We start from the raw sequence: 143,833 nt of genomic DNA, 5'->3' as shown, positions 1-143,833 counted from the left end.
AAATTATAGAAGAAAATTACCTTTTCCATTTCAAATATGTTTATTTCTATATTGAAGTAACATGTTTTTACTGATGAGATAAATTAATAATTGTGTTGGGTATTGGTAATTATCTTATATTACAATGGTGAGTTTTTTTCTTCATTTCATCCATACATAACACAGGAGGCATCTCGTCTAGGATCACAGAGGGCGGTTTTCATCATATCTCGTTCCACTTCGGTATCTTTTATCTGATACACACCATCCAACGGCTGTTTACTATCCTTCTGTCATCATCACTTGGTAAACACTGGTGGAATGAACTAACAATATCCAACAACCAAACAAAACGGCCCTTTTCAGAGCCACCAAATCATTATCAAATAGTTTAACGATGTAATTCTTCAAACATATCCAAAATCAACAGATAGCTTAACGGAATCCTACGTCAACTATGCGGTCGTGTCTCGGACACAACCCTCCTGTGACTTTTTTTTGTGAACGAATTCTCATGATTTGCATACTAATCGAATCGGAAATTCTCTAAGATTTGTTTGCTACAATTCGCTAATCTCTAAACGGTTTAAATTCATGAAATCTGGAAGAACTTCCTTTTTTCCCATATATCTGTTCTGCCGATTTGTGTGCTAACCTTACCCGTATTTCGAATGCTTATAACTCGAAACCAACAGATCGGAAAGATGTTTGCATCAAATGATAGGAAATATTTCTACGCGTCCATCACAACTAATAAAATGTTATTTTTCATGAGATGAACAACTGAATAACTGCACAATATCAAGCGTTATCTAAACGCCCTAACTGCCAAGTTTTTACTGGCCGGAATTACGGTTTCCCCAACACAGGCTTCAAAATCGATGTACCTGTGGAAATCCGCTCCGCAAATATGCATGCAAGTCGGGGGTATTTTTTCCCACTGAGCTGTGTTTCCCTAACACGGACTTCAAAATTAAAGGCCTGGGGGAATGCGCTTTGCAAATACATGCAAGTTGGGGGTATATTTTAGGGTTGAGTGCTTTTGTACTCGCTCGTCGTTGTGCAGACCGGAATATGTTTCCCTAAAACGTACTTTTAAACTGAAAAGCCTGGGAAAATCGTCATTTCAGATACTAGAGGTGAATGAACTTTCGCGGTTCCAGAACTACGTAAACATGGGATGTGCAATAATTTCAGAGGGAAAAATGTAAAATACAATGATCGTTTGACAATTCTTCCGTTCACATATTTTGGTAGTCCTAGGCATCATATCAAACGTAAAAGGACGTTCATCAAATTTATTTGTAACGAAGAACATAATCTATTACAAAAATTTCGATGCATTCTAAAATAATATTCGAAGTGGTAAACAAGTGGATTGCATAATATAATTGCGTAGTTCTACGTCGAAAATATGCGGTCGTGTCCTAGATACAACCCCTTACAGTTTTTTAAAGTTAGATTTGTTCAAAAATTGCTTGTGGGGCAAAGGTGCGCAGTGGCTGTGGGGCAAAAGTTCGCACCAGCGTTTCGCTCTAAAAAAAAAAATTAAATGTTTTCAACCAAATTTTCAACGGGATCACAAGAAGAAAACTGATTTGAAGAAATGCACTCCAGAAATGCTGTCGAGCCGACAGAGGCTTCGGGAGGGAGTCTCGAAACGTCGGATTGCGGCAGACCTCGGTATTCCTGAATCAGCTCTGAGGAAGAGGCTCATATCAGCAAGTAATTTATGATTTGAATCTTCTTTTATTGACATTTCTATGCGATGTACCAGCGAGCACCTAGAAAGGTTCAGACCAGTACAGTCTGAGGATCTAGCGAACCATTGCAGAGCACTGGACAAAGATTTCTATGGTATGACCCTCAAAGATTTTAGGCAACTGTCGTTTGATTTTGCCACAACCTCCAGCTCGAATTCAACCAAGTTGCAAAACTGGCAGGAAAGGATTCGGCTTCTAGCTTCATGAGGAACCATCGTCTATCTCTTCGAACCCCAAAACAGCACAACGAATCAACATCGCTCCAAGTTAGAGCGTCAGAATCCTCAAACCGAAATCCAGGATGCGAAAGAAAAATAAACAATTGCTTCAAAATAATTCAAAATGAATTTCAAATGATTTTTTGACGTGGGACTACGTCTAACCGGAGTATATGGGGGGGGTAAAATGAAAACCTAAACACAGAACAAGCAGGAAAAATGAAAGATTCCGAATGCTTATAACTTGAACATTTCTTATTGGATCGAACAGATTTTTTTTTTTTTTTATCCAAAATATATATTTTATTAAGGCTCATATGGCGTCAGCCTGACGGGGCCGGGAGTTCAATATTTTGACAATGTTTGCTTAGACTATGTTAGTAATATGTAACCGATTACTCGCGGTTGACTCGAGGTTAGTATTACAAGTGTTCTCATAATTGGTATGTCGCAGTCTTCGATGCTCTGTACGTGTGCCCGACACGGGATACTTCCTATTGGGATGCAGCTGACCATTAATCAGCAACGCCCCCCTATTCTGTACCCCATATCTAGCGTGGTGCGTCTTTCTCGCCTCGAGCATCTGTGTGTATGTATTGCCGCGACTAAGTAAAAGTTTATCGATCGGATCGTTAACACGGATCGAACAGATGTTTGCATCAATTGATAGGGAATGTTTCTACGCTTCTATCGCAATTAATAAAATGTTATTTTTCATTAGATGAACAATTGAATAACTGTAAAATGTGAAGCGTTATCTAAACGCCCTAACTGACTCATTTTGATTGGCCCGATCTACGGTTTCCCTAACACAGCCATCAAAACCAAGCAGCTTTGGTGAAATCGGCATTGCAAATACATGAAAGTATGGGGATTTTTGTTCTCACCGAAATGTGTTCCCTAACACAGACTTCAAAACCAAGCAGCGTTGGAGTGATCGGCATTGCAAATACATGAAAGTCGGGGGTATTTTTGTTCCGACTGAAATGTGTTTCCCTAACACAGACTTCAAATAAAGGGTGTGTCACATCAAATTGCATCACGGAAAAAATTCGCCCAGTAGACCGATCCTTTTGATAATTTTAGACAGTAAAATAAAAACTATTAAACAACTTTTGGCATTTTCTTTTTATTCATACTTCGAGCCCAAGCCCGTATGCTCGCACCTTCCTCTTTACCCCGTCCATAAGGTTCTGTACAACGTCAGGTTGTAGTTTTTTTTGAACAGAAATCCATTTTCTCTTGAAGTCCGCCTCCGATTTGACAACTTTTGGGTTCTTCCGGAGGGCCTGCTTCATAATCGCCCAATATTTCTCTTTTGGGCGAAGCTCCGGCGCGTTGGCCGGGTTCATTTCCTTTGGCACGAAGGTGACCCCGTTGGCTTCGTACCACTCCAACACGCCCTTTGAATAGTGGCACGAAGCGAGATCCGGCCAGAAGATGATCGGGCCCTCGTGCTGCTTCAATAGTGGTAGTAAGCGCTTCTGTAGGCACTCCATAAGGTAAACCTGCCCGTTTACCGTGCCGGTCATCACGAAGGGGGCGCTCCGCTTTCCGCAAGAGCAGATCGCTTGCCACACCATGTACTTTTTGGCAAACTTGGATAGTTTCTGCTTGCGAATCTCCTCCGGAACGCTGAATTTGTCCTTTGCAGAGAAGAACAACAGGCCCGGCTGCTGACGAAAGTCCGCTTTGACGTAGGTTTCGTCGTCCATTACCAGGCAATGCGGCTTCGTCAGCATTTCGGTGTACGGCTTCCGGGCTCGCGTCTTCCCCACCATGTTTTGCCTTTCGTCGCGGTTAGGAGCCTTCTGAACCTTGTATGTACGCAGGCCCTCCCGCTGCTTGGTCCGCTGGACGAATGAACTTGACAAATTCAGCTTATTGGCGACATCCCGGACCGAACTTCTCGGATCACGTCTAAACTGCTTAACTACGCGCTTGTGATCTTTTTCACTGACGGAGCATCCATTTTTGCCGTTCTTCACCTTCCGGTCGATGGTTAGGTTCTCGAAGTATCGTTTTAGTACTCTGCTGACCGTGGATTGGACGATTCCCAGCATCTTACCGATGTCCCGATGTGACAACTCCGGATTCTTGAAATGAGTGCACAGGATTAATTCACGACGCCCTTTTTCGTTCGATGACATTTTTCCAAATTTACGAAAAATTTACAGTGAAGCATGGCCAACGTGATCTATACACTCTTATCTGATTATAAGCGAAAGCAGAAGATATAATTCCTAAAAACTAAATTTCTACAGCGTTTTTTCCGTGATGCAATTTGATGTGACACACCCTTTACGTGGAGCGTGGGGAAATTGGCGTTCCAAATACATGTAAGTCGGGGGCTTTTTTGTTCCGACTGAAATGTGTTTCCCCAACACAGACTTTAGAACTAAGGTGTCTGAGGAAATTGACATTGCAAATTCATGCAAGTCGGGGGCATTTTTGTTCCGACTGAAATGTGTTTGCCTAATAAGACGCCTGGGGAAATCGGCTCTGCAAATAAATGCAAACTGCAAGTACTTTTGTACTCGCTTGCCTTTGTGTAAACTAGAACATTTTTCCTTAACACGGTCTTCCGGGGGGGTCTCCGTAGTCACATTGGTTGCGCGTTCGCTTAGTAAGCGATCGATCGTGAGTTCAAAACTCAGGACCCTCATTGACCATCGTTGTGTTGTTACAGAATAGCTACGTCCACGCAACAATCATCAGCGATGGAGATTGATCCACGGTCGAAATAAGATCGATTCATCTATACAATTGCTCTGCTCTGCAAGACACATCGGACTGCTGTTCTATAAATAACTCAACAATGATCAATCAACTGTCTCCGATGTCCGGTGGTCCAACTGGATAATGGAAGAACAGAAAGAATACGTTCGACATATAATGTCAAAATCGAAACTGAGTGCCTGAAGTTCATCAAATCAAGCAAATTCGCGGTTCGAGAAATACGTACACTTGAGAGATGCAAACTTCAGAAGGAAACGTAAAATGAAATAATCGTTTGATAATTCTTCCGTTCACATATTTTGTCCTAGGCATCATACCAAACGTAGAAGGACTGTCATTAAATTTACTTGTAACGAAGAACATAATCTATCACAATGGATGAATTGCCCTGATCTTACATGGAATTATACAATATTTTTACTCATAAAGTGAATATATTGAATTCGAGAATTGTTCCATTCAATCAATACAAACAAATGATTGGTACGATAAGGTAGTCCCACGTGAACCTTGCGATTATATCATAGATATAACCCACCCATTTTTTTATATTTTCACCATGAATTCAATTCAATAACGGTTAAGTTTCGTTTATGTTTATGTTTTCACAATGAAATTCAAATAAATATTGTTTTTTCAACAAATAAATCAAGGTAACTATGGTATTATATAACTATGTATATAGGTAACTATGTATTTATAAACTTGATCTATAAAAATAAAATGATTTGGTGTCCGTTCCTCGCGATTGAACTCAAGAACGGAGCAACGGATTTAAACAGTCAGTATCAGGATTGATGCATCTTAGTCTACATCAGGTTTATATGTAAAAAAATAAATTATACACCGCGAGTATAGATTACGTATATAAAAATAATTTCTGTGCGAACTTGAATATTCGAAATGATTTATATCAATATATCAATTGTGTGGTGAAATCAAATCCCTTCTTACTAACAATAGAATAAGGTGAAATGTAAATATATATGAGATATAAGATAGGCTTAAGATATGAGTGTGATGAATGTGAGTGTGAACATTGTCAACATATCCTTATATCTCTTCCTTTTCCTGAAGAAAATATGTCACCGATCTAAACTCGAGTCGACCGCGAGTAACCGGTTTTCTACATTATTGATATTAGAATTAGAGAAAAGAAAATTATATATACAAGTAACAATACAGTAAGGAGTTCGGCTCCTTTAAACTTATGTAACTGAGCCTGTAAAAGTAAACGATTTAAATAAAAAAAATCTTTAGTATAATAGATTCGTAGAAAAAATTCCAATCTATCAAGAAATGGCCGAGGTATAATCGTTCAATTATTTTTTTATTATTTCGTTAAATGTTTAATTTTGGAATTCTAATTCCGCTCCTTATATCATTGAGTAAAACGTAGCCCTGGATCAAAAATTACGTACTAACTCTCAGAATCGTTTCAATTGCTTGCAGTAGAAAAGCATTCCAACTAAATAAAATGTGCACATTCACGTTGCCTTCAAACTCAACTGATACTCGATGTTTCCGTAGCAGTTTCGCTAGCCTCCTTCTTTTCTTCGAACTTATTCTTTTCTGCAAACAAAATAATGTTTTATGAAATTGGAAGTGAAGAAAAAACTGCGCGCGTATTGCACTTACCATATTTCGAAACGTCAGCTCCCAATAGTCGAAGCATGTGGACGGTATCGTGTTGATCAACGTACGCTCGTAAACTTCTCGTCCCGCGCCACCCAACAAGATTCAACTCCAAATCGTCCCCTCTGTATTCCAGTATGCAACTACCAGGTGCTGCAGTACATAAGCGTAATGTGAGCGAAAACAAATCCTTTTGTTACTATTGAATATTTCTAAACATACCAAAATCTTCGACGTTTTTCTGAGTAACTTCACTCAAACTGGAAATTTCGGGGGGTTTCGTTGGATCATTGTTGGAAAGCAATTGTATCAAATCATCTTTCTCGATGTGAATACGTCGTTCTTGGCCAATAAAACCATTCACACTCTCCAGGCCTTCCTGTGCCAACCGGAAATCACAATCCATATTGCGATTGTCACATCGAGCGAATGATTTCACGCCGAGATTAATGAACTTGATTTGTTCCTCGTTTGTGGTGAGTACATTGCGAACAATGTCCGAACAGAAGTAGATGTTCTTCTTCTTACCCTCCTTGCATCGTGTCAACAAATTGATTGCCTTAAAATCTTCACTAAGACAATAGAACTTTTTTATCGATTCAAATATTTCCTCTGTTCCGTCGAAGAACACAAAAGGATCTTCCTTAAAGCCCCGGTGATACTTCATTTTCTTTTTCGGTGGTTCCGAGACACTATCATTCGAGCTTTCTTTCTGTGCGGGAACATCGCTTTCATTCGATTCCCAAGGAAGTTTCTTTTTCTTTTCGATCAGTGCAATGAAAAATCCACCCGTGTTCTGATGGTGAGGCATAACACGAATACATCTAGTCAAATTGAATTTGTCTGCATCTTCCGGCGCTGGTGGAAACATCTGAGGGCGAATTACCGTGTGATAGACACCAGGCACTTCGTCAAACGATTTGTAGAATTTCATATCTTTCGAAGCCAGTTCCCAATACGTTAGGCCGGGATTATACTTCAGAGTCGGAAGCAAGTGGCTAGCATCCACAATCTCTAACGCATCCCCAGCCTGTGCCAGAAGATAATGTAAAACTGCTTCGTTTTCAATCGGATTCAAGGAACACGTTGAGTACACCAGTTTCCCTCCGACTTCCAACAATTCTGCGCCTCGTTTAACAATACGATACTGCAGACCATGTAAATTGGTTGCATGTCCTAAATTCCATTTATTCCAAATGTCTGGATTTTTACGCAAGGTTCCGTCGCCTGAGCACGGCACATCGCACAAAACGCGATCGAATTTGAGAGTCGTCAATTCACCGGTATCGTTTTTCAGCTTCATGCTGGGGAAAGCTGTACTGTCTGCATTTGTCACCAGACAGCAAGCAGAACTCAACCGTTTAGCTTGATGGACCAACATATAGCAGCGATTGTTATCGATGTCGTTGGCAAGCACGAATCCCGAAGGCAAACTCTCACCACCAGCATGCAAAGCCTCAATCAGTTGAGCGGTCTTTGAACCCGGTGCTGCACACATATCCAAAACCTTATGATGAGGTTCAACCCCTAAAACCAGCGGAGGAATCATAGATACTGCTTCCTGACGACTAATGTTACCAGAACTAGTCTCAGCGATCAGGAAATTATGTAATCTGTAAAGTGGTTCCGACCGACGAATATCTTTTCGCGACAAATCCAGCTGCCATGCGAACTCATTCGGATACCACGATAGGCACTTTGGCTCAGGAATTTTTTCACCCTTCTCCTTAAATTCTGTCACTGCTCGGTAGTATTCTGTGAAGAACTTGTCCTTGATTATCTTGAGCAACGTCCGAGCTTGTCCTTTAGAGCCGGTAATGCGAAAAGTTGTTGGTAAATTGGATCGAAGTTTTCCCATGAACTCATCCCATTCATCCGGCTTGCAAATATTCTGATGTTTGTAGTAGACTTCGAAATTTTCATTTTCACGAACAATGTCCTCGTATGGTTTATCCCTCCGATCTGGTTCTGCTCCCTGTAAGAACAATATTTGTAGCAAAACACATAACCCCCAATATTCAAAACCATACCTTTTCTTTTAGCTCTCGCTTTTTTCTAGCGAAAGGATTTTGTTTGTTGCTGCGCTTGTTCTTACCCATGCTTTCAAATATAATTCCCAATGGAATAAGAGCGAACTTTCAGAATTTCGTATTTATTATTACCACGCGTATTGTGAACAAGCCAAAGTGTGTTTTTTCAAAGAACAGTTTGACACCGGTCGTAAAATTGGTTTATACACATGTGCACATTAAATGAGATTCAATGAAATTTCTCTTTTTTCTGTATTGATTTAAGGCCATCTTCACACTAGGCAACCTAAGCTGGAAAGCAACTTAACGAGCATACACACTAGGCAACTGGCAACTTAGGTCGGATCAACTTTTTCGATTCATCTCACCATGTCAGGCCGCGCGCGATATGTGTCGGCAACCTTTTCGTTAAATTCCTATTGAAAATGGAGTCTGAAACTAATCTAATCGAACAAATCGAGCAAACGAGTACCTTTAGATCGACATCGTCTGTATAAAACCAGCCACGTAAATGTGGAAATTTGGTTTGATATAGACTATGCACTGGATCAAGATGCAGTTAAACATTTTTCAAACAATTGGCCATCTTATTTTATTTGTTTTTATGCTTTTATTTTGTAGTGGAAATGATGAAAGGATGGTGGAATCTCCGCAACGTGGAGTTCATGGTGAAAACAATGTATGCAGCAAAACTTACGAGACATGATGTATTCGCCTTTACCTTTACGAATTGATGGAGAAGATGCTGATGCTGATGTTGTTAGACCGCTGGAGGCCGAGTTCTTGGACAGATCATAGTCCAAACATGATCACAATTGTTACTATGAATATGCGAAAATGAAAGGAAAACGCCATGATTTTTTGTTTGTTTTATTCATAGTTAACTAACTTAGTTACTTGAACATTATTTAACATTAACAGTATTAATCTCTCAATCTCATAGAACCTTCACAACCCTCTGCACTCAAAAAGTTGCGAAGCACCGTCGCCACTTCACACTTTTTTCAGCATTTTGAGGATATTATCCTATTGTCTTTCCCAAAATTCTCCAATTGAAGTTTTCATGAACAGTCGAAAGAAGTGCTTGAGCCTGAGCTTGTGCTTTAGAGGAAACACTGTGTCACCAATTATGAAACGTGGAAACATAATGTTGGAGTTATACTGTAGAAGAACCAACTGACTTCGTTTTTAAGAAAGTGTTTTTCAAATTCAGCATCGCAGATAGCCATTAACACAACATTACACATAAATCGAACTCAGAAAATAATAACAGTTCCTTTATCTCATCAGCATATCAAAAATCCCTCCTGCTCGCTGTTCTGGTCCGTAGGTAGAACCTATCATCGATGGTAGCCGGGTAGCATAAATAGCTGCTTCTGCGAGGGCTGCTCTCCGAAGTTGGTTCAAGTCTTTTTCAGTTCCAATTTTTAAACTATTGATAATCTGCAAACATAGAATCATCAGAAGTATGAAGAAGTTATAGTTGACGGAACGGTGACGGGACGTTGTATGTGTAGCGCACTTAAAAGTTAACTAAATGTGCCTACTACTCCACCCCTGTATCTTACTGGGTTCAAGGCGCCTAGAAGCATATTCTAAAGGGATTGTCCACATACCACGTGGACAGAAAAAGCACGACTTTAGACTCCCCCTCCCCCTCCACATTGTACATTGACTATACCCCTCTCCCTGTTGTCCACGTGGACATTCTTCCATGTATTTCAATTGAAAAAAGGAAATAATTGCAGTGTGCCTATATTCAATTTTAAATTAGTCTTATTTTATATTTGGTGTTTTCTAATGATAAAAAATAATTCGAGAAAAAAACATGTTCTTTTTTTTGTTAATGGAGACTAAAAATCTTTCGATTCATTCGTCTCCACAAATCACATATTCAAAAAATCAAGTAGGCCAAAGGTCCAAAGCTTCTCAACTGTACAAACCTTTTTCGTTATCGCTAGGAAAATTTTCAGAGGACGCGTTCCATTCCATATATCGGCTAAGAGCGCTTTATTAACAAATTCCCAGCGACCATTTTACATTGAATATCAAGATGATTTCTAGAGTGCTCATGAGTTAAAATGACACTAGACAATTCTCTTTCTTTCGATGCAACCCAAACTGCTTTACTTTCGGGGCATGCAACATTGAAATCGTGTAACTCTGATAATAAAAAAAAATAATGCCAATGGACTTTATTAGCAGTAACGGTTGTCTTTTATTTTTTGATTCTTTCATTTATGTAGTATTTATTACACCACTTACTACCAATATTTCTGAGAGTTTTAAAATGTGTGAAATCGTTGGCTTCAGGAAACGCTCGGTTATGGTAATTGTATGAAATGGTGGGTTAATGTTACTAAAACAAAAATTTGTTCTTTTTCATCCCATTTGTTCTAATGCGTATGGAAATCTGTTCTATCATTTATGTAATAATCCCAGTATGATAACTGCCCAAAAATACTAATCCTTCAAAATCGGTTTTCGAGAACATTCGAAAGAATCAACGACAAATACATATTTGCTTTATAAATTATTTTAACGTGGAGATTGTTTCCAATGCAAACACAAAACCGCCATTGATTCCATCCGACTTAATAGATTGCACTCTAAAAAATCCTACTAAAATTAGAAACATTTCTTCGGTGACTTCAAAGGACTGTACAACAGTAAAACTGCGCAATCAAGCAAAAAATGTTACAGCCAAGCATGAAATAACATATGAAAAAAATTATTTGGCAATCAAATCATTCGCCTGTAGAAAATCTCCGAGAAACGAATGTCGAAAAGAGTTTTTCTGAAGACTTCTGTAATTATTTAGCGCAATTGAATGTAGTTTTATTTGAAGCTAATCGATTTAATATTAAAAAAATGAGTCGAAAGCATTCAAATGAAGAAAGAACTGGATTTAGGCATACTTCTTCACTGAACTTTGACTGCGAGATACCAGTTCAGATATAGAAGCGTAAATTAGAACAAAGAAAACAATAGTCGATAGTGCCTAAAATGCTCCAATTTGAAGAAAAATATTTTCAATGCGTTTAATTCCATAGAACGTAGATTTGTCAATTAGATTTAATTACAAACATAAAGCAGGAAGACTCATCGCTTGTGACTTTGACCATAACATTGATCGTATTAATAGGATTTTCCTCTTGGCTGTGGTGCAGATGTTGTAATCTAATCCCGGATTAAAAGCCTCCTTGAAAAAAAAAACACAAAGGTCGTAATAACATTTGCTAACTAACAGAAATCTCACATGTAACATCCTAATCTTTCGTGGGACAAAGTGATCCTTAAAAAACTGCTCTCCGGTGCTGAGCACACCTAACGCAGCTGTATCAAAGATAACGTTACAAAATGGATACTAAATTCGGGAAACATTTGGGAACGAGGGTACTGCCCATCAGAAGAGGTGGACTGAATCTGCTTCTTTCAGTACAGAGTTCTGCGCTCTGTTTTTGAGTAGGTATTATGAAATTTTGTATAGCACTTGTTTCGCTAAGTCCTTTTCAAATTATTTGAAAAATACTCTAAATATTTCGGTCATTTCATCGTGTAATCAACATCCCACATGTACTCTGCAGATAGAAATGTATCAGTTCACCATGTCAAATTTACTCTCACGTAGAACTGGATCTTTAACACAGAAATCAGTTTATGCTCAAATATGACGCGGCTTAGAAGTTGAAAACAATGATCATCTACTACCAATAGAAGCTTTATCGCTCACCATTTATGTGAGTTTCATGCAGAACACATATTTCAGAAGTTCGATGATTTGGAAAAAATATTCGACATAACCACCGTTTTATGGATAAATATGGAGTACTCAAAATGGACGGAAAGTTTAAAGATTCTTGAAAATTTATTTTTAAAAACAGATATGAATGTATTTAAAAAAAAAAGTTTTATGTGTCCACGAGGACATTATCTGTACCCCCACCCCCCTCACCGTGGACAAGTGTGGACATTTTCGTACCCCCTACCCCCCCTAAAGTTGTCAACGTGGTATGTGGACAGTCCCCAAGGTGAGGCCGTTTCATCACTAAGGGCCGTTTTCTTCACCTGCCCCGCTTAACGCGTTAAACCTGGCTTACGGTAAGCCTCGCTTAACGTTAAGCCGCACATTTAAGCGAGGCTTAAAAAATTACATTTCTTCACCCCGGTTTAGCAATCTGAGAGGCTCGCTTACCGTAAGCCGCGCTTAGGTATATTTCCCGTTTGGTCGCCCTATTTTTCCATTTGACCTGTCACTTTAAGCCGACGATGATTGTTTTGATGTGATACGCAATCGAGAAATTCGACATTGATCATTAATGAGGGCCAATTTCGTAAATGTAATAAATGATTTTCATGGATTTTCCATGTTGTTATGTTTTTTTTTACTTTACTCATCAATTCTATGCAACAGCATGTGTTTTTCTTTTCACAGTAATGATGAATGTTTCCTTGAGAATTACATATTTCTCAACACATAACACCAGGAAACAGTCATTTTTATAAATAAGACTTTGGCTCTTATGAGATAGTGTCAGTAGTAGAAGAATTGAATCTATTTTTCTGTTTTTAACAACTCGTTGGGACTTTGAACAAGTTTGAAGCGTTCGGAACCACTGTTGCAGCTAACATTTCTTCAAATCCTTCTATCTCTGGTGGTGGAACCTCCTCTTTGGCATCGATTGCTATATTATGTAACACTGCACATGCAACAATTATTAGCTGTACTGTAGAAATTATCACACGCATTCCCAAAGAAAGTACTGGAAATCGTCGCTTCCAAACACCATATGATCGCTCCACAACATTACGAGTACGGATTTGACTTTCGTTATACAAATTTTCGGCTGCGGTTTCACATCTAAGAAACGGTGTTGCCAGATATTTTGTATTACGATACCCGGAATCGCCTACGATTATAAAGTGTCCATAATCTCCTCGCTCAAGCTGCATCTTCAGTGAAGAGTTATTAAAGATGTGTTGGTCGTGGGATGCTCCAGGCCACCTTGCGACAATATTCAAAATTTTCAAATTTGCAGAGCTGACTGTTTGCACGTTTATCGAAAACCATGATTTTCGATTTCTGTAGTTTTCGGCATGATCACCACCAGGTGATTGTATTTTGACGTGCGTACAATCAATTGAAGCAATTGTTCGAGGAAATTTTGCGATTGAGTAAAACTCACGACTTGCTGCATGTAGTTCATGCTGCGTTTTCGGCATCTTGATAAACCGCGACCGTAATTGAGCTAACGCAAAAGATACACGACGAATGATACGACACACAGAAGAAATGCAAATACCAGCAAAATCAGCGACGGCTATCTGCACCGACCCTAGTGCGTAGAATCGAAGAGCAATTATTAAACCCTGGCTTAGCCGTTAAGCGGAGGTGAAGAAATGGGAAAAAAGTTAAGCGAGGCTTAACTTGCCGTTAAGCCTCGCTTAAATCTTAAGCGGAGGTGAAGAAACCGAAGGTAAGTTGGTTAGAGGAGCGGTATATGAAAACAGTACGGAAGAAAGCAGAAGGGGAATTATTTGCTTGAAGCATGTGTTTTGTTTACAAACAAAGCACAGTAGACTTCCAAGATGGCTGAAGAGTGGTTTTAGCAAGTTGACCCACCTTTGGATAGGCGCCTTGACTGGGTTAACGGGTTTAACTCCACCATCGAGGCTTACGTTGACAACTGATTCGATTGTATTTGGAAATTGCATAACATAATTTGTTATTATCAGCACGCCCACATTCATTTATAATTCTTACTTAAACAAATCGAGTAAAATTAATTTCTAAATGGTTTTCACTACAGTTATTAATTTGGTACGTGCTCGGGGTCCCGATGAATTCTGGAGAAAAAGAAAAATATTCAAGTTAGCAGCAGTGAGTATCGGATATGTTGTATGCGTTTTAACACAGCGTTATTTTGGGAAATTTGTGTTTATTCCTTCTAGCATTATATCGGTCGTCCTCGAAATTGCTACTCAATTACCATCAGGAGCGTACATCGTGCACTAGCGTATGCAACCAAGGGCCGGAAGTTGAAAAAACTGGATATGCGAGAATTGTGGACACAGCGTGTAAATGCCGGTTGTGAGCAACATGGTCTTCAGTTTGACACCTTCCGAGAGGGATTATATAGGAATGACATTCTATTGAATAGGTGAACCGACTAAATATGCCCCAGTTTAAGAGGCTAGATGTTTTAATGTTTCAAATTGCAGAAAAGTACTCGCTGATTTAGCTATTTGGGAACCACGAACATTTGAAGCATTAGCACTAATCAGCCAACAAGTTCCGGATGATGATGAAGGTTAGTTCCTGGGTTCCATTTGTTGGGATTCACGTAATTAATCTCTAGAAATAGTAGGCATAGTAGGATCAAGACTCTCGTAATAGTGAATACTTTTATAACCGATCTTATTTGTGTTGAAAAACCTCATTAACCAGTCAACTTTTTTTCTCTCTATTTCTCAGGGTCATCTTCGAAGTAATCGGATGGAAGAATTTGAATGTGAAATATGCTACTAGTATTAATAAATATTTGAAAATAATGTCAGTGTTTAAATATTCTCATTCAAAAAATTGCACGCCTCGTATGCTACTTCTAGGACCTATGCCAAATGTTTTAAAATTGCAATACACGTCAATATTTACAGTCATCCCGAAAAAAAAATTCTCATAATTTTAAGACATATGGCAACGAAAAAATCGAGGGGTTGTATCCGAGATACGACCGCTTGGGACGTAGGACTACGCAATAATTTTTTTTTAAATTTGTTGGTTTATCATTTCGGATATTATTTGCGAATACGTCGAAATTTCATAAATAACTCTCTAATGAAAAGTTCCGGGGTCCCTGAAAAGTTTTAATGGCTTGCGTGGTTTCGTAGAATCATTTCGAGAAGCAACGATTCTTTCTTGTCTTCGCGAAAACAATACACTAATTGGTCATGTGTCGCAATTTGTTTCTTTATATCAATGCATGCAATGCACTGAGTATTTAACGAGAGGCATCTTCCGTGCATCGCCATAAAACAACCATCAAACACGCGTCTGACAGATGCTTACAGTTACAGCGATAAGAATGAAATATCGAACCACACTTCATGTGAAATATTCGTTAGCGTTCACAGCTCGAGGGGAAACTTAACACACAAAACGAGCAGAATAAGCGACCTTTGTTGTTTCGGGTACAGAAAGATTTTAAGAATTTTCCTCAGAGGATATGTAATATATATACGCTAGCGACAGCTAACTTACTCTTATTCTTTTCGCTATCCTCCTTCGTTGTTTCTATTCAAGTGGCTGCGTAAGTTGCCCGCTATTGACAGCTCTGTTCGGGAAAGCACACAAATGTACAGAACAAATGTATGAGGAAATGGGGATGCTTCCAATTTTCATCAATTTAAACCATATACAGACTATGGGATTGTAATGTATAGCATATCAAACAAATCTTAGAAAATTTCCGATTCCATTGGTACACAAATCGTAAAAATCCGTTCGCAGCAAACATAGGTATTAACGTTAACTTTATTTCATAAAAACGTGACCTGTTTTCTGATTTTGCACCCTTAATGTAAGACGTAGTCCTACGTCAAAAAATGATTAAAACCCAGATTTCCGGCGATTTTTCGGTTTTCAGAAAACTCGAATTTTTACGTCTGCGACAATAATAAATGAAGTCCGAATGAGTTAATATTTTGCATATGGTCTATTCCGGGTGGCCACCCATTCGGGTAATGCCGGAAAAAGTCGGGAATCAAAATCCATCGGGAAAAGTCGGGAATTGCTTCATGAAGTCGGGATTCTTTTGTTCAATGCTTTTTTTGGCACTCCAAAATGTTACTGTATGTGTTTCAGTGCGTTAAAACGACGCACGAGATGCAACAACTTTCTCTCTTTGGTATACCAAGATAAATTACATCTTGTTTTTATCGAAATTTGTTTCGAAATTGGTCGGTGTTCAGTCAGACATGTGACATTTTTATGATTTAGAGAAAAACGAACAAGTTCGGTGTTCTGCAATTTTCGAACCTTTTATTGTTTTGTTCAGTCTACTTTCTGAAAATACTGTGACGTATGATAATTGCAAAAACATCAAGTATAATAACCAAAAAGGGGGTTTCCGTAGCCACATTGGTCGCGCGTTCGCTTAGTAAAGGATCAATCGTGAGCTCAAAACTCGGTGCCCTCATTGACTGTCTTTGTGTTGTTACAGAATAACTACGTCCACGCAACAATCATCAGCGATGGAGAAGGATCCACGGTCATCCATACAACTTCTCTGCTCTGCAAGATATATCGTGCTGCTGTTCTATTAACCCGTTCATTACGGCAGTGCTACCCGTGTACGGAGCTCTGCGCCGAAAAGTATGCACATCGCGCTGGTGTGATCGAAGAGCAGTATGAATTTCATGTCGTCTAAAGACGACGCTCGTACACATAATAATCTCTGCCATCTACTACAGGCAAGAACATGATTACACGGCTTACATAATAAAGCAAACACTTATCATTTTCAATTGTTTAAGGACAGTATTCCTCAATAGAATCGTCAAATTCGAATTCATTGTTCGTTTTTGTTCAGTTTCAACCCCATTGCCAAACTAACTGCTGTCAAAACGTTTTTTATTCACTCATATAGCGAATTCGTTTTTGATCAGTTTCAACCCCAGTGCCGCACTAACTGCTGTCAAAACGTTTTTTTATTCACTCAGTTTCACACTCAGTGTCGCACTAGTTCGCCCCGAAAGCTGTTATAGCGAATTCGTTTTTGTTCAGTTTCAACCTCAGTGCCGCACTAACTGCTGTCAAAACGTTTTTTTATTCAGTCAGTTTCGCACTCAGTATCGCACTGGTTCGTCCCGAAAGCTGTTAGTTTCGCACTGAGATGTTTCACGGGTTGGCACTCGGGTTCACCAATACAACTATACCGAACTGTCAAGTTTCGAGTATATTTTGGAAAATCTAAAAATAAAAACTATGAAGATGAAAAACCTGCTGCTTTTGCTTTTGTATTATTGGAATCGTAATCCAATTCGGATTCTGATTTTGAAAGTATATTCGAGCAGACGGCATTAGGCTACGTGTGCTTTCATTGGGAGGCGAAAATAATTATGGATATTCAGGTGGAATAAAACTGCTTTCAAAATCAAAATTATGAATGAAAATTTACTTTAACGTATCGAATATTTATTTCATGTGATGAAATAAGAGGTTTTTTTTCGATATCACAGAAACATATTGAACGAAAACTGTGGCTAATGATGAATTTATATTATAATAGTAATTATTTGTGGAAAAACCAGGAAATGCATCGACAAATGGTTAAGTAAGTGTCAGAACTACATGTTTTAAGTAATAAAACAATATGAAGTGAAAACATTCATTCAAACTTTTATATTTTTACACTGCACTTGGCCCTGCTGATCTGATAGAGAATAATTTACCTCCCAAGCATTAATATCGCCATTAGACGTCGACACTGTACATTTATCGTCGCGAATATAAACAAATCAGACTATATAACGCACACCAACAAAACACCGCATTCGTGAAACTGAAAACGTTTTTTTATTACAGAGTCAGTTTGGCACTGACTCAGTTTTAAAAACGAATTCGCTATTAGTTTCGCACTGAGATGTTTTACGGGTTGGCACTCAGGTTCACTAATACAACAATACTGAACTGTCAAGTTTCGAGTATTGTTTTAGGAAATCTAAAAATATAGACTATGAAAATGGAAAACCTGCTGCTTTTGCTTTTGTTATATTGGAATCGTAATCCAATTCGGATTCTGATTTTGAAGAGTATATTCGAGTAGACGGTATTAAGCTACGTGTGCTTTCATTGGGAGGCGAAAATAATGATGGATATTCAGGTGGGATAAACCTGCTTTCAAAATCAAAATTATGAATAAAAATTTATTTTAACGTATCAAATATTTATTTTATGTGATGAAATAAGAGATTTTTCCTATACCGCAGAAACATATTGAACGAAAACTGTGTCTAACGACGATTTTATATTTTAATAGTAATTATTTGTGGAACAAACAGGAAATGCATCGACAAAAGGTTAAGTGAGTGTCAGAACTACATGTGTTAGGTAATCAAACAGTATGAAGTAAAGATTTTCATTCAAGCTTTTATATTTTTACACCGCACTTGGCCCTTCTGATTTGATGGAGAATAATTTACCTCCCAAGCACTAATATCGCCACCAAACGTTGACACTGTATATTTGCCGTCGCAAATATAAACAAATCAGACTATATAACGCACACGAACAAACCACCGCATTCGTGAAACTGAAAAGGTTTTTTTTATTACAGAGTCAGTTTGACTCTGACTCAGTTTTAAAAACTAATTCGCTAATAGCGAATTCGTTTTGTCTTGTATTACTGAAATCGTAATCCAATTTGGATTCTGATTTTGAAGGTATATTCGCGTACACTGTATTAAGCTTCGTGTGCTTTCATTGGGAGGCGAAAATAATAATTGATTTACAGGTGGAATAAACATGCTTTTCAAATAAAAATTATGAACCTAAAAACGTTTTTATATTACGGAGTCAGTTTGGAACTAATCAATTCAAAAACGAATTCGCTATAAGAATTATTTCGTACTGATCACTATTCACATACCTCTCGCATTGACGTTTCTTTTCACCTGAACGGCATTGAGATCCGTACTCCGCTTTCGGGTAGCGATTACGGCAATGAAATTTTAGGTGGATTTAACACACTGAAAATAAAAATTGTGTATGAAAATTTCCTTTACCGTATCAAATATGTATTTTATGTTTTCGAGGAACATGTTATTTTGCATGTGGTGAAAAAATCATAAACAAATTTTTTTTCTGATAATGTTTTTATTTCATGACAAGATTTTTTTGTAAAAATATTAGGGAATTTGAACAGAAATAATAAAGCAGAGGCAAAACCTTCGTGCTAGATGTAGTCAATAAACATAATATAATGTTTTTCATTTAACTTCTAACGACTTGAAATTATTTTCAAGCAAGCATATCTGATAGAAAATATATGCCTCACAATCACAAATATCAACACCAGGTGTTGCCACTATACATTCATCATCGCGGATTTGAATTTGTCAATCGTCAAAATGATAACACGCAATATGACATCGAAATTGGAAGTGTGTGCTATCGTGTGTGCACGGTTTCTCGGTTCAAACTACCGCATTTCCTCCTTTTTACATAACATTGTGTGTCCATAGAATTAGGAAGCAGAAAATGTTCCAAAAAACGCGTTTGATTCTTCAAAATTTGTCTAATTACCAACGACTTCGTCCTAAATGCCGAATGCTTCACATATCCGAGGCGAATGTTCTGCCCACCGAAATTAATCGACAATCTGCCGAGTACAAGGTAAGCTTATTCAAAACAACCACCTGCTTGCTTGTTTGTTATCATCCCCGATTGCTTCCAATAGGAAAATCACTCACAGATGAGTGAACTGGTCAATGAACTGAAATCGGTCACAGAGAAGGTGCTGAGCGGGGGTGGGCCGGAAGCAGTCAAACGGCACACAAGCAAAGGTAAACTTTTGGTAAGGGACCGTATCAACAGGTTGATCGATCCAGGTTCGCCGTTTCTGGAACTGAGCACCTTAGCTGGCAACGGCATGTATGGGAAAGATGTGGTAAACGCGGGCGGAATTATTACGGGAGTTGGTCGAGTGCATGGTGTGGATTGTGTCATTGTAGGTAACGATGCTACCGTGAAAGCAGGTAGTTACTACCCAATAACGGTGAAGAAACACTTGCGCGCTCAGGAAATCGCACAAGAGAACAATCTGCCGTGCATTTACTTGGTTGACTCTGGCGGTGCTAATTTGCCCCGCCAAGCTGAAGTTTTTCCAGATAAAGATCATTTCGGTAGAATTTTCTACAATCAAGCGAACATGTCAGCCCTTGGAATTCCGCAGATTGCGGTCGTCATGGGTTCGTGCACTGCCGGGGGAGCGTACGTTCCAGCGATGGCTGATGAGAGCGTAATTGTGAAAAAACAAGGTACAATTTTTCTGGCTGGACCTCCGCTTGTTAAAGCGGCTACCGGGGAAATTGTGTCCGCTGAAGATTTAGGTGGAGCTGATTTACACTGTCGCACGTCTGGTGTTACAGATCATTACGCTGTTGACGATGAGCATGCCCTGTACTTGGCCAGACAAGTAGTGCAAAATCTGAATCGCCCAAGCGAGTACGATGAAAAGGCGGGTTATAGCACCAAAACGATGGTAAGTTTTGTTTCGTTAATGTATTCCTTTGATCAGCTAATTACTGATTTTAGATGAACCATGATGAATTGAGTTTTACACCGGAGCCTGAGTCGCCCCGATATGACATCGAGGAACTGTACGGAATCGTTGGGTCCAATGTGACGAAATCATTTGACGTACGCGAGGTGATAGCACGGATTTTCGACGGCAGTAGGTTTACTGAGTTCAAGAAATTCTACGGGGAAACGATTGTCTGTGGATACGCCCGATTATATGGCCATCTCGTAGGTGTGGTCGGCAACAATGGTGTTCTGTTTTCCGAAAGCGCTCTCAAAGGAGCTCACTTCATTCAGTTATGCGCGCAAAAGAAAATACCCCTTATTTTCCTACAAAATATAACCGGGTTCATGGTTGGTCGTGATGCCGAAGCTGGTGGAATTGCGAAAAATGGGGCCAAAATGGTAACGGCGGTAGCGTGTGCAAACGTGCCTAAACTGACCTTGCTCATTGGTGGTTCATATGGAGCAGGCAACTACGGAATGTGTGGTCGAGCGTATTCACCTCGGTTCCTGTACATGTGGCCAAACAGTCGTATTTCAGTGATGGGGGGGTCGCAGGCTGCTGGTGTTCTTGCCCAGATTACCGAAGAGCAATACAGACGTTCGGGAAAACAGTGGACAGAAGAGATTGGAAACACAATCAAAGCTCCCATCATTCAGCAATTCGAAGCGGAGGGATCACCGTATTACAGCACCGCTCGGCTTTGGGATGATGGAATTATTGATCCCGTCGATACGCGAAAGGTTCTAGGCTTGAGCTTGCAGGCCGCGCTGAATAAGCCGATTGGGGATAGCAAATTTGGCATTTTTAGAATGTAATCTGCAATTCATTTGAGATAGCGTGTCTTCCACACTGAACGGATACTAAAGTGCATTTATTAATTGCTAAGATATTTTTGAACCTTTTTATTCCTTAGTCTCAGAGAGATTGTGCCTTTTGAAGGAAGTTGTGACTATTTACATACCAGACGACGCATTTAATGCTTATTTGTAAGGTTTTATGATTAATGGAAATAAAGTTTCAAATGGATGTGGGTTACTATTATTCCATGTCGCCAGAGGAGGGAATTTTCAGTACGAGGCTTCACTTGAATGTATAATCAGTACACGCGTGCATTACCGAAATGCATTACGGCTTTATTTTTGAGAAAATGCAGTTTTATTCAAGCTATGTTACCAACGCCAGTTTATTGTGGAAACAGCGAATCTTAATTGCTGTTTCCACAACTGATTGCCGTTCATCCATGAAAGCATGCGAGAATCTGTTTCCAACTGAGAGGCTTAGAATGAAAGGGGTGTAGGTGACTTGATCGATTTCTCTACAATGACTTTCTCTTTTGATCATTACTGCAAACACATTCTCAGTTTATTTGACAATGTGGACGATAGGTATCTCTATAGCAAAATCAAATTGAAACGGTTTTGTGCGCTGAGTTTTCCACGAAAGAAAATGTGTTAGAAAGACACGTCTGATTGCAACGGTTAATTACACTAGAATGATTTATTTGCTATATATAAATTCAAGGGGTACTTCGATCAACATCCTCCCTAACCCTGAATTTAATGAATTCCAAGTAATTGCGTTACATCTTGAAGTTTCGGAGATGGAACTGGTTTTGTCAGGATATCTGCTAATTGTTGACCGGAAGCAACGTGTTGAAGTACAAGAGTGTTCTTTTCTAGCTGCTCCTTAACGAAATGATGACGCAAATCGATGTGTTTTGCTCGCGCCGAATATCCCATATCTTTCTCGGCTAAAGAGATAGCACTTCTGTTGTCGCATCGTAATGGGATTGTTGGTTTAGTACCACTCAGTTCAGCCCGAAATGAGCGCCACCACAAAGCTTCCTGACCTGCTGCAATAGCCATATATTCCGCTTCTGTTAATTATTTTCGTTGTTGTAAGTAAGTCAGACATTTATCGTTTCTTTAAGGTACCGTAGTACACGCTTGGCTGCTGTCCAATGAGCTTCGCCTGGATTGCTACAGAAACTGCTGACCGCGTTCACTGCAAACGAAATATCGGGTCTAGTACACTGTGCAATGAACTGTAAGCCACCTACAAGTTCACGAAAGTACTTTCTCCATTCTCTTGGTTTCATCAGATGATTTCGGGCACATTTCCTTTGTTAATCGCTGACTTGGATCAAACGGTGTTGAAACTGGATTACAGTCAACCATTCCAAATCGTTTTAACAACTGCTCAATATACTGCTTCTGATCCTTCATAACAGCTCCTTCAGTTCGTGTTATATGTATATGTATATGTTCTGCCAAGATCCTTCATATGAAATCTTCCCATTAACTGTTGTTTCAACCCAGTGACCATATCGTCGTCATTGGAGAATATAAGGAGATCGTCCACATATACAGCCATAATAAGTACCTTGTCATTCTCGATCAGAAAACAGACACGTATCCAGTTTTGACCTGTGCAGACCGATGTTTCTCAACTCTGTGTCGAGCTTCATGTTCCATACACGACTTGCTTGTTTCGGCCCGTACAATGCTTTCTTGAGACGGCACACTTCACCAGCATCACAAACGAAACCTTCTGGTTGCTCCATGTAGATTTCTTCATCTGCTAGGTCACCTTGCAGAAAAGCCGTAATCGCATCGAGTTGATAAATTTGCAATTTCAATCTTGCTGCTACTGCTATAAGATAGCGAACTGTAGCGTATCTGACCACCGGTGAATATGGGCCTGATTCTCGAATACACTACGAATACACTTCACGGTGGAAACGGAATGAAACGTATTCGCGATGACAACGGTACGGTGTCGACATCTGGATACGAGATTAGTTTCCCACTAAATTTATCATTATAACATCAAATTATCTTCAGATGAAATTTTTGTATGAGATTATTATATCACATGAAGAAAACAAAGTTTTCCACTCACATTGAATACCAGTTTGATACGAAGAAGTTAATTTTCATTTATGATTTTTTATTTGAAAAGTGCTCGTTCTGCCTGAAACTCATCATTATCTTCGACACTTCACTAACCCGTAAAACGTAGTTCAATGGCGTGCCGTTTATTTCGTTTCCACCGTGAAGTGTATTCGAGAATCAGGCCCTATGTCTCACCGTAATCGATTCCTTTGATCTGCGAGTACCCTTTGATTACCAGTCGTGCTTTATACCGTTCGACTGTGCCATCTGCCTTTGTTTTGAGTTTGTACACCCACTTCGATTTCAAAGCTTTCCGTTCTGCTGGTAGCTCGGTGAGTTCCCACGTGCGGTTATCATCAAAAGATTTGATTTCTGCTCCCATCGCTTTCTGCCACTGATTGCTGTCATCACAATGCAGCGCATCCATATACGACTGCGGAACATTGTTTTGATGTACCTGAGACGGGGAAATGTTTTGAGGGAAGGCACTGAAACTTAATTCGTAATCGTTGTACTTGCCTGGGGTATGGCGCTCCCTTCCACTTCGCCTTACCACACACTGTTGGTTTTCTGTTTGCGGAGGGAGCGCTGTTTCTGCTGCATCTTGCTGCTCTTCGCTACAGATAACACTCGTTGGTGCTGCTTTATCTGCACCACCGGGTTCCAATTCCGGGTTCAAGTTTGCTGTTGCCATTCTAAACTGTAATATTTCAGGTTCTAAAGTCGCTGGTTGTTTCTCGTTACTGCCTTCGTTCAGGAAAGTAGTATCACGACTCACAAAAACTCTTCTGGTTCTTGGGTTGTAAATTCGATAACCTTTCGATCCGATTGCATACCCGACAAAGATACCTTCTTCTGATTTCGGATCCCACTTCTTCCGCCGCTCCTTGGGAATGTGGGTCACTCTCGTTCCGAACACGAGCAAGTTTGATGAATCCGGCTTTCTCCCACAAAATCGTTCGTCTGGAGTAACATTGAGACCTTTCGTCGGAGAACGATTTATGAGATAATTAGCTGTTCTAACCGCTTCCGCCCAAAATGACTTGTCTAACACAGCATCAGAGAGAAGACAACGAGCACGTTCCACAATGGTCCGGTTTATTCGTTCAGCTAAACCATTTTGCTCAGGGTTGTACGGCACAGTTGTTTCATGCTGAATTCCATAATGCCGCAAATATCGCTTCATGTCCTCGTTCACATATTCTGTTCCGTTATCACTTCTTAGTCGTTTTACTCGCTTCCCAGTTTGTGTTTCGGTGTTGTGGCACCGCTGGAAACACTGTCAGATGATACAAGCGCTCTCGAGCGGTGAGCGCGACAACCGGCGCACAAAAAAACGTCATCGACAACCAAATAAAAACAAAAGCAAAGTATAAGGTTTTTTTTTTTTTATCTTCGCTTATTTTTCGTCGGCCTATTTCCGCCACTTTAGTGCCAATCACCGACATCAGGGAGGCGACTCCACCTGTTCCTACCTATCAGACTCAACAACTCATGAGCCGGGCCAACTTCTTTTACTTCCGCTCCGAAGGAAGACGTAACCAGAGATTTTTCGCCTCAGAAAATCCCAACGACGCCAGCTGGGATTGAACCCAGGCCGATCGGATTGTGAGGCTGTTACGCTAACCATACAACCACTGGCGCCGTCTAGGTATAAGGTTGATGAGTATACAAAAATAGAAAATTGTGAAATTAATTAAAGTTCAAATAATTGTTTATCTGGGGTAAATATGAGTGAAATACTAAACATTGAAATTGTATTGATGAAATGATAATTAAATATAGAAAACAGGAGGATATTAGGCGGAAATTAGCTGGTTGAAGAAAAAGGGAGTTGTAGCATAGAACTACTCATGTGAGTAACAGTTTGTTACAAAAAAAATGTCATTATTAAATAAAGTTCATTGCAGTTTTGAGCTGCTGATAAAAAAAAGTTGCTTCAAAAATCTAGTTCCAGACAACGTCCGAACAATCTCAAAAATGAGTAAAACTCGACGTACGGGACAATCTAACCTCGAAACTGAGATGGCAGAAGAGGATCCAAACAAGACGGGGTACAACTGTGCGCGTTGCTCTCGTCCGGATCATGCCGAAAGTAAGATGGTGTTTTGCGATCAATGTGAGAGCTGGTACCACTACGGTTGTGTCGGTGTGTCATCACCGGTAAAAGATGATGATGATTGGATGTGCCCTGACTGTCGTAAATCTGGCGACGAAATAAGATCAGAGGGTGCCAGTGTTGGACAGAATGCTAGTGTCGGTACTGAAGTGACGGATCCCGATCAGGAAGATCAAGAGATGGCAGTAGCCATGAAAGCGATAGAGCTGGAGAGGGAACGTATGAAGAAACGACAGACGCAGAAATTGAAATATGCCCAAATGCAGCTAGAGCTGGAAAAAGAGAAACTTGAGATGCAATGGTACACTGAGAAGAAGATCCTGGAAATGAAAATTAAGGCGCAAGCGGAATTCAACCACAAGAGAGATGCCGAGCGCAAGAAGTTGCAGCAGGAATATGATCAGCTAATCAGAGAAGGGTCCCGAGAAGAAAAAAAGGTGCAGCGGGAGAAGAATGTGAAGAAAAACGTAGCTGTCGAAAAGAAAGAGGAATTAATAAGTACTGAAGAGTTTTACGATGGCAACGTTAGCAATTCAACTCCGGTCATGCAAGCTGGACCTTCAGGAGTAAAAGGCGTTCAGGCATCTATTGTAAAGCAGTCAGACGCCAACGCGCACAGCGAAGACAGCAGCGGTTCTGAGTACGAATCAGAGGGAGAAAAAGAAATTAGAAATAAATCCGAAAATGTCATTAGAAGTGGACCATCGAAAGCGCAGTTGTCAGCTCGACAGTTTTTGTCCCGAAAACTTCCACCGTTCTCTGGCCGACCAGAAGAGTGGCCTCTGTTTTTCAGTAGCTATCAGACGTCGACGGATGCATGCGGATTTTCAAATCTAGAAAATTTGGCCCGTCTTCAGGAGAGTTTGAAGGGAGCAGCGAGAGATGTGGTTAGTAGTCGTCTTCTACTACCAGACGCGGTGCCTCAAGTCATGGAAATGCTTCGTATGTTGTACGGACGGCCGGAGCAGCTTCTAGACTCTCTTTTGCTGAAAGTGCGTAAGGCTGATCCGCCAAAGTCTGAAAAATTAGCATCGTTTATCACGTTTGGAGTGATTGTTCAGCAGCTCTGCGATCACCTCGAATCGACGAACTTGGAAGACCATTTGGTGAACCCTATGCTCATCCGGGAATTGGTGGAAAAATTGCCAGCGGGTACGAAAATCGACTGGATACGGTACAAGCGGCAAGCGACGAAAGTGACGTTGCGAACATTAGCAGATTTCCTATCAGATTTAGTATCTGCTGCGAGCGAAGTGGTAAATTACGTTGATACGTCTCAAGTAAGTGGTAGTCGAGTTGATAAAATAAAGAACAAGAGTAAGGAACAGGAGAGTTACGTCCATGCACATAGTGGATTCGATGGTGCCGTTGTGAACAAGACGCAGGGTCGAACACCTTGCGTGATGTGTGGGCAGACAAATCATCGTCTGCGAAACTGTGAGAACTTTCGCCTACTTAGCGTACCACAGCGGTGGGAGGCGGTGAAGAAATGGGAATTGTGTCAAATCTGTCTCAACGCCCACGGTAAAGCGAAGTGCAAACTTAATATTCGTTGCACAATAGGAAATTGTTCGAAGCTCCACAACAGTCTGCTTCATTCTGCTGAGATCCAATCGAGCTGTAATACTCACAGTGACTTCTCCAAGGATTCGATTTTGTTCAGAATGGTGCCGGTTAGAATTTTTAACGGTGACGTAAGCGTTACAACAATAGCGTTTCTAGATGAGGGGTCATCGTATTCACTGGTAGACAGTTCGTTGACCAGAAAACTAAAGTGCAGCGGACCAACTCAGCCGCTCCGCGTCACGTGGACAGCTGGAGTCTCCAGATTGGAAAAATATTCTCAGAGACTACAGTTGACAATCGCGGCTCGCGACTCGAACGAAAAGTTCGTGCTTCGGGATGTACACAGCGTGAACAACCTGAAGCTGCCAACGCAGTCCATGAATTTCACTGACGTAGCCGGAAAGTATCGGCACTTGAAGGGGTTGCCTGTAACCGATTATGCTTTGTCAACACCGATGCTCCTGATCGGGCTTAAACATATTGAGTTTTTCGCACCAATAGAATCGCGTATCGGTCAACCAGGCGAACCGATCGCGGTTCGTTCGAAACTAGGCTGGACAGTTTACGGACCACAAGGGACAAATCGCGAAGCAGGTTTTGTGGGACAACATTCGTGTATAGGGTTATCAAATGAAGAGTTGCACGATCTTCTTAAATCGCAGTACGCCCTCGACGAAAAAGGGGGTTCAGTTAAAATAATGCCAGAATCTGAAGAAGACAGAAAGGCTCGAGAAATTTTGGAGAAACGAACAGTTCGGGTCGGCGATCGCTTCGTGACCGGACTGCTCTGGAATGAAGAGAACCCTACATTTCCAGATAGTTTGCCAATGGCACTGCGGCGCATGAAAAGTTTGGAGAAGAAATTATCGATGAATCCAGAACTGGAAGAGGCAGTAAGGCAGCAGATAGTTCAGTATCAGGTGAAAGGCTACTGTCACAAAGCAACGAAGGAGGAATTAATCTCAACAAAACCAGAAAATGTGTGGTACCTACCGTTGAACGTCGTCCTCAACCCAAAGAAACCGGGAAAAGTTCGGCTGGTATGGGATGCGGCAGCAGAAGTGAAAGGAGTCTCACTCAATTCCATGCTCCTGAAAGGACCGGACTACTTAACCTCCTTACCTTCAGTAATAAACAAATTCCGGGAACATCGCGTCGGATTTGGAGGTGACATCCGCGAGATGTTTCACCAGCTTCAAATACGATCGGAGGATAAACAAGCTCAGCGGTTCGTGTTCGAAAATGAAGTTTACGTAATGGACTGCGCCATTTTCGGAGCCAGTTGTTCTCCAAGTGCTGCAATGTACGTAAAGGATAGAAATGCTCGAGACTTTTGTGAACAGTTCCCAGAGGCTTCTGACGCAATTATTAACAGACATTACGTGGATGACTATTTCGATAGTAGCGACACCGTCGAAGAAGCGGTTCAGCGAGCGAGTGAGGTGAAATTGATCCATTCCAAGGGCGGTTTCGAGATCAGGAACTGGGTATCAAACTCCCCAGCTTTCCTGGAGCAGATGGGTGAAAAGGAGAAGAATCAGGCAATCCTCCTGGATTCAGCCAATCCCGAACGGGTGTTGGGGATAGTATGGAACACGACAGATGATGCTTTCACGTTCACCACCAAGATGCAGGATAAATTGATGCCGTACTTGTACGACGGAAAGGTACCAACGAAACGTGTTGTGCTTAGCTGCATCATGAGCCTCTTTGATCCACTAGGACTACTGACACCGTTCACATGTTTCGCAAAGGTGCTGATTCAACTTCTTTGGAGAATGGGTTGTGAATGGGATCAGGACATCGAAGGAGAAGCGCTGGAAGAATGGAGGCAATGGACGAGACACTTGGGTGTTGTGGAGTCGGTGAAGATCCCGCGACATTACTTCGGCGACGCTTTGTCTCTTGATTACTCGTCGTTGCAACTGCATATTTTCGCAGATGCCAGCGAAAAGGCTTACGGCTGCGTCGGATATTTTAGAATCATGGCTGGGGGAATTCCTCGGTGTACGATGGTGCAAGCGAAAGCAAAGGTGGCACCACTGAAGCAGGTATCGATCCCACGATTGGAGTTAATGGCGGCCGTGCTTGGTTGTCGATTAGCTGACACTATAAGAGAGAATCACAGCTTGACAGTGAAGCAAGTGTTCTACTGGACGGATTCGCGCACCGTCCATTCTTGGATAGTTTCCGATCAACGGAAATATAAGGCATTTGTAGCGTTCCGGATCGGAGAAATCATCAGTCGGTCGCAGCCATCGGAATGGCGATGGGTGCCAACCAAGGTAAATGTTGCGGAACAGCTAACCAAATGGAATAAAGGGCCACAGCTCGGTTCGGATAGTTCTTGGTTCCAAGGTCCTCAATTTTTGCGCAGACCGGAACCGGAATGGCCACTACCACAACCAAAACCCCCAAATGTGGAAGAAGAGATGAGAGCGGCTTTCCTGTTACATGATATAGAAGTCCAAAGCACGTTAGTGGACGTTTTAAGGTTTTCCAAGTGGAACGTTCTCGTCAGAACGCTGGCTTGTGTGAAGAGGTTCATCGACAATCTACGAGCAAAGCGAGAAGGAAAGGCAATCGAAGTTGTGCCGGCATCACAGAAGGTTAGAGCATCGATCTTGAAGAAGCTGTCGATAATCGAAAAACCGTTGGACCGCGATGAATATCAATTCGCGGAAAGTTGTCTGTTTAAATTGGCTCAGGTAGAAGCGTATCCCGACGAAGTCAGAACTTTGATAAAAAGTCGTCAAGCAGAGGGGCCAGTCAGATGCAATATGGAAAAGAACAGTCCACTCTACAAAGTGTCACCGATCCTAGATGAACTCGACGTCATTCGCATGGAAGGAAGGTTGGCAGCAGCGGAGTTTCTTCCGTTTGAGCTGCGTTACCCGATAGTGCTTCCGAAAGGTCACCAGATCACACGCAAATTGTTGGACCATTATCACCAAAAGTACGGACACGCAGGCCGAGAAACGCTAACAAACGAAATTCGACAGAGGTTCTACGTGTCCCATCTTCGAGCTGAGGTGAGGAAGGTTGTGGATAATTGTGTATGGTGCAAAACAAGAAATTGCAAACCAAAAGCACAAAGGATGGCACCGTTACCAGTACAACGCGTGACCCCTAATCTGCGTCCGTTTAGCTTCACTGGAGTCGATTTTTTTGGGCCTTTGCTTGTTACTGTTGGTCGGCGTGTGGAGAAACGGTGGGTGGCATTGTTCACCTGTCTTGTGACAAGAGCAATTCACCTAGAAGTCGCCCATAGTTTGTCGAGTCAGGCGTGCTTGATGGCGATAAGACGATTTGCTTGTCGGCGAGGTATGCCAACGGAGTTCTTCTCGGACAATGGGACAAATTTTGTAGCAGCGAGCAAGGAGGTGATTCAAACTATCGTTATAAGATGCAAAGAAGCATTTACAGATGCAAGAACAAGATGGAACTTTAATCCACCGGCAGCTCCCCATATGGGCGGGGCATGGGAGCGACTCGTTCGATCAGCGAAAGAAGCGTTGTCAGCGTTGGACGATGGACGAAAGCTAACCGATGAGGTGTTGTTGACGGTTTTGACTGAGGCGGAAGATGCGATAAATTCGAGGCCATTAACGTACATGCCCCAGGAATCGGATACGGACGAAGCACTGTCGCCAAATCATTTCCTTCGAGGTTATCCGCCAGGTGGCGCGGAGTCGTACGTCGTTCCAGTAAACGAAGCAGAAGCATTGCGGGATAGCTACAAGCGATCTCAGTTGTTAGCGGAGAAACTTTGGCAGAGGTGGCTGTTGGAGTACTTACCGTTCATCAATAAACGTACAAAGTGGTATGTCGATCGAGAACCAATAAAGCCTGGAGTCGTAGTATATATTGCGGATAGCGAGAACAGGAAAACATGGGTTCGTGGAGTTGTGGAGGAAGTTGTAAAGGGCATAGATGGTCGTGTCAGGCAAGCGGTAGTGCGGACGACCAAGGGTGTCTACAAACGACCGGTTACGAGGTTGGCGGTGCCCGAATTCGAAGTCTGTAAGTCTGGCTACAATCCGTGATTTAAACCAGAATTACGGAGAGGGGCTGTTGTGGCACCGCTGGAAACACTGTCAGATGATACAAGCGCTCTCGAGCGGTGAGCGCGACAACCGGCGCACAAAAAAACGTCATCGACAACCAAATAAAAACAAAAGCAAAGTATAAGGTTGATGAGTATACAAAAATAGAAAATTGTGAAATTAATTAAAGTTCAAATAATTGTTTATCTGGGGTAAATATGAGTGAAATACTAAACATTGAAATTGTATTGATGAAATGATAATTAAATATAGAAAACAGGAGGATATTAGGCGGAAATTAGCTGGTTGAAGAAAAAGGGAGTTGTAGCATAGAACTACTCATGTGAGTAACAGTTTGTTACAAAAAAAATGTCATTATTAAATAAAGTTCATTGCAGTTTTGAGCTGCTGATAAAAAAAAGTTGCTTCAAAAATCTAGTTCCAGACAACGTCCGAACATTCGGCATAAGCTTGAAAATCTTTGAAGCACTCCAATACTTCTATCTTCGAACTAATGAAGTAGATGAAACACTTCCTACTGCAATAATCGATAAAGGTGAAGAAATATTTGCTTCCCCCGATAGATTTCGTTTCCATGGGTCCACACAAATCGCTGTGAACAAGTTCTAACACATCTGCTCTGATGACCTTTGAATTTAAACGTCTGACGATGATGCTTCCCCTCTAAGCAACGAACGCACGCTGGTAGACTCATATCACCAAATTGAACACCAGTAACCATGTCTCGAAGCAGCTTCAAACTGTGTATGTTCAAATGCCCCATACGACGATGCCACAATCCGATGTCCTCCTTCAATGTCGTCATACAAGAAACGTTCTCATGATTCTGGCGGAGTCGGTACAATCCGCCTTGCTGCATACCTACAGCCACAACGTTGTCTCTCTCATTCAAAACTTTACACATCTCTTTCGTGAATACAACACGATGACCACGACTACAAATTTTATGTATCGATAGCAAATTCATGGCCAGCTCTGGAATGCAAAGTACATCCGACACATCAATCACTTCGGTTACGCCATCTACGTCTGCTTTGATTGTTATGTTGCCTTTAGCAACCACCTGCGTTTCCATGCTGTTTGCAACTACGACACTTTCATTAGCTTCTTTTATATCTTTCAGGATCCGCTTTTCTCTGCACATGTGAGACGACGTTCGGGAATCGAAAATCCACTCATCCACACAGCTTCGCTGATGCTGCGTCATGAAAGCAGTGTGCCTGTCAAACTTCTTTGACGACTGTTGATTTGCTTTCCTAGGTCCCTTTGGCTCTGGGTTCACTTCCCGCTGACATTTTCTTGGCCACGTAATCGCTTTGCCAAAGGTAAATTTACGCTTCCTCCTGCCGGAAGAATCCGGTTCGGCCCATGAACGCCTCCATCGCCTCCATCTGCACGCTGGGAATTTACTGCTCCGAACGTTGCTCCGGCACCTGAAACTTCTTCTGCATTGCCACCATCTTTACATCACTAACGTGAAAAAAAACAGGAAGTGGGTTATATCTATGGTATAACCGCAAGGGTGACGTAGGACTTTCGTTGATTTAGAGATCATTTGTTTGAAGTGGAATCTGAATTCATTCTGAATGAATGAATATTTGGAGAACTTCGAAAACGAGAGGCACAAGGTTTTATGCATACAATATTGGATACGGAAATATCCTACTGATGGGGAAGAATAATCTTCAGTAGCTATCCTGTTAATTGCGATTGATTGAAAAATCACAAAACCAAATGTATTTGGTCACAGTGTTACATGGATAGAAACATTAAAATAAACTCTTTCACATGAATGTATTTTTAAATTCCCAGAGGAACTGGCAGATTATTTTCAGTATTTTCCTCGATACTGGAAGCCCACTAGTGGTTTATGCTAACTCGATCTTTCTCGGATCTTTCGGATCTTTCTCGATGCTTATTGGCATCCAAACGGAAAGAATTCCGCGCGTGTATGTGTGTGTGTGTGTAGCGGCTGCTTCGAGATCTTCCCGGGGAACCGTTTGTGGCATCACTCTCCTCCTGATGGATTCCCTTCTGGCCTAAGGTGCACAAACAGACTCTTGGTGACACCGCTTTCATGATAAATGAAGAGCTTCACCACAACAGCGACAACATGCTCCAATCGCTGTTCAATTAGAACTGAGTGGATTTCCGAGTGGCGCTCGCTTATATACCGATTGGTGATTTCAATAGCCTGTTTTGAAAGCAAATTTAAGACTATTGAAACAAGTTTTTGGATCAGAAAGTAACAAGTATAGAACGCGTAGACATTTTATCTTTCGAATGAAGTGTTTATCATACCATTTCGTTCAGTTGTTTAGGAGCTATTAACACTCAAAATCTCGGTCTCCGGCGTAACGCTTTTGTTTTCGAAACTTTGATTTTACACCCCGGTATAAAAATGAAAGACGTAGTCCTACGTCGAAATTTCTTCCGTTGTTTATTTGTTGCTATAGCGCCAAACTGGGATCATAACCTATCAGAAAAACACGTCTGATTGCAACGGTTGATTACACTAGAATGATTTGAGGGCCTTGATTACACTAGAATGATGTAAGTGACTTGATCGATTTCTCCTCATCAACTTTTTCTTTAGTTAATAACTCAACTGCAAAAAAGGTCAAATTTATTTTCTCTATAGAATCCGATAGATGAGGTTCTGACCTGTCTTCCACATTGTCAAATACAACTGGGAATGTATTTGCAGCTAAGTTATGACCAGAAGAGAGAGTCGCTGTAGAAAATCGATCAAATCACTTACACCCCTTTCATTCTAAGTCCCTCATTTATTTGCTATATATAAATTCAAGGGGTACTTCGATCAATAAAATGTTGAAGATAAATCGATCAAGTCACTTACACCCCAATTCATTCTAAGCACCCCAATTATTTTCTACAAAATGCCACCGTTAAGGGGGTATTCTAGTCTAGAAATCTGAAAAAATCGAAATTTTTTTTTTACCATATTTCTGTAGTTTAGGCATTCAAGAATATACTCTAGAAAGGACTTATCGAAAATCCTATTATTTACCTAGTTAGAGCCATCTTAGTGATGTGGTATCTAACCTGTTACGGCCATCACAATGAACTTCAAACGCGTTTCTCTCGGAACTAGTTTTTTTCTAACTGGCGTACACGATATCTCAAGTTCTACTGAACCGATTTATGTCAAATTTATATGAAAATAATCTGCATACATCTCTCTATCGCATGAACCAATAAAAAATTATAACTTTTTAATTTTACTATTTTTAAAAAATCGGTAAACGCAAAAAAAAACGTTTTAAACAGCATTTTTGTTTTCAAACGGCCGCCATTTTGTTAAAACCCATGTTTTTGACTTGTCCGAGGTTCATGCCATAGCGACATCTTTACTGATTCAGAATCTGTTCGATTTTTTTGTTTCAGATAACCAGAAGGACTGGAATCGTGTACGCCATGGCACAACTTTTTTTTGAACACCCTCACTTCACCAGCATGTAACTATTCTAATTATGAATATTTTTTTTCCGTCCTATTTTTGTTTTATTGTTGAAAGATAGATAAACGAATAATGATATAATGTATAGTAAAAATATTCTTTGTTTTATTTTTACGGAGTTCGAAAAAACGTCCGAAATTCGTGTCTCTACACTAGAATACCCCCTTAAAGGCAATCCGTCGCGTCTATGCACAATTGAAATAGGGCGAGTTTAAGTTTTATGAAGTTTTATTGAGGAAAGCGAAATTCTCCCTGTCACAATTCAATGCTATGTATTCTTCGTGTTTGTCCGGATTGATATCTACAATTGGATCCATTTTAAATTTCCAATCGATAGTTGGCCGGTTTCGGGAGCGTTTCAGACGTTAGATAAGCGTTCAAATACATAATCGACATGACGGCAATTCCAGCCTCGGCCAGCGTCTTGTGATCACGGGGATTAATTTTGGTTTTCTTCACATCCACGAAACAGTGTGTAGCCGTCATTGCCTGTTCTGAGTTGACAAAAGGTGGTTCAACATCGATTACAAATCCACCCCCTGACTTCAAGAGCCGAATAAACTGTTCCTTCTTCGGTGCTAATAGCAAAACTCGAAATCCCGTGAAAACGCCATCGTGTTTGCCTGCTTCACGGGCAATTTTGTTGCGCCAACTGTAAGCTGCATTGGATACTTGCTTCTCCGAAGCCTCTAGTGCCGGCAAATCACTCGCCTTCGGGTTGCCCCACTCATATAGCTCTTCCTGAAACGAATAAGCATAATGAAAACAGTGATATACTTGTGTATGGAGTTTTGTGATAGCACATTCTTACGTTCAAGAAAAATCCAGCCTTGCAACTATCATCAATATATTTTGTGCACAGCAACCACTTGCCAGCAGCGATCCCAGACAAAATCTTCTCCCCGCGGTTCGGTTTTCCGCACAGAATGTGCGTACAGGCAGGATCATACTCGTTGGGTTTTGTTGAGAGCTCGGCTTTTAGCTCCAGAACTTTCTTCATCAATTCGGTTCTCATTGCATCGTTAACACCCGACAGAGCGAAAATGCGTCTAGTGTAGCTTTTTGCGTTGTTCTCGCCAACACGCTGCACGCTTCCCTGCTCTGTTGGATCACGCCAACCGACACCAGCGGCAGCTTCCAAACCCATCTCTGAATCAAACCTTTGTAGCTCCGAGTACTGGGTTTCCTTGCTTTCTTCTTTGTACTTTTTCGATTTTTTGGCAGAGTTTTTGTTCGTGCTAATCAAATCACTGAGACGTTTAAAGTTGTCCATATCAGCCAGATTTGGACGCTTAGCCATTGGTTCGATAACCTGCTGATGCTCACTACTCTCTCCATCCGATTCATCATCATCTTCCTCACGAGGTCTTTTCTCGCTTACATTACTCACACTCGAGCTTCCACTCTCATTCTGTCGCTGCTCATCGACTTCGCTTGCATCCCTCGAATTATTCTTACCTCCATTACTGCTGCGAAGGCTGGTCCTCGAAGTGCTTGGTTGACAATCATCGGCCTCTTTCGGAATCTTCGAACGTTTCTCCTCCTCGTCGTTTTGTTGATATGGTTGAAACTGAGTGTCGGCGTATTTCGACTCGATATATTCGACATATTCATCACCCAAATTCTCTCTCCAGAATCTTCGTTTAATCTCGCTCAACGGAGTGCTCTTCCTACGGTCACTCGGTTGTTTGGGACGATAGAATTGATCCCACACTTGCAACTTGCGTTTATGATAGAGATGATTCTCCGGACTAGCATCGGGACGGAATCCGTAAGGCGTTACCGGTTTCGTCATACACTCCGGCAGGGTTGGTGTCTTTACATGACCAGCTTGATCGGTGCTAGGCGTCGCCAGCAATTCATTCATTCTCCGCGTTCTTGGTGTAACTTTCTTATCTGCTTCCTCTGCTTCTTTCAATACTTTATACAATGTGTCACGGATCGGTGTCTCGAATTCCATCACCCTTTGTGTCACACTAAGTTGCTCGTAGTTGGAAGTTCCACTTCCCGTGGATGATGGCGTTATCGGGGAGTTTATTCCGGACAGTGTAGACAAGCGGCGATGTTTCAACACAAATGGAGAATCAACCGAGGTCCCTGGATCGAAGTCTTTTCTCTGGTCCCGCTGGGACTGCACCAAATCTTCATATTGCTCTAACTCTTGTGAGTAAACCTGACGCTCTTCTCCACTAATCTTGCGAAGTTCGGGCGTTGAAAGCCCCTTGAATTGATACTCAACTACGTTTTCGTCCTTCGACTTATGTACCGCTAAATACCTGTAATTAGCCGGTTTATTCTCTTTCGGAGTATCCACCGAGGCACACCCATCATCAGCAGCCGCTGCGATTGTTTCCTGTGGTCTGGGTTCGGGTGGTGCTGGAGCAATAACCGAATCGATATCAACATCGTCCGTCGATGTTGTTGGTAAGCAGGCATTTTTTGAAAAATTGTGCAAGTCAGACATTCGGCCGCTGCTTTCCGGAACATGTATGATATTTTTCGAAGAGCATGTTGAGTTTCCCACTAAGAAAGGTTCCTCATTCATACGGCGTTTGTGTTTCAGACAGTCACGTAGCCATTCGGCGTTAACCACTGTAAGATCTGGAATCACGAATATACAAATTTATTAGAACACTAGCTGACCCGGCAAACATTGTTCTGCCATATGAATTATTTCTATTATTAATTTAAACCAATATTTATTTCGTAATAAATTTTTGTCGTAATGCAGGAGGATGAAATATAGAAAATCAATATTCGTTTCGTTCAATTGCTACCTCGATTGTCGAACGTATGCGCTTGCTATTTTCAAGATGGACAGTTATATTTATAACTGCTGGATCTCGTTGAATTGGGAATTGGGAAGCCGACGATACATCAGACAACTTCAATGGAGCTGATAAACCCGGGGCTCTGGCAACCCTATCCCAACCACTGCAAATTAAACGTAGGCAGCATAAAACAGGGTATTTAAACATTTAAAAAAACATAACATAATTATTTTCGTTCAGATAAAATGCGAAGTACCAAATTCTGGAAAACTCAGCGTCATCTCAGACAAATCATAGTCATAGTCAACTGAGGATAATCAGCTGACTATTTGACTCACTGGGGTCTATTCCGAGAGTCGCTTCACGACGTGACAGTCAATTTGCACACGTGTTTATATTCTGAGAATCGGCGTAATTAAAAAAATGCCAGTTGCAATGAACTCTTCTCATTTCTCATTGTACTTCCGAGTCACCCGACTCTTAGAATTGAATGAGAATTGTCATATAACTTCGAAGGGAAAGATGTCACTTATACCGACTTGACTCTCAGAATAACCCCCACTATATCCGTACGTCAATGCGCTCTTTACCACGAAGACAATATTAGATATATAAAAACCTCTAAAACTATTGGATCTTCTAAAACTCTAGAATGTCGTTTAGATTGAATGCAACTTCGCGCGAAAATGCGGCTGCACAAATCTCACGCAACTGCGAGAAGTAAACAACGACATAGAACTGCACCGGCGTGGCTACACCGTCCGCTCCGCCTTGCCGTGACCGAAATCGTCTGCCTCGAACAAACAAAACAGCCTGCCTCCATCCGTCAGCTATCGCACAATCAAAATATGCTCTCCGATCCAATCCTCTCACAAAAACTCGACTGTACGTCAACCGACGAAAAGAATCAAACTACCTTGGTCTTCCGAAGCAAACGAGTCCGTTCTGGGAAGCAAGGCAACCACACCAATACAATCACATGTTTGCTGGTCATCCTCCACGATCGCGCACTCGTAATGCCACACTCTCACACGCAGCCGCACCCGCCATCACCGCAGTCTTCTACTGACTGACACTTTCTCTCTCTCGCACACAACACCGAGAGACTTGAAGCGGATTGCATTTCGGATCGGTTATAAAAATAACAAATTGTTAATAGTACTTAGCTGGGATGTTGATGTTTCTCGATACAGTTGGATCATTTTGCTGGCAGAATTAGTGGTTAGTGGATTCCATCCTTAATATCACTGCTGTAAAAAACATGCTCTAAAAAGCAAGCTACCACGCATACACACATAACCACGGTACACGAGAGAGTTGAAAAAAAAACAACGCCATAATCCAGTAAAATAACCACAAAGCTGATTAACTGAATTTGAACTTTTTTTTTCATTACAACACCATTAACACAACGAAACCAGAAACCATTTTCACGATAACTTCCACCAACAAACTCAATCAGGAAGGTTGGCATCTCTGCTCCAAATAGTAAACAATATGTGAGCCCCCTGAGCCTGAGCCTTGATTTATGCTACCTACGCTCAATTTGTGTTGGTTGGGATAGGGTTGCCAGAGCCCCGGCACCGGTCTATTTAGGACCGTGAGTGTGATTCATTGCATAGCCATAGAGCGTGTGGTTAGACAGCGCTCTATTCTAAACAAGTAGAAAAAATTATAACAAACTCTTCCGGCTGGCGAAAAGAAGAGGATAAGAACAAGCAAGGAGCAGGCAGCATAGATCGACTCTAAGGTCTTGATGTTTTAAGACTGCTAGACGGAAAGGTAAAAAAACTAAGGCAAGGATAAGGATATCTAGGCAGAGTCGATCGCATATCGTACGGCGCATATAACTAGTCATAAAAAATTATGTTACGCGAAATATAGGAATAAAGATGTATAAAAGAACCAACTTTACTGAATAAAGATACTCTCAATCGGGCCACGAACGCAGAAGCGTACCGTACGGACTCCCAATCCGACCACGAGCGCAGGAGCGTCATGGGATCCAAAAACCAAGCCGGAATTATCCTTTAAATATCACATGCACTGACGGATGGAGCAACGCCTTGTGGGCAACCAATTTGGAGGAGAAGGAAGAATCACAGGATCGAACCCAACGCAACGGGCGCTGGTGAGTATAATAATTCGAATAAAGTTCACCTAATTCATCCGAATAAGGAACACACCTACCTACCATAAGCGTCTGAAGAAGAATCATCGTACCACTTGACATTTAAAAGCCACAATGGTACTACTCCACGATTTTCAATGTCAATGTCTGTGTTGTTGATATTTGTGAATGGTTGTCCGCCTTTTTCAGATTTTTTCCATTGATATATTCGATATCCGCTCACGCTTGTGATCATGTCGTTGGTGAAATGTCAGGGCGTGACTAAGCAAACTAAAAATTTCTGTATGAGGCTCGTTTATTACATTCAACAGAATACATCCAGCAATATGAGGTTGTATACGACCGGACTTCATTTTTTGTTTTAACCCACGCTCAATGCATTGTCATGACATTACACATGACAATGTATTGCGTTTTGGTCTGGCAATAACAAAAGCTGTGTCGACTTTGCTAATGATATCATCTCGCAAGTGAATATATTGTTCCTCGCGTCTCAGCTCACGACATTATAGACGTTTTCCTGACCTTGTCGAATCATCATATGATATACATAGAAATCAATCGAGCGCTCTCTCTTGTTTGTTTCGTCGCCTCTAACCGCATGTCCATATATACCTACTTTCGTGACATCAGTCCGTTTACCGAACCAGCGCCGAATGAATCATTGATGCCAGTATCGTCGGTCTTTGGCAGCCGTTCTCCTATCGCCTCGAACACTATCGGGCCGTGCATCTTCCACGTTCTCTACTAGCTACCATGTACTTTGTTTTAGTAGAGTAATAGATTCTTCAACTGCCTTACGGGCGATTCCGATTATATCAATACGATACACATAATTTAGATCCCTCCAGCGTCATTCGGATCAGCTTTATTAATTTCGTCGGAAAACCGAGTTCTAACATTATTTGCCAAAGATCGTTTCGTTGCCTTGAAATCCACGAACAGATGATGAATCTGCTGGTTGTATTCTCAAAACTCATCTAGGATCTGTCACAGGGTAAACATCCGCCAAGATTCTTAATATCATCCGGTGGATCGCATCGTGCAGCGGCTCGCTTTCCCGTTTCCTCAACTTGTCCGTCGTTCACAATCCTTCTCCTACTCCTGATTCGCTCTTCTTTTGACGTAGGATTACGTCTTTCGGGAACATATTAGGGTACAAATTGAAAATCGAAAATCAAGCACATCGTGAAAGTTGTCCAATTTCAAACGCTCATTGCTCAGTCATTTCATGATGGATTGATGAGATTTTTGCATCATTTGATTTCGGCACTCCAGAACAATTTTTATATCGAATAAATAAATATATGTCATGAAACTAACCATCAAACAATTTAAAAATCTCAACCCCTATCCTAACAGAAATACCCAGTTCTGATTGGTCGAAATTGACGACACATGCGGCGGTTCCCTAACGGAGACATCAAAACCAAGCTGCCTGGGGGAAATTGGCATTTCAAATACATGAAAGTAGGGGGAGCTTTTGTTCCTACCGAAATGTTTTCCCTAACAGAGAATTCAAAACCAAGGTGCCCAGGGGGAAATCGGGATTACAAATATGTGCAAGTCGGGGGCATTTTTATATTGCAAGTAAGGTGATTGATACGATAAATTCCAGCAAATAAAATTTAAATTTGGAACTTTAATGTTGGTTGCTTCGTGAAATTCCAAGGAAAGTTCTTACGGCGAGAAAAGTTGGAAAAGTGAAGAAATATTCGAAAAAGTTATTTCCCATATGCTCTACATATGGTATTAGGTGTTGTTAGTCCAATTAAAATTCGCATTGGGTTGAATAAACACTCAGAAAATAAAAAAAAATAAAAGAAAATTACCTTTTCCACTTCAAATATGTTTTCTCTATATTAAATTAACATGTTTTTACTGATGAGAAAAATTGATAATTGTGTTCGGTATTGGTAATTATCTTTTATTACATTGGCGAGTTTTTTTCTTTATCTCATCCATACATAACACAGGTGGCATCTCGTCTCGGGTCACAGAGGGCGGTTTCCATCATATCTTATTCCACTTCGGTATCTTCTATCTGATACGCACCATCTATCGACTGAATACCATCATTCTGTCATCATCACTCGGTTGTAAACACTGGTGGATTGAACAAACAATACCCAACAACCAAACAAAACGGCCCTTTTTCAGGGCCACCAAATCATTATCAAAGAGCTTAATTCCTCAAACATATCCAAAATGAACAGATAGCTTAACGGAATCCTACGTCAACTATGCGGTCGTGCTTCAGACACAACCCTCCTGTGATTTTTCCTCTCTATTCAACAATACCAGAAGGTGGCCTTTCCACCTGTCTACAACCGTGTTGCCAGTCAGGATGGTAACCTTATCCTTGTAGTTACACATGGCTGGCATAGGGAAATTCCTGCTCTTGATTGGGTAGATCGTTTTATAGAAACTCCGCGCGTCGTTTTTCGCATAACTATTATCTGCTACTGTTCATGTTCATGATGAATGAAGTACCTGTGGTGGGGTCTCGTTGTTTAATGTCTATGCAGTATCCGTTTTGACCCTTCGGAACGACTGGGAAACTTTTCATCAATGGAATCCTTATAACTTGCACTACAGTCACACATATTCTACAGCTTCTCACTCAGAATACATTCAAGGCGTATTGTTTGGCATTCGCCTACTCTGATTCCAGCAACGCTTGCGTATTTTATCCGAGCAAGTGTGATTTGAAGAATTTCAATAATTCATAATTACTTGTGCATATGCGGATGAAGCGGGCGTAGTGCCATCTGTTATTTAACGTTGTTTCGAAAAACGAACCACGGTTAAATTATTTTAATTTTGTTCATACAAACATACTAAAATCACGATTAAATTATTTGGGATAAAATTTAGAGTTATATGTATGGTATGAAACTAAATTTAAGAAAAAAAACATTCAAAAAAATACTTTTTCTTTGTGTCGCCATACTCGGTATTAAATATATGGTAATCGATATCCTAGTTGTATCATATATGGTTTACGACCTATTTAAGCCGTTCGGAGGAATTCGACCACAAACACCGTGTCACGAGTTTTTTATATACAGTAAAACCTTGATTATCTGTGGTATGCTCTCGATCTTTTGTTCTGGTAATGGCTTTTACATTGTCTGTCCTCTGGTATGCACGACCATGCAGATGGATAGTTTAATAATTTATGTAATGATAAAACATGCTGAAAAATATTTTTTTTTCGCGTTAGGACTTTATTTTTAGCCCAGACTATTCCACGGGTAATCGGGGTTTTACTGTATGTAGAAAAATAGAAGATAAATTCACATTTCCGTTCACTTACCCCACTTTATGGCAGCTTCGTATTTGGCTCCGCTCGGCTCCTTACAAATCACGATTGGGGCTGCTTTCCTCACCAAACGATCCTCGACTTTCGCACCCAGAACACCGCCAAGGGCAATCAAATAGTTCCTCTCAGCACCAGAATACGTACTTATCACTAATATTTCTTCCTCCAATGGCTTTGGATCATTCTCGCCGTACAAAATTGGTTGGAAATAATACTCCAGCGGATAGCATAAACCATCCTGGATGGAAGATTCCAACCAAATACAATTGACAGTTTCTCTCCCCTTAACGGTAAATTCAATTTCTCCAATGCTACATGTGGGAAGTACGATGTAATCGGCAACGTCGGTATAATTTTCATCCACAATCGTTCCTCCGCAGTTTTCGCAGTCGGTGACAATTTGCGTTGCGTCCTCCTCCGAAAAACCATAGATAAACAAAGTTTTGCCGAGCATGAATTCTGACTCCTGGGAATCGAACTCCGAATCCTGAGTGGCAGATCCACTTACTGAAGCCGATGCTGACGGTACATCTGGTGTTTTCTTTGCCTCCAAAGGCGGTAACTGTACCGAAATATTCTTTTGCATATACTGCTGTAGAATATCGTCCTCGATCCCACTCACTCGACTCGGACCTGGTTTCGGATCATCTAAACGGAATTTAGGAGGCGCCTCAGGTCGTTTAAAAGTGCTATTCATCGATTCCAAATTCTTTTTGCTAGCAGGTGATGGTGGTTCCGGTATTTTTTCCACAACAACATCCCTCAAACTTGATCGAAAAATGAATTCAGCATCTTCTGGAGCAGGTGTTTTAAGTTCGATCGATTTTAGCAACCATTCGAGGGTCATTACATGCGGCGTTATGTTTTGCTCGCGCATTTCTCTAAAATCAGCTACCACCTGTTCGCCTACAATAATGTGGCTGATGCGGTCACTTATCTCGTCATATCGAGTGGCTCCGCCACTGTTAAGAATTTTATTCAATTTCTCCTTATCATCGCCCGTGAACCCACTCAAATAGATGTTACAACCATCCAGGAAAAGACCAGCTTTTTTTGCTTGTAACAAATTTATTTTAGCCAGCACATCCCTATATTTCTGCTTCTGGCCAGGAACTGATATTGGATCGCTGATAATGTTTGTGGAAGGCCGATTTCCTTGCACCATACTCATCATACTCTCGTTAATATTTAAACTTCTACTGTGCACGTGAGATATCATCGAGAGTTGAGTGCTGTCTGGGTTGAAATCTCTGCCCGACATCATTGCGGGATCATCCTTCGTCGGCGTTGAAGATTTAAGGCTACGTATTTCATAATTTGCCACCGGCAGAGCATATCCTTTCTCTACACTATCAATAACCCATGCCGGTGAGAGGCATTCTTTCTTGCAGCGAACGGCTCCTTGAAACTTTGCCGAACCGACGTTATCCTTCTCCAGAATCAGAATATCTGTGATTTCTGATTTGAACGCCCCGATATATTTACCTCCATTTTCTTCGATTAATTGTTTCACCTGATTGCGCTTCTGAGTGGACAACCCCGTTGAGGTTATTGTCAGCGAGTAGAATACTGGAAGCGCATGTTTCGTAAAAATAGCATCCTTAGCGTTGACCATTTTTTTCTGACTCTGTTCCCAAACATCCTTCACCCAATCTGGGTGCATAATTCTCAGTTTTATTTCCGCTGCTTTTTCATATTTTACCGATTTGACTGTTGACGCAACCAAATGCGTACAACTTCCCGTTAAAATGTCCAAGTAGCATCCTCCCATGTAGAACACCATCTGACTGATCTTACTTTTCTCCTCCGGCTTCAATCCGGAGCTGCAGACAGTCAGGTTCCGCATTGCCGTGTTTGACACCGGATGCATTCCTAGTGGAATTGCTTCGTTGGCTTGGAAACAGCTAATCAAACAGCGGGGTCCTATCAGAACGGCATTCGCAGCGCGAATGTATTCAAATGCCTCTCCGGAGAACTGTTCGAATACAAACACATGTTTTTTTGTCAACTGTTCGGGCGGAATCCGTAGGCACTCTTCTTCGTCTATCCAGGAGATAAGGCCCTCAATGCTGAGATCCTGTGCAGACTTGATGGGAAGAAAAGAAAACGCTTTATGGACGAGTCCCCTTAACGAACAAGATCAATTGCACTTACGGAGTAAGCCATATGAATGTCTTCGGACGCATTTTGTATTTCTTTGCCGTTAGCTATCACGAAATACAATTTCACTAGTTGCTGTTTAGAAATTGAATTATTCATCTCAATTGAAGAAATTATATTACATCTGCTTGTTCAAACTGATTTTTAATAAATTAGATTTGGCGTAACAGAACGAATCCAGATTCCCGAAATTTTATTTTTTTCAAATTATGACAACTATGTCATTCGTTTAGCGGGAAATTATATAAAAAAAATTCCCCCTTCTGTCGGAGTTGTTTTTACAGAGATGCCAGATGAGCTTGATATGCTTCATTTGTAAACATGGAGATAATTTTATATTTATTGTTTTATATTTCTTATAACATACTTTTCTCAAATCTTAGGCTAGACGCAAATTGAAAAGCATATAGCGCTCGTAAGCGAACATGAGACTACGACTCATACGTGCCACAAACGTAGCGTGGTGGAGCGCATATTGAGTCGCAGTTTGGTGCAAACAACGTGCCACTCGCATACAATATTTGATTCACACAGAGTTGCGCGATATATTTATTTACTAATGCAACCACCCGACCGGCACAACCATACAGTACCATACTCACGGCGCTATATGATGGTTCAGCCACAGCGTCACGCGAGTCGTGTCTCACGAGCGCTGCGTCATCTCGCGTCTCCTCGTCAATTTGCGCCGTTCTATCTGTTTTCATTAGCCACAAAAACAGGGACTATATCGCGCCAAGTTACTCGCGCTATACGCGTCTCAATTTGCACCTGGCCTTACTTTTTTTGCCCTCTACAAAAATGCCATGGCCAAACACCATAGCAACCGGTCAACCGGTAAAAAAAGCACCTGATTAAGATAAACATTTTTAGGTGGGAGTGTCAGTCGAGGCCGGCCACCACGAATCAAAAGATGATCAAAAGAACAAAAGATCATATAAGATAGCCTTTGTATGGGTCCCCTCTTGAAAAATTTCTCTATTGAAAGAAAAATTTTAACGCTTTCGCGTGAGTTCTGTTACAATACTAAAAAATTTATTCAAAAGTTTCACAATATATACATGGTTCCTTAAACTAAGATTGACGAGGAACATCTCCTCTCTCTCTCTTGAAAACCGATAACATATCGGTTTCGTTTAGATCATCTACCTTCCTTGTCCCTTCTTCTAGCGTATGGTAACGTGCAGTCTGAGACGGCTGCACTACCCTAAGAAAATACCTTAAGTTTATAGCACCTCGTCGGTGCGCCTATCTTATTCTTGGATTTCCCCTTTCCATCCTTCGCTCTAAATAACATCCTTTTATTTTATTACACCCTGCTGGTGTATCTGGCTGAGCGCAGCTAGGGATGGAAAAGGGTAATAAAAATGCATCCTAAATGATGCATGCATTAAATTGTTTACCGGACGCTATTTAAATATTCGTCCATTCTGAATTTATGACCGGCAATAATTTCGAACTACAAGCGTTTTCTAGCCTAACAAAACACTTGAGCTCTTACATCTTTTAATTGCCTTACATTGGTCCTTTCTAAACGTTTCTATACCTCGCTTGGAGGTCTTTTCTAAATATAATCTCAAATAGTGCTTATCTTATGGATCTCTAACTCGATTCGCGATAAGCCTCAGCTGTCCGTAACATTCCGGACTCCGTAAATCTACTACATAGATTTACCAAATTCTTCAGTATTATCATTCTTTTCTACATTTTAATTTAAATTTTTGATAGTCGTTCTACATGTTCTAAATCATATACATTTGCTTGAACATATTTCCATCTGTAGCTGTATCGCTTTATTCTGTGTTTTATTGTGTGATTTGATTTCACTCACATTATTATCTTTTCCTTACACTTACACTTACAAGTTTATACTAGAAAACATAACTTATTATTTGTTTTATTAATAATAGTATTTTTTGTTTCATTTTTATTCTGCATACAGTTATGCAAACTAATCGTAAACATTCGTAAATTTCGAATAATTGCTCTCACTAGTAATTTGATATAACCGTTAATTATATAAACTAACTTCAAGTTTCTTTTTGGAAAATTATTCATTGAGGTTCAGTGTTATATAATATTTTCCATTAAAGGAAATGCAAATTACATTTTCTTTTCTCTTATAAGATTTTCTTTCATCAAACACAACGTTCTATTTTAATGCTAAGTTATCTCGTTGCCAAGAAAGGAATCTTGAATCCAACATCCCTTTGCTAGTTGTCTTGTTACATTGCTGATATTGTTTTTCTCAAAACATCCTTTTGAAATAATTAGTCAATGTGCTAATCTTTTGGTAGTACAATTACCGTTCCTTCAGCAAGTATTAACATTAAAGTTTGTCTCTGAATACTAAATCCAATTTTAAAGCCTCAGTTCTCATGTAACTGTTCCGACTAATCATATAATACGACTGATCGTAGCTCACATAAACTTTTTCAAGTCGTTTTCTTTATGCATGCAACTCATGCTCTCATAGTGTGATATACTTTGAAATACATTTAAAAATTTCATTCAATTTTTTTTTCCTGTTACTTGTATTCAAATAACTCATAATGTCATCTACATTGTATAGTTAACCATCTCCAATCTTTCCCTCAGTTAAGACTGGAAGCTATGCTTTTAATATTCATTTGAATAATGCATTGATCATATTCTCAGCAACTCACATGCTGAGCTTCGCAAACCACTTGTTTAAAAAATCTTTCTTCAGCATCTCACATGCTGTATTTCATCAACCGACTTACTGGTGATGTTGTTACTCTCAGCAATCCACTTGCTGAGTTTTAAGCAATTCACTTGCTTAAAAAAGAAACTTTTGGTTTTGACCCCTTCAGCAAATCACTTGCTGAAGGTTAAGCAATCCACTTGCTAACAAATCAGTCTTCCAAATTCTTCATAGCTGTATTTTTAATTTTTTCTACCATCAACTAATTTACAGTTGATATCGCTCCTTTCAGCAATTCACTTACTGAGCTTTGAGCCAATCATTCGTATAGAAACTGGCTTCAGCATATCACTTGCTGCGCCATAATTTTTTCTTTAGTGGTCAATGTATATTTTTCAGCAGAATACTTGCTATACTTTTAACCCATCAGAGTAATGTTTTGAGCATTCCAAATGCTTGACGCTTGACCAGACAGTCTCTTCTTTTTTGCTCTAATTGATATTTTGGACCTTACAAGTTATCATTTTATTGGGTCCATTTTATAACGAAACAATTGTATCTTAAATTGTATTAAAGTCTTTCAGCAGCTCACTTGCTGAACTTCAAGCAAATCATTTGCCTAAAAATATTTTCTAATTAATTCAGTTAACAGTTTTGTTAAATTTCCATTTTAAGATTTTCGTCTTTATATTTTATCAAGCTTAAGATTTTCTATACTTTATATAGATATAAAGAATATCAACATATTACAAACGTTGAAAAACAAACTTTCCAACCTCTATATTAGAGAGTTTATAGTTTTGATCTACGGTAATAATTTCCCTATCTGGGCCATAATTTTGCAAATTGCGGAAACATATAATGAAAGAATCCGAACTCATATCTTGCGCTAACTCAAGATGTATTGCTCTCGTTGTCATACAGGTAAATAGACGCCCCTAATACTTAGGAAACAGTCTTCTAAAGATTTGAAAGTTATTCAGAGCCATAATTTTTTTGGTTATAAGTAGTCCTATTTTATACGAATCTATGGCTTTTAACTATAACGATCGCATTATTTTATATGTGTTGCCCTATGACTAAATATTGTCAACATGTCACAAATTTTGCAAAATAGAATATTCATCATATTTCGTTAATGATGGTACAATAGTGTAACTCGCGGTTACAGAGTGGAAGTCGTTTTTGATACGACGTCGAGGATACTGGTAATCTGGGGTACAGTATTTATCGAGATTTCCAATACTATAATTATCGACTGAATATGATTTTCTATTGTGGGAATTATTTCTCCTTGGAAGAAATGAAGATTCATTTATAAACAATTCCTTTGGTGTTATTTCTGGCGCTACCTTCCTCGGAGGCTCAATAACACAAATCTCTATATTTGTTGAGTTTTCAAATTGTATGTTAGCATCTTGTGATGAATCATCCATCTTGATGATAACACTTTTGGTTTTACATTGGCTCCCAATTTTTGGGATGAACTTTGCACTTCTAAGGAATTTTTTAAAACCTTCACGCCAGGCTTTCGTCTTCAAATAAAATTTTGCTAATATTTTTGTTCTATTTCTGAGGACTACTTCCTCTACTGCTACAGGTGGTTCTATTTCTTCAAACCGTTTTTCAGTTGGGTATTTTATTTTCTGTTCAACAATCAGTGTTGCAACAGAATTCTTAATTAATCCAGTAGCTGGCCTTTCCCATTCTGGATCTTGAAGGTTGATAGATAGTTTTTCTATCTTAAAATTTTTAGCGTTTCCATTATTGGAATCCGCTATTTCTTTATTTGCAGATATCTCATCCGCCCTGACTTCATGCATCACGCATGGTTTTTTCTTTTCCGCCATAATTCCTCTTTCTGTGGAGGTTTTCGTATTTTCTTCTATCACAGCCCATACATCTGTGATGATACCCGTTTTGCCTATTGCGGGCAAACTATTCTCATAATCAGATTCGCGTTTTGCGACTGATATGGTTTTAAATGGCTCTTTCCTCACTGGGAATGAGCAGCCATCTTCACCGCTCTGAGGACTAACATCTCCTAGTTTTTCATTCATTTCAACTTGTATCACTTCAAGTTTGTCTTCATCATCTGAATCTTCTGACTCAGATGAATTGTCATTTTTCCTCCTCATATACCTAGCCAACTTAGGGTTCCACGGAGGAGGTGCAATTAATCTGGTTACTTTAGATGATTCAAATACTTTGTCATCTGAATCATTACCTTTCCTCCTGCAATCAACTAGATCAGGATTCCAAGGAGGAGGCATTTTTAATTGATGGCATTCCTCTGAGTTTCTAAACTCAGATTCAGAATTGCCATTTACTCGCCTATGCAATTCACTAATTACCCTAAATGGAGGCGGCTTGGTTGGCATATCCTCCTTATAATAATTTCCCCACCCACTAGGATATATGCTAGTAGCGAGTATTCCTATTAAGTCACTTATTCGCACTTTCTTCGAATAATTATATTCTAGATCTGTGCATTTGACACAGATCCACCGATCACCCGTTAGAGGGGCTTGCTTTAGATTAGTGCAACTCAAGTGGAACCATCGCTCACACTCGCAACAATAAATCATCTGTTCCTCATCAGACTCGTGACATAGGTGACAGTGACCCTTCACATTACGTGTGAAGTATTTAGTGGTAATCATCTTGTATGTGTTTTCCATATTCCTACTAATTTTATTGTTTATATTTTAATGTTGGCTCACTTGACCGTACGAATTTATTCCTTTATCATTTCTTTGCTCTCTTGGCCCCTATTTTAAAAACTCCCATGGTTGCTATCGCAACCCCTATAATTCTTAATATAGATTAATTCTATACCTGTTTTTCGATTAACTCATCTGGTGCTGGGATACTACTGCTGCTGCTGGTGCCGACTGGTTCTTGAGTGGTCCAAACCTTCTGGCTCGGATTGTTCTTGTCACTTCTGATAGTGCCAATGCTGGTGCTGCTGCATCTAATGCCACCGCTTGCTTCTGGTTCCGCTGGTTGACAGTTCCTGGTATCTCTAGCGATGGTCTCTCCGATTGTGCCGAGGATACTGCTGCTACCTCTTGCTTCTAACTCCACGACCACGTGCTGCTGCGGCAGTTGGTCATATTTATAATAACTGCCTTCTGGTACTTGAATTAACATATATTTATGTGTGTATATAGCATCCACTGCTTTAGTAAAGTTCGCGAAACGAATACACTCTTTAGGCATCCACTGCCTTAGGAAAGTTCGCGAAAAGAATACACTCTTTAGGCATCCACTGCCTTAGGAAAGTTCGCGAAAATAATACACTCTTTAGGCATCCACTGCCTTAGGAAAGTTCGCGAAAATAATACACTCTTTAGGCATCCACTGCCTTAGGAAAGTTCGCGAAAATAATACACTCTTTAGGCATCCACTGCCTTAGGAAAGTTCGCGAAAATAATACACTCTTTAGGCATCCACTGCCTTAGGAAAGTTCGCGAAAATAATACACTCTTTAGGCATCCACTGCCTTAGGAAAATTCGCGAAAATAATAAACTCTTTAGGCATCCACTGCCTTAGGAAAATTCGCGAAACGAATACACTTTTTAGGCATCCACTGCCTTTTGATAAAATTCACGAAAGAAATGCACTTTTTAGGCATCCACTGCCTTTGAGAATTCACAAATTCACACTTCTCGCATTCACTGCTGAGAAGATTTCACGAACATCACCTCTGGCATCCACTGCCGAGAAGAGTTCGCAAATTAACACATTTTGTACTTAAATAAAAGGAAAAACTTGCTCCTCTCTGGAGCCACCATGAAAAATTTCTCTATTGAAAGAAAAATTTTAACGCTTTCGCGTGAGTTCTGTTACAATACTAAAAAATTTATTCAAAAGTTTCACAATATATACATGGTTCCTTAAACTAAGATTGACGAGGAACATCTCCTCTCTCTCTCTTGAAAACCGATAACATATCGGTTTCGTTTAGATCATCTACCTTCCTTGTCCCTTCTTCTAGCGTATGGTAACGTGCAGTCTGAGACGGCTGCACTACCCTAAGAAAATACCTTAAGTTTATAGCACCTCGTCGGTGCGCCTATCTTATTCTTGGATTTCCCCTTTCCATCCTTCGCTCTAAATAACATCCTTTTATTTTATTACACCCTGCTGGTGTATCTGGCTGAGCGCAGCTAGGGATGGAAAAGGGTAATAAAAATGCATCCTAAATGATGCATGCATTAAATTGTTTACCGGACGCTATTTAAATATTCGTCCATTCTGAATTTATGACCGGCAATAATTTCGAACTACAAGCGTTTTCTAGCCTAACAAAACACTTGAGCTCTTACATCTTTTAATTGCCTTACATTGGTCCTTTCTAAACGTTTCTATACCTCGCTTGGAGGTCTTTTCTAAATATAATCTCAAATAGTGCTTATCTTATGGATCTCTAACTCGATTCGCGATAAGCCTCAGCTGTCCGTAACACCTCTCATTGCTTAATTCTTGGCAATGAAAAGGCGGACACTCTCGCAAAGGTGGGTGTCCAGGAAGGCAAATTGTTAGATAGACAGATTTGATACGATGAATTTTTCCAATTATTGCGTCAGAGTTTCTTCTCGAGTTGGCAAACCGGTTGGGACACTGGAAGTCTTGAGTGGTGGTTACATTAAATCATACCAAATGTTCCTTCGAGAGCGTGGTTCAAAGACTTGACTTCATCCGTGTAATGAATAGACTTATGTCCAACCACTACTCGCTAGATGTGCATCTCTAGAATAAATCTGCTTCAAAGCAATTTCTGTCGTTATGGAATTCACATTCGCGGATAATCTAGGTTCTACTGCACTTGTTTGATTTTTGCTCATTTTTTTTTCTAGAGCCGCAAGACGGTTTTTGTATCAGTTTGATCGGGTGGTGGAAATTCGTACATTCTCTCGATCCTATGTATATCGAACTTAGTTTTCTCTTAAGCCGAGGACATAGAGGACGCGATTTTTAATTACTCGAATCTAGCTTGACACGTAGTCCCAGACTTAACCTATTCTCCCTAAACTTTTCGTTATTCCTACTGATACTATATCGTTATAATATAAAATCATCTTGAGACACAATTTTTGTAAAAGATTCTATAATTTTAAAATTTTACCAATTGCCTAAAAAGGAATTTTCATTTACATAGAACCAGAGCTGCAATTTGTCGTGAGAATCAGGTGATGGTACTCACACAAAGATAATCAACAAATGTTGTACTACGATTATCATTGGTGACCATCCCAAAGTCAGTCCAATAGTGTGAGAAGAGTATTATCACAACACTAACGCATGGTGAACTTCTACTTGACAGTAGAAATCCGAGCTCCTTGGTGAGTGTCCTGTCGCTGAAATGTCAGAATAGTGCGACACTCAAACGTCTAGCTGATGGTTTGGTGTTTGGCGATATTCACAACATTCGCCTCTTTGTGTTCGTTCTTCGTGACTAGGGATGCCAGATGTCGCCGACTCTACGTAGTAATATACGTGTCATTTGTATTAGTACTTAGTTTGTGGAATAACACGCCTTGCGTATACCCTCTATTCCGGCTCCCGATCGGGTTTGAAATTAGCAAAATGATGCATTTTGTAACCCGTTCGACCTCGATTTTTTTACCAAATTTGTTTCTCATCATTGCAAGGATACTAAATCTGCAGACATGTTCGCAATTTTACTGATATTTAATATCCTGTCTATCCTGTTGCAAACTTATATTTTCAGTTGCAGACTGTAGGGATATGGTATTTCTTCTCTTTATGACTTGATTCCCTGCGCTTAAAACCCCTTTTTTCAAACATTACTTTGCTATTCTCGCGGTTACAAAAGTATCTGCATCTCAGATTTCATCAACATTTCAGATTTTTGTCGAATATTTTCAAAAAAATCATCTGGCATCTCTGGATATTCTTAAAATTTTGAATGTAATATTGTCATTTGTTTGTTTCTTGAATGTAACAACACTATTTGCATTTCAGCACATTCCTTCGGAGAAATGAATTACGCTATCCTCATGCTGGAAGCTTGCAAAGTACAACAGTAACCGTTCACGGTCAACTAAGAAGTACTGGAAATTGACTGGCAAATATTCCATCAAGAAACCGCCAATCAGATTGTCCTCGAACAAAGTCCACATAAGCTGGAGGGGGTGAGCGAACGGCTATACGAGCTGCTATTTCAAGGCGTTCTATCGAATGTTATAATCTGTGGATTGGTACCAAATCTGGTTAAAAATTGCGATATGAGTCTAAAGACGCAAACATTGAATCTTGCCGGGCATTGTGAACACTGGATGCAGCAAGGAAGCAAACATATATTCCATCTGGACGTGTTCGTGGCGCAGTTTGTAACACTGTATAAGAAGTTTCTCAATAAAGCCTCAATGAAAGTGGATGATTTTTGAGCGATTCTTTGAGATCGCAATTTTCTTTCGTTTTATAAAAAAATGAAATTTTTGTGTTCATCTCACGTTTATTAATTAAACTTCAATAGTTCTGGTAAGGCTCAACTCTATATAAAAAAATGCCTTGTCGGTTTTCAATCGGATCATTTTCATGACCCGCAAATAATTATGAAATGGTAAATTTATAAATATACTTAAATTTCATTCAAATAATGGTTTTGGCTGCACCATGTTTATTTGAAAATTATATTTAATATAACTTTTAAAATTATGACACCTTAATCTTTTTTATTATAAATGTTTGTTCATTTTAACTGCAAGAAATAAATACATTGAATACTGAAAGACAATTGTTCGAATGAATCGAATATTTAAAAATGGCCCCACGATTAATCGATAATCGAATAAACGAAAAATTTAGACATCTCTAACAACAACATCAACTTCTACTTCAACAAACAAATCTAAACCAAGGAAAGTGAAGTGGAAGGTAAAACGTAATGTCAGAATTGCCGTTCGGACGTACCCCTTAAGTTTCAATTTATTTACATAGATGGTATCCAAACAACACTAAACATTTACTACAGTTTCGTCGGCACAGTTGGATGCCGTTATGAACCAGCACAAAAAACAAAGCTGCAAATTATGCACCATGTCGGTACCACGATCAAAGCATTCCCTGAATAAATCATATCACATTAGCCGAGCCAACTGGCGGAAGCATATGCATAAAGGTTACTAGGTTACTATTTTGAACGACAATTGTTTATTTATTATACTGCTTCAAATACCTTCGACGAAATCAAATGTAACCATACCAACGTAAGTAATAACATAAACAAATCCAAACCTTTCGTCTTGCCATTCCTCATACATCTTTTCTAAATAGTGTAAATTACGAGCCACCTGTTAACTCCACCTTCTTGATCTAAACAACCGTCGCGATTTTCAAAAATGATTGGAACTGTCTGATCACTCACATTTCTACTACCATCATACGCCACAACCACCGCTCTCGTAACGTAAAGTTGTAAACATCGCGATCGGCAGTGAGAGGCATTGGAACCAACCGTCATTTGGTTAGGTGTCAGAAACAAAAGAGTGAGTATCACTACTGAATATTTGGATCTCACGTGCCGTGAGAGGAATTGAGTGACTATGGTCAGCTTTTTTGTGACATTGACGGTGATGGATTGCAGCTCTGCATAGAACTCTAGTTAGTTTCGGAAAAGTTAATTTCCATTCATAATTTTTATTTTAAAAGTATGTTCATTCCACCTGAGAAACCATTATTGTCATTGTCGCTTACACACGAAGCTCAATGGCGTCAAGACGAATCGAGAGAATTTCAGACGCATGTGATCAATCTTTCTTTCCCGCTTCAAATAATAAAAAATAATCTTTCACTTTTTTCATATGCCGGCTTCTTCGCCTAATTAATGGTCAAACAGCTACACCAGTAGTGTACCATGGTACGCCCAAGACGGGTCTATGGTACTAGGTGAGGCCGTTTCGTCACTAAGTTGGTTAGGGGAGCGGTATATGAAAACAGTACGGAAGAAAGCAGAAGGGGAATTATTTCCTTGAAGCGTGAAAGAGACAGACTGATCAGGAGCGAGCTTCGGCACTAGCGTATTGTGTTTTGTTTACAAACAAAACACAGTAGACTTCCAAGATGGCTGAAGAGTGGTTTTAGCAAGTTGGCCCACCTTAGGATATACTTCTACGCGCCTTGGGTACGCCATGGTACGAATCAAGGCACCTAGAAGTATATCCTAAGGTGGGCCAATATGCTACAACCGCATCTTGGAAGTCTACTGTGTTTTGTTTGTAAACAAAACACAATACGCTTGTGCCCAAGCGCACTCATGATCAGTCTGTCTCTTTCACGCTTCAAGCAAATCATTTCCCTTCTGCTTTCTTCCGTACAATTTTGATATACCGCTCCCCTACCAACTTAGTGACAAAACGGCCTCACCTAGTACCATAGATCCGTCTTGGTACGAATCTTCCAGACGACGACTCCGACACTACCAACGTTAAAATATAAATTTATCTCACTCACTTTCTGTCAAAGCAATCGGAGCAGTCCTGTTTCTTTCGTTCTCGTGTTTCTTTGCGTGAAAAATCAAACGTGATCTGTACTTCAGCTTTGTACTGCGAATAATTGAATTACAAAATGTACGGAACCCAACAACCTATTCTCGTTCTGAGTAAGTATTTTTCTATATTTAAGCTTTGATAAATTTCGATTTAAACTTTTTTTCCGATATTAGGTCAGAACACGAAGCGTGACAGCGGCCGAAAAGTGCAGCTGGAAAACATTAACGCCGGCAAGGTGAGTCAGAGAAGTGAGGTTTACGCCTCCGCAGAGAGGTTAATTATTTCGCTTTTTCGTCCGTAGACTATCGCCGATTTGATCCGCACATGTTTGGGACCACAAGCAATGCTCAAAATGCTGATGGATCCTATGGGTGGCATCGTTATGACCAACGATGGGAATGCGATTCTGCGAGAAATCACAGTTCAGCATCCAGCTGCGAAAAGTATGATCGAAATCGCCCGAACACAGGATGAAGAGGTGGGCGATGGAACCACCTCGGTTATTGTTCTGGCTGGTGAGATGCTAGCGGTTGCGGAACAATTTCTGCAGCAGCAAATCCATCCAACCGTGATCATTCGTGCGTATCGCGAAGCGTTGGAGGATATGATAAAGGTGCTGGAAAACGATGTCAGTATCCCGTTGGATAAAGCCGACAAGGCGAAACTTGCCGATGTTGTTAAGTCATGCGTTGGAACTAAGTTCATCGGGCATTGGTCCGATATGGCGGTGAAGATCGCTCTGGATGCTGTCGAAACGGTTATGTTGACGGAGAACGGGCGAACGGAAATTGACATCAAGAAGTATGCCAAAGTTGAGAAGATTCCAGGTGGTTCGATCGCCGATTCTTGCGTTTTGAGGGGAGTTATGCTGAACAAGGATGTGACGCACCCAAAGATGAGAAGGTAGTTTTTATGGTTCAATAATTTTTTGTTTCCATATATGAGAATGTTTTTGTTTTCAGATACATTGAAAAACCTCGCATCGTACTGCTGGATTGCCCACTTGAGTATAAGAAGGGAGAGAGCCAAACAAACGTGGAAATTGTTGGTGATCAAGATTTCACCAAACTGCTGCAGATTGAAGAAGAGCATGTTGCTAAGGTTTGCGCCGACATAATCGCCATTAAGCCGGATGTTGTGTTCACTGAAAAGGGTGTTTCGGATTTGGCACAGCATTTCCTGCTGAAGGCTGGAATTACTGCTATCCGACGCGTACGGAAAACTGACAACAACCGTATTGCACGAGCTTGTGGTGCAACGATAGTCAACCGAACGGAGGAACTGACAGAGAAGGATGTTGGAACCGGGGCTGGGCTTTTCGAAATTAAGAAGCTGGGTGATGAATATTTCTGCTTCGTGACAGAGTGCGCTGATCCCAAGGCTTGCACGATTCTGCTGCGAGGAGCATCGAAAGATGTTCTGAACGAGACCGAGCGCAATCTTCAGGATGCTCTACACGTTGCTCGCAACTTGATGTTAGAGCCCCGTTTGCTGCCAGGAGGCGGTGCAGTTGAAATGGCAATTTCTCAGGCCCTAACAAATAAGCAGATTCAAGGTCCGTACCGTGCTGTCGCGCAAGCTTTGGAAATTATTCCACGTACTCTGGCTCAGAATTGTGGAGCGAACACAATCCGTACCCTGACCGCCCTCCGAGCGAAGCACGCTTCCCACCCTGCCGGAACTGGCCCATGTACCTGGGGTATCGATGGAGAATCTGGCCAGATTGTAGATATGAAGGAAAAGGGCATCTGGGAACCACTGACAGTTAAGTTGCAGGTGTACAAAACCGCCGTCGAGACAGCGATTTTACTGTTACGTATCGATGACATCGTGTCTGGTTCTAAGAAGAAGAATGATGACGGAACGGGTGCATCGCCTGCCCAAGCGGCTCAGGGAATGGAATAAATTTGTCGTTGAACCTCTTAAGCTTTAACACATACTATTACACAACAAAATAACTTTTATAATGCAAATGGAAGGAATTGCTTCCGCACATCTAAGTGACTTCACATATTATTCTCATTGAGAATGTTCACATCATTTTTGCGTCGTATTGTAATGAAAACGCCTCATTTTCTTTTACTTTAATATACTAATAACTAAGATCATAATACAGAGAGATCTCCACATGCGAGTTATGGATGGAAGCCGAACTGCTTGATCAAGCAATGATAGAATAATTTGTAGCTATGGTCGCAGGCGCACCAATAAAAGAAAACATTCAAGTTGCTTGAAAATTGTATTCATGTATCATGCATAGATATCACGGAAACTAATTTACCTCCATCGTTCATGATTTGCATACCGGTGACACCGAGTTAAGGGGGTAGTACACTATGGAAACTAGAAAAAATTCAAAAAATATATTTCTTCTATTTTAAATATTTCTAAAATGTTATCTGGGAGTAGTTTTATCCCAGGTTAGTCCGATGCTCCGTTCCGAAGTTACAAGCCAATTAGAGGAACTAGGTCTTCGCGTAAGGAGCGCGGATCCAAAATATAAAACGCGTTTTTCTCGAAACTAAGTTTTGCAAACTGGTGGGAGTTCTACCGCCGGAACGGTCCATCCGGTTTTGATGAAATAGTTTTTCCCAGATCCTCCACTAAATTTCCTGTCATCGTACGTAGAATTCTTTCGATATTTTGATAAAGTTTTGGTGAATGTTTTTGTCACGATTTTTGAGGCAAAAACGCATTTTTTTTTCCAAAAAATGTCGCCATTTCGTCAAAAATTTTTGACAACATTTTGAAAAAATCCTTCGTACGGTGACAGAAAATATATCCAAGATTACGCAGAAAAATCGCCGGTTGAAATCGGTCCACTAGAAAAACTTGTAGAACTCCCACCAGTTTACAAGGTTTTGGCTGCAAGAGTTCAACAAACTGGTTGCGGCTATTCAGGGAACAGTCCAATTGACACAAATTTTTTGTTTGTTTGATAGGTAATATATATATATATATATATATATATATATATATATATATATATATATATATATATATATATATATATATATATATATATATATATATATATATATATATATATATATATATATATATATATATATATATATATATATATATATATATATATATAGGTAATTTATTTTCTCGTTGAAAAAAATCGCGAAAATCACATACTTTTTATGATGTTCATAGTGGACTACCCCCTTAAGCTGAGTGTTTCAGGTGTTTTTGAACGACAAATTCTGTGAACTCAAATTTCGAGCTGGTGCACTGAATATTATTATTGTTGTACATCATCAACATTTTTGTAGATCAACAAAAAAAAAACGATTTCGCTGCCTATAAGAACATGACCATACGTAGCACCATCTTCCAGCATAACCTCTATTACCGTTACAATGGAACGAATGTTTTGACTAGTCTCAAGCGCTTCTGAGCGAGAAGGATGCAGCACGCACAACCATGTTACTCGACAAAACGTGGAACGATACCGACTGAACCGAAGACAGCAAACACATTTTCTTCTGAAAAAACAGGAAGTGGGTTATATCTATGGTATAACCGCAAGGGTGACGTAGGACTATCGTTGATTTAGAGATCATTTGTATGAAGTTGAATCTGAATTCATTCTGAATGAATGAATATTTGGAGAACTTCGAAAACGAGAGCGTTACGTTGGAGGCACAAGATTTTATGCATCCAATATTGGATACGGAAATATCCTACTGATGGGGAAGAATAACCTTCAGAAGCTATCCTGTTGATTGCGATTGATTGAAAAATCACAAAACCTAATGTATTTGGTCACAGTGTTACATGGATAGAAAACATTAAAATAAACTCTTTCATATGAATGTAATTTGAAATTCCCAGAGGAACTGGCAGATTATTTTCAGTAACGATTAGATATTTCCACATTTTCCTCGATACTGGAAGCCCACCAGTGGTTAATGCTAACTCGATAACCATCTGTTAATAGCACATGATTGAAACATATTTGGTCACAGTGTTACATGGATAGAAAACATTCAAATAAACTCTTTCACATGAATGTATTTTTAAATTCCTAGAGGAACTGGCAGATTATTTTCCGGATCTTTCTCGATCCAAACGGAAATAATTCCGTGCGTGTATGTGTGTGTGTGTAGCGGCTGCTTCGAGATCTTCCCGGGGAACCGTTTGTAGCATCACTCTCCTTCTGATGGATTCCCTTCTGGCCTAAGGTGCACAAACAGGCTCTTGGTGACACCGTTCATCCGCGCTTTCATGATAAATAAAGAGCTTCACCACAACAGCGACACCATGCTCCAATCGCTGTTCAATTAGAACTGAGTGGATTTCCGAGCGGCGCTCGCTTATATACCGATTGGTGATTTCAATAGCCTATTTTGAAAGCAAATTTAAGACTATTGAAACAAGTTTTTGGATCAGAAAGTAACAAGTATAGAACGCGTAGACATTTTATCTTTCGAATGAAGTGTTTATCATACCATTTCGTTCAGTTGTTTAGGAGCTATTAACACTCAAAATCTCGGTCTCCGGCGTAACGCTTTCGTTTTCGAAACTTTGATTTTACACCCCGGTATAGAAATGAAAGACGTAGTCCTACGTCAAAAGGGCCGCCTGGAATAGAAAGAGCTATCGGAACACGGAACAGCTATCGGATGGGTGGAAAGAAGAGATGATGCCCCATCTACAACAAAAAAAGTGACAAGCTGAAATTTGTAGAACTACCCTGCAACCACGATCCTGAATGGTGCGACAGATCCTCCAAAATGCCGAGAGTATCAAGTCCCTACGCACCACATATTCGTCGACCCCAAAGCCTCATATGATACAATCAACCAATGATGGATAACATACTTTCAACAAAACCATCAAGGATGGCGGGCGAAAAAAAGTGAGTCAACTGGCCCTGACGGTATCGGTTATAAGATGCTGAAACAGCTGTCCCTGCACGGACAGCCCGTTCTTTGCAGCATCTTAATCGAACTGTGAAGTACACATGAACTCCCCTAGGGAGACACAGCCTAGTAATACCCGTACCTAAGGTCGGCCAAAGCAGCAACAAGGTCACGTTTTTATGAAATAAAGTTAACGTTAATAAATATTTTTGCTGCGAACGGATTTTAACGATTAGCATACCAATCAAATCGGAAATTTTCTAAGATGTTTGATATGCTATACATTACAATCTCATAGTCTGTATATGGTTGAAATGGATGAAAATTGGAAGCGTTCCCATTTCCCCATACATTTGTTCTGTCCATTTGTGTGCTTTCCCAAATAAAGCTGTCAAAAACAGGCAACTTATGCCGCTAGAATAGAAACAACGAAGGGGGATAGCGAAAAGAGAATATTTGCGAAGTAAACTCCACCCTTGCATAGTAAGTAAGCTGTCGCTAGCGTATAAGTATTGCATCTCCTCAGAGGAAAATTCTCAGAATCTTTCTGTGCCCGAAACAACAAAGGTCGCTTATTCTGCACGTTTTGTGTTTTATGTTTCCCCTCGAGCTGTGAACGCTAGCGAATATTTCACATGGAGTGCATCTGGCATTGCAATTAACACAACCATCCGAGCCATGGCAAAGCAGGCGAAAAAAGAGAAGAGTGCAAATGATTATAGGTCGCTTTTAGCCATCAGTGTTTGGCTTTGTGTGTGTTGTTTGTGTTCGTTGCGCGAAACTTAGAACTTGTTCGTTTCCTGTACATGTGAATAACACAGCTTCGATACCTTTAGTTGCCATTCGCATTTGCTCTCGTATGCATCGGCATTGTTCTGATGCAACAAGCTACTAGCTCTGTTGACGGTTTTGACAGAGAGTCGAGAAACGATTTTTCATAAACGGTAATTCTCGCGATGTTTCATTTTTATCGCTGCAACTGTGATTGTTCGCCGAAACAGCCCCTCAAAAACGATACTTACGCACCATCACCCACTAACGGCTAAACCCTAAACTACAACTGTCAGAGGTGATGATAAGCGAGGAAGAGGAATGAGAAAGAAGAGTAAAACGAAGAATTGTAAACAATATATATATATTTCTAAATCTGAACGATTAGGGGACGAGACTAGAAAACTTTGCTAAAATAAGTACTTTTTTGGATTCTTTAATTTGTTACTACAATCGGAGACTAAATTGTAAGTTGTTTCGATGCATTATTGTGAATCTTTATTTCATGAAGTAAATTGTAGCTTGAAGCTGATTAACACTCGGAAAAGAGCTGTTTTAATTCGCTGGGAGAACTCCGATAAATCTGTCTCAACAAATTCTTCAAGAATTTATCCGAATAGTCATGGAATTCCAGTCGAATGTCCGGCAAACGCGTTCGCGAACGAGAGCTATGGAGCAGGCGAATGCTCCCCTCCAGAATTATGAAGATGATCCGATATCGATCCGCTCGAGAGATTCATTCGAGGCTTCGATTGAAGACCACATTGGCGGAGAAAATCATGATTGCAATGGTTGCGATCGTTCGAATGATGCGGAACGGTTCATGGTTGAATGCCAGAACTGCAATCGGTGGTACCATTTCTCGTGTGCCAACGTCAACATTGCTACGGTACGTTCAACAAGTTTCTCATGTACGGCATGCGTTCCTCGAATTCCTGATCCAGCACCGAGCATCGTTAGTGGGATATCAAGTACATCTAGCATTCGCAGAGCCAGAATCAACCGTGATTTGGACCGTCTGGAGGAAGAACGCCGACTTGTGGATGAACTAAGTATGGAACGAATTGCGAAGGAAAAGGCGTTAAATGAAAAGGAGCTTCAGGAAAAGCTTGAACGATGCAAGCAATTCATCGAGCGAAAGCATGAGTTGCTGCGCCGACGAGACGATGAAGAGGCAAGAAGCATACGTAGTTTACGGAGTAGCCAGGGAAGTGCGAGGAGGACGGAAGAATGGGTGAAGCAGACAAAGATAACCGAGAGTTCCGGTAAGGTCGTCGATGGACAGACACCTACATCAACGTCTGTGGATACTAGCGTACCTCAAAATGCATTTGGCATTCCCAAAGCTGTACACTGCTCTTCGACCCCAAAAGATGATAAGCGGTTAGAGGTAGAATCAACCCTTGGTACGTTGGAAAGCCGCACGGTAGGTGAAGAATTAGCGCATTTACCCGAGAACGCTAGCGGATTGGCCATCGCTCAGATTAGCCAGCATAAGAATCAATTTGACATGCCATTTGTCGATCTGAAGCCCTTTGAAGATCTTCTCGAGGTAGAGGACGTTGTCTCTCGAACCGGGACAGTTCCTAAAGCGAGTCGGATCGTTACGCAAGAAAAATTGTGTTCCGAAATCGCTGGGATTCGTAAGCAACATGCCACTGAGTTGCAGCGAATCGCGGAATGTGTCCAGGAGTTAAAGCTGAAGCATGAGTTGGACATTGCTACAAGACGGGAGCGAGAATTGGAATTGATCGAGAAAATAAAAATATTGGAAGCTCAGCAAGTCGATGAACTGAAGCGGAGAAAAGAATCAGAAACAACTCTTCGCAATCAGCTGAACAGTCGTGGACTTCCGTTAACGGCAGTGCAAGATACCATAAAGTACACTGAAATCAGACACGCAGAGGAGATGAAGAAACTTCAAGATGCGGAATGTTTTCTGCGACAACAACTCGAGCAACTCAAGAAGGATTATGCTACATTGCAGAAACAGAACAGTGACCTAGCGAGAGAGATTCAACGGCTGCGGGCGAATGAACAACATTTGCAGTCCAAATTAGCGGCTGCTAGTCAACAGAATCAGGATGAGATGCGACTGCGAACTAAGGCGGAGAAGGACTACTGGGCTTTACGAGACGAGTTCCACCAGATGCAGAACGTATGTCATGAGTTTAACGATAAACAGTCTTCGGTAATTGGTTACACTAGCCCACCGTTAGTTACACAAAATGTTGATAAAAAGACTAGGGTTTGTGATATGATAGGGAACAGTCAGTATCGAAGTCCTCCTCTTCCACCACCCCCTCTGTCCTATGTGAATGACCTTTTTTCGAATAAGCCACAGAAGATTATAGGGGATACGGGGGTTCCGCAAATTCATCCTGAGTTGTTCCCAAACCAAGGTGGTGTTCCGAATCCAACAGTTGGGTATACAGGGCCATCTTCTCAGCAATTAGCAGCCAGACAAGTGGTCACCAAGGAACTGCCAGTCTTTTCTGGAGATCCGGTAGATTGGCCGCTTTTTATTAGTAGCTACCAGCACTCGACGGATATATGTGGCTACTCCCAAGCTGAAAACCTTCTACGGTTGCAACGCAGTCTTAAAGGGGCTGCTAAAGATGCAGTCAGCAGCTTCCTGTTGCACCCGTCAACGGTACCTGAGATTATTTCCACGCTCCAACAGTTGTATGGCCGTCCGGAACAGATCGTGAATAATATGATCGCTAAGGTACGATCAACACCCGCTCCTAGAGGAGATCGATTGGTTGTGAGTTGGTGAGTTTCGGACTGGTTGTGCAAAATCTTTGTGGTCATTTGAAAGCAGTCGGGTTGGAAAGGCACTTGTCCAATCCCATTCTGCTTCAGGAACTTGTCGACAAGTTACCAGCAACGGCAAAATTCAGTTGGGCGCTTTATCAGGAACAAGTTCCAGTAGTGAACCTAAATGTGTTCAGCGGTTACATGGCAAAAATATCGTCAGCCGCAAGTGGCGTGACCCAGCTTGTCAGCATTTCATCAAAAGCTGTAAAAGAAGACGGAAGTAAATCTAAGCAAAAATCATACGTTAACACACACATGATATCTGAAACGAAACAGTCAAAGTACCGTGAAGAGCCAACTAGAACGAGAAACCCGGAGAAATCATCGGAAGAACCACAGCAATCGAAGCAAACAAATTCGAGCAGCAAATTCTGTCCAATGTGCAATGTAGCCGGTCACCAAATTGGAAGTTTTTTTTTTTTTTTTTTTTTTCTTTATTGAAGAGATTTTCAGCCAAAGGCTGGTTCATCTCTAACTAAATTGGAAGTTGTGCAGCCTTCAAAGTATTAGATTTGGACGCTCGCTGGAAATCGGTCAAAGCACATACGCTTTGTGCACGATGTCTCACTTCGCACGCACGTTGGCCGTGTAAGGGCGAGGTATGTGGTATTAATGAATGCCCGAAACGGCATCAACGTCTTCTGCACTTTGAGCCACAGGTCGAGTCGAAATCGAACAAAGAATCTACGAGTGCGGTAGTTACGATACATCATCAACTTATATCATCGACGCTGTTCCGAATACTCCCGGTCACTTTGTTTGGTCACAAAGGACAAGTTGACACGTTTGCATTCCTGGATGATGGATCCTCGGTGACACTCGTCGAAAGAATACTCGCAGAGAAGATAGGGGTTCAAGGTAGGATAGAATCGTTGTGTCTACAATGGACTGGAGGTGTTACCAAGAATATAGCAGGGTCGGAGGTAGTAAACTTGGAAATTTCGGGAGCTGGGGGAAAAAAACGGTTCAAGGTATCACAGGCGTACACGGTGAACAGCTTGGGACTCCCTCAACAAACGTTGGATTTCGAAGAACTCGCAACAAGATTCGTCCACCTTAGTAAACTTCCGATGAAAAACTACAAATCCGCTGTACCAGGAATATTGATAGGACTTGAAGCTTCGAGAAGGAAGGTCGAATGAGCCGATCGCAACTAAGACTAGGATCGGTTGGACAGTATGTGGAAATCTACGGAAATCCGAAGTAGGCATTCCTCGTCGACAGCTACATATGTCTGAAGCGCAATCGGATGTAGACCTTCACGAGTACGTCCGCCACTTTTTCGATGTTGAAAGCCTAGGTGTAGCAGTGGTTCCAGCGGTTAAAGGAGTTGATGAGCAACGAGCGTACAAGATTCTCGAAGAAACCACTCGTCGAACCAGCTGTAGTAAGTTTGAGACAGGATTACTTTGGAAGCACGACTACATTGAGTTTCCGGACAGCAGACCAATGGCGGAACATCGTTTCAAGTGCCTGGAAAAGCGTTTAGCTCGAAGCCCGGAGTTATATGACAGCGTTCGTCATCAGATAGCGGATTTTATAGCGAAAGGCTACATTCACGAGGCAACTGCGAAAGAATTGGATAGTTTCGATCTACGACGCACCTGGTTCCTTCCTATCGGAGTCGTAATGAATGAGAAGAAACCAGGAAAGGTTAGAGTTATTTGGGATGCGGCGTCAAAAGTTGAAGGCGTATCCTTAAACTCAGTGCTTCTGAAAGGACCGGATCTCATGACACCGCTACTCTCAGTATTGTTTCCGTACCGAGAGCGGGAAGTGGCTGTATCAGCAGACGTGAAGGAGATGTTTTTGCAGATATTGATTCGCGAGGAAGACCGTAGTGCGTTGCTGTTTCCGTATCGAGATTCACCGGATTTGCCGACGAACATCATGGTATCTGACGTGGCAATATTCGGAGCGGCCTGCTCTCCAGCGCACTCTCAGTACATCAAAAACCTGAATGCCTCGGAGCAAGAGTTGGAACTACCGAGAGGAGCCGCGGCTGTCATGAAACGACATTATGTGGATGACTACGTGGACAGTTTTGATACAGCGGAAGAGGCGGTGGCAGTGGCGATGGAAGTAATCGAAGTGCATAAGCGAGCAGGGTTTCATATTAGAAATTGGATGTCGAGCAACCGAAGCGTACTCGAAAGACTAGGAGAGACGAACTTAAAACCATCGAAATCTCTGTTACCGGAAAAGGAGACGGGACTCAATCGAGTTTTGGGAATAGCGTGGTTGCAAAAAGAAGATGTCTTCACATTCTCCATGCAGTTTTGCGACGTTATTAAAGGTCTAGTGGAAGCTAACCGGATTTCGGGCAGAGGTATTAACGCCGGGAGGAATTTTGAAAAGACCTGCGATAAAACTGACTGTGATCGACGTAGGGAACTCTAGTGACGCCACATCGGAAGTTAAGGCGACACGCGGGGGAGGATGTTCGCCGAAACAGCCCCTCAAAAACGATACTTACGCACCATCACCCACTAACGGCTAAACCCTAAACTACAACTGTCAGAGGTGATGATAAGCGAGGAAGAGGAATGAGAAAGAAGAGTAAAACGAAGAATTGTAAACAATATATATATATTTCTAAATCTGAACGATTAGGGGACGAGAATAGAAAACTTTGCTAAAATAAGTACTTTTTTGGATTCTTTAATTTGTTACTACAATCGGAGACTAAATTGTAAGTTGTTTCGATGCATTATTGTGAATCTTTATTTCATGAAGTAAATTGTAGCTTGAAGCTGATTAACACTCGGAAAAGAGCTGTTTTAATTCGCTGGGAGAACTCCGATAAATCTGTCTCAACAGTGATGCTTGTTTATTGGCGATGCACGGAAGATGCCTCTCGTTAAACACTCAGTGCAATGCGTACATTGATATAAAGAAACAAATTGCGACATATGACCAATTAGTGTATTGTTCTCGCAAAGGTAAGAATGAATCGTTGCTTCTCGAAATGATTCTACAAAACCACGCAAGTCATTAAATCTTTTCAGCCCCCCCGGAACTTTTTGCATTTAAAAATTTTGCGTAGTCATACGTCCTAAGCAATCGTGTCTCGGATACAACTCCTCGATTTTTTTTTCATTAGGGTAACCATTTCCATTTTTGGGTGGTTCAACAAATTCTTTTGAACTACCGGTCCGATTCAGATGATCGACAAATCAAATTGAAGCCAATGAGCTAGGCTCCATTCCAATCCATTTTTTGCAAATGAAATATTTTTGCAATGATGATTCATTTATTGGCTCCAATTTGATATGTCGATCATCCTAATCGGTTTAGTATTTCAAAAGTTTTGAATTTTTCATTTCTGGAAAAAGGGGAAAAAATTGATTTTTTTGGACCATCGGTTAATTTTGAAAAAAACATAACTTCAATACGAAAAAAATACCTCTCTAATTTTTAGATATGTTATGTTAAAAGTCCTCAGTTTCTAGAAAAAATATAAATAAATATAGCGCCCGTGGTCTCGTAACCATGTAAACTATAAAAAATACAATCAATAATTATGGGCCCTATTCCAGAAGACGAACGCTTGTCTCGTTTGTTTTCATATTCCAGAAGCCGAGCTTTACTCAAAACAGACGAGTAGTTCGTCTGACCCAACCATTCGGTCGCGCTCGCTGAAGAATCAGTCGAGTCTACGTCTAGTTTGTTTTGATGTGTTTGTTCACTTTGTTGATCTGAAAAGTGTCTTCATATCATAATGAACGAAAATGAGTTATTCAAAACTACAACTTTATTGGAAATGCATGCATATCGATTTAAAACTTTTCTTGATAAATCGTTGAACAAACATTGATCCATAATAACAAAACGTCTGAGTGATGAAACCATATGCTGGTAGAAAATATATCAATGAAACAAAAAGATATATTAAGATATATTTTGGCACTGAGAAATGAGTCTCGATTGATCAATTTAAAAATTTATGTTGTTTTTCCCAAAATAAGAACATGTCTTCATATCTGACATTATTGATCATACCGAAAAAAAGTGATAGAAGTTTCTCCAGTCTACCAAATGAAACATTTTAATGAAACTCGTGTACTAGAATAGGATATTTTGCTAGTCTCGACAGTGACTGAAACCGAGACGAGAGGAGACGAATTGTTCGTCTCGTTTCCTGTAATAGGGCCCTATGAAAATAAAATCCAATTTATTCACAAGTGTATTATTTAAAATAAAAGACTAGTTCATTGCCTTCAATTTAATATGTCGATCATTTGAATCGGTGCAGTAGTTCGATAGTTAGGAATTTTTGAAAAAAGGATTTTTTGGAAAAAAAAAAAAAGGTGGAAGAAAAGATATTTTGGACCACCCTAGAGTGGAAATGGTCACCCAAAGAAAAAATAAAAAAATACGGGTCTAATGTTTTGCGATAAAGAACAAAATTACCACTTTTTCTGAAAATCTGAGAACCACTATATCGGTTTGGCATGGAATGGCTGTACACTGCGTTTCACAACTATAGAACCACTCATTTTTCTGAGTTTCCAGAGATACATATCGATCGGTTGAATTGAAGTATAAAGTGTAGAGTACAATAACTATCTTCATTTATAAGTCTCGGTGGTATTTTCTGTTATTTTCTCGGTGGATCCTGGTAATTTTATTTATCATGGAAACAAGAAGAATGTAGGATTTAAATTCTCGAATTCTACTTGCAGTCAACGAAAAATGGTTCGCGCTCATAATGTCCAAGGCAGGCAGCAGCCAACGCGAAACCGCAGAGTACTTGGGATGATCCAAAACCTTCGTGTTTAATGCCCTCTACGACCGCAGAACATCCGAAACGACAGGACTCACAAGTAAACGACCGCGAAGGATGACTCTGTCATAAAGCGAGCCTCCAAGAAAGATCCCTTCAAGGCCTCGAAGAAGATCCGGGGCGAATTGAACTTGTCCGTAAGTTCAGCGGCGGCTAGGCGGCTAGCCGGAAGGTCCCGATGCTGACGACGAAGCATCTGAAGACGTGACTGAAGTTCACGAGAGACCACTTCGGTTGGATCAGTCCGGAGAAGGAAAAGCTGTGACGAAATATTGATTGAGATGAAGGTAAACCTCATCGGCTCGGACGGAAAAACTCGAATCCATCGCTCAAAAGGCTGCGCTTACATGCCACAGTATGACACGAAGACATACACGCATGGATGAGGGAACATTATGGTGTGGGGGTGCTTCTCCTGGTACTGGGTTAGCTCCCTGTTCTGGATGGATAAGATCATGGATCAGTACCTCTACACCCAAATCCTAAGGGATGTTTTGCTGCCACACACCGAGTGAGAGATGCCCCTGAAATGGCAGTTCATGAAGGATAACAATCCGAAGCACACCACCAAGACCATCAAAAAGTGGTTCCAAGACAAGAAAGTCGACGTCACGGAGTGGCCTGCACATTCACCGGATCTGAACCCTATAGAGAACCTATGGGAGATCGTGAAAAGGTCGGTGTACACGAAGAAGTCGAAGAATAACTGTGCGACTGTGGGATAGGAACCAAGCTTGTTGATACGCCATCCCGGTCACCATGTGCCAGAAGCTGGTGGAATTCCACGCCGAACCGGGTGCGTGAAGTGATGCGTAACAAAGGTTACACGACCAAGTCTAATCCTAGAAGCTTTTCACGGTATGAATTTTCTTGTTTTTATTTTTTTATCATCTATATATATAAAAATGGAGTGATGTCTGTCTGTCTGTCTGATTCTTATAGACTTGGAAACTACTGAACCGATCGACATGAAAATTGGTATGTAGGGGTTTTTGGGGCCGGGGAAGGTTTTCGTGATATTTTGAGACCCCTCCCCCCTCTCTAAGGGGGGGCTGCCATACAAATGAAACACAAATTTCTGCATTACTCTGAAATTAACCAAGCAAACGAAACCAAAGTTGGCATGTGAAAGTTTTAGGGTGCAATAAATGTTTCTATGATGGTTAAACAGTCCTTCCCCCACTCAAAGGGGGGGGCAGCCATACAAATGAAACACAAATTTCTGCATTACTCGAGAATTAATCAAGCAAATGAAACCAAATTTGGCATGTGGAGGTTTTAGGATGCAATAAATGTTTCTATGGTGTTAAGATACTCCTTCCCCCTCTCTTAGAGGGGGCTGCCGTACAAATGAAACACAAATTTTTGCATTACCCGAGAATTAATCAAGCAAATTAAACCAAATTAGGCATATGGAAACTTTAGGGTGCAATGAATGTTTCTATGGTGGTTAGATACCCCTCCCCCCTCTCTTAGGGGTGGCTGCCATACAAATAAAACACAAATTTCTGCATTACTCGAGAATTAATCAAGTAAATGGGCGGGACGAAGTTTGCCGGGTTAGCTAGTGATTTATAAAACCGGTCTTAATTTTTGTCGCGTCATTTGCAAATAAATTATTATAAATTGGTAGAAGCACTGGATTGGATTATTTTTTCCTCAAAGTTTTGTTACTTTCATTTTTTTTTCACTGCTTTCACTGCTCAAGTCTTAATTTTTTTGTCCAATACTGTATATTAAGACAAGGTCAGCTCGCGATGCAGACGGACGGTTTGATCGTGCCCCTCTTTGTGGTTTCAGCTGTCTTCCAAACTTTTCGCTGTTATCTAACTGGCGTAATGTTTGTTTCCAGCGCTGCTTCTCACGCCAAGAATGTTTTTTTTGGACGGGAATGATATACGATGGGTCGCAAAATGAATCAAAATGTATAAACTCTCCAGATATCGGACGAACTTCTATCCCATACACAAAACAAATACTGCCCAATGGAATTGTCATACAACCGATCAATCGGAACACCGTTCCCGTATTAGTAGGTTCATAGCTTAGAGCTTGTGTCAGTTTATTTTACATTCGCTTGTTTTATCGTAATAACCAACATGACTATTTCTTTTAGAACTAGCTTCGCACTCTCGAAATAAGGATTACTTCGTCTGTTCGTCTTTTCAATCGGAGACTAAATTGTAAGTTGTTTCGATGCATTATTGTGAATCTTTATTTCATGAAGTAAATTGTAGCTTGAAGCTGATTAACACTCGGAAAAGAGCTGTTTTAATTCGCTGGGAGAACTCCGATAAATCTGTCTCAACAGTGATGCTTGTTTATTGGCGATGCACGGAAGATGCCTCTCGTTAAACACTCAGTGCAATGCGTACATTGATATAAAGAAACAAATTGCGACATATGACCAATTAGTGTATTGTTCTCGCAAAGGTAAGAATGAATCGTTGCTTCTCGAAATGATTCTACAAAACCACGCAAGTCATTAAATCTTTTCAGCCCCCCCGGAACTTTTTGCATTTAAAAATTTTGCGTAGTCATACGTCCTAAGCAATCGTGTCTCGGATACAACTCCTCGATTTTTTTTTCATTAGGGTAACCATTTCCATTTTTGGGTGGTTCAACAAATTCTTTTGAACTACCGGTCCGATTCAGATGATCGACAAATCAAATTGAAGCCAATGAGCTAGGCTCCATTCCAATCCATTTTTTGCAAATGAAATATTTTTGCAATGATGATTCATTTATTGGCTCCAATTTGATATGTCGATCATCCTAATCGGTTTAGTATTTCAAAAGTTTTGAATTTTTCATTTCTGGAAAAAGGGGAAAAAATTGATTTTTTTGGACCATCGGTTAATTTTGAAAAAAACATAACTTCAATACGAAAAAAATACCTCTCTAATTTTTAGATATGTTATGTTAAAAGTCCTCAGTTTCTAGAAAAAATATAAATAAATATAGCGCCCGTGGTCTCGTAACCATGTAAACTATAAAAAATACAATCAATAATTATGGGCCCTATTCCAGAAGACGAACGCTTGTCTCGTTTGTTTTCATATTCCAGAAGCCGAGCTTTACTCAAAACAGACGAGTAGTTCGTCTGACCCAACCATTCGGTCGCGCTCGCTGAAGAATCAGTCGAGTCTACGTCTAGTTTGTTTTGATGTGTTTGTTCACTTTGTTGATCTGAAAAGTGTCTTCATATCATAATGAACGAAAATGAGTTATTCAAAACTACAACTTTATTGGAAATGCATGCATATCGATTTAAAACTTTTCTTGATAAATCGTTGAACAAACATTGATCCATAATAACAAAACGTCTGAGTGATGAAACCATATGCTGGTAGAAAATATATCAATGAAACAAAAAGATATATTAAGATATATTTTGGCACTGAGAAATGAGTCTCGATTGATCAATTTAAAAATTTATGTTGTTTTTCCCAAAATAAGAACATGTCTTCATATCTGACATTATTGATCATACCGAAAAAAAGTGATAGAAGTTTCTCCAGTCTACCAAATGAAACATTTTAATGAAACTCGTGTACTAGAATAGGATATTTTGCTAGTCTCGACAGTGACTGAAACCGAGACGAGAGGAGACGAATTGTTCGTCTCGTTTCCTGTAATAGGGCCCTATGAAAATAAAATCCAATTTATTCACAAGTGTATTATTTAAAATAAAAGACTAGTTCATTGCCTTCAATTTAATATGTCGATCATTTGAATCGGTGCAGTAGTTCGATAGTTAGGAATTTTTGAAAAAAGGATTTTTTGGAAAAAAAAAAAAAGGTGGAAGAAAAGATATTTTGGACCACCCTAGAGTGGAAATGGTCACCCAAAGAAAAAATAAAAAAATACGGGTCTAATGTTTTGCGATAAAGAACAAAATTACCACTTTTTCTGAAAATCTGAGAACCACTATATCGGTTTGGCATGGAATGGCTGTACACTGCGTTTCACAACTATAGAACCACTCATTTTTCTGAGTTTCCAGAGATACATATCGATCGGTTGAATTGAAGTATAAAGTGTAGAGTACAATAACTATCTTCATTTATAAGTCTCGGTGGTATTTTCTGTTATTTTCTCGGTGGATCCTGGTAATTTTATTTATCATGGAAACAAGAAGAATGTAGGATTTAAATTCTCGAATTCTACTTGCAGTCAACGAAAAATGGTTCGCGCTCATAATGTCCAAGGCAGGCAGCAGCCAACGCGAAACCGCAGAGTACTTGGGATGATCCAAAACCTTCGTGTTTAATGCCCTCTACGACCGCAGAACATCCGAAACGACAGGACTCACAAGTAAACGACCGCGAAGGATGACTCTGTCATAAAGCGAGCCTCCAAGAAAGATCCCTTCAAGGCCTCGAAGAAGATCCGGGGCGAATTGAACTTGTCCGTAAGTTCAGCGGCGGCTAGGCGGCTAGCCGGAAGGTCCCGATGCTGACGACGAAGCATCTGAAGACGTGACTGAAGTTCACGAGAGACCACTTCGGTTGGATCAGTCCGGAGAAGGAAAAGCTGTGACGAAATATTGATTGAGATGAAGGTAAACCTCATCGGCTCGGACGGAAAAACTCGAATCCATCGCTCAAAAGGCTGCGCTTACATGCCACAGTATGACACGAAGACATACACGCATGGATGAGGGAACATTATGGTGTGGGGGTGCTTCTCCTGGTACTGGGTTAGCTCCCTGTTCTGGATGGATAAGATCATGGATCAGTACCTCTACACCCAAATCCTAAGGGATGTTTTGCTGCCACACACCGAGTGAGAGATGCCCCTGAAATGGCAGTTCATGAAGGATAACAATCCGAAGCACACCACCAAGACCATCAAAAAGTGGTTCCAAGACAAGAAAGTCGACGTCACGGAGTGGCCTGCACATTCACCGGATCTGAACCCTATAGAGAACCTATGGGAGATCGTGAAAAGGTCGGTGTACACGAAGAAGTCGAAGAATAACTGTGCGACTGTGGGATAGGAACCAAGCTTGTTGATACGCCATCCCGGTCACCATGTGCCAGAAGCTGGTGGAATTCCACGCCGAACCGGGTGCGTGAAGTGATGCGTAACAAAGGTTACACGACCAAGTCTAATCCTAGAAGCTTTTCACGGTATGAATTTTCTTGTTTTTATTTTTTTATCATCTATATATATAAAAATGGAGTGATGTCTGTCTGTCTGTCTGATTCTTATAGACTTGGAAACTACTGAACCGATCGACATGAAAATTGGTATGTAGGGGTTTTTGGGGCCGGGGAAGGTTTTCGTGATATTTTGAGACCCCTCCCCCCTCTCTAAGGGGGGGCTGCCATACAAATGAAACACAAATTTCTGCATTACTCTGAAATTAACCAAGCAAACGAAACCAAAGTTGGCATGTGAAAGTTTTAGGGTGCAATAAATGTTTCTATGATGGTTAAACAGTCCTTCCCCCACTCAAAGGGGGGGGCAGCCATACAAATGAAACACAAATTTCTGCATTACTCGAGAATTAATCAAGCAAATGAAACCAAATTTGGCATGTGGAGGTTTTAGGATGCAATAAATGTTTCTATGGTGTTAAGATACTCCTTCCCCCTCTCTTAGAGGGGGCTGCCGTACAAATGAAACACAAATTTTTGCATTACCCGAGAATTAATCAAGCAAATTAAACCAAATTAGGCATATGGAAACTTTAGGGTGCAATGAATGTTTCTATGGTGGTTAGATACCCCTCCCCCCTCTCTTAGGGGTGGCTGCCATACAAATAAAACACAAATTTCTGCATTACTCGAGAATTAATCAAGTAAATGGGCGGGACGAAGTTTGCCGGGTTAGCTAGTGATTTATAAAACCGGTCTTAATTTTTGTCGCGTCATTTGCAAATAAATTATTATAAATTGGTAGAAGCACTGGATTGGATTATTTTTTCCTCAAAGTTTTGTTACTTTCATTTTTTTTTCACTGCTTTCACTGCTCAAGTCTTAATTTTTTTGTCCAATACTGTATATTAAGACAAGGTCAGCTCGCGATGCAGACGGACGGTTTGATCGTGCCCCTCTTTGTGGTTTCAGCTGTCTTCCAAACTTTTCGCTGTTATCTAACTGGCGTAATGTTTGTTTCCAGCGCTGCTTCTCACGCCAAGAATGTTTTTTTTGGACGGGAATGATATACGATGGGTCGCAAAATGAATCAAAATGTATAAACTCTCCAGATATCGGACGAACTTCTATCCCATACACAAAACAAATACTGCCCAATGGAATTGTCATACAACCGATCAATCGGAACACCGTTCCCGTATTAGTAGGTTCATAGCTTAGAGCTTGTGTCAGTTTATTTTACATTCGCTTGTTTTATCGTAATAACCAACATGACTATTTCTTTTAGAACTAGCTTCGCACTCTCGAAATAAGGATTACTTCGTCTGTTCGTCTTTTCAATGTGTAACAGTAATCGACTGGAATCTAATAGTTCTGCTTTGCTTTGCTGCATTAGTTTTTATCATAATAATCATCATTTCATGTTTAAATAGCTTACTTTGTAGTGTTTTTTTCTTCTCCATTCTCGTTTACGTTCAAACTCGTGCGGTGTTTGCCGATGTGTCACGTTATTTTTGCGTATTTTAGTTCCACCCATTCTCCTAATAAATATTATCGAAGTCCTCCACTGTAACACAATTTTGAAAACCAAAATCCTTCTGTTCCAGATTTCTTCTCTGCTTTATTCAATCTCTAAAAGGGTGCAATAAACAAATTGGAGACATTTTGTTGCTCTATTACTTGAGAAAAGGGTGCGTTCTGTTATCATTCGAACCAGCTCTAACGTATGTAAGTATCATAACACTAAACGTGTAATCGTGAATTGCGTTACGGTGTGTGTTTGTAGATTACTTCTGCACGTTCTGTTCTATTCCACTGATACAAAATAACTATTATAAAAACGGTCTTCATTCCGCCGCGCCTAGTGGACGTACATGTTTAGTGCTTCGTTTGAGGGGAGAATACAAAAAGGGCATGTCGCTTCGATAGCATTTAGGCTGAAAAAAAACCTTGCAAATGTATGCCGCTGGAGAAATCAAGTTCCAAGTTCTTTTTGGTTAAACACGTCACGTTCATACGATGCTGCTTCCGAATAGTGGAGCATTAATCAAATTCATAATCAATGTTACCATCGTCGTCACGGTACCTACTGGTTCCACTTGAACCACCAGCACCGCTACCACTACTGCTGTCATCGCCACGAGCGGTGGCTGTGCTATTCGGTGAGGAGGTGGAAGATGGATTTCCTCCACGCGCTAGGCTTGAACTTGACTGATGTTGCGCATTAGAGTTCATCAAACTTGAACCGGGTGCTCTCGATTGAGGCGAGTTCAGTTCCCCGACACCGGTGTTGAATGAAGTAATCGGTTGCCCGAGGTCAAGTAGTAGACTAGACGTTGACGGACCTCCCTCGTCCATGGACGAAGAGGACGACTGGCTGGCTACGCTGGGAAACGCATCCGAATGAAGAGATCCTACAGATTAAACAGAAACACTAACAAATGAAATTCACAGTTACTTACAGATACTCACTCAATGTATTGGCGACAGCATTTGCCGCCGCAGCTAGCCCTCGATGTTCATCCGATTGATGTTCCGGTGCCAGACTCTTCCTACAGATAGGGCATGTTCCATGCAGTTCTAACCAAGGAATGATACAGGATTCGTGATAGACATGCTGTGAATATTTGAACAAATACAAATTCAGCTCGGATTTAAGTAACGAGACGAGTGCAAACTTACGGCACACGAAAGCTTCCGAACGACCTCATCAATTTGGAAATCCTCCCAGCATACCGAACATTGCAATTTCATGTCGACCTGTTCTAAACTAATAGTCACTTTAGGAATTTCCGCAATTTTATCCTTCTCGAGTGGTGGCGGGCCTGTATTGTCCATCTGATTGAGCAACTGTGTCACAATAGTGTCCAATCCTTCCCTTCCCCACGCGTAGTCGCCCGGATTACCCATGAAAATCAGCGGTGTTCCGCCAGCTCCTCCATTGGCTCCGTCTGCCACCGAAAGCAATATTTCCCGAAGTATGTTATCCAGATTGTTGATATTTTGCATACCACGGCGTCTGTTGCGGTGTCTTCCGAGAACCCTCATCGCTGTTAGCCCTCCCCCGCTTGACGTACCCGTTGCTCCCGAATCACTTCCCTCATCACCAAGCGTCACAACACCTTCCGAATCTGGACCACGCGGGACACTTGTCGACAGAAGCAATGGCGAAAGAATGCTGTTGCTAAAAATTTCGCTAGCCAATCTTATCGCCTGAAATCATGTAATTTGAATAAAAAAAAATATCCACTTCGCAAAAACAATTTCATAATCCAACAACTTGTTACTCATACTCTGTCGAAAAAAAAGTCTTACCTGTGGATTGATGAAGTCATTTTGATTTGGACCAGGATCAGCTGGCGCGGGTGGTGGAGACGGAGGATTATTACTTCGATCAGCAGCTGGTAGCTCCTCAATGAAACCCTCAGAACAATGTGGACAGGTAAAATCCTACAAACAAGCATATTATTTTCTTCTCGCACTCAAAGATTGCGTGTTGTCAACTAACCGATGATACTCGATCGATTTCCACCGAGCAGGAGTGACAATAGAAGCGGGATGGCTTGTTGGCTGAATTCTCTACCAGCGCTTCCATGGTGCTTGGTTTAAGTAAAATCAATAGAGCAAGTTTTCACGAAAGTAAAAGTAGAATCGCAACGAAATGAGCTAATAATAAAGGACAAACAGGCAGAAGAAGAAAACACTTTCTGTTCGATTTTGACAATAAATTTCTCCAACACACACGCGCATACACTATCCGGCTGAAAGGAAATTTTCGCTCCTACTGGTTACTTGCAGTAGACTGTAGTTTTCTCTTACACATAAGTGACTCCCCAATCTAAGGTTCCATCATGTTGTTATTGTTTGAAATTTACAGTTCTGATGATAATACGAGTTTTGTAACACTCCAGAATCAATTGAATGGTAATTTTTCGTCGTTCACTTCAGACGGTGTTGAAGAGGAAAAGCTGCTGTCAGAATAGTTGACAGCAGCACGGAGAATACATTCAAAGAAATCAGTGAAGTAGATTTTGTGAGGGGCATAATCTTTTGAAAAAAAAAACGCTAACAGAAAAAAATTATACTGTTTCAATTTGATTACCGACATGAATGTGACACGAGTGCAATTGTGCAACCTTTCGCAAGCAAACCTGTGTTCCGTCGATTGCCCGGTTAAGTGCGCTACACATATAGCGTCACCGTCCCGTCAACCATTCTCTTGGACTTATTTTGCCGACGTCAATGTTGCCGGTGATGGTGTATGTGAATGCTACCATACGATTTCCATGGGAGAATATTTAACATTTCATGCCTTTAGGGCGATTACACATTATCCGGTTTCTGCCGGACCGGTTTCAAAAAGCGCCGCTGGGTTTGGACGGATAACCGGATAACAATGTGAAAGACACTTCTCACTACACAAAACCGTACATCTCTCACAAACGCATACATGCTTTTATTTATATAGTGGATTAACAGGTAAACATTGCTGCAAATATTCCGGTTACATGCAGCTGACTGCATGTGCACCTTGGTGAGCACATAGGGACAAATGTTGGAGTGGCACACCAGGAGCATGGTCAAAGTGAGACCAGGCCTCACGGATATTACGCATATACTGCATCATATCGGCGTTCATACCGTACCTATCGTAAATACTTCCGCCCCACTTCAGAATACTTTTACAAAAACTAACTTTAATCCAGTTGTGGTTTACTCATTCATACGCATAATTATTTTGTTTCCATGCTTCCACAAATAGCATGATTTATTTCACACGTTGCCACATATTTTTTCAACAGTCTCAGAAACACGGTTAGATAAAAGTGCAATTTGATGAGCCAATAATAAAAACATTCCGTAACAAGCCAGGAGCACTATTGTAAATATACATCAATAATGTGTTCACTTCCTGTAATTATCATGGAATTTTCCTGCAAGAGAATGTATGTCATCCATTCATTCTAGAGTGTTTTTTATTTCACTATTACAATAAAAAAATACGATTAAAATAACATTATAATTCGTTCAAACACTATTCCATTGCTGCTTCCGCAGATCCTCGTCCAAGAACGCGCTCAACATATGCCTCCTGGGGCAGGGGCAGCTTCTCGAGCCCATTTCGCATCACAGCTATCAATACGCGGATCCGGGGCAAAGAATTACCGAATCAGATAAGCTGGAATTTTGTTCTGACAGAACCAATGCTTTGGCATCGGGCATGGGAACATTTTGAACTTGAGTGCCTCGGTCTCGTCGTTGATCGCGTCCCGGGTCAGGTAAAACTAGAATACCCAGAAATTCAGGAATAATTTCAAATAAGGGATGTTGCCTGTGAACAAAAAAATAGAAGTTAATTAAATAACTCGATCTGCTTGTCGAAAGACACCACTCACCGTTAATAACACAGTCCGTGGCAATATGCTCAATGATGACATCGTGCACCTGTGACCATTGCTTTTCTTTGAACAGAAACTTGTATCACAGAATTTGTTCCACAACACTGGTAGTTGCTGAAGAAGTGAAATAAAAATTTCAGCATTCATATCACTTGCAAATTATCAATTATCAAAATTATTATTGGTTTCAAAATCAATAAACAAACGTCAATAGCGCACACATACTATTACATGGGACGAAAAATTGCCTGAATTGTACTAATACTAACAGACATGGCAAACAACTGTCAATTCGTGTTGATGGCATGGAGCTTCGTGCTCCGCTTTTGGAAAATGATAGTGATAATGGATTTTCAGGTGCAGTAAACTCATATACAAAATAAAAATTATGAATGAAAATAAACTTTTTCTTAACAAATATGTTATTTATGTGATGAAGTAAACGTTCTTTTGCAAGTAGGGAAAAACCCCTGAACAAGAATTGTGTTTAATAATGGTTTTATATTATAATGATGAGTTTTTGTGAAAATATCAAGAAAAATATACAGAAATGGTTAAGTAAGGGTCAGTACTACGTGTTTAAAGTAATGAAATAACATGATGTAAAAATTTTCATTAAAAATTGAGCAACTTAAAACTGTCTTAAGGTCTAATAATCTTATAGAGGATGATTTACTTTCCCAAACTGATGTGTCCACCAGCCGTCGATACTATGCTACTGTCATCGCGAATAATACTTGTCCGGTCATCGGACAATGCAGTCGCAGTAGACGGCTGCATCACGGCGCCGTGAAGAGGTTGATACGGTCGAAAATTGCCATTCGGGTTTCAGACCGGTCCGGCAGAAACCGGATAATGTGTAATCGGCCTTACGTTGACTTCACGGTGACGGGACGGTGTATGTGTAGCGCACTTTAGTTTGAAACATAGGAGACGAACTTTTAGTTAGCGTCGGACTGCATACATTAGCCCGGTTAATTTTCGCACTGAAATATAGATGATGTATTTCAAAGCAAAACTCAACCGGGCAAACGTATGCCGTCCGACACTCGCTAACGCTTGGTCGGACCTAACTAAAGGATCGTCTCCTATGTTTCAAACTAACCAGGCAATCGATGGAACACAAGTTTGTTTTCGAAAGGCCGCCGCTTCCGACGGCGTGTGGCCGGCCGACTCGGATTGCGTCACCTCGGTGGCTTAGGGCCGCTTCTGTACCTTATCTTCGAAAACATAATGAACATTACACTTCGGTGGCGTTTATATTTAAATACCCCAAATCCCAAATACGCATTTTCGTAGCACTAAAAATGACGAAACACTGCATACAACAAAACAACAACAATACAAATAATATTTGAACGGCAGTGCGAACAATAAAAATGATATCTATTGTATTTCGGCTCCGGTGACGCTAATACGAAAGTACCCAAGGCGCTTGTTTATAACTGCGGATATTATTTTATAATGCTACGAAAATTTTGAAACAACCATTTTACCAGTTTGGTCGCCCTGAAATGTTTTTTTGTTGAAATTTGACACTGGCAAGGGAAACCAAATCACATACAAAATTCCAGAACGACATTTACTTTCTTGGTGACTAAATAAGCGAAATAAACTCTATTTGCACGCGAACCCAAATAAGTCCAACTTGCGGCTATATCACAGATACGAGGGTCACTATTTATATTTCGGGAATTGGCAATACTGATGTCATGTGAGTCCATCTGACGGTTCCATCGTAAAGTTTGACATTTTTGACGATATACGTACTCAGAACATTTTGTCATACGGACGCTATTTGTTTATTTTATATTTAGTTGAAAGTTTGGTCTCGGCAAAAAAATGGAACTGAATCGTGAACATTTTCGTGCGATGATTTTTTACGACTTTCGACGTGGATTATCACAACAAGAGTGCGTCAATCAACTTAATTTGACTTTTGGCGATGAAGCTCCATCAAAAACCGCTGTGTATCGCTGGTATAGGGAATTCAATCGTGGTCGTAGTTCGCTGTCCGACGAGTTTCGTGAAGGTCGTCCAAAATCGACTGCAGTGCCAGAAAACATCGATGCTGTGCACGAAATGATTAAGCAAGATCGTCATGTAACCTATTGTGAGATGGAGGCATCCCTAAGCATTAGTTCCACCAGCATATATGCGATTTTACATGAACCCTTAGTTGTGCGAAAATTATGTTCACTTTGGATCCCACATAATTTGACAATCGCTCAAAAAAAAGGCTCGTGTCGATTGGAATAAATGCTTTGAAAATTGGTTTAAGCGCATGCAAAAGTGTATCGATCATCGTGGCGAGTACTTTGAAAAACAATAAAAATATATTCGCAGCTTAACTATTTGTTTTTGTTTCTATTGGCGATCTAACGTACAAATCTACACCTAGGCGGCGCTGCGGTGAAAGTGATTGTCAAGCATTCATATATTTACTGTACAGGTTCCTCAATGTAGTCGGTATAAACCTATAGTGAAATCACCCGACACAGGGAATAAATATTGAGTATGACTTACCGGCTCGACAGTTGTCTGTTGTGAGAGGAAATGATGCCCAATGTATGGCTAACTACACTGAGGGGAAAATTTAGTATATATGACCAATTTTTTGGTAAATATTACCAATTCTCTAGTCATTTTCTACCCTACTAATCATTGGTACATATTACGAAAGAAAAATGGTAGGCACAAACGTCGAACAAACTACGATTTGTTGGTCCAACATTGGTGCAATATCAGTGAAAATTTTGCTTCTCATTTGTGAGAGATAATCATCAGGGATAATAAAAATGTTTTTTAATAATTATTTTTAATTTAAAAAATTCTATTTGATTACATTTAACTCCACATACTTAGAATACATTATAATAATAATATATATAGCTTATTCTATGAGCAGCGTACACGAGGAAAGTTCCCGTTCCTCTTCCTGCTGCATCGCTCTAGTTTGCATTATTTAGGGAGTGTCGGTAGCACCAGCACGTTTCATCCGCATTTTGTTCTCTCGTGTCTCTAAGAAGAAAAGAAATACACATGTTAATAATATTAAATATGTATATATGTAATGAAACGTTTTCATCAATCCACATGTTCAGCCCCATGATTACTCAATTCACAGTCCAACGCTGCAGTTAAACAGATTACATTAAAGCGGCTGTTGCGATAAGTCAAGGAAATTGGTTGATAATAATATTCTCTTGATATACTGTGATATCAAGAGCATTTTAAAGATATAGAACTTGTTCTTGTTCTTCAAATCGAAATAGATTAATATGACAATGAATTTAGAGTTAATTTGTCAGAAAACGGGGCCATAAACATGAGTTGCAAGAGACATTTACTACAAAGGGCATTCAATATCAAACAGCAGAGGAATAATAAAGCTTTCTGAATGCTTTTATGCAATGAAAGGCCGTTATTCACCTCTATTCCGGAACCCGAACGAGTTTGGAAATCCGATCGAGATCGACTTTTCGTTCTGCAACCCGAAAGAGATCGACTTCTGCATTTTGAAACCCGTCCGAGATTTAAACCCATTCGACATATGCAAAAGTAGCAGCATTGTCTTGACCCAAACGTCAAAATATGTCAAAATAATTCATTCGTATTCATATTACTCTCTATCACATCAACATGTCCGAATGCAGTTTTAAATTGTTGAAAAATTAATGAAAATTATTACTTGGTGTGTCAAATACTTTGAACACGTATTTCTCACCATAACTTAACTATTTTTTTGTTATAATTTTCCAAGTTTTTCTGCTGAAACTACCCAAGTGTAGGGTTCTATGCCGAATAAAGCGTACCTGGAATATGAATAACTTTGACTTTTGAATTGGATTGACCTGAGGATAGAAGATCCTTGATTGTAGGAAGAGAGATAAGTGTGAACGTTCGAGAGCAGAAGGACGCGTATATCGAGTGAGTGAAAGAAGTGGATTTAACGAGAAATTCAAGGAGCTAAAAACGACGTCCCAGCAAACATTAAATCGTATAATTTTGCACGTGCCAAGTCTTACAAGAAATCCGAATAAATCATAATCGCATATAATATCAATCAAAGTATGTATCGTGTATATTTGAAATCGCATAAAATGTAAAAAGTCGATTTTAAGTACCATTATCAAATTAAGTCGCAATTAGGTATAATAAACATCAATTTTATGATGTACATTGTCGTAAAATATATTTAATCCGCATCATATGCGTATATTACGCTGATGCAGTTTGTGTATCGTATAATTTAAATCGATTGTACTGTAGTGAATCGTGTTGCATGCTGAAGAAAATCATGAAATAGTGAATCATATTAGATCCTAATAAAGATCATATTACATCATATTGAAATGTCAATGAAATGCTGATGCACTCGAAAGTTTTAACCGCTGTTGAATTAAATTTCAGATAGCCGCGCGAGATAGCTGGTGGATGATAATCCAGACGACCGGAGTTCGAACCCACATCGGAGCAGTTTTCACCAAACATCAATCTGTGCCATTTTAAACATTCATATTCCACTCCCAACACAAGTCAATCAAACAATTATTATTTCTGCAAACATAAATACTCATATATAAAAATGGCGATTCGTGAGGCTATAATAAACATTTCACGAAAATATTTTGCGCCATTTGTTTTTTTTCTATGTCTGTAATAAATCGTATATGAGTATGGCAAAAGTCGCTATTATAGTCGGTCAAAGTTGCATATTCATCCAAACAAATTCGGTAAGCATTTGCCATGTATGTATATGGCCTCCTCTATTGCATGCATATGCCAGTTAGGCGCATTATATGCCAACCAAATTTTAGGGCATATGATGTTATATATACGCTTGTTATGCGATTTCATGTTTGCTGGGGTTTGAGACCCGGACGAACAGTAAGCCAGAAAAGCAGGCGAAGTAATTACACCTGGCGACGAGGATTAAAGGTATTTCTCTTTTTTTTTCAAAATGACGTGTTTGTTTGTATCGTGTGCCATATGAATAAAATGGCCGCGTCCGATTGAAGAAATTCGAGTTTTAGGTTAGGTGAAATGAAACAGAACGGCAAAGAAAACACATAATAATTTTCATGAAGCGACGCCTCCAACCGGCGACTAGTGACAACCCATTTATGTGAAGTAGAAGTCTGAAGTCACAAGCTATACAGTAGAGGCTCGAAATTGAGTGACAAGTTCACGGATTATCAGAGTTTTAATATAATCGAATCAATGTTTTGAAGAGAGCTTTGATTTATAATGTCTTAAATAAAGCTGAAAAGTAAGACTCCGGCAAATGTGATATTGTTGAAAACGTTCTAGCGTGTGAGGGTTTACCGAATGATTACCGTGGCTAGAGGGCCCGGTGTAATTTAAATATTCTAGAGTTGCCTAGAAAGATGACCGGTGCCAGCCGGTGTAGATATGACATTCTAGTGTGTGAGGGCCTAGAATGATGACCTTGGCTAGGGGGCCCGGTGCAAATTTGAGATTCTAGTGTGTGAGAGCCTAGAATGATTACCGTGGCTAGGGGGCCCGGTGAAAATATGAAATTCTAGTGTGTGAGGGCCTACACTGATTACCGTGGCTAGGGGGCCCGGTGTGAACATGACATTCTAGTGTGTGAGGGCCTAGAATGATCACCGTGGCTAGGGGGCCCGGTGTAAACATGACATTCTAGTGTGGGAGGGACTAGAATGATTACCGTGGCTAGGGGGCCCGGTGTAAACATGACATTTTAGTTTGTGAGGGCCTAGAATGATCACCGTGGCTAGATGGGCCGTTGAATATTTCAGAACCTGTTGTGTGTGTGAGGGTCTAGCAAGAAAATTTAGTGGGAGGCCTGCGATGAATTGATGCTCCTAGAACGTGAGTTCATGAAATACGACTAGTACCTTGTATGTAACCATTAGGCTAGAACTATTGTGAATATATATAAAACATTTGACTGGAAGAATGAATGTGTTCTGTTCTAGATCTATTGTGAATCAAATTGAGATTTTTTTTGGGTGGAGACCTAGTGTAGTTGGTATATACCCTTCTTACTGCGCTCAAAGGTCGAGAATGTTAAGTTTCACACCCAACATTGCCACAGGTTTCATCTTATCTGAAGTGACCGTGCAAAAAAAAATCTCAAATGAGGCACAATAGGAAGTTATTTGAACTCGGTTGAAAATAAATAAATAAATAAATAAAAAAGCAAGATAATAAAATACTGTTTATGGTTTCAGATGGATGAGAGCCGTCCGATTCCGATGTTCCGTTGTGAACAGATTGAGAGCGGGAAGTTAGCCAAAGAGTGGCAAGAATGGAAAGGATCGTTAGAATATTACTTCGAGTCATATCAAATCACTGATCAGAAACTCATGCGAGCCAAGATGCTACATTTTGGCGGACCACAACTCCAGAGAGTGTTTAAAAGTTTGGAGGGAACCGAGGATTTTCCACTGGTGGTGCTACAGAAGCCTTGGTATGATGTAGCAATCGACCGTCTGGAGCAATACTTCAAGCCACGTAAACAGGATGTACTGGAACGTCATAAGCTGCGGAACATGCGGCAATCGCCAAATGAACGCTTCGCCCATTATGTTCCGACTACGGCAACAGTTAATGGAGTGTGGACTGGAGAAATACTCTTCGGAGGTCAGGAGCAGTATTGAGGAGATGATGCTTATAGACGTCATTGTTGAAGGATGTACATCACAAGAACTGCGACGCAAAATTCTCGAGAAAGACCAATCACTTTCTGACATCGAGGCGCTGGGAGCATCCCTGGAGAGCGTTCGTTTCCAGGAGAAGGAGATGAATGTTACTGAAGCAAGAGATCGCAACCAGATCGAAGTGTGCAAAGTTCAGAAAACAACCAAAGCTGAGCGGAAGCAGGATCGCGTCATCGATGGGTTCTTCGCCAAACCAAGCAGAGTCGACAATGACGAAATGAGAGTTCTGTGTTATGCGTGCGGTTTTTATGGACACACATCGCAAGCTCCAACATGTCCTGCAAAAGGAAAAACTTGCCGCAGATGTCAAGCTATCGGACATTTTGAAAAAGTTTGCCGGAAGCGTCCCGGTATGCATCAGACTTCGACATCAGCCAGGAAGGTGCAAGCTGTACAGAATATCGATCACAAGTCTGAGGCGGATGATCAAGTGAGCAAAGTTTATTATACTTTTCATACAGGGAATGAGACCAACGTGTTTCAATGTACCATCGGAGGAGTCACGGCAGAGGTATTTGTTGATTCAGGATCAGATGTAAATCTTATTACGGCGAAAACCTGGGACGAACTGAAACAAAAGCAAGTGCGGGTTACGAAATGTGAAAAAGGAAGCAAGAAGATCCTAATGGCGTATGGGAGTGGAAACCCCTTGGAAATAATTGGTACGTTTGAAGCAATTGTGGAAGTGGGCACACGCTCGACTAATGCCGAATTTATTGTTACAATGAACGGTCAGCGGAATTTACTAGGAGACGGTACTTCTAAGCAACATAAAATCTTGAAAGTTGGGTTGGAAGTCGATCATGTTGCTGAAGACGGAAAAGTCGTAATCAAACCTTTTTCGAAGATATCGGACGTTCAAGTTCACATCCAGATGAACCCAGAAATTACGTCGATTTTTCAGCCGTTACGCAGAATTCCCATTGCTCTTGAAAGTGCAGTTAACGAGAAACTGGATGAATTACTGGCTAGGGATATAATTGAGAATAAAAAAGGACCGGCTTCGTGGGTTTCACCATTGGTAATCGCCAATAAAGCGAATGGAAAGATCCGCCTTTGCGTGGATTTGAGACGTGTAAATCAGGCGGTTGTACGTGAGCGACACCCTATGCAGTAATCGACGACATTCTGGCTAAGATCGGAAACGGCAAGATTTGGAGTGTACTTGACGTGAAGGATGCGTTCTTTTTATTAGAGCTTGATGAAGAATCGAAGAATATTACAACCTTCATTACGCATCGCGGGCTTTACCGATTTAAACGTCTTCCATTCGGTCTTGTTTCGGCGCCGGAGGTATTCCAAAGAACAATGGATGAAATTTTGGCGGATCGCGAGGGCTGTTATTGGTACCTTGATGATGTGGGCATCGAAGGAAGTACTTTGGAGGAACACAATCGCCGACTGAATAGGGTATGAAGTGTACTGTTTGAAATGCACGATTAATAAATGCTTTTGAGTTTCGTTATACAAAAGTGTTTTTTTATAAATCCTTTGTTCTAGGTTATTGAAAGATTCAAGGAGAGAGGAATTGTCCTGAATTGGGATAAATGTAAGCTGTGGGTTACAGAATTTGATTTCTTGGGTTACAAGATCAATAGCAACGGTATACAACCGTCGGCCATGAAGAGGGATGCTGTGATGTCTTTTCGTCGGCCATCTAACGAGAGTGAGGTAAGAAGTTTTCTTGGCCTAGCCAATTATATGGGAAAGTTCATTCCCAATTTAGCTGAAATCGATGAGTCATTGAGGAAACTGACGCAGAAGAACATCAGGTTTCATTGGGGTGAAGTAGAAGAGCTCGCATTCAACAAGATAAAAAACTGTATAGCTAATGCCAAGTGCCTCGGCTTCTACAATACTCAAGACGAAACAACGGTTGTGGCTGACGCTAGTCCTTTTGCACTGGGAGCGGTACTCATTCGAACTGATAACAAGGGAGAATCTCGTGTAATCTGCTACGCATCGAAAGCACTCACCGATACTGAAAGGCGATACTGCCACACCGAAAAAGAAGCGTTAGCATTGGTGTGGAGCGTGGAACGTTTTCAAATTTACCTGATCGGTAGATAATTCAATCTGGTGACCGACTGTAAGGCATTGACGTATCTGTTCACGTCATCATCACGACCATGCGCTCGCATAGAGAGATGGGTGCTGCGTTTACAAAGCTTCCAGTACAAAGTTGCCCACATTCCGTTTTGCCTGCCAAGATCGGGTCGATGAAATGTCAACAATCGACCTCAAATGCTGCCACCTTACAATCGAGTTATCGACCTTTCATATGCATTCATCGAACTTGACGCCACTTTTTCGCCAACATGTGCAAGGCGTCGACCTGCTTGCAGCGCTGCTTCCAGCACTGCTTGCTGCTTGTTTGTATTGGTTTGTTATTGAAAATGAAAAGGAAATACATTGATCGATTTTAATAATTTTATTGAAAAAAAATAATAAAAAACCATGTATAATAAAAATAATGTATATAATGGAATCGGTGCATCCGGGTTATCTGGATTGACGATTCAAATCCGACTGAGTACATTGATGAATACCTCCTTGCCCTTGATGACACAGATATGTGGCTGAGGAGGATTCTTCAATGTGCGTTAAGCACGGGATCTCCGATGGGGAAAATTGCTCGAAATACTATCGATGGCCAGGTCCTGCTGCTGTTGCTGTTGATGCTGTTCCCCGGAATAGCACCCTGGACTTAAAGGATACTGCTGCGGGAAAGCTGATGCTGTTGGCTGGTGTGACAGAAGAGGAAATAAGCAATGTGATGATGAGGGAAATCATCTTTCTCACTCGCCGATTGACTGAGTCGGATGTATCCATAGCTGAAACATGATTAGTATGTGAAAGCAGAAATGAATTCCCTACTCACCAGTTGTCCGGATCCGGATAAAAATGCGAACATTAAAATTTCATGCGATTACGTTCGCTTACCTCGCCTATTTTCATTCTACTATACTACGGAATCAGTGCATTCGGGTTCCTCCGGGGTGGTAATTCAGCTGAGCAAGTTGATAAATACCTCCTTGTTGTTGGTTTTTCGTGTCTGAAGAGGATTTTTGAATGTGCGCGAAGCACGGAACCTCTAATGGGGAAAGTTCTTCGCAATACCATACCATGGTCAAATTCTGCTGCTGCTGCTGTTGATGCTGTCCCCCGGCATTGCCAACAGGGCTTGGAGGTTACTGCTGCAGGAAAACGGATGTTGTTGGCTGCTGTGATAGAAGTGGAAATCCGCACTGTGGTGATGGGAGAAATCATCTTTCTCACTTACCGATTGATGGAAGCGAACGAGTCGAATGTATTCATAGCTGATAAGACAAGATAAAATAATTAATAATTAAAAAGCCGAAATATATTTCATACTCACCAGTTGTATGATCCATTTGTTTTTGTTTGAGATGACAGTTTAGCGGAGTGGAAAAAAGAACCACCAGTGATTTGGTTTGTTTAATTATTCAGTATTTTCGACTAACGAACTATCCGCGTTGACGATATTGGGGAATAGGCATGACAGTATGGATTTGCAGAAGGAATGAATACACTTTTAAAATGAAAATTATGAATAAACATGATTTTTCCTTAATCAAATTAGTACTCTATGTAAGTGAAAATCATCATTGGCTGCAAGTGGTGAAAAAACGTCATAAAAAAATATGTTTTGAGATAATTTTATATTATAATGACAAGTTTTTTTGAGAATATCTGAACGTCTATAGAAAATAATTCAAATTAGGGTCATGACAACGTACTTTAAGTAGAAAAAATTATGCCAAGAAAAAAATTTCATACAAATTTTAGCAAATATAAACTGATTCGGGCCGACTAATATGATAGAGAATAGTTTGCCTCATACAAACTAATGCCGTATCTAGATGTCGATACCTAATCGTCGTCATCGTGAATAGGTAACAGCGTTACGGTCGTTGTTAGGTCGATGTTTTTTTCGTCGATTGGATTGTGGGCACAATTGTATGAAATTTTTTTCTTGGCATAATTTTTTCAACTTAAAGTACGTTGTCATGACCCTAAATTGAATTATTTTTTATAGACGTTCAGATATTCTCAAAAAAACTTGTCATTATAATATAAAATTATCTTCAAACATATTTTTTTATGACGTTTTTTCACCACTTGCAGGCAATGGTGATTTTCACTTACATAGAGTACTAATTTGATTAAGGAAAAATCATGTTCATTCATAATTTTCATTTTAAAATTGTATTCATTCCTTCTGCAAATCCATACTGTCATGCCTATTCCCCAATATCGTCAACGCGGATAGTTCGTTAGTCGAAATACTGAATAATTAAACAAACCAAATGGCATCACTGGTGGTTCTTTTTTCCACTCCGCTAAACTGTCATCTCAAACAAAAACAAATGGATCATACAACTGGTGAGTATGAAATATATTTCGGCTTTTTAATTATTAATTATTTTATCTTGTCTTATCAGCTATGAATACATTCGACTCGTTTGCTTCCATCAATCGGTAAGGTAGAAAGATGATTTCTCCCATCACCACAGTGCGGATTTCCACTTCTATCACAGCAGCCAACAACATCCGTTTTCCTGCAGCAGTAACCTACAACCCCTGTTGGCAATGCCGGGGGACAGCATTATCAGCAGCAGCAGCAGAATTTGACCATGGTATGGTATTGCGAAGAACTTTCCCCATTAGAGGTTCCGTGCTTCGCGCACATTCAAAAATCCTCTTCAGACACGAAGACTCAACAAGGAGGTATTTATCAACTTGCTCAGCTGAATTACCACCCCGGAAGAACCCGAATGCACTGATTCCGTTGTATAGTAGAATGAAAATAGGTGAGGTAAGCGAACGTAATCGCATGATATTTTAATGTTCGCATTTTTATCCGGATCATACAACTGGTGAGTAGGGAATTCATTTCTGCTTTTCACTTACTAATCATTTTATTTTGTTTCAGCTATGAATACATCCGACTCAATCAATCGGCGAGTGAGAAAGATGATTTCCCTCTTCTGTCACACCAGCCAACAGCATCAGCTTTCCCGCAGCAGTATCCTTTAAGTCCAGGCTGCTATTCCGGGGAACAGCATCAACAGCAACAGCAGCAGGACCTGGCCATCGATAGTATTTCGAGCAATTTTCCCCCTCGGAGATCCCGTGCTTCACGCACATTGAAGAATCCTCCTCAGCCACATATCTGTGTCATCAAGGGCAAGGAGGTATTCATCAATGTACTCAGTCGTATTTGAATCGTCAATCCAGACAACCCAGATGCACCGATTCCATTATATACCTTATTTTTATTATACATGGTTTTTATTATTATTTTTTTCAATAAAATGATTAAAATCGATCAATGTATTTCCTTTTCATTTTCAATAACAAACCAATACAAACAAGCAGCAAGCAGTGCTGAAAGCAGCGCTGCAAGCAGGTCGACGTCTTGCACATGTTGGCGAAAAAGTGGCGTCAAGTTGTTCGATGAATGCATATGAAAGGTCGATAACTCGATTGCAAGGTGGCAGCATTTGAGGTCGATTGTTGACATTTCATCGACCCGATCTTGGCAGGCAAAACGGAATGTGGGTGCCCACACGTCAGGCCCGTCGAATATTGCTGATGTGTTGTCACGTTTATCGGTATCCGTACCCAAAGCTTTTGATGAAGCTGAAGAACTGATGGTTGGTGAAATAACCTTTTCTGCTGCGTCCGCAGTCACCCTAATGGGCACCTTACACGATCAAACTGATTGACAATAAGTGTCTTCAATATCGTGACAGCTAGGCTTTCGACATCCGATCTAACCTCAATCAATATTTTGCCACCTTACACGGTCAATATCGCCCTCAACCCGAGACAACGAAAATATCCGCGATGGCTAGTGGCGACATTCGTGTTTGGGATCCAAACTATTCTCCATCAGATTAGAAGGCTAAAAGGCAATTTTCAATTGGTAAAATTTGAATGAAAATATCTACTTGGTATTATTTAATTAGTTGAAGCGCGTAGTCCTAACTCTAACTTAACCTATTTTCTATGAATTTTCAGATATTCCTACTAAAATTTATTATTATTATATAACGTCAGTTTCAGATACAATTTTTGTATGGGATTTTCTCACCACTTGCAGAAAAAAAGTGATTTGCATTCACATAGAATACTAATTTGATTTGGAAAAGTTAATTTTCATTAATAATTTACACTTTAAAACTCGTTTTTCCTTCTCAAAAACACATCATAATACTCGCTTCACTAATACAGACTGATCCTTTCAGTTTCAGGGATGCCAGATTATTTTAGATTTTAGATTTAAAATATATTATCTGCAAGCAAATGTTTTTATTCGATAAATAAGACTATGACAGTAGAACCCTGATTATCTGTATCTGTATCTGTACCTCGATTATCTGTATCTGTATCTATTTCTGTATTGATAAAATATAGTTTCTATGTTTAAACATCATCCCGACTATTCGTGGATAATCGGGATTCTACTGTAACTTCAATTAACACGTGATTTTTTTTCACCTGTGATTTTCCCAGATCTTCTCATTCTCCAAATTTTATAGCGGAGTGTGAAGAAACACACAACTTAGACCCCGCTCGCTAGCGCAAAAAATGACATTCACTCTCTCACCATGTTACGGACAGATGTTGTTTATGCGTAAAAGCAATAAAGTAGGAAATTCCGTAATAATAAGAGTAGATCATAGGTAAGGTCATATATATTATTGTTAGCTTAGGAAAGCGATGTAAGCGCTGCAAAAAAGAATAGGCTATAAAAAGCAAGACAAAAATATACGTTTTTAAAAACAAGACCTCCAAGCGAGGTATAGAAATGTTTAGAAAGGACCAATGTAAGGCAATTAAAAGATGTAAGAGCTCAAGTGTTTTGTTAGGCTAGAAAACGCTTGTAGTTCGAAATTATTGCCGGTCATAAATTCAGAATGGACGGATATTTAGATAGCGTCCGGTAAACAATTTAATGCATGCATCATTTAGGATGCATTTTTATTACCCTTTTCCATCCCTAGCTGCGCTCAGCCAGATACACCAGCAGGGTGTAATCAAATAAAAGGATGTTATTTTAGAGCGAAGGATGGAAAGGGGAAATCCAAGAATAAGATAGGCGCACCGACGAGGTGCTATAAACTTAAGGTATTTTCTTAGGGTAGTGCAGCCGTCTCAGACTGCACGTTACCATACGCTAGAAGAAGGGACAAGGAAGGTAGATGATCTAAACAAAACCGATATGTTATCGGTTTTCAAGAGAGAGAGAGGAGATGTTCCTCGTCAATCTTAGTTTAAGGAACCATGTATATATTGTGAAACTTTTGAATAAATTTTTTAGTATTGTAACAGAACTCACGCGAAAGCGTTAAAATTTTTCTTTCAATAGAGAAATTTTTCATGGTGGCTCCAGAGAGGAGCAAGTTTTTCCTTTTATTTAAGTACAAAATGTGTTAATTTGCGAACTCTTCTCGGCAGTGGATGCCAGAGGTGATGTTCGTGAAATCTTCTCAGCAGTGAATGCGAGAAGTGTGAATTTGTGAATTCTCAAAGGCAGTGGATGCCTAAAAAGTGCATTTCTTTCGCGAATTTTCCTAAGGCAGTGGATGCCTAAAGAGTTTATTATTTTCGCGAATTTTCCTAAGGCAGTGGATGCCTAAAGAGTGTATTATTTTCGCGAACTTTCCTAAGGCAGTGGATGCCTAAAGAGTGTATTATTTTCGCGAACTTTCCTAAGGCAGTGGATGCCTAAAGAGTGTATTATTTTCGCGAACTTTCCTAAGGCAGTGGATGCCTAAAGAGTTTATTATTTTCGCGAATTTTCCTAAGGCAGTGGATGCCTAAAGAGTGTATTATTTTCGCGAACTTTCCTAAGGCAGTGGATGCCTAAAGAGTGTATTATTTTCGCGAACTTTCCTAAGGCAGTGGATGCCTAAAGAGTGTATTATTTTCGCGAACTTTCCTAAGGCAGTGGATGCCTAAAGAGTGTATTCTTTTCGCGAACTTTCCTAAGGCAGTGGATGCCTAAAGAGTGTATTCGTTTCGCGAACTTTACTAAAGCAGTGGATGCTATATACACACATAAATATATGTTAATTCAAGTACCAGAAGGCAGTTATTATAAATATGACCAACTGCCGCAGCAGCACGTGGTCGTGGAGTTAGAAGCAAGAGGTAGCAGCAGTATCCTCGGCACAATCGGAGAGACCATCGCTAGAGATACCAGGAACTGTCAACCAGCGGAACCAGAAGCAAGCGGTGGCATTAGATGCAGCAGCACCAGCATTGGCACTATCAGAAGTGACAAGAACAATCCGAGCCAGAAGGTTTGGACCACTCAAGAACCAGTCGGCACCAGCAGCAGCAGTAGTATCCCAGCACCAGATGAGTTAATCGAAAAACAGGTATAGAATTAATCTATATTAAGAATTATAGGGGTTGCGATAGCAACCATGGGAGTTTTTAAAATAGGGGCCAAGAGAGCAAAGAAATGATAAAGGAATAAATTCGTACGGTCAAGTGAGCCAACATTAAAATATAAACAATAAAATTAGTAGGAATATGGAAAACACATACAAGATGATTACCACTAAATACTTCACACGTAATGTGAAGGGTCACTGTCACCTATGTCACGAGTCTGATGAGGAACAGATGATTTATTGTTGCGAGTGTGAGCGATGGTTCCACTTGAGTTGCACTAATCTAAAGCAAGCCCCTCTAACGGGTGATCGGTGGATCTGTGTCAAATGCACAGATCTAGAATATAATTATTCGAAGAAAGTGCGAATAAGTGACTTAATAGGAATACTCGCTACTAGCATATATCCTAGTGGGTGGGGAAATTATTATAAGGAGGATATGCCAACCAAGCCGCCTCCATTTAGGGTAATTAGTGAATTGCATAGGCGAGTAAATGGCAATTCTGAATCTGAGTTTAGAAACTCAGAGGAATGCCATCAATTAAAAATGCCTCCTCCTTGGAATCCTGATCTAGTTGATTGCAGGAGGAAAGGTAATGATTCAGATGACAAAGTATTTGAATCATCTAAAGTAACCAGATTAATTGCACCTCCTCCGTGGAACCCTAAGTTGGCTAGGTATATGAGGAGGAAAAATGACAATTCATCTGAGTCAGAAGATTCAGATGATGAAGACAAACTTGAAGTGATACAAGTTGAAATGAATGAAAAACTAGGAGATGTTAGTCCTCAGAGCGGTGAAGATGGCTGCTCATTCCCAGTGAGGAAAGAGCCATTTAAAACCATATCAGTCGCAAAACGCGAATCTGATTATGAGAATAGTTTGCCCGCAATAGGCAAAACGGGTATCATCACAGATGTATGGGCTGTGATAGAAGAAAATACGAAAACCTCCACAGAAAGAGGAATTATGGCGGAAAAGAAAAAACCATGCGTGATGCATGAAGTCAGGGCGGATGAGATATCTGCAAATAAAGAAATAGCGGATTCCAATAATGGAAACGCTAAAAATTTTAAGATAGAAAAACTATCTATCAACCTTCAAGATCCAGAATGGGAAAGGCCAGCTACTGGATTAATTAAGAATTCTGTTGCAACACTGATTGTTGAACAGAAAATAAAATACCCAACTGAAAAACGGTTTGAAGAAATAGAACCACCTGTAGCAGTAGAGGAAGTAGTCCTCAGAAATAGAACAAAAATATTAGCAAAATTTTATTTGAAGACGAAAGCCTGGCGTGAAGGTTTTAAAAAATTCCTTAGAAGTGCAAAGTTCATCCCAAAAATTGGGAGCCAATGTAAAACCAAAAGTGTTATCATCAAGATGGATGATTCATCACAAGATGCTAACATACAATTTGAAAACTCAACAAATATAGAGATTTGTGTTATTGAGCCTCCGAGGAAGGTAGCGCCAGAAATAACACCAAAGGAATTGTTTATAAATGAATCTTCATTTCTTCCAAGGAGAAATAATTCCCACAATAGAAAATCATATTCAGTCGATAATTATAGTATTGGAAATCTCGATAAATACTGTACCCCAGATTACCAGTATCCTCGACGTCGTATCAAAAACGACTTCCACTCTGTAACCGCGAGTTACACTATTGTACCATCATTAACGAAATATGATGAATATTCTATTTTGCAAAATTTGTGACATGTTGACAATATTTAGTCATAGGGCGACACATATAAAATAATGCGATCGTTATAGTTAAAAGCCATAGATTCGTATAAAATAGGACTACTTATAATTGAAAATTATGGCTCTGAATATCTTTCAAATCTTTAGAAGACTGTTTCCTAAGTATTAGGGGCGTCTATTTACCTGTATGACAACGAGAGCAATACATCTTGAGTTAGCGCAAGATATGAGTTCGGATTCTTTCATTATATGTTTCCGCAATTTGCAAAATTATGGCCCAGATAGGGAAATTATTACCGTAGATCAAAACTATAAACTCTCTAATATAGAGGTTGGAAAGTTTGTTTTTCAACGTTTGTAATATGTTGATATTCTTTATATCTATATAAAGTATAGAAAATCTTAAGCTTGATAAAATATGAAGACGAAAATCTTAAAATGGAAATTTAACAAAACTGTTAACTGAATTAATTAGAAAAATATTTTTAGGCAAATGATTTGCTTGAAGTTCAGCAAGTGAGCTGCTGAAAGACTTTAATACAATTTAAGATACAATTGTTTCGTTATAAAATGGACCCAAGAAAATGATAACTTGTAAGGTCCAAAATATCAATTAGAGCAAAAATGAAGAGACTGTCCGGTCAAGCGTCAAGCATTTGGAATGCTCAAAACATTACTCTGATGGGTTAAAAGTATAGCAAGTATTCTGCTGAAAAATATACATTGACCACTAAAGAAAAAATTATGGCGCAGCAAGTGATATGCTGAAGCCAGTTTCTATACGAATGATTGGCTCAAAGCTCAGTAAGTGAATTGCTGAAAGGAGCGATATCAACTGTGAATTAGTTGATGGTAGAAAAAATTAAAAATACAGCTATGAAGAATTTGGAAGACTGATTTGTTAGCAAGTGGATTGCTTAACCTTCAGCAAGTGATTTGCTGAAGGGGTCAAAATCAAAAGTTTCTTTTTTAAGCAAGTGAATTGCTTAAAACTCAGCAAGTGGATTGCTGAGAGTAACAACATCACCAGTAAGTCGGTTGATGAAATACAGCATGTGAGATGCTGAAGAAAGATTTTTTGAACAAGTGGTTTGCGAAGCTCAGCATGTGAGTTGCTGAGAATATGATCAATGCATTATTCAAATGACTATTAAAAGCATAGCTTCCAGTCTTAACTGAGGGAAAGATTGGAGATGGTTAACTATACAATGTAGATGACATTATGAGTTATTTGAATACAAGTAACAGGAAAAAAAAAATTGAATGAAATTTTTAAATGTATTTCAAAGTATATCACACTATGAGAGCATGAGTTGCATGCATAAAGAAAACGACTTGAAAAAGTTTATGTGAGCTACGATCAGTCGTATTATATGATTAGTCGGAACAGTTACATGAGAACTGAGGCTTTAAAATTGGATTTAGTATTCAGAGACAAACTTTAATGTTAATACTTGCTGAAGGAACGGTAATTGTACTACCAAAAGATTAGCACATTGACTAATTATTTAAAAAGGATGTTTTGAGAAAAACAATATCAGCAATGTAACAAGACAACTAGCAAAAGGATGTTGGATTCAAGATTCCTTTCTTGGCAACGAGATAACTTAGCATTAAAATGGAACGTTGTGTTTGATGAAAGAAAATCTTATAAGAGAAAAGAAAATGTAATTTGCATTTCCTTTAATGGAAAATATTATATAACACTGAATCTCAATGCATAATTTTCCAAAAAGAAACTTGAAGTTAGTTTATATAATTAACGGTTATATCAAATTACTAGTGAGAGCAATTATTCGAAATTTACGAATGTTTACGATTAGTTTGCATAACTGTATGCAGAATAAAAATGAAACAAAAAATACTATTATTAATAAAACAAATAATAAGTTATGTTTTCTAGTATAAACTTGTAAGTGTAAGTGTAAGGAAAAGATAATAATGTGAGTGAAATCAAATCACACAATAAAACACAGAATAAAGCGATACAGCTACAGATGGAAATATGTTCAAGCAAATGTATATGATTTAGAACATGTAGAACGACTATCAAAAATTTAAATTAAAATGTAGAAAAGAATGATAATACTGAAGAATTTGGTAAATCTATGGAGTAGATTTACGGGGTCCGGAATGTTACGGACAGATGTTGTTTATGCGTAAAAGCAATAAAGTAGGAAATTCCGTAATAATAAGAGTAGATCATAGGTAAGGTCATATATATTATTGTTAGCTTAGGAAAGCGATGTAAGCGCTGCAAAAAAGAATAGGCTATAAAAAGCAAGACAAAAATATACGTTTTTAAAAACAAGACCTCCAAGCGAGGTATAGAAATGTTTAGAAAGGACCAATGTAAGGCAATTAAAAGATGTAAGAGCTCAAGTGTTTTGTTAGGCTAGAAAACGCTTGTAGTTCGAAATTATTGCCGGTCATAAATTCAGAATGGACGGATATTTAGATAGCGTCCGGTAAACAATTTAATGCATGCATCATTTAGGATGCATTTTTATTACCCTTTTCCATCCCTAGCTGCGCTCAGCCAGATACACCAGCAGGGTGTAATCAAATAAAAGGATGTTATTTTAGAGCGAAGGATGGAAAGGGGAAATCCAAGAATAAGATAGGCGCACCGACGAGGTGCTATAAACTTAAGGTATTTTCTTAGGGTAGTGCAGCCGTCTCAGACTGCACGTTACCATACGCTAGAAGAAGGGACAAGGAAGGTAGATGATCTAAACAAAACCGATATGTTATCGGTTTTCAAGAGAGAGAGAGGAGATGTTCCTCGTCAATCTTAGTTTAAGGAACCATGTATATATTGTGAAACTTTTGAATAAATTTTTTAGTATTGTAACAGAACTCACGCGAAAGCGTTAAAATTTTTCTTTCAATAGAGAAATTTTTCACACCATCACATTGTCAGTTTACTTTGAGGTTTCGATTTGTATCGCGAAAAGTACTGTATTTTGCTATTTTAGGTACAGTAATTTACATTTAATGCGACATTTTTCTAATTGGGCAGACCTGTATGCGACACGTTTAGTTAGACATTTTTGTAAACATCGAGTTCGGGCCCAAATTATGGCCCCACATTGAAATTCGCCGCCAGACGTCGACGCTGTACCACTCTCATCTTCAATGTCCAATTACAGGTCAAATCGCCTCCAATACGACACTGAGTGGTTCCTCGGCATGTCGCATTAAATGTAAATTACTGTATCAGTTTTCCAAACCAAAAGCTTTCATTTATGATTCCTACAATTTCAGAAGTTTATGAATTTTAATTGCAATCGCAAAAAAAGACTAACAAACAATAAATGTCCGCTTGCAAATCTGGCAACTCAGTCTGGAAGTCCGTGAGGTAAAACGTCATCATCATGCATCCATATGAAATGTCACGATATTGATGCCCGAAAATCAGAAAATCCGGATTTCTGCGTTGTCGGCCATGTTCAGCTGTCATTATGCTCTCAAATGTCATCATATTGTCAATAAATTTGACCGTGTAAGGTCCGCTTAAAGTGGCAGGAAATTCAGGACGTTAACAGAACAGATGAACTGATGACCCGAATTGCTGAAGCTTTGGAGTTAGGTGGAGCTGACGAACTGCCGTTGCCGTATAGGATGATGTTCGCTGAGTTATGTTTTGTGGATGGAGGTTTGTTGCGGGTTGATCGAATTGTGGTACTTCAAAGCCTTCAGCAAAGAGTGCTGGCGCTCGCTCATGAGGGGTATCCGGGAGTCCGTATCATGAAAGAACACTTGCGCGCGAATGTCTGGTGGCCGAAGATGGATTCGCAGGTAGAACAATTTGTGAAAACCTGTCGCGGATGCTCGTTGGTTTCGACGCCAAATCCTCCGGAACCAATGATGAGGAAGGAGCTTCCGGCTCGCGCATGGGAACAAGTAGCAATCGATTTTCTGGGACCTCTTCTGAAGGTGAACATCTGCTAGTATGCGTCGATTATTACAGTCGATACCTAGAGGTCGTCGAAATGAATGATATTTCAAGTGCTTCCACCATCAGAGAATTGTTGACCATTTTTTCACGTTACGGAATTCCTGAATCCCTTCGAGCAGATAACGGTCCGCAGTTTTCGTCCGCAGAATTCCGAACATTTTGTGAGGAATACGGCATTCATTTGGAAAGTACGATACCTTACTGGCCACAAATGAATGGCGAAGTAAAGCGGCAAGACCGTTCTATAATGAAGCGGCTAAAGATAGCGCAGGAACTCGGGCAGGATTGGCGGAAGAAACTTCGGAATTTTTTGTTAATGTATCATGCGGCCAAACATTCAACTACCGGCAGAGCACCATCAGAATTGATGTTTGGTCGCCGTACTCGTACAAAACTGCCTACTGTCCCTTCTGTTACTGGTTCCGATGAGGCAGTGAGAGAACGCCATATGGTGGAAAAAGAAAAGGGGAAGAACTATGCTGATAGCCGGCGAAGAGCAAGACCCAGCAGCATAGAGGTCGGAGATGTAGTTTTGGCAAAGCGGATGAGAAATGAGAACAAGCTCAGTTCAGAGTTTTCTCCAGAGGAGTTCATAGTTGTGAATAAGAGAGGAATGGATGTAACCATTCGCTCAAGTTTAACTGGGAAGGTGTTCAACAGGAGTGCTGCGCATTTGAAGGTCTTACTAAAGGGTACAGGTGATTCAGAGGAACTGGGTGAAAAATCACATGAGGATGAACAAATACCAGTGCCGGTATCAAGCGCAAATAAGGACGCGGTGAACTTGGAAGAGTCAGTTATAGATTTTAGTGAAGAGAACGTAATAACAGGATCAAAGAGAAATAGAGTTGAGCCAAGTCGTCTGAAGGACTTTATTAAATATTGAGATTAAGCCTAAGGTTCAATGATATTTTGGTTAATCTAATGAAGGGTAGGGGTGTAGGGTTCTATGCCGAATAAAGCGTATCTGGAATATGAATAACTTTGACTTTTGAATTGGATTGACCTGAGGATAGAAGATCCTTGATTGTAGGAAGAGAGATAAGTGTGAACGTTCGAGAGCGGAAGGACGCGTATATCGAGTGAGTGAAAGAAGTGGATTTAACGAGAAATTCAAGGAGCTAAAAACGACGTTTGAGACCCGGACGAACAGTAAGCCAGAAAAGCAGGCGAAGTAATTACACCAGGTAACCATTAAGAACAAAGAAATGGTCTTAAATTAGCACTGTATCCTCATATAGAATACTGAATAAATGCTTATTTCGCGCTCTAACCCAATATAGCGTGGATATAATGCTAAAAAGGCGAAAAATAGGGCTCTTTCAATACTGCTTTAAAAAAAGCATTACTAAAGCTTACTTAGGGCTAATGCTTATGACAGACATACAACTGTACTAGCGTTGTACTTCAAAAATTGTATGTCTGTCACCATGTACAGCGGTAGAACCATGCAAGCAACTCGGTACAATCGCTGTACCTGTACCGACCTATTTTACCACTGTACATGGCTGCAGTTGTATACTTATGACAGACTTACAACTGTACTAGCGTTGTACTTCGAAAATTGTATGTCTGTCACCATGTACAGCGCTAGAACCATGCAAGCAACTCGGTACAATCGCTGTACCTGTACCGACCTATTTTACCGCTGTACATGGCTGCAGTTGTATACTTATGACAGACATACAACTGTACTAGCGTTGTACTTCGAAAATTGTATGTCTGTCACCATGTACAGCGCTAGAACCATGCAAGCAACTCGGTACAATCGCTGTACCTGTACCGACCTATTTTACCGCTGTACATGGCTGCAGTTGTATACTTATGACAGACTTACAACTGTACTAGCGTTGTACTTCGAAAATTGTATGTCTGTCACCATGTACAGCGCTAGAACCATGCAAGCAACTCGGTACAATCGCTGTACCTGTACCGACCTATTTTACCGCTGTACATGACTACAGTTGTACTGTGTGCAGCGCCATAGACGGATAGTGGTGGGTAGCATGAACAAATCGTATCAAAACACTTGGCAAACAGTCTTTTCACTAACTTTCTCTTGAGTTAATAACTCAGAGTGGAAATTTGCTTGTTGTGTTTGATAGTTAAGACGATAAATAAAAACCTTTTTCATTGAAATATGTGGTGAAAATTGGAAAAATTCTGATTGTCAGTTTGACATACGGTACAATCAGGGGATAGTAACTTCAAGCAAAAAAGTGGGACCGATTCGAGATTGCTTTTATGTAAACAATGAACTTTTTTTACACTCTAAAAATCGCACCGACTTGCACTGACAACTGAATGATATTGTCAATTTGTGCGAGATGCCTCAAAACAGCTGGGAATAAATATTGTTTATATACAGTAAGTTACATTTAATTCGAAGTTTAGATTATTGGACAGACCTGTAATGTGACACGTTTAATTGGACATTTTTGTAAACATCGAGTTCGGGGCCCAAATTATGGCGCCACATTACAGTTGCTACCAGACGTCGACACTGTACCACTCACATTGCCAATGTTCAATCACAGGCCAAAATCGCCTCCAAAGCGAAACTGAGTGGTGCATCGGCATGCCGTATTAAATTTAAATTACTGTATTATATTGTTATTAATTTTCGCATCATAAGCAACGAACACACATTTATTTTCCACTTGCAACAGTATTCACGATGATTGGATGGATGGATATACGACTTCTACATGCATATAGTACGACTATTGTCATGCGTATATACGATTTACTACAGACAACAACAAAAAAAACCAATGGCGGAAAACGTTCTTGATAATTATGATGATTATTATAGATTTTTATAAATTCATGTATGTTTGGAATATTACGTTAAAAATTATTTTTCAGTCCGAGTATTTCCGGTTTCAAGAAAAGTGAAAGTTAAAGATGCTTTTTTTATTTTTAACTTTTATGAACGAAAGATTATCTGTTTACCGGTCTTTTGCGTTTTGATAAGCATAGTTACAAAAATAAATTAGTTCAACTTCGTCATTCAATTGCATTAACTCAAAACTGTAAACATGAAATTATGAACTTGACAAAGCAAGCTGCCAAGTATGTTAACCCAACAAACATTAAATCGTATAACTATCGTATACAGAGCATCGAATATCTGATATTTTGGGTGGTATATGATGCGCCCAAATAGCATATACAGTAAGTTACCTCTAATCCTCGACATACCGAGGCACTACTCAGTGTCGCATTAGAGGTGATCAGTCTTCGGAAAGCAACGTGATGCTGATGTGCAACTTTTTGTTTTTCACCCAGTTGAACTCTCACTCCTTGCGCACACCTGCGCCCGGACGAATCAACGCGCACCGAAACAAAGTTGAAATGTTTACTTTCAACACCGTTCGCTTTAAAGTTCGAACATCCTTTCTGCACCGTATCCTTACACCGGTGTATATGTCCAAATTTAAACTACGCTCGAATCTTGTTTGTCTGCTTTGCTTTCTCTGTAGAGGCGGTGCGTATGGGGACGCGCTGTTGTTTTTATGCTTTGATTAGAAGCGGGCGCTAGAATTTGATGTGTATGTGTGTGTGTGTGTGTGTGTATATAGAATGAGACGCGCATCACACAAATGAGAAGAAATGTTTAGTATCTGAGTTCTGCGCCGGGTACATTTTGCGCTGTCGTGCTTATGAATATTGTGCTCTTCGCACCAAGATAGAATAAGAGTTTTCTTTGAGTGCGCGCTGATGAGAATTAAACTTAAGCGCAGTGCTGAGTTTGTTTTCTGAAGACTGCAGGGTTGCGAGAACAATACACTAATTGGTCATATGTCGCAATTCGTTTCTTTATATCAATGCACGCATTGCACTGAATATTAACGAGAGGCGTCTTCCGTGCACCGCCATCAAAGACGAATGAACTCTCTGAGTTTCAAGTGTCTTTAATTCAAAAGAAGAAGAAGAAGAAGAAGTGCATCGCCATTCAACAAGCATCAAACACGCGTCTAACAGATGTGCACAGTTGCAGTGCTAAAAATGAAACATCGCGAGAATGACCGTTTATAAAAAATCGTTTCTCGACTCTCGGTCAAAACCGTCAACAAAGTTTCTAAGTTCTAGGTTTTGCGCAATGAAAACAAGCTACACACAAAAAACCAAACACTGATGTTTAGAAGCGACCTATAATCATTTGTACTCTCTTTTTTCGATTGCTTTGCCATAACTCAGATGATTGTGTTAATTGCAATGTCAGATGCACTTCAAGGGAAATATTCGCTAGCGTTCACAGCTCGAGGGGAAACATTAAACACAAAACGAGCAGAATAAGCGACTTTTGTTGTTTCGGGCACATAAATATTCTGAGAATTTTCCTCAGAGAAGATGCAATACTTATACGCTAGCGACAGCTTACTTACTATGCAAGGGTGGAGTTTATTTCTCTTTTAGTTATCCCCCTTCGTTGTTTCTGTTCTAGCGGCTGCATAAGTTACCCGTTATAGACTGCTCTGTTCGGGAAAGCATACAAATGGACAAAACAAATGTATGGAAAAATGGGAATGCTTCCAATTCAATTTTAATCATATACAGACTATGGGATTGTAATGCATAGCATATCAAACAAAAAAAATCTTAGAAAGTTTCCAATTCGATTGGTATACAAAACGTTGAAATCCGTTCGTAGCAAAAATAGTTATTAACGTTAACTTTATTTCATAAAAACGTGACCTGTTTTCTGATTTGGCACCCCTAATGTAAGACGTAGTCCTACGTAAAAAATCTAAAATTGGAGGTGATATACATACATCTAAGACACATTACTTGTATGATGTGTATAACTGGCATATGCATATGAAATTGGAGGCCATATACATGTATATGAGGTATATGATGTAATATAAACGATAATTATACGATTTATTTTTTTCCATGATGTATGTATATCGCCTCCACGTTTGCATGTATGGGCTGGCTAGGCGCATCATATACATGTAATTTATATTAATCATACTTGTATGTTTGTGAATATAATCCTCAAAATAAAATCATTACACTAAACCTTCGTTTCAATCAACTTATACAGTAACCAAATCACGCAATAAACATCAAGAACTGCTGGGAATCTCTTATCAATATTTGTTCAAATTTAAAAATGTGCTTAACTCCAGTTATGTTGACAACTTTTATGCATTCAATTAAATCGTACAATAAATCATATATAAACATAAACATTCCTACCTTTCATCCTTCATTAAACACCTCGTAGTAGAAATCTGTCAATATGCATACACTCTACTACGAAACATAGTGGAAAAAATTATATTCGTCGATGTAAACAAGCGGTGAAAAAGGAGACACTTTTCGACGAGTGATTTGTATGAAGTTCCACTGCCGTGCGTACAACCCAAGGCGCCTAGAAGTATATCCTAAGGTGGGCCAACTTGCTAAAACCACTCTTCAGCCATCTTGGAAGTCTACTGTGTTTTGTTAGTAAACAAAACACAATACGCTAGTGCCGAAGCTCGCTCGTGATCAGTCTGTCTCTTTCACGCTACAGGCAAATAATTTTCCTTCTGCTTTCTTCCGTACTGTTTTCATATACCGCTCCCCTAACCAACTTAGTGACGAAACGGCCTCACCTTAGGATATACTTCTATGCGCCTTGGTACAACCAAGACGGGTCTATGGTACTAGGTGAGGCCGTTTCGTCACTAAGTTGGGTAGGGGAGCGGTATATGAAAACAGTACGGAAGAAAGCAGAAGGGGAATTATTTCCTTGAAGCGTGAAAGAGACAGACTGATCACGAGCGAGCTCTGGCACAAGCGTATTGTGTTTTGTTTACAAACAAAACACAGTAGATTTCCAAGATGGCTGAAGAGTGGTTTTAGCAAGTTGGCCCACCTTAGGATATACTTCTACGCGCCTTGGGTACAGCGCAAGTACAGTTGTATGTCTGTCATAAGCAGGAGTACGACTAAAACGTCAAATCACTCATATTGCCAGTGTACCCAATATTGCTGCGGTTTACTGACATTTTGGTTCAATGAATTACTGTTGTGTACAACTCGGTGCGGTTATATAGTCGAATAGTGGCTAACTTTAAACTCCATGTTAAATGTGAACACCTCCATGTGAAACCAAAATATGAATATCGCTCATGCAGTTAGAATAAAGCAGCGCATTTTTCGATTTCAATCCTCGTAAATGATATGTTGATAAACAAATGACGTCATATTGATTTTGATTTTGGGTAGCCTATATTCAATTGATGTCTAACCCCTGGTCATAAGTATTACCACTAGTGACCACTCCCTCTATACGTCAAGACTTTCACACCGTTGCTGTCATCTGCCATTGAGTTATCTTCAATCGAGTATCGTGTTTGCAATCTTTCGCACCCGTATTTTTCGCGTTTCAAATTTTCGTCGTTCGCGGCTGGAGTGTTTTCTTTTGCATTCGCAAAAACCGGATTACATTTGTTCAAATTGGAATTACGTGCTGTTGCTAGTAACTAGTAATATAATCGCAGCGGATTTATTAACAGATCGGAAGGTTCTACACAGCCCGTGTGGAGGCGCAAGGTATTTCCAGTTATTCTAGTACGAGATCTATCAAGAAAAATATTCTTTGTTTTTTTTTGTGGTTCTCGGGCATGAAAATAAGAAACTAAAATGTCTGCCGCTGCTGCGAAGGTTCACTTGGATTTCGTAATCGAAAGCGTTAATATTCAGCTACCATGTGATTACGTGTTTGTGTATGCTACAAGATTAGATCAATTAATCTCGTCTGTCTTCAGATAGAAGTGGAATAATATTTAATACCAGATGAGTATTCCTCTTCGAGACGTAATTACTTGCAAAGTTTTCTTCTTGTCGTAGTCGTTGGAGTATTTTTGTACTTATAGTTTTACATTCACTCACTCTCGCGTTTGGCCGGTCGAGCGTTCATGACTTCGTCGGGTTTTTTTTTGCTTGGGTGGTGCCGGGCTGCAGTGACTGAAACGAAACTGAACAGTGTTTCGCAATTCATGGCAAAAGTTCATTTCGCACTGTTTATTGTTTTCGCTGGCGAAGGGGAAAATCAAAACAATATTTGTAAACATTTGTGCTTTCGTGTGTGCCTTTCTTGTTCGATGTTTTATTTCTTGGGCTTATTTGAATTCACGCAATTCAAGGGCTCTAAGGGCAATATTGCTTTGAACGACTGAAGACAATTATATGGATGAAAACACCGTTAGAGCAATGAGCAAAATTAATGTTGATTTGATAAATTCGTCTAAAGCAACAATACCATTGCAACTGGTGAGAGTGAATGGCAAAGGAAAGCTACGACCTCCAAATGATTTAGCAATTGGTAAGTGCTAAGATAGAAAGCATTGATCACAGCTGATGTGAATAGATTCAGAAAACATTTACACGAGTCTACAACGCGATTTTCCAGTCATGCCGTTTGCAACCCATAAGTAGCGAGATCAATTCTTAAAAACTAGTTTTAAAAAGCTGTTATTAAAGAACATTCTTAGTACTAACATGTGCATAGCTTGTTTTTGCGCAACCTCAACCGCATGAAATCTCAGTTATACACTTGCATAATTTGTATAAGCGTTTCACAATCGCGTCAACGTTCAATCTTATAAAATTTAAAGCGAAATAGGCTACTCTGCGATGGGTCGAAAATTGTTTCTTCTTCAGGATTTTTTTTGTCGTCATAAATTCTTTTTGAATAGGCTAAGCAAGCCAGTGATCTGATGCGCTTTTTTTCGACGGGAAACAAACATCCAATTCATTTTCTGATATCGACTTTGCAGCTGGCTCTTGTAACCGGTGCCTGGGAGCCTGGGGCACAATCTGTTGGAATAAATTTTTTTTGTGGGAATTCGAGGACATCTTGGTACAAGAAGGCAGGAATTAAGATAAAAGCTACTCGAGGTGCTAGAAGGATTGTAGGATTCCAAAATGGTTCTGGTAGACTTCAACGCCTACTACTCCAAATGAGGAATGCAAACACAAGACGTTCGGGAGAATATCATTGCCGTTGAATATGAAATGAGACTTTAGAAGTTTGACTTCTGACACATGAAGAATGTGGGCCCTCAATTATATTGTATAAGCTACTGAATATGAAATGAGACTTTAGAAGTTTGACTTCTGACACAGTTCGGGAGAATATCATTGCCGTTGATCTGTCCATGCGACAAAAAATCCATGGAATCCCAGATCATCTACGCTCCGATTCTGTTCCGCCGATATTTTCGGCAGAATATGGGAAAGTTGGATCTGATAAAATGTTCTTTACTGACGGTTCATTCATAAACGGGTCCACTGGCTTCGGCATCTTCAATGAAAATTCCAGTGCCTCTTTCAAACTCAAAGATCTTTGTTCCGTGTATGTCGCTGAACTGGGTGCGATATATTACGCATTAGGGATCATTGAAACATTGCCCATCGACCACTATTTTATTTTTTCAGACAGTCTCAGCTCAATAGAGGCAATCCGCTCAATGAAAGTTGATAAACGCTCATCTTATTTCCTAACAAGAATAAGACAACTATTGAGTGTTTTGGTCGAAAAATTATTCAAGATTACCTTAGCATGGGTTCCCTCTCATTGCTCGATTCCGGGGAATGAGAAAGCAGACTCGCTAGCTAAGGTGGGCGCTTTAGAAGGCACACTTTTTGAAAGGCAAATTGCTTATAATGAATTTTTCCACATTCCTCGTCAGTATACGCTCGTAAGTTGGCAGCGCATGTGGAGTGGTTATGAGTTCGGTCGTTGGTTACACACGATTATCCCTAAGGTCTCGACGAGTGCATGGTTCAAGGGATTGAATGTAGGTCGTGATTTCATTCGCGTGATATCTCGGCTTATGTCCAATCACTACAACCTAAACGCGCATCTCTATCGCATTGGGCTCGCAGCAAACAATCTTTGTGATTGTGGCGATGGCTACCACGACATCGAGCATGTTGTCTGGTCGTGTATCCGGTTCCATGCTGCTCGCTCTCAGCTCTCTAGAGCACTGAGAGCACAAGGCAGACAATCGGATATCCCCGTCCGGGATATCTTAGGTAGCCGGGATCCTGATCTTCTGCTTCATCTATACCCGATCCTCAGAAACGCCGATGTCAACGTTTAATGATGTTTCCTTCGTTGTGTCCCCGTTTCATATCCCTCCTATCCGATCGATAAACTTTTACTTAGTCGCGGCAATACATACACACACTCTTTACAGATGCACGGGCCGAAGGTTGTGCAGTCCACTGATCATTCAACAAGAGCCAAAGGTTGTACCGCTCATGACAACTCTACACGAGCTGATGATTGCGCCGGCTAGTGACCATTCTATCCTGGATTCCTCGAGTCGAGAAAGACGCACCACGTTAGATATGGGGTACAGACTAGGGGGGCGTTGCTGATTAATGGTCAGCTGCATCCCAATAGAAATTATCCCGTGTCGGGCACACGTACAGAGCATCGAAGACTGCAACATACCAATTATGAGAACACTTGTAATACTAACCTCGAGCCAACCGCGAGTAATCGGTTACATATTACTAACATAGTTGTAAGACAAAAATTGTCAAAATATTGGACTCCCGGCCCCGTCAGACTAACGCCACATGTGCCTTAATAAAATATATATTTTGGGAAAAAAAAAATCATTGCCGTTGGAGGTAGGTCCTCAACGACTGGACGGACAACTTCTGTCGAGCAATACAGTCATCGATGTTTTGGAAGTCAGCCTCATCATGGTGGACAGGTTGAGGTGGAACAAGGCCGATGATTTACATGGTAGTAATAGAAAAAATCTAGTAGATATGGACATCATCATGTGGAAACGTAAGTCAAGACAGGCCGTATTGGAACAGCAAGTTGTGACCCACAAACAAAGGTGGAAGTGATATTTTTTTCCGGCGAAGCGGAACGTCGCTGTTATTATGGACGACACACCAAGTTCCTAAAGAATGTGCATCTGTGGCTCACCATCAGTAAAAAGGGAATGCAAAGCCGCTCTTCTTCCGTTCGGGATTTGCGTTGAACGGGGAGATCTACAGCACAAAGTGCTTGCCGGAAGTCGCCTCTTTCATCCAAAAATATAATCCGTACGAGGACATGGTGTTTTTGTCGGACCTGGTCCTCTAGGAACGTTAGTGCCATTGAAGAAGAAGAGAAGACATATGAAAAATCGATATTCAAGATAACAGTAAATCTCGACGTTTCATGCAATTCTATGACATTTGGCATCATTTTTTTTTAAATCCCGATTTTCTTTACTCCACCCTTCGGTGATTTTTCGTTTTTCAGAAAACTTAAATTTTGACATCTGCGACAATAGTAAATAACGTCCGAATGAACTAATATTTTGCAGAGGGTATTTTATCGTGCAAATCAACATTTCGCAGGGAGTCCCGTATGAAAAATCGATATGATGATTTTCATTGGCACCCTAAACCATACGTTTTGCCTCGTATTCCGAAAAGAACGACAAAGCCCCAGAGCGTCGATTTTTGACAAAAAAAATTTTTCGAGATGACTGTAGATCTCGACGTTTCATGCAATTAAGAAACATTTGGCATCAAAACATTTTTTTCGAAACCCTCGATTTCCTTTACCACCCCTTGGGTGATTTTTCGGTTTTCAAAAAACTCTAACTTTAATCGCTGTGCGACACTAGTAAATGAAGTCAGATTGAGCTGATATTTTGCATAGGGTAGTGTTCGTGGGAATCAACATGTTTAATCAAGTTCGCTTTGAAAATTCGAGATGGCCATTTTCATTGGAACTCTAATGTACATGTTAACTTATATTCTAAAAGATATCTTTCCTATTTTTTTTTCTTTTTATCTAACATTTTGAAGATTTTGGGATCATCTACTGAATTTGGAAACCTTTTAGCTGCGATTTTATTTTCATCTACAGGAATAAAGGAATGAAATTTTTGTGTTCGCGATATTGTTTTCGCGCGATTGAATAATTCCTCAAGCTCACTCGCCTCTTTTTGTATGCTGTTCTTTAGATACGTAACAGAAATTCAATTTCGTGATACATTTGTCATTTTGTTTAACTGCCCAATCATAAACCTCTAGTGCTGTTTGGATTGCGTTCCGGTAATCATGGGCAAAACTTGCTCTCTTTGCCATTCGTTGTAGAGTCCCTCTTTTTGCATCACAGGGTCCTTTTCCGTGGGAGGTGGCAAAGAAATGCCATTCTGCTTCTAGTCCGTGAACTTTTTTGAAACTACGCAGACTGGCGAAATTCTTTTTGTTTTTGTAGTGTGCTGCTGCTCCATCGGACATGGATGTTATTTTAGTAAAATCATTATTTTTGTGACAAATTCTATCAATTTTTTCTCTAAACAACTGCACTGCCACAGTGTCGTGTGTCAAAACTTCTGAAATAGCTATAAAGCTTACGTTTTTTAGTTTACCATCTTTTTTGTTATATATTTCAAACTAGCTGACCCGGCAAACTTCGTCTCACCCAAAATATATTTTTCGTTGTCACATCCTTCTTCTTTAATGCCGTTAACGTTCCCTGTGGAACTTTTGCCGTCTCAACGTGTTCATTAACTAGCGTCATTCATTAATACTTGGGTGAGATTTCGATGCCGAATAACACGCCTTAAATGTACTCTGGAGTGGCAAGCTCTAGAATACGCGTGACCACAGTGCAAGCCGGAAGAATTTTCTTTGACGAAAAATCCCCCGGCCAGAACGGGAATCGAACCCGAACACCCGGAATGATAGTGTGGGACGCTAACCACTCGGCCACGGGTGCACATCCACGTTTTCTTATTAAGCGCACGTTAATGGGTTCAATCGCAAAAATATTTATTGATTGATCTTTTAATTTACCCTTTAAAATTACCTTTTACTATAAAATTCCCAGTACTTCTACCAAAACTCATCATTATAAAATCAGATAATTTTCAGACACAATTCTCGTTCAAGATTTTCCAACCACTTGCAAATAACATGTTTCTCCGTTACATGGAATAAATGTTTGATGCAGAAAATAGAAAATATGGTAGAATAAAGACAGCCCTAAATCGTACAATTCCTTTCTAGAGTTTTGCTCTTATCAACACATTCGGTGATCCATTTAAATTTATATATATATATATATATATATATATATATATATATATATATATATATATATATATATATATTTATATATAGATGAAAGACGATATAGGAGTGTTTTAGGAGTTTTATCACATGTTTAAAAATCCATTTCCACTTTCGAACGAAGATCAATTTCGTTAGCGCAAACATCAAATGGACTAATAACGCTTGTAAATATGTAATTGTAGAACATATGCGAATTGAATTTTTCGAACTTTTCCATTTTTTTCAGAGTTTTCCGAAAATTTTCAATTGTCATGTTTGGTTGGAATATGTTTGGTTGAAATATGTGTATTATTTTTATGAGACCTTCTCTACATTCCAGAGGAAGGAGGGGTGTCATACCATCATAGAAACATTTCTCGTATCCAAAAACCCTCACATCCCAAATTTGGCTCAATTTGCTTGATTATTTCTCGAGTTATACAGAAGTTTGTGTTTTATTTGTATGGCAGCTACCCCTTAGCGAGAGGGGAGGAGTGTCTATTCACTATAGAAACATTTCGTGCCCCCTAAAACCTTCACATGGCAAATTTGGCTCCATTTACTTGATAAGTTTTCGAGTTATACGGAAATTTGTGTTTCATTTTTATGGCAGCCCTTCCTTAGAGAGGGGGAGGAGTGTCTATCCACCATAGAAATATTTATTGTACCCTAAAACCTTCACATGCTAACTTTGGTTCTGTTTGCTTGATTAGTTCTTGAGCTATGCAGATATTTATGCTTCATTAGTTTTGAAGACCACAAATCCCAGTGATAACCCTGTGCCGCATTTTGAATTATGGATGAATAATTCTCTGAAAAACCACAAAATCTCTGAAAAAATCCTACTTTTCCGCTTTCCTCTAATAGAAGAGTTTTAGATTCGAAAATCACGTTCAGCGAACATATCGCATACGCAGCCCCAAAGGCTTCCAAGGCTCTTGGATTCATTTTCCGCACTACTAAACACTTTACGGACATACAATGTTTTAATATACTGCTCTCTGGTTCGCTCGATTTTGGAGTACGCTTCGGTCGTCTGGGCTCTATATTACCACAATAACATACAAAGAGTGGAGTCTGTGCAGCGTAAATTTATCCGTTATACGCTGCGTCGTCTCCATTGGAATGACCCTCAAAACCTTCCAAGATAGGGAGATCGTTGTAAGCTCCTGGGTTTGGATCAGTTATGCGTACGGCGTAACACAGCTAGAGTTATTTTCGTTTACGATCTCATCCAAGGCAACATCGACTGTTCTGGATTGTTAAGTTGCATTAATTTCAACGTCAGAAGGAGAAATCTGCGCAACCACGAATTTCTCCACCTTCCAACTGCACGAACTAATTACTCCCACCATGAGCCTGTTGCTAGCATGGCTCGAACATTCAATCGCCTCTATACTGTCATACAAATGAAGCATACATTTCTGAATAATTCAAGAACTAATCAAGCAAACTGAACCACATTTGGCATGTGGAGGTTTTAGGGAGTAAGAAACATTTCTAAGGTGGTTCAACACTCCTACTACTATTCGGAAGAGGGGGGGGAGGGGGGTTCTGCCATAGAAATGAAACAGTTTTGTTAGAAATACTAGGAATTTTATAGTAAAAAGTAAATTCAACGGGGTCAATTAGAAGATCAGTCAATGAACAGTTCCGCGATTGGACCCATGAACTTGCTCATAGTAAGTATACGTGGATGTTTGAAGGTATTGATAACAAAATACAAATTTTGGGTGGGACGAAGTTTGCCGGGTCAGCTAGTTGTTAAATAAATGTACCAATAAACGGTACTCGGTATAAACTGGTTGACCAGTACTTCTCCAATTTGGATGAAGTCAAAAATTGGATCGATTCGTGCTTAACCGACAAACCGGCTGATTATTTCCCCAAAGGGATCCGTGAATTGCCAAAAAGATGGGAAAAGTTGTGACTAGCGATGGGCAATACTTTGAATATTAAATTTGTAACCATTTTTGCAGAATTAAGCATTAATTTTTGAAAAAAAACGAAGAAACTTACCGGTACCTCTATTATTATACGAAAAATGTGTTTATTGATGTATTGTAATAGATACGTAGTAATATTTCCTGGCGATTGGTGCAAATATATCTACGAACAATCGAGAAATGGCGGAATTGCAGCCTAAATCGCAATATTTCCTCTCTCCTCTCGTATTGCCCGTTCAGTGATCGCTGCATTTGATTCATGTATCAGCCAACTCCACACACAACCTATAAACACTTTTGTTTCTATAATTAATCAGTTAATCAGTAGGTGTTTCTGTGGAGAATGGACTGACAGCTTTCCCGAAAAGAAGGGAATGAGAAGTTGAGAAGAACAGGCTGTGTCATACATAGCAAGATAAGTACTTATGATAAAATTTGAATTTAAAATCATAAATCATATGTGTTGTCATCAAGTTGTTTTCTTCATTTAGAAAATCAAACAATAATCAAGAGAATGAATTGAGTTTGTGGCTCTATGACTCTCATTTTACCATAGATTCTAATTACAGCTTACAATTCTCTCCTTCAGTATAACTGCTATCTCCCGGTTTTAATTTTTATCGTGGAGAGGGAATACAAAGTTTGTCAGCAGTTGAGTCAAAGATATGTAACAGACAATTCGATCCAACGAAACTCCAACGAGTTCGAAACACTACAATGTACGATTAATGATATCTCCCACAATATGGTTCAATTTAAATATCACCTGTCCAATTGGATTTTGGATAGGTTTTCTCGGTAGCCTTCTCGGGTCTCCCGCAGATGGCTCGACGCGTGAAGATGCTGCGTGAGCCTGAGGGGATGACCGGGAGAGCTCCTCTGGGACCAATCGAACCGTCGAAAAAGCCTACGCGTGATTCATAATTGAATATATCGTTGGGACGATTGCTTCTAGAGGGGTTTTCTCGGTGACCTTATCAGGTTTCCCAAAAATAACACTCCGTCATCGCGATTGAAGTTCGATACAGAATAGGCGTGACTAATAATGGAACATTTTTCCGGGTCGATTGGAGTTTTTTTTTGGTTACCTTCTTAGGTTTCCCACAGTAAAATTTCCGCTGGAGTGATTGAATTTCGATAAAAAGTACGTGCGATGAATACTAGAATAAAAGCCGAGCCAATCTATTTCACAGGTTTTCCTTCTGAGCATACCATAATCTCTGCTGCATATTGTAATACTCTCACTGTTGACATCCTTCATACGTGCCGTGTGAATCACTAAGAATGGGATGCACCCAATGCTCTCGGAATCTCTTTGATTTTCCTTCTCCGTTGTCAAACACAAAATATGAGCCCCCGCAGACTGCAGACTTTTGTTGGCCGACAGTTTGGTTGGCCGACTTAATCAGTACGGAGCGATATGCAAATGCGCACACTACACCGATTCAGTTTTGGCCGATTAAAAGTGTGATGGGCTTCCCGATTGCATTCAAACTGTTCTGTCGACCAACTATCGGCCGTCTGTTTAATCAGTACTGGCTAGCTTCGACCTACGCATACACAAGATTGTTTATCGGCCGATAGTTCAAATCGCTCTCAGTTTTGCCATCCGACATACGTACCACGCGAATCACTGGAAATGGAACGCACCCAATGCTCTCTGAATCTTTTTCCTTCACCGTTTTCTTCTCCATTGTCAAACACAAATTGAATACACAGTCGTTGGAGAATAGTCGGTCGACAGATGGCTAGTGTGCGCACTCTTTACCGACCCGACTGTTTGATTGGCTCGGTGTGCGCACTAGCAACCCAACCCGACCAAACTATCGGCAGAAAAAAAGTCTGCAGTGTGCGGGAGCTCTTATTTCAAATCACGGATGGCTTGTTTATACCAAATAAGTAGGAAACAGGCGGAAAGGAATGTGTTAGTTGCTCGTTATTGACGGTACGGGTAGGAAAGCACACAAATCGACATAACAAATGTATAGGAAAATCGGAATGCTTCCAGTTTTCATTAATTTACACCGTTTATGGATCAGAAAACTGTAATGTATAGCATATCAAACAAATCTTTGAGAATTCGTGATTCGATTCGTATGCAAATTATCAGAGTTCGTTCATAGTGAAACTAGTTATTAACGTTAACTTTATTCCATAAAAACGTGACCTGTTTTTTGATTTGGCACCCTTACTGAATGACGTAGTTGTACGTCAAAAAATATATTTATTTAACTGTATATAATCGAGTCTAAAATTGTATATAATCGAATCCTATACAATCAGTATTTAATCGAGTCCGACCTGTATTTAAAAAAGCTTCAACTAAAAGGAGGCACTTGAACCCATTTCTTAAATCCTTAAAATGGGTGAGCAATGAGCTATATAATCTAGATTTTTTCAACTTGTACCCCCCAATATGTTCCCGAATGACGAAATCCTATCTCGCAGTTTGGCATATAACAAAAGGAGTGTCATACTCCGCACTCAAACGGGTCAAATCAATGTTCATGGAAAAACAAATTAATAAAAAAAAATTCTACGATCAAAAAGATCGGAAGGATCAAAGAGAAAAGATCGATTTTCGTGATTTTTTGGAGTACAACGAGTCGATTCAAAAAATCGGAAATCTGAGAGGGAAAGATCGATAGTTAGTTGGGTGCTTTAGGAGTCACAAATTTTAAAAGGCAAATCGCATGCAATGGTTTTTCTTTTTCAAATTACGTTGCTCGCTGGTCACACACTATTATTCCTAAAGTCTTGATAATCGACCAATTATAGCATGTAAAAAGTAAATAGTAATGTAATAGTAAATAATAATGTAATAGTAAATAGTAATGTAACAGTAAATAGTAATGTAATAGTAAATAGTATCATATCATGTTGTTGGATTCACTTTAGGGGTATCACGACAACGGGGTGGGTTTCATTGGAAAGAACCTCAACCCATACGATTGCCTTCTATTTTGCCCAGTCGAGAAATATTTAACAATTATTAGGTTGAAGCGGAAAAATGTCACAAGGCCGGGAATGCTGTAGAGATATGAAGTAATGGTGGAATGAAATGGCCGCACAGGTGGACCAACGGAATGTCTTAAGATTGATGCAAGGTTTTCCAGAAAACCACGCAATTTCATCAATTTTATCAAAACCAAATCGGAATATTCATTTTTCTATTTGATAGAGTAGTTTCGCATGACACCTCACACCAATTGATTTTTGGTACACCCTGGGTATTCATATAACTGGGTATTCAGCACGTTGCCGTCTGGTGTTTTCCACGCATGGGTGTAGTATATTATAGAAAATTCACCATTCACTAAAAGATCGATAGGCAATCTACTCAGACTAGAACCCCTATATGAAGATGAAGAACTGAATGAACCACTCATTCTATTTAAGCTGAAAAATTTCAATACCAATTTAATGGTCAGCCGATGTACACGACGCTTCCTTTGTAGTTGAGAGCCGATCACTGAGAAGCTTGTTGTTGTTTACCAGAAACACGAGCGCGTCTACAGCGCAATTCTCAGCGGTAAACGTGATCCAACCGTCGAGTCGTACGGTCCAAAACAATCACAGCTCCGCGAAAGTGCTCGAACTCGAAGCCCCCGTGTCTTATCTGATGCAGCAGGATAGCAGGAATCGGTTAATAGTGGCGCCCCGGCCAATGAAACTCACAATATAGAGAAGTAAACTTAGTTGTTTAGTGGAAATAGATGGAAAGTGAAAAAAAGACGGATTAGACTCTAGTGGTGCGATACGTGATATATTTTCGATCAGCTGGTTTTAGCTTTGTTTTTTTCCACTGCTTTGTTTGTGGCATCTCTGTAAACAATCTAAATATTCAACTTAATGAAATGAAGGAAAAACTGCAGAGATCTTCAACTCGATGTTTGACGATGAATGGATACTCATATAGACCCTTTTTATTTTGTTTTTCTTGCAGAAAATTGTCAGTGCTTTTGAACGGAGAACGATAACTGCTGGTTGATACCATAGAGAATCTTATATCTCTAGTAAAATAGTGTTCCATAGTGTGAGTGCAATTCAAATTCGTTGTGTGGAGGCAGTACATCATAGTCATCATTACAATCAAGGTCGATCAAATCCTTAGAAATGCGCAGTGTGCGAAGCAGCCTCACTATCGGACGACTGGCGATCTATCCAAGGAATTCTAATATACGGACAGGTGAGTGTCTCTGACCTTGAGTGTTTGAGTCAATGACTGCGCCTCGATGACGCGCATGGAACAAGTGGGGCAAGGGACCGTCGCAAGTGCTACATTTTTTTTAATTAAAGCCATTTGAAATTGCTGCGCGTCTTTGTTTTTATTGAGATCTGGTTGATATGCTGTGTGAAAACTAAAAGGTTCTCTGTATGGTAAGGTTAAGTGATTCATGGCCGTGGAAGGTGTGTTACAACAGAAAGGTTACTGTACAATGCTGACGTTACGAGTGTAAAAAAATAGAGCTATCGTAATCTAGGGCTAATAAAGTTAGTTCCCACAGTTGCTATTACGACTGAATCGAAAGCCTTTATCAGGAGATAAATCCAAAGCATGATGATAGAGCCAAATTTAGCTGTTCGGAAGTAGTGAGGACTGTGAAGAAAACAAGTTTTATATATGAATTGATTATTTGAACAAGAGAAGCGCCGGTTGATATTGATCTTGGCGTGTGGATAGGTAAAGTTGTTGTTTTGAACGGGTTCGGTGTCCGCTCTGAAAAGAACGTTCACTTCATGGCATGATTAGGTTATTTTTATTTTTGGACAGAGATACTTCAATACGCAGATGAGGTAAAGCTACTTTTTTATTTTTATTCCAAATGATACTTGTTTTAGAACGGGCAAATTTTTCACGTGCGAAATTCGTTCATGCGAAATGTCTTCGTTTCAAACAGTTTAACTGGCTAAACTTCTTCACAATGAATTACGGAAACATGCGAATTTGTCAGACTATAGTCCTCTAGTGATAGCTTATTATTTATTTTATTGTTTTCAGAAATAAGTTTTCATCTTCGACATGCTTGAATCCGAGATTTTTTTTAGAAATACGAGAAATGTGAAGTGGAAATTCCGTTAGAGTACCCAGAGTTTGATGGATTAGGTCCATTTTTTTGGCCAGGCGAGAACAAAGAACTTGGTTTAATCCAACTTTGCGTGATACAGATCCGAAAGAGTTTTTCTCAATTTTCTCCGAATGTGCCCGCCCAGTTTGATGCAAGTGAGTCAACATATTAATAAACGCAAAGAAATCTGTATACAAACACGCCTGGGACCGCACGTTTTGGGGCAAATCTGTACGTTCTAAAATCATCATAACTTTGTTATATATGAAGCAATTCTCACTTTGTTCGTTTCCATCTCTTTTCTGAAAGCGGTCATTTCAAAAAGGGCGAGGAACTTGAAAACGAAGGCTTTTCCAATCGCCAAAATGCAATGCAACGTGTCGAATTCTCTCTGAGACTAACCTTTTTTTATTTTGCGTTCGTGCATTTATACAGTTTTTCATAGCTTCATTTGTTCGGATTTCACGAATGAGATCGTTTCCTTGGGTGTGGGTGAGACGAAGGCGAGCCATCGGTAGGACCAAGGATCCATCCGTAACATACGGACACACGGTAACACGCGAAACACCAGAAAACTCGTGAGTGGTCCTTAATGTGTTAAAGTATATCTCGAACTTAATACTTAAATTGATTAAAGTTTGATTCATTTAGAATCCGAAATCACAAAACAGTTGTACTTCGTGACTGGTTAAAGGTACAAAACAAGCTTTAGCATCAAAATACAGATAATTTATTTGTCCAATCCTTTGGACTTTGAAAATGTGTACGTTATATCGAAGTTCCCCTGTATAAGGGATTTTCATTGAGCATTAGAAACAATTTTGATACGTTATTCCTGCTGCACGCGTGATTTTCCAAATCTGATTAATGTGGTATATAGCTTACAAAATGCTTAACTTAATACAATTAATGACTCGAAATTTTCAATTTTGCGACTTGGTCCCCTTTGTCTTAACACTGATCATATGAGAAGCTAATCGCGAATTCTAATTAGAGCTCAACATTTTCGAAGACGAAACCTGAAAATCAACTCTCCTCTCAGTCGCTTCGTTTCGAGCAAGACTACTCTCATAAACGTGCTGCTCTCTCATGCTACTGAGCCAGAACGCATTCGCCACCAAATATGACTCGTTCATCAGTTATCCCTCGCTCTTCGCGCTCGTCAATTTACTTCCAGTTGAAGCAAATGGTTGTTCTAATTGCTCTCCATTCAACCTGACTTCACTCCACAACTACTACTCCACATCGTTATCAGCGTACATAATCTTATTTTAACGTCCATATAAAGTGGAACGAAAACTTGATTTCTGACGCAAAAAAAAAGTTACAATACTAATGGATGGCTCCGTTGTTTACCCACCGTAAACTCATACACAATTTGCAAATGAGAGAGAGAGAAACGAATTCAGCGAGGGAAAGGTGGGTGGTTCATTTCAATATGCTGTGAAGTTCATTTGACGGTGAAAAATAAAATGAACACGGATCATCGTAGAGCAGATAGCAACGAAAGCGTCCGAATGACTTGATTTATGTTGACAGAGAAACTGCTGGGAGTAGCAAAAACTTATTTCCACCTGAATGCAAAGACCGTTGGCTCCACAGACTCCCGACGATACTCAATTGAATATTACTTTGTCGAGCCGATTCCACGCTCCGTTCTGATTGGAAATTATCGCAAATATCGCAAAAATTCGCCAAATTTTTCTTCATTGTAAAGGGTTGAAAAACAAGCTCAATTTGTAATACCAAATTCGCAACTAATTTTGTTTTGTATACTCTTATATATTTATACAGCCATTCTATGTTGAACCGACACAGTGGTTCTCAGGTTTTCGTGAAAATTGATAGTTTTGTCCCTTATCGCAAAATATTAACTTACTTCCCTTTGAAGATTGAATTTAGGCAATTCATCTTTTCCGAATTATAAGGAACCATGTATCCATTTTGATTAGATTCAATATTTTGATAAGACAATCTCATGGGTTTTAACTATGCACATGGCAAGCTCGGAATAAAATTAGTTCATCTGTTATATTTTTGATTAAGCTTCCTTCGCAGGCAAAACTTAATGCAAACTAAACGCAGGTTAACTTCGAAAAATCATAACTCAGAAATATAAAAAAACGCCTCTCTCCAAGCCAACCTTTTATTAAAATATATTGAACTTGCAAAAAAGATGGAATTCATTTTCGTAATTATTGATTGTAACGGTTTTTTATTGTTTTCATGGCTTTAGACTAGAGGGCGCTGTATTTTTTATATTTTTTCTTGTGAACTGAGGATTTTTTACATAACATATCTCGATATCAGAGATGCTATTTTTTTCGTTAAATTATATCCCAAAAACGAAAAAAAATAGTATCAGCTTTCGAGAAAAGATATAGCGCCCTCTAGTTCAAAGCCATGAAAACAATACAAAACGGTAACAATCAATAATTACGAAAATGAAATTCAAGTTCAAAATTTTTTTCATGAAAGTCTAGCTTATTGGCTTTATAAAGATATATCGATCATCTAAATCGGTTCAGTAGTTAAAAATTTATGAATTTATGAAGAAAGTCATTTTTGGGAAAAGTGAAAAAATTGATTGTTCGGACCACTATAAAACGAAAATTAGCACCCTAATAAAAAAAAAAAAAAAATCCGGGTCTAATGTTTTGCAAAACAACCTCTTTTCATGAAAATCTGAGAACCATTATATTGGTTTGGCATGGAATGGCTGTTTTGTTATATTTTCTGTATCGAACATGAACGGAGAAACATGTTATTTGCAAGTGATTGAAAAATTTTGAACGATTGTGTCTGAGAATAATGTTATATAATAATGACGAGTTTTGGCAGAAATACTAGGAAATTTATAGTTAAAAGAAATTGTAAAGAATCGATTAGAAGATCAATCAACGAACTGTTCTGCGATTGGACCCAGAAAGCTTTTTAGATTTCAAGCGAGACGAAGTTTGCTGATTCATCTAATTAACCCATTCGCTGCCAAGGACGAGTATACTCATCTTTGCACATGCAGACGTTAAAATTTGAGTTTTTTTTAACCACCGGAAATCGGGGTTTTAAAAAAAAATTTACGCTAAATGGGTTATAATTGCGTCGATATTTACTGTTATCTTGAAAAAAAAATGTTGTCAAAGGAAAATATTATTTTTTTGCGCTCGGTGGTTTTTTATTGGATAAGTCAATTCTGACAAAAAAAAAATTTTTTTGAGATAACTATAAATCTCGACGTGTCATGCAATTTTAAGGCATTTGGCATAATTTTTTTTCGAATATCTCGATTTCTGGTCATTTTCCGGTTTTCAAAAAACTCAAATTTTAACGTCTTAATATTTTTTTTTCGAGATGACAGTAGATCTCGACGTTTCATGCAATTTGAAGACATTTGATATCAAAAATTTTTTTTTGAACCCCCTTGGGTGATTTTCAAAAAACTCAAACTTTGACCGCTTTGCACCACTCTCCCTTAAGTCCGATTGAGCTGAAATTTTACACACGGTGTTTTTTCGAGGTGGTGAACATTTTGTATGGAGTAACTTTTTGAAAGTCGAGATGACCATTTTCATTGGCACCCTACTGTATATATACAGCAAGAAATTTACTCATAAATGAATACATATTTCCAGAATATGAATAACTTCAGAGAATATTTACAACAGCATAGTGACAATTTCTTGGTGTCCCTGCAAAACGGCAACTTTATTGGTTATTGTCTATATGTGTAGAACACTTTCCAAGTGCAATTCATGAACCTTACCCAATGTCAACTGATAATTGCATTGTTGATGTGAGAAGGATTCTTGAACTTTTCAAATGGCACAGCAACGATAATCACTGATGGGTCGTGTCTGGGAATAGAGAAAAGCTTATGTGAGTACAATGATTAGTTTCTTTTTCAATAAGGCATACAAAACCATACAAAATGATCTTTTCAGAGATGTTACGATAGAGGGACTTCGTATTCATTCGAACTGTGTGAATGCGGATAAGTTTTGAAAATTGAGCCTAATTGTATATGTCTAGATCAGGGATTCTCAAAGTGGTCGATATTGATCCCTAAGGTTCCATATCGTAAACCAATGGGTCTACCGCGTTAATTAGAAAATACGCGTAAAAAACCGCGCAAAAAAAAACGCGTAAAAAAACCTGGATGTATTGTTCTAATTTGTATTAATAATTACTAATTACACTTGATATTTACTGAATTTTATGTTTCTTTATTGATGAGAAAATGAGTTTACTCACTTAACCAACCGCAAAGTTTTTGCATTAGTAAGTATTTTATATGAATAAGATAAATATAAATTTTTTAATGAAATTTAGCTATAGGGGTCAATGGTATCACTTCATTCTGGAAAAGGAGTCTCTTGGCCAAAAAAGTTTGAAAATCCCTAGTTTAAATATATGAAGAGTAATCATGACTAAAACTGCATTTTTTATCCGCTAAATCAACAATGATTGTCTACATTGAATTGACTGAAATATTTTAACAAAAATGATCATGTGTGTATGTATTAGCATCGTATATCCTTGCTACCTAGAGCGAGAATATCAGTGGTACCGTTATTTGAGTGCTGTTTTCTGTGAGAAGTTTAAAAAATTGTGCACGTAGAGCGCGTTTATAATTATTTTCACCATCAGTTTATAATCTTGGTTCCATCTGTTATCTGATGAGAATGACGTCAAGTAATCTTCGAACTGATTCGATTTACATGGTAGTCGTTGAGATATCTGCTTGGCTAGCGAGTCTTCAGATTTACCTGATAGAATACTGCTTTCATTTTGCCTGAACTGATTTTAGTATTTTTGTACTAAGCTTTTGTTAACCCTCTTCGTCAATGTCAAGATTTTAGCTCCCGTAGATTTAGTCCATGAAATAGAACACGTCTCATGCTGTACACATTGACTTCACAAGAAATCTGCGCTAGAAGCTAAGAATATATTACTCTTCTTAATAATTCCTTCTATCGAATATATGCTCATGTCAAATAGAAGTTACATAGGCGCATAGCTTTGAGGTGTCTTTATTTGCCACTCTTTCATTATGGACGTCGTAGTTGCAAGAAGCAGCTTTCTCCTTGCGAATTCTTCACCAGCCGATTGGAGGTCAACTAGAGCTTGACCCTTAACTGATTCGTGTTGGGTGAGATCGTATGAAAATGAAATACAAAAACGACCCGTTGCACTTCCCACCAGTTCGCGGCAAAGCGACTGATTATTGCGAAATATATGGGCACGATACATACATGGCGGCGGCGCATACACATCGCGTAGTCAATGTCAGTATTTCGTCCTTCTACACCGGTTGACGCGTGCCTCTGCAGGACCAAAAGGCATTGACCCAGTTCTCATGAAAGACTCATTAATGGTCGACAGTAGGCTAGCAGTTAATGTCATGAAGTTGTTGTCATTTAATATACGCGAAGTAATGCTTTCTTTAGAGATTGTCAGGTCATTATGTGATGAACTCGTTTCGATTCGCGTATTGTTGTTGTATAAGTTCTCCGAAAACAGCGGAGTGGATAATTGGTTGTTTGTTTTTGAGAGGCTTTAAACTTTTCAGTTCATTCGCCTCTTTGGAGCGGATGCCAATCTAATACAGTAGAAAGTAAAAGCAATTGGGAAGGTTCAAACTTTGCGCCTTGGCCCGAATAATTTGAACAGGGTATTCAACTGCGCCGCTACATAATAGCTGAACACATCATACCTGTCAGTCAAAGAAGCGTCGGTGACATTTTCAGAAAAAATAGCGACTCATACTTGCGACAATAATTCATTTGTCAACATGTACAAGCGCCTTTAATATAATGACAGGACTCAACGTGACCGACCTTGATGCATTGATTCTCAGACATCCAATGCCATTTTCGTACGGCCCCAATCCGCAGTGGCCTCTGTTATCAACGCTCCGCTTCTCCGCATGGTGATGGTCGCGTTCAGTATAAACAAACCATTCACGCGCCGAAAAACAAAAACAAAAGAACTACCGCGCTTACTACGATGGGAACAAATAAAGTCCGATGATGGGTGACCAAAACGGCAGAAAGAAACGATTCAAAAATGCGTAAAATTCAAACGTGCCAAAGCACGTGTTGGTGGCGGTGACAGCGCTGAAAGAGGGTTGTTTGCATCGCACCTTACTGTGATGATCGTTGACTTTGTGTCGTCTCAGTGCTTGATTATTTTGTTTGCTCAGAAGGTAATTCTCATGATCACCTGAACCTAAATTTCTTGCTAATTAAAGAGACACAATTGCATCAAACTGTTAAAAAGCAATAAAAGTTTGTTTTAAACGCTTTTAGATCCATATCATTATCCAGTTTGTTTTACGATATTTCTAATTATGAATAGGGTCTTTTACATTAAATGCTCACGCAACAAATTTTAATAACATCTACAAAAGTGAACCGATTTTTATTTTTAAAAGACGAAATTAAAGCTTTTTTTAGAACATTTTCGATATAACCACCCCTTTTTTCGATAACGCGTTTTAAAGGTGAACAAAATTCTTCATGCACAACTCTAACATTACGATGCAGTTGAAAATCCGAGTTATTTCTTCTTTAAGTTCCCCCAAATTTTGTGGTTTATTAACATAGCAATGGTCCTTCACGTACCCCCAGAGGAAGTAATCGACGACGAGAAATGTTGAAATTTTTACCATAAGAGGACAAAGTTTCATTGAGGCTTCGGTTGCTCGAGTAATACGATTTCACTAAAAATACACGTTCTTGTAAATTGTACATCTTGACACTAAAAACTAGAGATGGGAAACTTTTATGAACTTTAATGAACCGTTCGGTGAACAACAGTTCACTTTACACTAAACCTACCAGGAGGGATCAAATGCCCCATTTTAACCTTTTAGTCACAATGTTCTTGCAAATTGCATTGTCACAACATAATTTGCCTATACTGCTTTTCTAGGAACATACATCGAATGTATTTTTCAGTGTTTACTCCTCTCTTGTTATTTATTTCACTGAGAAATATTAGGCTGTCAGAAAAGTCCTGCTGTATTTTTTTTGAATTTTCATTTGTTCATAAAATTAGTTACAATCATCTGTTTTAAGTCTAATATGCGCCGTTTTCTTCGATGACTTGTTCCCAACGAGATGCCAACTTCATAATACCCCTGTTATAGAAGCTTGCTTCCTTATTGGCAAAAATCTCGGTTAGCCAATTTTCACAGGCTTCTTTTGTGGCTAACTTCTGACTACCTAGCTCGTTCGCCATGAACAAAAACAGGTGGTAGTCACTTGGTGCAAGATCCGGACTATACGGCGGATGCAAAAGAACCTCCCATCCGAGCTCCCGGAGCTTCTGGCGCGTCACCAAAGAAGTGTGTGGCCTGGCGTTGTCCTGATGGAAGACAATGCGGCCTCTGTTTATCAAAGATGGCCTCTTCTTCGTGAGTGCTACCTTCAAGCGGTCCAGTTGTTGGTAGTACAGGTCCGAATTGAGCGTTTAGCCATAGGGAAGCAGCTCATAATAGATTATTCCTCGACAATCCCACCAAACACACAGCAGAACCTACCTGGCCGTTAATGAGGGCTTGGCCACCGTCTGAGCCGCTTTAGCGGGCTTCGACCACGACCGTTTGCGCTTCACGTTGTCGTAAGTGACCCACTTTTCATCGCCAGTCACTATCCGCTTCAGAAACGGGTCGATTTTGTTGCGATTCAGCAGCGATTCACATGCGTCGATGCGGTCAAAGATGTTTTTTGCGTCAACGTGTGTGGCACCCATACATCGAGCTTCTTTGTGAATCCAAGCTTCTTCAAATAGTTAATAACGGTTTGATGACTTATCCCCAGCTCTTGGCCGATGCTACGGCTGCTACTATGCCGGTCTTTCTCGACTAATTCAGCGATTTTGTCGCAATTTTCGACGACAGGCCTTCTGGAGCGTGGCGCATCTTCGACGACCTCTACACCAGAACGAAAACGTTGAAACCATCGTTGTGCGGTGGAAATGGAAACTGTATCGGGTCCATAAACTGCACAAATTTTATTGGCAGCTTGAGATGCATTTTTGCCTTTGTCATAGTAGTACTGTAAAATATGTCGGATTTTCTCTTTATTTTGCTCCATATTTGCGACACTATAACTCACGAACGACTTAACCAAACAAAACACTGTCAAGGACTATATTATAGCGCGCAAAAATACCTTTCCAACAAGCTATAGTATGACTCGATACAATGAATACAACTAGAACTACGCGCTTACGACACCTCGCGGAAATACCGCAGGACTTTTTTGACAGCCTAATATATGTAATCTTCCCTAACTACTGCAACGGGTCATTCGACCAGTGCAAACATTCGTATGATATCAGAATGATTTGTATGTGTGGTTGTGACACAAAACCATTGCATTACACATGTTTGCTATTGCTTCATATTTTTTGTTTCATTTGTGAAAGAATAGTGAATGATTGGGATTAATGTTATTGCTGATCAAGCGAGCTAACAGTAACCCTTCCAAACTACAGCGGTATTTTGCATTTTTATTGTTATTCTAAAAATGTCGAAACATAGAGGAGAAATATGGTATGTGACGTTTATCAACAAAACCATATAAATCGAGCCATTGTTCACTAACTATTCATAAAGGGTCACTTGACCCGCTGTGATAGGAATAGGTATACATGAAACATCGGTAGGTTTAGTGTAAAGTGAACTAGTTCTTTTGAGCAGATCACTCATCCTTTTGTACATTAGAGGGATATGCCATAGCAAGTATAAAAAAGTGTGAGATGGACTAGTAAGACTGTTCTGAGTACGACTGTTCTGTACAGTCATAAAATGCTGTTTGTTAGCAACAAATGAAACACAAATTTCTAAATTTCTCGAGAATTAATCAAGCAAATGAAACCAAATTTGGCATGTGGAGGTTTTAGGGTGCAATAAATGTTTTTATGGTAGTAAGACACACCACCCCCTCTCTCATTTGCCATACAAATGAAACACAATTTTCTGCATTAGTCGAGAATTAATCAAACAAATGAAACCAAATTTGGTATGTGGAGGTTTTAGGGTGCAATAAATGTTTTTACGGTAATGAGACACTCCACCCCCTCTCTAAGAGGGGGCTGCCATACAAATGAAACACAAATTTCTGCATTACGAAAGTGATACGAATGTGATAACGAAAGATAAATTTTAGGTGTGACGAAGTTTACCGGGTCAGCTAGTGATATAACATGAAAACATTTCATATCAGCGACGCAAATTTTTATTTGCTGTTAAAAAAGACTCTTTGAATTGTTTTGCTTTTAATTTTTTTTGGTGAGGTAGATTTGCATATCTTACTGAAATATTTACCCTCAACTTAAAAATATGAAATTAAAACTTTATTTGATAAATAATCGAAAAATCTAATTTAAAAATCACCGTATACTGAAATATTGAGTTTTATTATGACAATACCGACATTAGGGTGCCAATGAATGTATGAGAAAAAATCGCCCTTAAATTTCAAAATGTTACCCCATACAAAATGTTCACCACCTCGAAAAAAAAACCCAATGCCAAATATCATATACGTCTTAAAATGGCATGAAACTCTGGGACTTAGTTTTTTTTCGGAGTACGAGACGAAACATATGGTTTTAAGTGCCAATAAAAAAAATTATCTCGATTTTTCATTCGGAACTTGTAGCGAAATGTTGATTTGCACGATTATATTACCTATGCAAAATATTAGCTCATTCGAACTTCATTAAGGGTGCAGGCGTTAAAATTTGATTTTAAAATTGATTTTTTTTGAAAACCGATAAATCACCGGAATGAGCTAATATTTTGCAAAGCGTATATTATCGTGCAAATCGACATTTCGCAGCAAGTTCCGAATAAAAAATCGAGATAATTATTTTTATTGGTACCCAAAACCATACGTTTCGTTTCGTATTCGGAAAAAAAAGTGTCGATTTTTGACAAAAAATTTTTTCGAGATGACCTCGACCTGAGATCTCGACGTTTTATGCAATTCTGAGACATTTGGCATCAAATTCGAAAACCCCGATTTCCTTTACTCCCCCTTTGGGTGATTTTTCGATTTTCAAGAAACTCAAACTTTGACCGCTTTGCGCCACTCTCACTTGAGCTAATATTTGGCATAGGGTGTTTTTTCGAGGTGGTGAACATTTTTTATGAGGTAACTTTTTGAAATTAGAAATGACCACCGTAACCGACATCTTATTTTTGTTATTTCATGGGACTATCTTTTGTTTCCATTCGTTTTTTTGAGGACTATTTACCTTGCAGCTGCATTCATCTATTGCGGGCGCTACACGATTCGTCCAACGTTTCACTCGAATGTTGGGCTCAAACATTTGACTCGATGAATCGTCAAATGTTGTGACGAATTTGCTGCTACACGGTGAAGTGAATGTTCGATTCAATGCAATCGGTCCAAACAATCGGCGAGTATTTGGATCGAATGTTTATTGTTTTTATTTACCATCAAAAACGTTAGGAAACTGAATGACGATGCGAGTATTGAAATTGCTGCCGTAGCAATTGTATTGATATCGGGCTGTAAATTAAAAATGCTTCAAATCAACATTGTTAAAATACAATATTTCGCCGAATATTTTGAACTTTAAGAATCAATCTCATAGTTCCTTCACCTAAAACTTGTAAACAAACCAATCTGTCAAAGATAGATTCGGACGAATCGTGTAGCGGTGTATCGGATGTCATCGAGTGTCGAATCACCGAATGACAAAAATCCTTTGACTCGTGTCACTCGCGTTGGAAGGTAATCCACAACGAACGGATTACCTTCCAACGCGAATATTCGACACTCGACACTGGAGGTTTGTAGCTCGTCAGTCGACTACACGATGCGTCGAATCATCGAGCGTCCAGCATTCGAGGGTGTTCGTAGCATCGTGTAGCGCTGGCTTATCACTCGTTCGCTCGCCTTCCACTTATACACCGATCACCATCCACAGTTCGTTCTGAACTGGGTAGGCAGTTTATGTGAACTGTTGCCCAGTAAAAAAGAACGACCGTTAACTCGTTCACTCTTTTTGGTGAACTAGTTCTTTTGAACAGTTCATGAACGGTTTGCCCATCTCTACTAAAAACCATCCGATCAGACTGAACGAGTAGCCGAATATTATCGTCCCGAAGTGGGGAATGCAGTGTTAGCACCGACGGAGCGAAAAAAAATTATAAGAACCTATTCGAGCGAGCGTGAGCGTTTAATCTTACAGACCCTGTAGTAATGCTCTCCAGTGGATGCCCTTGTGTGTTCGTAGGTTACGCTAAAATTTGGGTAATTTGTTTCGCGTTATGCTTTTTCCTTCGAGAAGTGGTTTCGTACTGTTTGAGTTTGAAACATTATTCGGCAAGCCGCAAAACGTTGTGCACATGGGATAGCGCGTCATTAAATGTCACAACCGTCACCGTCAGGGGCAAACCCGTTTGGCATTGATCGAACGGTTTCCTAAAACGTTACTAATGTCCACACTCAACCAAAAATTAAATACTTGTGTGTTTACTGACTAACCGTATAAATGACTTGTTGGGAAATGGAAAATGCATCGAAACTTAGTTTTTCAAGTTGCAAACGTAAATTACCACAGATTTATTTATCGAACACATAGGAAATCTAGAATGACACTATTCGACGGGATATGAAACAATTTCGGTATTAAAAACTCATTCAGGAAGAGATGTTTTAAATTAAAAGATGTGCAGTTTCGCAGGAAGCTACATTTTGCATAATATGAGGAAAACGTTTATCACTGCTTTTAGCATCACAAAAAACGAAAAAAATGGCTCATAACAGAATCAAAGCTTTTTTTATCAGTGTGCGTCGGTCAGTAACTGGTCTAAAATAAGCGTGTTCCGCTAGCAGTTATTCATTCGCGATATCGTGTTCAAAATTATTCTATTAATGGGTATTCTCATTTGTGTTGTGTTCTTGGTTCAGCTGATCCGCGTTTGGAAAAATAAAACGCTCCAAAATTCACGCTTCCGCGATTTGCATCCGTTTTCGATGTTTTGACAGGTTTCTGTTAATCTGCTCAATGTCATTGCTGTTGGGGTGCACTGATAGCCCTCTGGAGCTACGATTTATGATATATAGCAATTACAAGGGCGGTTTCTTGGCAGACGTGGACTCAAATGTGTTTCACTGTGGGAAGTGAATTTGCCTTATTTTTTTTTCTAGTTTCATGGGTATGCATAAATGTTTAGTAATAGAAGATGTTTGGAAAAGATTTTTCAGTAGTATTTATTACACGAAAGGAAGTTTTCTAACAGCAGATTTATTTAGGAATTATGTGCCGGTCGTTGCCTGCATGGCGGAATCTGTTGTTACCGTGACGTCTTGTCGGTCGTTGGCATGATGGCAGAATCTATTGATTACTATTCAATAGATTCTTGATCACTATTCCAGAAAGGCAGAGAAGATGTAGTTACCATTCACATTCATCCGATATGGTTACCGAAAAAAATATTCATAAATGTGAACGTGTTTCCATGAAATTTTCAGGTAAATCAATGCAAATGAAACTCAACATACTATTAAAGGCTATTTGTCTTCAGCCATGAAGAAGACCAACTAGAAGAGGGACGGTGGGGAACCTCAGATTATTGAACTCACAATCATTCGCAAACACTTCGGATTTTCTGTGGTCGGACTGCAGATTTCTTTGAATAAAAAAAATCTGTAGTATTCGCGTTATAGTAGAGGTTCTCAGGATACCCAGGGATATAATTTGCCGCTGCATGAAGAAATATATAATAGAAGCGATTACGTTGGTGTTGTAAATGATGCAGATGAATGCCATCAAACAGCTGAAGAACAAGAAGAAGGTGGCAAATTAGACTGTGAAAACTTTCGTCCAATCTCCGTCCCGAATGTCTACAAGGTGGATATTATCTTCCATCGTCTATCTCCACTAACGAATCAGTCTCGTGGAAAGTCGGCTCATCGGAGGTCTGACAAAATCTTCACCTTGTGACAGATCCTACAGAAATGTCGTGAGTCCATATGGTCGGTGTTAAATCAGAGGAGACCAAGTCCAAAATTAAAAATTTAGGGTTATTGATTGCATTAGGTAAAACATTTCGTAAGTTACATACTAAATTATCAGATTTTAGAAAATCACCCGAGCAGATTAAATAGTGTATCGAAATTGTTTTTAATGATCAATAAAACCCCCTTATAGCACCAAACTTCAAGCTCGTTTTTCTCGAAATCATAAAAATGTCACATGGTCCGGTCTGACTTAACACCGACCATATGTACCATGTATTCATTATCTTTTAAGCCGCATATGATTCAACAACACGAAAAGAGCTATGGAAAATCGTCAACGATCATGACTTCCTCGGAAGCTGACTAAATTGATTAAGGCTATGATGGATAGAATATAGTACTGTGTGCGAATATCGGGTGGATTATCTAAGAACTGGAATGAATCAGATAATTCTCCCGATATTCGCGCACAGCACTGTATAATATCCATCGTAGTCTTATTCAATTTAGTCAGCTTTCGAGGAAGTCGTGTTCGTGCATGTTTCGGCAAGGTTACGGCCTCTCTTGTCTGCTATTCAACATTCCACTAGAGGGTGTTATGAGATGAGCGGCATTTAACTTGTCTGGCACGTCTTTCAACAGACTCAAGTAATTCAACTGCTTTGCTGATGAGGTGGCCATTATCGACAGTGTTCTCGAAGTCAGAACAAACTTCTATTTAGCTAAATTTCCACTTGCTTCGAAGGCTGTAGTATAGTGACAGATGATGTTGTAGTATAGTTTCTACTTTTTCTTTTTTTTTCTTTTTGAGATGTATGATTTTTTACCTTTTTATGCTGATAATACTACTACCGCTGATAACACTATATTATATAAAAACCCAAAAATAGGCTATTTCAAGACGAGAACTTTGAAAACAAATGCTCTAATGAATATGAATTTTGGAAAGCTAGGATTTTTTTTTACATAACATATCCAGAAAAGCATGTTTTTTTTATTGTTGATACGTTTCTTCGTCATTAATCATACGTATGACATATATCGCAATAACGATTTTGCGTAATATGCATCAGAATTCCCTTAATGTTTCGTAGAGCAACCCCTCTATATAGAAATCAAAGACGTAGTCTTACGTCAAAATATTTTTTTTCCAAACTTTATTTAACCGTTTAAGAATAAGGCATATTCTGTGAGCATATGACCCAACCCATGAGGTAGGTTATGCACCAAAGAACCAAATTTCAAATCTAGTTTTAGGAGAAAATTGAAAACGTTATTTTTTATTATTTGATTTTTATGCACCAACCTGTGAGGGGGGAGTTTAAAAAACTATATAATTATATCGAACTAGTTGACCCGGCAAACTTTGTCCCGCCCAAAATTTATTTTTCGTTATCACATTCACGTTTTCTTACTAAGCGCACTTCATGGGTCCAATCGCAGAACTGTTCATTGATTGATTTTCTAATCTACCCTTTAAAATTACCTTTTACTATAAAATTCGTAGAACTTCTACCAAAACTCGTCATTATAATATCAGATTATTTTCAGACACAATTTCTCGTTCAAGATTTTTCAACCACGCACTGAAGGAAACATGTTTCTCCGTTACATGGAATAAAATTCCTAAAATCTCTATATACTTAGTTTAATTCTATTTATTTGATTAGCTCACAAGTTGTTCAGCACCCTCCCCTCCTCCTCTTCAGGGAGGAGAAAGGAATGTCAAACCACCATAAAAACATTTATTGCTCCCTAAAATCTCCATATTCCAAATTTGGCTCCATTTGTTTGATTAGTTCGCGAGTTATGCAGAAATTTGTGTTTCATTTCTATGGCAGCTCCCTCTCAGAGAGAGGGGAGGAGTGTCTATTTACCATAGAAACGTTTCGTGCCCCCTAGAACCTTCACATGTCAAATTCAGCTCCATTTGCTTGATGAGTTTTCGAGTTATGCAGAAATTTGTGTTTCATTTGGCAGCCCCCCTTAGAGAGGGAGAAGAAGTGTCGATTCACCATAGAAACGTTTCGTGCCCCCTAAAACCTTCACATGCCAAATATGGCTCAATTTGCTTGATTAGCAGAAATTTTGTGTTTCATTTGTATGGGAGCCCCCCGTTAGAGAGGGGAGATGAGAGTCGAACTGCAATAGAAACGTTTTATGTCCCCTAAAACCTTCGCATGCCAAATTTGGCTCCATTTGCTTGATTAGTTTTCGAGTTATGCAGAAATTTTTCTTTCATTTGTATAGCAGCTCCCCCTTAGAGAAAGGGGTGGAGTGTCTCACCACCATAGAAACATTTATTGCATCCTAAAATTTCCATATGCCTTATTTGGTTTCATTTGCTTGATTAATTTTCGAGGAATGTAGAAATTTGTCTTTCATTTGTATGACTGATGAAAAACGGTCACAATATGAGCAAAGGCACGATAAAGTTATTTTGCAGCTCGAAGATACTCGGCCGCATGTCGCGAAAGCGGTCAAAATAGACTTGAGAACGCTGAAATGGGAGGACCTATCACACCCGCCGTATTCTCCACACATTGCTCCGTCTGATTACTACCTTTTTTGATCGATGCAACATGGTTGATCAGCACTTCTCCAATTTTGATGAAGTCAAAAATTGGATCGATTCGTGTTTAGCTGACAAACCGGCCGATTATTTCCGCAAAGGGATCCGTGAATTGCCAGAAAGATGAGAAAAAGTTGTGACTAGCAATACTTTGAATATAAAATTTTTAACCATTTTTGCAGAATTATTTTTTGAAAAAAAAAACGAAGAAATTTGCCGGTACTCCTATTAATTATATGAGCTTACTTGTAAAAAAAATCTACGCCCTTGCGAGCGGCCTTCCGGTAGTTAACCGTAACATTCGCCATGATGGACGACAACATGCGTGAAGGCATGTTTTTGAGTTCTTTCTTCGTTTTATTTATCAATTCCTTCTCAGTTTTCGCGACAATTGTTGGAGTAGAGCTTACTCTTCAGGTTTGCCCTGAAATTCTTGATGGGACGCAGCTAGGAGATGTTGGGCGGGTTCGCCGACTTGGGTACCACATCGATATTCAGCCGCTCCATCTCCTCTAACGATCGCTTCGAGTAGTCGTTCGGTGCCAGATCTGGCTAAAACACCGCTTCTCCGCCCTTGTGGTATTTCTTGATGAACGACGCAACTTCTGGCAAGCACTTCGTACTACAAATTTCCCCGTTCACGGTCAGTCCGGAGCTAAAGAAGAGCGGCTTTGGCATCTCTTTCTCGCTTATTGTTAGCCACAGCACCACTTGGTATGTGAAATGAACTTCACTTCGGAGCTCACTTCCTTCGTGGGGGGAAGTAAAATACGAAATGCCCTGCCAGTCGTTGCCGTCCAGAGTGAGATAGGTCTCGTCGTCCATCACCACCGCCACGTCACGATTCGCCGGGAAAATCGATTTGACCATCTTATTCAGCCGCTGCCGCTGCGTCATTGCCTGCAGCTCCGAGACCAGTGGACAGGACTTCCGCTTCCTGACATGTATGTCCATGTACGCCAGGTACCTTTTTCACTGTTTGGCCGGTTGCACCGACCTTCCGGCCAAGCGAACGCAGCGATATAGCCACTTTTCCTCGATCTTCCTCTTCAGCATCCTTTGAAGCTTCTGGTCACTCAGGTTCGTCGGCCGTCCGAAACCGGGCTTTTTTTCGATGATCTGATTGTTGTCCAATAGTGCCAAGATGTTGTAGATGCCGGAACGGACGTATCCGGCACAAAGTACACAAAGTGTCGCACGATTTCGATGTGGCGGGGTACCGTTCTTTGAACTCTCACACTTCTGAACGGAGTAGCTTTACTGCTTTCGCCATCACGGTTAGAGTTCGACTGATCTTCTTCTTCTTGGATGGCTCTAACGTTCCAGTGGAGCTTTTGCCTTCTCAACGTAGCATTACTTGCGTCATTTTTATTAGTAATAATAATAAATAAATTTATACTTGTTTGAGATTTCTATGCCGAATAATACGCCTTAAATGTACTCTGGAGTGGCAAGCTCTAGAATACGCGTGACCACAGTGCAAGCCGGAAGAATTTTCATCGACGAAAAATCCCCCGGCCAGAACGGGAATCGAACCCGAACCCCCGGCATGATAGTGTGGGACACTCGGCCACTGGAGCACTGATAGAGCTGTCAATTTTTTCTGCTGACTCATGGGTTACTATGATTGATACTGCATGGGTAGTTTCGTCACTGCGTTTGAAGGTAAACCCATAAAAAATTCAAAATTCAGTCACACGTTGAATGATATGCTGCAGTTCTGGTGATATACGATTTATCGACAGAATGTCGTATAAAGCTGTTAAGAATAGAGTCCATCCTTTTGATCTTCAATTTGGGACTCAGTTTTGTTGCAGGATTTACGGGTGTGATTCGCTGAAGGACATTCAGGAACGTAGTGCATACCACCGCAAAGCCCGAATGATGTCCGTGGAACGCTTTATGTTTTTTATCCCATTTGATTATTTATTTAAAGGGTGTGTCACATCAAATTGCATCACGGAAAAAACGCTGTAGAAATTTAATTTTTAGGAATTATATCTTCAGCTTTCGCTTATAATCAGATAAGAGTGTGTAGATCACGTTGACCATGCTTCACTGTCAATTTTTCGTAAATTTGGAAAAATGTCGTCGAACGAAAAGAGCGTCGTGAATTAATCCTGTGCACTCATTTAGAGAATCCGGAGTTGTCACATCGGGACATCGGTAAGATGCTGGGAATCGTCCAATCCACGGTCAGCAGAGTACTAAAACGATACTTCGAGAACCTAACCATCGACCGGAAGGTGAAGAACGGCAAAAATTGATGCTCCGTCAGTGAAAAAGATCACAAGCGCGTAGTTAAGCAGTTTAGACGTGATCCGAGAAGTTCGGTCCGGGATGTCGCCAATAAGCTGAATTTGTCAAGTTCATTCGTCCAGCGGACCAAGCAGCGGGAGGGCCTGCGTACATACAAGGTTCAGAAGGCTCCTAATCGCGACGAAAGGCAAAACATGGTGGGGAAGACGCGAGCCCGGAAGCTGTACACCGAAATGCTGACGAAGTCGCATTGCCTGGTAATGGACGACGAAACCTACGTCAAAGCGGACTTTCGTCAGCTGCCGGGCCTGTTGTTCTTCTCCGCAGAGGACAAATTCAGCGTTCCGGAGGAGATTCGCAAGCTTAAACTATCCAAGTTTGCCAAAAAGTACATGGTGTGGCAAGCGATCTGCTCTTGAGGGAAGCGGAGCGCCCCCTTCGTGATGACCGGCACGGTAAACGGGCAGGTTTACCTTAAGGAGTGCCTACAGAAGCGCTTACTACCACTATTGAAGCAGCACGAGGGCCCGACTATCTTCTGGCCGGATCTCGCTTCGTGCCACTATTCAAAGGACGTGTTGGAGTGGTACGAAGCCAACGGGGTCACCTTCGTGCCAAAGGAAATGAACCCGCCCAACGCGCCGGAGCTTCGCCCAATAGAGAAATATTGGGCGATTATGAAGCAGGCCCTCCGGAAGAACCCAAAAGTTGTCAAATCGGAGGCGGACTTCAATAGAAAATGGATTTCTGTTCAAAAAAAACTACAACCTGACGTTGTACAGAACCTTATGGACGGGGTAAAGAGGAAGGTGCGAGCATACGGGCTTGGGCTCGAAGTATGAATAAAAAGAAAATGCCAAAAGTTGTTTAATAGTTTTTATTTTACTGTCTAAAATTTTCAAAAGGATCGGTCTACTGGGCGAATTTCTACAGCGTTTTTTCCGTGATGCAATTTGATGTGACACACCCTTTAGGCTCATTAGCATTTTAGCTGTAACAGAGCCGGATTTTAATCGTGTGCATGTCACATGTTCTGTCGTATCTATAAATAGCACATTACACAGTAGCCATTTGGGCGAAAGAGTTAGACTACCGGACAGCGAACACAGTTGATATAATGATTGCTGTGTTATTAATAGAACAACATCCCGATGTTTCGTGCAATGCAGAGCAGTTAAATGGATCAGTTGGAATCGATCTTATTTCGACCGTGGATCGATCTCCATCGCTGATGATTGTTGCGTGGAAGTAGTTATTCTGTAGCAAAACAAAGATGGTCAACTGAGGGTCTTGAATTTTGAACTCACGATCGATCGCTTACTAATCGTGGAAGTAGTTATTCTGTAGCAAAACAAAGATGGTCAACTGAGGGTCTTGAATTTTGAACTCACGATCGATCGCTTACTAAGCGAACGCGAAACCAATGTAGACCAATGAAGACCCACAACAACGAACGCTTGATTGCCTGTTATCGTTTCCTTCGATGTCGTGGCAGTTGGATACAATATTGCGGGGTCTGTGCGGAATCAGGTTCCTTGTTCTGCAAACATTGACATTCGTTGATGAGGAGGGTCACCAGTTTGCATTCGACTTTTTATTTCGCTTTCAGCTTGGCAAGAGGGTTTGTTCAAACATCTGCTCCCTTCGGAGATCGCAGCCCATAGATGGAAATGAGAGCAGTAAATTGCCTTAAGATGATTAGAACTTGAAGTCTTCACATAATTCACTATTGCTGTATAGGTTACGAAAAGTCACGGACATGTTTCTGCACAACGAAATTAACGTACTTATCGTGTATGAGTTTCTCAGTAAAAAGACCGACCATAGCTGCGTAGTTCACATTTTACCACCCTTAGAAAAAGGTCTTGGAGCTTGTGGAATCAATAGTGAAACACTGAGCCAGTCTCGGGATCGCAGCAAATTTCACAAATGTTGGATGACAATGATTGGATTCTAAATCATGTTGATTCGACGAAAGCGATCTGGCGTAGTGGTTACATCCGTACCTCTTACGCTAAAAGTCACGAGTTCAATTATCACTCTAACATTCTTCCAAAAATGGAAATAAAGTGACGAACTGTCCAAAAGTGTTAAAAGTTGTGAAAGTTAAAAAATGTTGATTCGATTGATTACAAAAACATAGTAGCCTGGAAGTAGTCTTCTCCTTCCATTCTTTGTTGATGGAAACTTAAAATTTTGCGATTCATTCATCTCCAAAAATTTCCATCTAGATATGTCTTGTAAGGTCTGTTCAAAAAGTATCGCGACTTTCGAACTTGTGCGGGTTACGTATATTCGATTCTAGATTTTTTGTGGCATCATGTTGGTACTCATGTCTCTCACTTATGCTGACAAGTACGGCTATTCTGAATGTTCAGTTAATTTTTGACAACTGCTTTTCTTACACGTGTATTGGTTCATACAGTTCATCCAGTTTTACGAATATCCAGTTTAATAAAAGGGTGACCGGAATAAATCGCCACAGTAAACAACTGCAACAGAAACAACCGCTTAGAAAAAGTGTAGTAGGCTAGAAATATTTGGCGCGGGAAAAACATCATGTGCCTCACATTTCTATTATAAATTTATTCTCTTGTTCTCGTTTTTCGAAATTTATTCTGAGGACAATGTAATGGGGACGAAGTCCCCATTTGGCGAGGATAAGGAATCGAGGCGGCCCATGCCGCCAAGATGACGCAATCCGAGTCCACCGCCGACCCGCCGTCGGAAGCGGCGGTGTCTCGCACGCAAACCTGGGATCCACTGATTGCCCGGTTAGTTTGAAACATAGGATACGATCCTTTAGCAATGTCCGACCGAGCTCTAGCGAGCGTCGGACGGTATACGTCTGCCCGGGGCGTTACGTTTGCCTGGGGCGATACGTTTGCCCGGTTAATTCTTGTTTTGAAATACAATACCGCGCCACAATATTTATAGCCTACTACACATTTTATAAGCGGTGGTTTCTGTTGCAGTCGTTTTCTGTGGCGATTTATTCCGGGAACCTAATAAAAGTTACGAGGCTTGTTTAACTTTTTTTTGTTTTTCTCTTTCAGGGCTACTGTGTCTGCTAGCGTCACACCAGCATAACCTCCACCACCAGTGCCCCTCCTCGGATCACAGTCAGTGCTGCAGCAAAGCCTGCACTCAGACAACGCCACAACAGAATAACCGAGCGCCACAGTTGCGTCGATTCCACGTCTCGACTGCCTGCGATAAATCATCGAAGGGGGGTTCGAATCCTCCTTCCGGTTCCGATGGCGGCAGTGGTTCATCCGCCTCGGGCTCTGGTAGCTCTAATGGTGGTGGTAAAAACGGCAACGGCAAGGAACCCCCAAACAAGAAGAATGTTCTCTCCTGCCCGAAGTGCGGCGACCCGTGCACACACGTGGAAACGTTCGTAAGCTCGACGAGGTTTGTCAAATGCGAAAAATGCCATCATTTCTTCGTTGTGCTGAGCGAGGTGGACTCCAAGAAAACCATTAAAGATACGGAGACCAAAGGTCAACGTAAGCCACCGCCACCACCGAAGAAAATCATGGAATACCTAGATAAACATGTCGTTGGACAGGAACTGGCCAAGAAAGTGTTATCAGTGGCTGTGTACAACCATTACAAACGTATCTATCACAATCTTCCGCCACCGTCCAGTGCTGGGGGAAACCAATCGGCATCACAGCAAATCGATTCAGTGTCTCGCAGTGGAGATCTGCTTCATATTTCCGGCATCGGACATACTATGATGAGTTCCGCCCCGACGGAAGTTCCGCGCCCTCCACTGACCTCCTCTAATGCCTCGCAAGCTCATCACCCGGGGTCGGAACTGTTGGATAAGAAAACCCATGAGCTGAAGCTGGAGAAAAGCAACATTCTAATGTTGGGTCCAACGGGCTCGGGTAAAACACTGCTTGCACAAACGATTGCACGCTGTTTGGATGTTCCATTTGCTATTTGCGATTGCACCACACTCACGCAGGCTGGTTACGTGGGAGAAGACATAGAGAGTGTTATCGCGAAATTGCTTCAAGACGCCAACTACAGGTAGGAAAGCCATCGTGATTCTTCTAAGTACAATTTAAAAATAACATTTTACTTATCGCAGCGTTGATCGTGCTCAAACCGGAATTGTGTTCCTTGATGAAGTGGATAAGATTGGCGCCGTGCCCGGGATTCACCAGTTGAGAGATGTCGGTGGTGAGGGGGTTCAACAAGGCATGCTGAAAATGTTGGAAGGTACCATCGTAAATGTACCAGAACGAAATTCACCGAGAAAGTTACGAGGCGAAACGGTACAAGTCGATACCACTAACATTCTGTTTGTTGCGTCCGGCGCATACACTGGTTTGGATCGGTTGATTGCGAGGAGATTGAATGAGAAGGTAGGAATGCGGTGAAATGCGGGAATCGAACTGAATTACCCAGAGTTGTTCTATACACTTATAGTATTTAGGTTTTGGTATGCCTGCGAGTTCTTCCGAGGGTCGACGGGCGGCTCAAGCGTCTGCAGCACCAATGGACAACGATCAAGTCGAACGTGATGCCAATTTGCGGAAAGTTCAAGCAAAAGATTTAGTAGAATTTGGAATGATTCCTGTAAGTTTACATTGTTAGTATGACAGTTCTGTGATTTCAATTGTTTTCGAACGATATCTTTTAAGGAATTCGTAGGGCGATTCCCAGTGCTTGTGCCGTTCCATAGTCTAGACGTTGAGATGTTGGTTCGAATTCTAACTGAACCTCGAAACGCTCTGGTGCCTCAGTACAAAGCTTTACTAGGCATGGACCAAGTTGAGTTGACCTTCGCCGATGATGCTCTTAAACAGATTGCTCAGTTGGCGATGGAAAGACAGACTGGTGCTCGTGGACTAAGAGCCATAATGGTGAGTCGTTACCGACAGCAAATCAATTAGGCTTCATATGAATGTGTGGTTCTTTTTTTAGGAAACTCTCCTGCTTGAGCCAATGTTCGAGGTACCCGGGTCGGATGTAAAGACCGTGCATATCACGGAGGAATGCGCGCGGGGTCATGCCGAGCCAACCTACATCCGCAGAAATCACTTGAATTCGGCCAGCTGCGGACCGGATACGCCCAACAGCAACAATACGTCCCAAGCGCCTGAGGAGGAAGAGAACACCAAACTTCGTGTTAAACAATGAGACCTCCTGTGATAGAAATATACGCGCAGATTTTTAGGGTTTTTACAGCTAGGAAGTATTAGAAGAAAAACTTCTAACTCTTTGTGTACGTGTTTATTTCCTATTGTTGACGGAGATCGAGTCGGACATTTCTGTTGGCTGGGAACAAGATCTCAGAGTATCGAATGAGCGAAATGTGTCCTTCGCGTTGAACAGTTACAAAAAAACGGGGGAAAAAGTAGAGAATTGTGTATATCTACGTCCCTGCGTAAATTAAGTGGGTGGACATGATGTGATTGATTTCCGTTTATTATAAAATATCGGCTCAGCTCTACAAATAGCAACGTTTCAATTTCTTCTCCTTTACCTAAATTCTGCTGTTACCTTCTTGTTATTGTTTCATTGGAAACAAATGAACTTCTATTTTCTAGCTGCTTAAAATAACAATTCAAGCTATTCATAGACTAGGGAAGAGTGTAAATAATTATATTCTAGAGATAGTTATCGTAAAAAAAGGACACGTCAGTAGGACGTAAACTGCAAACACTATTTAGGGTAAATATAGGTGAAATAATTCCTCCGATGAACGAAGAATAGAACGCGATGGTTTTTTTTATAGAGAAATTGAGAAATTAAACTTAGTTGGACATCGGATGGTGATTTTGCGCATGGGAAGTAAACGACGAAGTGCACAAAAAATCAACCCGAGTGGTGCAAATGAAAAACATTGCGGCAAATAATGTATTTTGATCATATCGGAAATGATTTGCCATTTGGAAATGATTCATGGAAGGATTAAGAAGTAGGATCTCGAATT

At 40.0% G+C, this 143,833-nt stretch overlaps 11 protein-coding genes across 13 annotated transcripts; 7 read left to right on the top strand and 4 right to left on the bottom strand.

Moving 5' to 3' along the window:
* Positions 1-6,010: 6,010 nt before the first annotated feature.
* LOC129775901 (tRNA (cytosine(34)-C(5))-methyltransferase) lies at positions 6,011-8,578 on the bottom strand. Its single transcript, XM_055781123.1, has 4 exons — positions 8,365-8,578; positions 6,557-8,309; positions 6,338-6,487; positions 6,011-6,271 (listed from the first exon to the last, which is right to left on the bottom strand). The coding sequence occupies exons 1-4, from the start codon at positions 8,431-8,433 to the stop codon at positions 6,204-6,206; spliced, it is 2,040 nt and encodes a 679-aa protein (XP_055637098.1). The 5' UTR covers positions 8,434-8,578; the 3' UTR covers positions 6,011-6,203.
* Positions 8,579-12,424: 3,846 nt separating this feature from the next.
* On the bottom strand, positions 12,425-14,115 carry LOC129774581 (putative nuclease HARBI1). Its single transcript, XM_055778344.1, has 2 exons — positions 13,988-14,115; positions 12,425-13,738 (listed from the first exon to the last, which is right to left on the bottom strand). Exons 1-2 carry the CDS (start codon positions 14,113-14,115, stop codon positions 12,934-12,936), a joined length of 933 nt encoding a protein of 310 aa, XP_055634319.1. The 3' UTR covers positions 12,425-12,933.
* On the top strand, positions 14,048-14,916 carry LOC129778637 (39S ribosomal protein L20, mitochondrial). Its single transcript, XM_055785660.1, has 4 exons — positions 14,048-14,245; positions 14,317-14,525; positions 14,587-14,675; positions 14,840-14,916. The coding sequence occupies exons 1-4, from the start codon at positions 14,159-14,161 to the stop codon at positions 14,854-14,856; spliced, it is 402 nt and encodes a 133-aa protein (XP_055641635.1). The 5' UTR covers positions 14,048-14,158; the 3' UTR covers positions 14,857-14,916.
* A 4,578-nt stretch (positions 14,917-19,494) lies between these two features.
* Positions 19,495-21,749, top strand: LOC129775850 (probable methylcrotonoyl-CoA carboxylase beta chain, mitochondrial). Its single transcript, XM_055781001.1, has 3 exons — positions 19,495-19,759; positions 19,824-20,627; positions 20,681-21,749. The coding sequence occupies exons 1-3, from the start codon at positions 19,625-19,627 to the stop codon at positions 21,485-21,487; spliced, it is 1,746 nt and encodes a 581-aa protein (XP_055636976.1). The 5' UTR covers positions 19,495-19,624; the 3' UTR covers positions 21,488-21,749.
* Positions 21,750-24,029: 2,280 nt separating this feature from the next.
* LOC129774580 (uncharacterized) lies at positions 24,030-31,297 on the top strand. Its single transcript, XM_055778343.1, has 3 exons — positions 24,030-24,943; positions 25,225-25,290; positions 25,352-31,297. The coding sequence occupies exon 3, from the start codon at positions 25,448-25,450 to the stop codon at positions 31,295-31,297; it is 5,850 nt and encodes a 1,949-aa protein (XP_055634318.1). The 5' UTR covers positions 24,030-24,943; positions 25,225-25,290; positions 25,352-25,447.
* Positions 31,298-34,877: 3,580 nt separating this feature from the next.
* LOC129775083 (DNA topoisomerase 2-binding protein 1-A) lies at positions 34,878-45,406 on the bottom strand. The gene is made up of 4 exons (XM_055779327.1): positions 45,181-45,406; positions 43,021-45,112; positions 35,611-37,400; positions 34,878-35,540 (listed from the first exon to the last, which is right to left on the bottom strand). The coding sequence occupies exons 1-4, from the start codon at positions 45,283-45,285 to the stop codon at positions 35,118-35,120; spliced, it is 4,410 nt and encodes a 1,469-aa protein (XP_055635302.1). The 5' UTR covers positions 45,286-45,406; the 3' UTR covers positions 34,878-35,117.
* A 10,916-nt stretch (positions 45,407-56,322) lies between these two features.
* LOC129775091 (T-complex protein 1 subunit gamma) lies at positions 56,323-58,608 on the top strand. The gene is made up of 4 exons (XM_055779348.1): positions 56,323-56,481; positions 56,545-56,606; positions 56,673-57,274; positions 57,334-58,608. The coding sequence occupies exons 1-4, from the start codon at positions 56,448-56,450 to the stop codon at positions 58,274-58,276; spliced, it is 1,641 nt and encodes a 546-aa protein (XP_055635323.1). The 5' UTR covers positions 56,323-56,447; the 3' UTR covers positions 58,277-58,608.
* A 17,320-nt stretch (positions 58,609-75,928) lies between these two features.
* Positions 75,929-78,713, bottom strand: LOC129775092 (E3 ubiquitin-protein ligase Iruka-like). The gene is made up of 5 exons (XM_055779349.1): positions 78,236-78,713; positions 78,043-78,177; positions 77,410-77,940; positions 77,200-77,344; positions 75,929-77,141 (listed from the first exon to the last, which is right to left on the bottom strand). Exons 1-5 carry the CDS (start codon positions 78,320-78,322, stop codon positions 76,771-76,773), a joined length of 1,269 nt encoding a protein of 422 aa, XP_055635324.1. The 5' UTR covers positions 78,323-78,713; the 3' UTR covers positions 75,929-76,770.
* A 12,307-nt stretch (positions 78,714-91,020) lies between these two features.
* LOC129775100 (uncharacterized) lies at positions 91,021-92,189 on the top strand. Its single transcript, XM_055779361.1, has 3 exons — positions 91,021-91,243; positions 91,303-91,737; positions 91,794-92,189. Exons 2-3 carry the CDS (start codon positions 91,706-91,708, stop codon positions 92,083-92,085), a joined length of 324 nt encoding a protein of 107 aa, XP_055635336.1. The 5' UTR covers positions 91,021-91,243; positions 91,303-91,705; the 3' UTR covers positions 92,086-92,189.
* Positions 92,190-100,809: 8,620 nt separating this feature from the next.
* LOC129774579 (uncharacterized protein K02A2.6-like) lies at positions 100,810-101,826 on the top strand. The gene has a single exon (XM_055778341.1). It carries the CDS (start codon positions 100,810-100,812, stop codon positions 101,824-101,826), a length of 1,017 nt encoding a protein of 338 aa, XP_055634316.1.
* A 5,441-nt stretch (positions 101,827-107,267) lies between these two features.
* On the top strand, positions 107,268-143,615 carry LOC129775088 (ATP-dependent Clp protease ATP-binding subunit clpX-like, mitochondrial). Of its 3 annotated transcripts, none has more exons than XM_055779342.1 (7): positions 107,268-107,495; positions 118,920-119,162; positions 140,937-141,921; positions 141,983-142,259; positions 142,324-142,473; positions 142,539-142,760; positions 142,822-143,615. In XM_055779342.1, the coding sequence occupies exons 2-7, from the start codon at positions 119,090-119,092 to the stop codon at positions 143,035-143,037; spliced, it is 1,923 nt and encodes a 640-aa protein (XP_055635317.1). In that variant the 5' UTR covers positions 107,268-107,495; positions 118,920-119,089; the 3' UTR covers positions 143,038-143,615. The 3 variants fall into 3 exon arrangements, with proteins under 3 accessions (XP_055635317.1, XP_055635318.1, XP_055635319.1); XM_055779343.1 differs by lacking the exon at positions 107,268-107,495 and adding an exon at positions 118,499-118,662; XM_055779344.1 differs by lacking the exon at positions 107,268-107,495 and adding an exon at positions 118,499-118,725.
* Positions 143,616-143,833: the final 218 nt, after the last annotated feature.

This window comes from Toxorhynchites rutilus, chromosome 3 (genome assembly GCF_029784135.1).
Source record: "Toxorhynchites rutilus septentrionalis strain SRP chromosome 3, ASM2978413v1, whole genome shotgun sequence".
Taxonomy (NCBI): Eukaryota; Metazoa; Arthropoda; class Insecta; order Diptera; family Culicidae; genus Toxorhynchites; species Toxorhynchites rutilus.
Note: the sequence above shows the minus strand (reverse complement) of the source record. Positions and strands in the feature narration are given on the sequence as shown.

Bases quoted from the DNA above. Each gene is read 5' to 3' on its own strand.
- LOC129775901 (XM_055781123.1), bottom strand. From the start codon at position 8,433: ATGGGTAAGAACAAGCGCAGCAACAAACAAAATCCTTTCGCTAGAAAA. The intron at 6,488-6,556 runs GTATGTTTAGAA...TATGTACTGCAG, and splicing joins GAAAAACGTCGAAGATTTTG to CACCTGGTAGTTGCATACTG. The intron at 6,272-6,337 runs GTAAGTGCAATA...TTTTGTTTGCAG, and splicing joins AGCTGACGTTTCGAAATATG to AAAAGAATAAGTTCGAAGAA.
- LOC129774581 (XM_055778344.1), bottom strand. From the start codon at position 14,115: ATGAATGTGGGCGTGCTGATAATAACAAATTATGTTATGCAATTTCCA. The intron at 13,739-13,987 runs GTGGGTCAACTT...TTAACGGCTAAG, and splicing joins GTCAAGGCGCCTATCCAAAG to CCAGGGTTTAATAATTGCTC.
- LOC129778637 (XM_055785660.1), top strand. From the start codon at position 14,159: ATGGTTTTCACTACAGTTATTAATTTGGTACGTGCTCGGGGTCCCGAT. The intron at 14,246-14,316 runs GTGAGTATCGGA...TATTCCTTCTAG, and splicing joins AAATATTCAAGTTAGCAGCA to CATTATATCGGTCGTCCTCG. The intron at 14,526-14,586 runs GTGAACCGACTA...TTCAAATTGCAG, and splicing joins AATGACATTCTATTGAATAG to AAAAGTACTCGCTGATTTAG.
- LOC129775850 (XM_055781001.1), top strand. From the start codon at position 19,625: ATGTTCCAAAAAACGCGTTTGATTCTTCAAAATTTGTCTAATTACCAA. The intron at 19,760-19,823 runs GTAAGCTTATTC...TGCTTCCAATAG, and splicing joins GACAATCTGCCGAGTACAAG to GAAAATCACTCACAGATGAG. The intron at 20,628-20,680 runs GTAAGTTTTGTT...TACTGATTTTAG, and splicing joins GTTATAGCACCAAAACGATG to ATGAACCATGATGAATTGAG.
- LOC129774580 (XM_055778343.1), top strand. From the start codon at position 25,448: ATGTCATTATTAAATAAAGTTCATTGCAGTTTTGAGCTGCTGATAAAA.
- LOC129775083 (XM_055779327.1), bottom strand. From the start codon at position 45,285: ATGAATAATTCAATTTCTAAACAGCAACTAGTGAAATTGTATTTCGTG. The intron at 45,113-45,180 runs GTAAGTGCAATT...CTTCCCATCAAG, and splicing joins ACATTCATATGGCTTACTCC to TCTGCACAGGATCTCAGCAT. The intron at 35,541-35,610 runs GTAAGAATGTGC...TATTCGTTTCAG, and splicing joins AGGCTGGATTTTTCTTGAAC to GAAGAGCTATATGAGTGGGG.
- LOC129775091 (XM_055779348.1), top strand. From the start codon at position 56,448: ATGTACGGAACCCAACAACCTATTCTCGTTCTGA. The intron at 56,482-56,544 runs GTAAGTATTTTT...TTCCGATATTAG, and splicing joins ACAACCTATTCTCGTTCTGA to GTCAGAACACGAAGCGTGAC. The intron at 57,275-57,333 runs GTAGTTTTTATG...TTTTGTTTTCAG, and splicing joins ACGCACCCAAAGATGAGAAG to ATACATTGAAAAACCTCGCA.
- LOC129775092 (XM_055779349.1), bottom strand. From the start codon at position 78,322: ATGGAAGCGCTGGTAGAGAATTCAGCCAACAAGCCATCCCGCTTCTAT. The intron at 77,941-78,042 runs GTAAGACTTTTT...ACATGATTTCAG, and splicing joins ATGACTTCATCAATCCACAG to GCGATAAGATTGGCTAGCGA. The intron at 77,142-77,199 runs GTGAGTATCTGT...TTTAATCTGTAG, and splicing joins TGCTGTCGCCAATACATTGA to GATCTCTTCATTCGGATGCG.
- LOC129775100 (XM_055779361.1), top strand. From the start codon at position 91,706: ATGTTCGCATTTTTATCCGGATCATACAACTG. The intron at 91,738-91,793 runs GTGAGTAGGGAA...ATTTTGTTTCAG, and splicing joins TTATCCGGATCATACAACTG to CTATGAATACATCCGACTCA.
- LOC129774579 (XM_055778341.1), top strand. From the start codon at position 100,810: ATGCTCGTTGGTTTCGACGCCAAATCCTCCGGAACCAATGATGAGGAA.
- LOC129775088 (XM_055779342.1), top strand. From the start codon at position 119,090: ATGCGCAGTGTGCGAAGCAGCCTCACTATCGGACGACTGGCGATCTAT. The intron at 119,163-140,936 runs GTGAGTGTCTCT...TTTCTCTTTCAG, and splicing joins GAATTCTAATATACGGACAG to GGCTACTGTGTCTGCTAGCG. The intron at 142,474-142,538 runs GTAAGTTTACAT...ATATCTTTTAAG, and splicing joins TAGAATTTGGAATGATTCCT to GAATTCGTAGGGCGATTCCC.